Source organism: Cervus elaphus, chromosome X (genome assembly GCF_910594005.1).
Source record: "Cervus elaphus chromosome X, mCerEla1.1, whole genome shotgun sequence".
Taxonomy (NCBI): Eukaryota; Metazoa; Chordata; class Mammalia; order Artiodactyla; family Cervidae; genus Cervus; species Cervus elaphus.
The window spans coordinates 83848137-83992315 of record NC_057848.1 but is presented as its reverse complement, the minus strand read 5'-3'; the positions used below and the strand labels follow the sequence as shown (position 1 = coordinate 83992315).

Below are 144179 nucleotides of genomic sequence, written 5' to 3'. Positions count from 1 at the left end.
TTACACTTAACAGCTTTTATGAGAACATTAAAGGAATGCAACAATCTTGTGTTTGCAGGCATCGTTTCATGTTCCAAAGTCTAATCTGTATCTTATTGTTGTTTCTTAAAAGATTTGCAAAAACTACCCGTTGCAAAGTCACTTAAGGACTATGAACACTGTGAAAGCAATTATGAAACAATATATTTAATTCATAATTATATGGAGTTTGAAAGGTTGCTTGTGAAGATTAAATGAGATAATATATTTAAAGGAGACTCACAATATTTAGAACGTGGTGAAACTACAAAAAAAAAAAAAGCTTAATTTTTGTTTAATTTCAAGCTATGTGACAGAACCTAGGCTATTATCAGTTCTGAAAGTTGATATAGGTGAAGGACAAATTTTTGTGACTTCTCTGGGATGAACCAGCACTTAATATGCTATTTTATATCACTTCTGAAATGTAATAGTTAGGCCCTATAATCTCCTAGGAAGTCTTGATTTGAGAAGAGACAAGGAATAACAGTCATTGATTCCCAGCTATATACATTCCTCATATTAAAAACTGAAGGGAAGTGTCTTAGCTGACTGTTATGCATAGACCAACGAATCTATAAAGGTCCAGCTCCAAGATGGGTATTAAAAGGGTAAATAGATAACTGAATGAACTTATGTATTTCTAGAAGAAACCCAATCTCTTTAAAGCATGACAAGTCCTGCCAGTTAAGAATTCTTAGCCCTTTGCAGTGTAGGTTAACTGGTTGTTGCTAACTGGTTTTTAACTGGTTGTTTCACTACAGTGAAACTTACTACTAGAGGCAAGTTTTGCTTCAGTTTTTGTTTTTGTACTTTATATATACTCTACAAATCATGTACAGTGCTTTGACCCTTTGCCTGGGAGTGACTTCTGCCTTCTGTTTTTCTTATTCTGAGTTCCCAGTCTGGTATTGATTTTTGATCCCATTCCAACTCTTGGTATTTTCTTTTCCTTTGGTTCTAATACTCTTAAAATATCTTTATTCTGGACTTATACTCTACCATGTCTCCCCAGTTCTGGCTTGGATCCTTATTTCTGTGTTCTGTTGGAGGCCATAATGACATGTATTTACCTTGAAATGCAGGAAACAGTAAAATCCATCAAATGTAGCACAGAACAAGACACAGTGTGGATGAGAAAACCTGAAGAATTAGGCTTGATCTGTGGACTCAGTCGCTACATGATTAAAAGAAAAGACTGCTACTCTTAGCACAAAGGACCAAGATTCATCACATCCATATTCTCTATGAGTTCCTTCATTGCTAGCTAGATGCATCATGTCTATCTTAACAACTGTGAAAAAATTTATGAAAATAATATTTTTACCTATCAGTAGTGGAGGCACTTTAAAAAGTGGTAATGTGTAACTTCATAAACAGAGAGATGAAGTCTCCTGTTTTGAGCCTATACAGTCTTTGCAAATCTCATAATGTAAGGAAGTAATGCCACTGAGCAATAAAATCTCAGTAGGGGAGTCTGTATTCCTATATAAATGCTGTGCATCTTTTCTGCCTGAAGAGTTCTATTTGAAACAAACTAGAGGTGCTATGTAAAAAGGCCTGAACCTGTGTCCTTAATCAGCATTGTTGGGACTTTTATACTGTGACAGGAGTATGCCCTTTCTGAGAAAGTTCTTTAACCTGAAGTAAAAAAGATTAATTGCTAGAAATTCAACTTTTTTTTTTCTTCAAAGGGAGGTATTTTCCCTCTTAATCATGTGTTATTAACCTCCAGACCAAGGGGCCAATGAATGACTGAATGACCAAATAAAAGTTGTGTCACCTGAGAATGGCCTTTCCTGAGTCAGTTCAGTTCAGTCACTCAGTCATGTCAGACTCTGCCGCCCCATGGACTGCAGCACGCCTGGCCTCCCTGTCCATCACAAACCTCCAGAGTTTACTCAAACCCATGCCCATCGAGTTGGTGATGCCATCCAAGTTTTATCTTTTATCTTATCTTTCTCAAAAAGGTGAAAGATTTATGCAGTCTGAGGAGAAACCAGAGTATATATTATATGCCAACCTTAACTGAGGAACCAAAACAAAATTGCAGAGTGGCTAAAGGAAGTATAACTTAATAGATGATAACTTCCTATGATGGTTTTCTCCTCCCATCCCTCTCTCTCTCTCTCCCTCCTTTCCTACTTTTCTTCCCTTCCTTACTCCCATTCTTCCTCATTTTAGCAATCATTTTAGGGTCTATGATGTGCCAGGTACTGTGCCAAGTATTGAGTGTACAGAGAAAAATAAAGTAATAACTCGAAGCATTTATGTGTAGATTCTCTGGCATAGTTACTTGAAAGGAAAATTAAGACCAGTGGTGGTGTGTTGGGTGTGGAGGGGGCATAGGAAATGGATGATTGCCACAGCAAATACAAAGGAAATAAAGATGAATAATTCACAGTCTATTTATAATCAAGGTGAATCTTGCTCCTAGGAGAAAATCCTATATTTTAAAACCTGAAGAGCAAAAACATCATATGAAATAGGTGGTCTGATTAAAGTATGCTCATGAAGCAGCTAGATAATATACACCAAAAAAAAAAATCTGACAATTAAATTATAAAATCCTAAAGTTGAAGTCACCTTTAAGGATTGCATGATTCTATTCAGTGATATATAAAATTGTCTTTGTCTGAATTAGTCAAAGGTTATCTGCAAAATTTTATAGCAATCTCTCTAATTTTCAATCTTGAGGAAGAAAAAACAACACACTTAAATGGCTCAGTGTGAGAATTCCTGAATATCAGAATCTGATTTGAACATAATTCATTTCAACAAAATAACATTTTTCTGGAGAAGATGGGCATAGGTAAGCATTTTGGGGGCAATTCAAGGAACTTATAGTCTATTTGGAGAGTTAAGTCTTTATTAGGTTCAATCATGTAAATTCTGCTTATGTGAATCAAATATAACTAAATATCAGCAATTTTATATAGCTCAACTTAATACCAGAAGACAAGTACACAAACAATAAACCATAACTAAAACTAAAAAAAAATATGCAAAAATAGTATCCTGATTGATCAATACAGGGATAAAAGTTTGCTAGCTAGATGTGCAGGGAGGTAGGGTTAAGGAAATCAGGTTTCAGAAGGCTGGATTGACAGGATAGTGTTCTGTCTAGATTTTACAAAATATTGACAAAAATTTTACACACAAAGAGACAAGGGAGTAGGTAGAATAGTGGGACTAAAAATACATAATCAGTAAAGTACATGCACTTTACAGTAAACAATGGGTAGTTCAGCTGGAATGAAAGGCATAGCTATAAAGGTAAATCATGGGATATAAAACTAGAATGGAAAATGGGGGCAAAACCAAAAATGTTCTGGCACACCAAACTATGAGTTATAAATTTAATTCACCTCGTCCAATCCTGATCAATCAGGATACTATTTTTGCATATTCTTTTTTGCATATTCTTTTCTTTTGAGGAGCCTTTCAACAATTTCATTGTGGCAGGGTTGCATTAAATCGGAGCTGTACTTCAGAAGCTTGTCAGTGATGCACATGGTGTGTTAATTGTGAATGGAATGGAAAACAAGGGAGCTTTCAACCAGCAGAGTAAAGACAATTAAGGTCCTCTAAATTGTAGAAGATCCAATATTCTGAAGAGGAACCAGATATATTAGAGTTGCATATCCATAAACATCTCTGACAAATGGTAAATATAGTTTGCCTCCAATATCTACAGTATCTTCTTTTTGTCCTTTTTCCTGCCATTTCAAGGCACTTAATTTTCTTCTATTTTTTGTCAGTTCTCATGTAAAAATGAATTCCAATATTTCACTCACAATGAGGTATAAGTGGACATTACAGCTTAATATACCATGTCTTTTGCACTTCCCATACCCTCTACTCATAGTTCAAAATAGTCAGCCAGTTGATTTGCTTGTAAGACTAGTAGTAGAATATTCACCAGATGTAGAAAACTAGGGGACTGAAATGTATGACATTTATTTAACCATTAAAGTATTACAGCATTAACTACAAAGTCATTGACTCAATGAGGGAAACAATCAGGGCTAAAGAATGATACACAGGATTGCAGAATTCTCTTAGAAAAGATCCTAGAGTTCAGTTTCCTCAATTCTCCAAACAATGATGTGACTCTTCCTAAAGCATGCTTATCAAGAGGTCACCCAGCATCTTTTTGCATATATTTTGAGATGGAGAACAACTTTATTCCCTGAGGCAGCAAATTCCATTCTCAATTCTAACTGTTATTATTCATCTTTCTTAAGCTAAGCCTAAATCTCCCTACCTACTCCCTCAACTCATCCATTGGTCAAAGACCTATTTTTTATGGTGATAAGAAATAAGCTTACCCCTTATTCCAAAGAACACTCCTTTAAATATTTGAAAAGGGATATGCTGTGGCCACTGAGTCTTCTCTTCTCAGGATAAAGAACCAATTTCTTTACATTTTAAAAAATTCAAATCCTTTATCCTGATTATTTCTATTTTAGACATCTCCAGCCTATTCTATTCAAGACTCTAGAGGCCAAAGAGAAATCAAACAACAAAAAAAGGTTGATTTCTACCAAATAATCCATTAACACATATTTTGGGGATATAATAAAGGGATTAATGTCATATATGTGGAATCACTGCCAAGACCAAAGTTAAAGAGACTTTTTCATTTTCTTCTAGGAGTTTTATGGCTTCAGGTCTTATGTTTAAGTATTTAATCCATTTCAAGTTGATTTTTGTGAGTGTTGTAAGATAAGGGTAGTAATCCTTATCTTAAGGATATTACTAAGATAAAGGTTGTAAGATAATTTGTAGTAATCAAATTTTCCTGACACGATTTATTGAAGGGACTCTTCTTTTCCCAGCGAGTGTCTTTGGTTTCCTTATCAAATATTGTTGACCACATCCATTGGTGGGGATAATTTCAAAATCTGTACTATTGACCTATATGTTTATATTCAGGCCAGTATCACACTGTTTCAATTACTATGCCTTTGTGGAATTAGGAGTGTGAAGCATTGACTTTTTTCTTCTTTCTCAGGATTAGTTTGGTTATTCTGATTCTTTGTGGTTTCACACAAATTTTAGGATCATTATTACTATTTATGTAAAAAAATGCCATTGGAATGTTTTTCTTCATTTATTTTTTTTAAATTAAAGGATAATTGCTTTACAGAATTTTGTTGTTTTCTGTCAAACCTCAACATGAATCAGCCATAGGTATACATATATTCCCTCCCTTTTGAACCTCCCTCCCATCTCACCTACATGCTTTTTCACATTCTTTTCCATTATGGTTAATCACAGGATATTGCATCTATGTTCATCAGTGATATTGACCTGTAGTCTTCTTATTTGTGTGTTTTCTTCATCTGGTTTTGGCATCAAGGTGAAGGTGGCCTCATAGAATGAGTTTGGAAGTATTCCTTCCTCTGCAATTTTTTGAAGGAGTTTGAGAAGGATAAGTGTTAGCTTGCCTCTAAATGTTTGATAGAATTCTCCTGTGAAGCCTTTTGGTCCTGGGCTTTTGTTTCTTAGGAGATTTTTTATCACAGCTTCAATTTCAGAGCTTGTAATTGGGCTGTTCATAATTTCTATTTCTTCCTGGTTTAGTCATGGAAGATTGAACTACTCTAAGAATCTGTCCATTTATTTTGGGTTATCCATTTTATTGACATATAGTTGTTCATAATAGTCTCTTATTATCCTATTTATTTCTGCATTGTCTGTTGTAACCTCTCCTTTTCCATTTCAAGTTTTGTTGATTTGATTCTTCTCTCTTTTTTTCTTGATGAGTCTGGCTAAAGGATTGTCAATTTTGCTTATCTTCTCAAAGAACCAGCTTTTGGTTTTATTAATCTTTACTATTATTTATTTAATTTCTTTTTCATTTATTTCTGCTTGGATCTTTATGATTTCTTTCCTTCTACTAATTTCTGGGGGATTTTGTTCTTCTTTTCCCAGTTGTTTTAGGTATAAATTTAGGTTGTCTGTTTGATCTTTTTCTTGTTTCCTGAGGTGGATTTCCTTGCTATAAACTTCCCTCTTAGAACTGCTTTTGCTGCATCCCATAGATTTTGAGTTGTCATATTCTCATTGTCATTTGTTCCTAGATATATTTTGATTTCCCTTTTTTTTTTTTAATTTGGGATCTTTTTTATTTTTATACACATGACAAGATTTTACACCAAGAATAGTCAGTTAAATAGTACAAATTTACATTCATGAGGAATGTTAAAAAAAAATTCAACTAAAAAACCCACTTCTTCCTGTGACCCACAATCCCAACATTTTACAGTGCAGAGGAGAAGGGGGCTGGGGGCATGGGGGTGGGGGACACATCCAAAACAAGTCTCTCCCAAAAGAAATAAACTTCACATTCCCTCTCCACACAGGATCCAAATGGTTAGGGTATAATTTACAGTTCATCTTTTTCAGCTGTGGATTTCTCTGCTGTTTCTGGTTCTTCCTCATCCGCTCCTGCATCCATCTCCTCCTCTTCATCTTGCTCGGTGTCTTCTGCGGCGTCCTCTGTTGTTTCTTCTGGTTCTTCTTCGGGCTCCTCTTCAACCTTTGCATCAGGGTCGATGTTTAAGCTGAGGCGAAGCATTCTTTCTATTCTGTCTCCATATGCTTTAGTGTCTGGTAAAAGATATCCTGACCGCAGTGTTGCTGTTTCAAACAAAACCACAGCAAGATCTGAAACAGTTTTGTCATCTTCATCTTCCTTAACTCTTCGAAGCATGTCTCTGATCAGTGGGTGTCTGGGGTTAATTTCAAATGTTTTCTTCTGGCTGGCATAATAATTGGTTGAGATGTCCTTGCCTGTCTGGTATGCCTGGGCTTTCATGATCCTCTCCATGTTGCCAGACCACCCGTACTGGCTGGCTACGAGAGCACACGGGGACTCCGTCAGGCGCTGAGACACCACAGCCTTCTCGATCTTGTCCTTGAGGGCTTTATCTTTCATCCAGTTTAGCAGAGGCTCAAATTCTTTCTCAACTGCTTCACGACTCTCCTTACTTTTCTCACTTTCATCAAACTTCACTCCTTCCTTGGCAACATTCTGGAACCTCTTCCCATCGAACTCGGGAAGAGCCTGAATGCAGTATTCGTCCACAGGTTCTGTGAGATAAATCACTTCATAGCCCTTTTTCAGAAGTCGCTCAACAAAGGGGGAAGATTCGGCCTCTTTCCTGCTGGCCCCAGCCATGAAGTAGATTTTGTCCTGCTTTTCCTTCATTCTTTCCACATACTGGTCTAGACTAGTAATGTCACTTGGATGATGAGAAGACTGGAATCTAAGAAGTTTGGCAAGACGTGTCCGATTTGAGTGATCTTCTATCACGCCAAGCTTGATGTTGGTACCAAATTCTTTCCAAAAAGTGTCATTGTATTTCTCATCAGCAATCTTCTTGATCATGTCCAGAGTTTTACGGACAAGCTTCTTTCTAATAACCTTAAGCAGTTTATGTTGCTGAAGAGTCTCACGGGAAACATTCAAGGGGAGATCATCCGAGTCCACAACACCCTTGACAAAATTCAGGTACTTGGGCATCATGTCATGGAAGTCGTCTGTGATGAATACTCGGCGCACATACAGCTTAATGTAATCGCTCTTCTTGGATCCATATTCATCAAACAGACCACGTGGGGCAGATGTGGGTACGAATAAAATTGACTTGAAGGTAACTTCCCCTTCAGCAGTAAAGTGGATATATGCATGGGGTCATCGCTTTCCTTTGAAAATGATTTGTAGAAAGCCTTTTATTCATCTTCCTCTACTTCTTTAGATGGTCTCTGCCATATGGGTTTGATATCATTCATCAGTTCCCAATCCCAGACAGTTTTTTCAACTTTTTTAGTTTTTGGTTTCTTTTCATCTTCTTCTTCTTCTACTGCAGCTTCATCATCAGATTCCTCTTTATCTTCTTTTGCTGCTTCCTCTTCTTCGGCAGGTTCCTCAACCGTTTCAGTCTTGCTGCTCCATACATAAATAGGAAAGTTTATGAACTGTGAATATTTTTTCACGAGGTTTTTAATTGTATCCAATTCAAGGTAATCAGATGCTTCTTCTTTTAAAACAAGGCTGTTACATGTGACTCTTTGTTAATCTTGATTTCCCTTTTGATTTGTTCAGTAACCTGTTGGTTACTTAGAGACATTTTATTTATTCTCCATGCGTTTGTGTTTCTTACAGTTTCTTTCTTGTAACTGATATCTAGTCTCACAGTGTTGTGGTAGGAGGATATGCTCGATATGATTTCAATTTTCTTACATATACTGAGGTTTAATTTGTGACTCAAGATGTGGTCTATCCTGGAGAATGTTCCATGTGCACTTGAGAAGAAGGTGTATTCTTCTGCATTTGGATGAAATGTCCTGAAGGTATCAATGAGATCCATCTCATTTAATGTGCAACTTAAGACTTGTGTTTCCTTATTAATTTTCCGTTTTGATGATCTGTCCATTGGTGTGAGTGGCATGTTAAAGTCTCCTACTATTATTGTGTTACTGTCAATTTCTCCTGTTATGTCTGTTAGTGTTTGTCTTATGTATTGAGGTGCTCCTATGTTGGGTGCATAGACATTTATAATTGTTATGTTTTCCTCTTGGATTGATCCCTTGATCATTATGTGGTGTCCTTCCTTATCTCTTGTAATCTTCTTTATCTTAAGGTCTATTTTGACTGATACAAGGATTGCTACATCAGCTTTCTTTTGCTTCCCATTTTCATGGAATATATTTTTCCATCCTCTCACTTTCAGTCTGTAAGTGTCTCTAGGTCTGAGTGAGTTTTTTGTAGAGAGCATATATATATATATATATATATATATATATATATATATATGGGTCTTGTTTTTGTATCCAATCAGCCAGTCTCTGTCTTTTGTTTGGAGCATTTAATCCAATTACATTTAAAGTAATAATTGATATATATGTTCCTATTTTCATTTTCTTAACTGTTTTGGGTTGGTTTTGTAGATCCTGTTTTCTTCTCTTGTATTTCTTGACTATATAAGTCCCTTTAAAATTTACTGTGAAGCTGGTTTGGTGGTATTGAATTCTCTTAACCTTTGCTTGTCCAAAAAAAGTTTAATTTCTCCATCAATTTTGAATGAGATCCTTGCTGGGTACAGTAATCTTGGTTGTATATTTTCCCCTTTTAGTACTTTAAATATATCCTGCCATTCCCTTCTTGCCTTCAGAATTTCTACGGAAAGATCAGCTGTTAAGTATATGGGGTTTCCCTTGTAAGTTACTTGTTGCTTTTCTCTTGCAGCTTTTGATATTCTTTCTTTGTGTTTAGTCTTTGTTAGTTTGATTAGTATGTTTCTTGGCATATTTCTTAGGTTTATCCTGTATGGGACTCTTTGTGCCTCTTGGACTTGATTGACTATTTCCATTTCCATGTTCAGGAAATTTTCAACTATAATCTTTTCAAAAATTTTCTCATAACCCTTCTTTTTCTCATCTTCTTCTGGGACCCCTATAATTCAAATGCTGGTGCATTTGATATTGTCCCAGAGGTCTCTGAAACTATCCTTGGTTATTTTCATTTTTTTACTTTATTCTGCTCTTCAGAAGTTATTTCCACCATTTTATCTTCCAGTTCATGGATTAGTTCTTCTGCTTCAGATACTTTGCTATTGATTCTTTCTAAAGTATTTTTTTTTATTAATTTTCAGTGATAGTGTTATTTGTCTCTGTATGATTATTCTTTAATTCTTCTGAAGTGAAGTTGCTCAGTCGTGTCCAACTCTTTGCGATTCCATGAACTGTAGCCTACCAGGCTCCACCATCCATGGAATTTTCCAGGCAAGAGTACTGGAGTGGATTGCCATTTCCTTTTGTTAATTGACTCTTGCATTTTCTCCGTTTTGTATTCAAGGTTTTTGATCACCTTTGCTATCATTATTCTGAATTGTTTTTCACGGAGTTTGCCTATTTCTTCTTCATTTGGACTTCTGTGTTTCTAATTTGTTCCTTCATTGTGTAGTGTTTCTCAGCCTTTTCATTATTTTCTTTTTTAACTTATTGTGTTTGAGGTCTGATTTTCCCAGGCTTTAAGTTTGAGTTATTTCTTCCTTTTGGTTTCTGCCCTCCTAATTTTGGTCCAATTGTTTGTGTAAGCTTGGTATAAGGTGAGATTTGTGCTGAGTTTTTCTGTGTTTGTTTGTTTTTCCTCTGTTGGGCAAGGCTGAGTGAGATGGTAATCCTGTCTGCTGATGATTGGGTTTGTATTTTTGTTTTGTTTGTTGTTTAGATGAGGTATCCTGCACAGGGTGCTACTGGTGATTGGGTGATGACAGGTCTTATATTCAAGTGGTTTCCTTTGTATGAGTTCTCACTATGTGATACTCCCTAGGGTTGGTTCTGTATGCCTGTCATTCCCGGTCGTGTCCAACTCTTTGCGACCTCATGGAATTCTCCAGGCCAGATTACTGGAGTGGGTAGCCTTTCATCTCCAGGGGATCTTCCCAAACCAGGGATTGAACCCAGGTCTCCTGCACTGCAGGCAGCTTCTTTACCTACTGAGCCACAACAGAAGCACAGGAAGGCTGAGAGGAGCTACTCCACATTCAAGATCAGGAGGGGTGGCCGTGAGGAGATATCCCTTGTACAAGGTAAGGAGCAGTGGCTGTGCTTTGCTGGAGCAGCCATAAAAAGATACCCCACGTCCAGGGTAAGAGAAACCCAAGTAAGACGGTAGGTGTTGTGAGAGGGCATCAGAGTGCAGACACACTAAGACCATAATCACAGAAAACAAGCCAATTTGATCACACGGATCACAGTCTTGTCTAACTCAATGAAACTATACCATCTTTGTGGGGCCACCCAAGACAGACGGGTTATGGTGGAGAGCTCTGAAAGAATGTGGTCCACTGGAGAAGGGAATGGCAAACCATTTCAGTATTCTTGCCTTGAGAACCCCATGAACAGCAGGAAAAGGCAAATTGATAGGATACTGAAAGAGGAACTCCCCAGGTCGGTAGGTGCCCAATATGCAACTGAAGATCAGTGGAGAAATAACTCCAGAAAGAATGAAGGGATGGAGACAAAGCAAAAAAAAAAAAAAAATAACTCAGTTGTGGATGTGACTGGTGATAGAAGCAAGGTCTGATGCTGTAAAGAGCAATATAACATAGGAACCTGGAATGTTAGGTCTATGAATCAAGGCAAATTGGAAGTGGTCAAACAGGAGATGGCAAGAGTGAAAGTTGACATTCTAGGAATCAGAGAACTACAATGAACTGGAATGGGTGAATTTAACTCAGATGACCATCATATCTACTACTGTGGGCAGGGACCCTTTAGAAGAAATGGAGTAGCCATCATGGTCAACTAAAGAGTCCAAAATGCAGTACTTGGATGCAATCTCAAAAAAGACAGAATGATCTCTTTTCATTTCCAAGGCAAACCATTCAATATCACGGTAATCCAAGCCTATGTCCCAAACAGTAATGCTGAAGAAGCTGAAGTTGAATGGTTCTATGAAGACCTACAAGACCTTTTAGAACTAACACCCAAAAAAGATGTCCTTTTCATTATAAGGGACTGGAATGCAAAAGTAGGAAGTCAAGAAACACCTGGAGTAACAGGCAAATTTGGCTTTGGAGTATGGAATGAAGTAGGGCAAAGACTAATAGAGTTTTTCGAAGAGAACACACTGGTCATAGCAAACACCCTCTTCCAACAACACAAGAGAACACTCTACACATGGACATCACCAGATGGTCAAAACTGAAATCAGACTGGTTATATTTTTTGCAGCTAAAGATGGAGAAGCTCTATACAGTCAGCAAAAACAAGACCAGGAAGTGATGTTGGCTCAGATCATGAACTCTTTATTGACAAATTCAGTCTTAAATTGAAGAAAGTAGGGAAAACCACTAGACCATTCAGGTATGGCCTAAATCAAATCCCTTATGACTATACAGTGGAACTGAGAAATAGATTTAAGGGACTAGATCTGATAGACAGAGTGCCTGATGAACTATGGATGGAAGTTCATGACATTGTGCAGGAGACAGGGAGCAAGACCATTCCCATGGAAAAGAAATGCAAAAAGGCAAAATGATTGTCTGAGTAGGCCTTACAAACAGCTATGAAAAGAAGAGAAGCAAAAAGCAAAGGAGGAAAGGAAAGATATTCCCATCTGAATGCAGAGTTCCAAAGAATATCCAGGAGCGATAAGAAAGCCTTCCTCAGCGATCAATGCAAATAAATAGAGGAAAACAACAGAATGGGAAAGGCTAGAGATCACTTCAAGAAAATTAGAGATGCCAAGGGAACATTTCATGCAAAGATGGGTTCAATAAAGGACAGAAATGGTATGGACCTAACAGAAGCAGAAGATATTAAGAAGAGATGGTAAGAATACATAGAAGAATTGTACAAAAAAGTTATTCATGACCCAGATACTCATGATGGTGTGATCACTCACCTAGAGCCAGACATCCTGGATTGTGAAGTCAAGTGGGCCTTACAAACAAAGCTAGTGGAGGTGATGGAATTCCAGCTGAGCTATTTCAAATCCTGAAAGATGATGCTGTGAAAGTGCTACATGCATTATTTTAGCAAATTTGGAAAACTCAGCAGTGGCCACAGGACTGGAAAAGGTCAGTTTTCATTCCAATCCCAAAGACAGGCAATCCCAAAGAATGCTCAAACTACCGCACAATTGCACTCATCTCACATGCTAGTAAGGTAATGCTCAAAATTCTCCAAGCCAGGCTTCAGCAATACATGAACCATGAACTTCCAGATGTTCAGGCTGGTTTTAGAAAAGGCAGAGGAACCAGAGATCAAATTGCCAACATCCGCTGGATCATCAACAAAGCAAGAGAGTTCCAGAAAAAACATCTATTTCTGCTTTACTGACTATGCCAAAGCCTTCGACTGTGTGGATCACAATAAACTGTGGAAAATTCTGAAAGAGATGGGAATACCAGACCACCTGACCTGCCTTTTGAGAAACCTATATGCAGGTCAGGAAGCAACAGTTAGAACTGGGCATGGAAAAACAGACTGGTTCCAAATAGGAAAAGGAGTATGTCAAGGCTGTATATTGTCACCCTACTTGTTTAACTTTTATGCAGAGTACATCATGAGAAACGCTGGGCTGGAAGAAGTACTAGCTGGAATCAAGATTGCCCGGAGAAATAACAATAACCTCAGATATGCAGATGACACCACCCTTATGGCAGAAAGTGAAGATGAATTAAAAAGCCTCTTGATGAAAGTGAAAGAGGAGAGTGAAAACGTTGGCTTAAAGCTCAACATTCAGAAAACTGCGATTATGGCCTCTGGTCCCATCACTTCATGGGAAATAGATGGGGAAACAGTGTAAAAAATGTCAGACTTTATTTTTAGGGGCTCCAAAATCACTGCAGATCGTGATTGCAACCATGAAATTAAAAGACACTTACTCTTTGGAAGGAAAGTTATGACCAACCTAGATAGCATATTAAAAAGCAGAGACATTACTTTGCCAACAAAGGTCCATCTCGTCAAGGCTATGATTTTTCCAGTGGTCATGTATGGATGTGAGTGTTGGACTGTGAAAAAGGCTGAGCACCAAAAAATTGATGCTTTTGAACTACGGTTTTGGAGAAGACTCTTGAGAGTCCCTTGAACTACAAGGAGATCCAACCAGTCCATCCTAAAGGAGATCAGTCTTGGGTGCTCATTGGAAGGACTGATGCTGAAGCTGAAAGTCCCAATACTCTGGCCACCTCATCCGAGGAGTTGACTCTTTGGAAAAGACCCTGATGCTGGGAGGGATTGTGGGCAGGAGGATAAGGGGACGACAGAGGATGAGATGGTTAGATGGAATCACCGACTCGATGGACATGAGTTTGGGTAAACTCCGGGAGTTGGTGATGGACAGGGAGGCCTGGCGTGCTGCGATTCATGGGGTCGCAAAGAGTCGGACACGACTGAGCAACTGAACTGAGCTGAGGGTTAGTTCTCTAGTAGTCTAGTGTCTTTGAGTCAGTGCTCCCACTCCAAAGGTTCAAGCCTTGATCTCAGGTCTGAAGATGACCCAAAGCTGGTGGGGATATCAAATTTGTTGAAGAACAAAACTGAGATTCAAAATGAGCTCAGAATGGTTGGAGTACTGGACTCTTCCAGCCTCTTCATAGCCCAAGTGGAGGGCTGGAATTTTAATGAGCACTGAATTGAATCTATAGGTTGTTTGGGGTAATATGGACATTTTAACAACATTAATTCTTCTGATTTATTAATATAGGATATCTTTACATTTGTTTGCGTATTCTTCAATTTCTTTTATCAAAGCCTTGTAATTGTCAGTGTATAAGGTATTTAAGCTCCTTGGTTAAAGGCATTTCTAAGTATTTTATTGTTTTTGGTTCTATTGTGAATGGCATTTCTTTCTTAATTTCTTTTTCAAAGGTTTTGTTGTTAGGGTATAGAAACACAACTTTTTATGTTGACTTTTTTATCCCGCAACTGCTAAGTTTTTTTATTAGCTCTAACAGGTTTCTGGGCATGGTTTTCAGGTATTTTTCATATGCAAGCTCCTGTCTTCTACAAACAAAGACAATTTTACTTCTTTTCTTATTTGGATAACTTTCAAACAGAAAAAATGAAATTAACAAAATGAAAATATAATCCATAGAAGGGAGAAGATATTTGCAAATCATGTACATATGTATGTGTGTGTGTGTGTATATATGTGTGTGTGTGTGTGTGTATGTGTGTGTGTGTTTATATATATATGATTAATATCCAAAATATATAAAGAACTCATACAACTCCATAGAAAAAACAAACAACTGATTTAGAAATGGACATAAGAATTGAATAGACTCCCCCCGCCCCCAAGGAGAAAGTACAAATGACCAAGTATATGAAAAGAAGTGTCTCAAAAAAAAAAAAAAATAGAACTACCATATATTCCAGCAGTCCCACTTCTGGGTATATAGCTAAAAGAGTTAAAACCAGGATCTCAAAGTGATATCTGCACTATCATATTCATTGCAGCATTATTCACAATAGTTGAGATATGGATGAAAGATCATGCTCAGTCTGTATAGATTGATGAAGATAGAGGGTTTCAGATTTTTGTTTTTGGAAATTTCAACACACTTTGCCATGTTCCAGTTTTAGTCAAGACCACTTCCATTAGATGTGGATAATTCATGCACCTTCCCCTTTACCATCTAGTATGCCTTGCTGCTAGCTTTTTCATCTTCATTAGGTGTGTGCCACACATTTCTTTATCTGTGCAGGTGGCTTGCATCATATGCCCATTTATATAACGTCTACCCTCTCTTCTTTTGTCTTCAGTTAGCTGATAGCTGACTGCATGAATCAGCTGATAGATGAATCTACAATCTTTAGGTCCATAGATTTCTATGCAGTTTCCAGACCAAGCTTTAAAATATTCATATTTCTTATATTCTCTTGAGTTGTTCTATCATTCTACCCTAAATAAGTATCAAGATACCTTTCACAGTATGTTGATGCTCTTCAGAGAAAAGATCCAGAAGGCATAGTCTGAGATGAAAAACTGGTATGAGAAAACTGGATGAATGAAAACAGGATGAATAAGGAAATATTTTCCCCAAAAATGTGAAAAATCATCTCCCCTAACATTTAGTCATTACTGTTTCTGTGGTGCTATACCATTTTGGTCTGGGTCTTGTGAATGGGTGTTTGGGATGTCATTTTAATTTAGCACCATCATCACGATAAGAGCAGCTGTCCAGAATTCATATTTCCAAAGGATTTTTTTAAACCGTTTTTAAATAGATGTTCTGACTGCTTCACTGAAAACAAAAAATCTATGTGTGCATGTTCAGTGTTTTTCCATTTGGGTCTTTCTACTTCCAAATGCTTATAGTGCTTTTTAGCATCAAAATAGTTTTGTGCAATGGATTGCTTTAAGCACACATACAAATGTATACACATATGCACACATGGTTGGGTGACATCACCGACTCAATGGAGATGAGTTTGGGTAAACTCCGGAAGTTGGTGATGGACAGGGAGGCCTGGCATGCTGCCGTCCATGGGGTCGCAAGTAGTCGGACACAACTGAGTGACTGAACTATAACTGATGTACACACTCTTCTTCCAGCATACTCTGCCTCAGCATGGACCAGACATAGGACTGAAAACAGCATCTTGTTGTATCATTTAAAATGTAGTATTTATAATGCAAAACCCACAATGCCACAATGTCCTGAAACAGTATGTATTCATGATTAAGAGCACAAACTTTGCTGTTAAGCAGACATGGAATCAAATCTTAGTTCATATTTGTTAGCTCCATGACCTCAGGAAAAATCAATGAACTTCTCTGAGCTCAACTTCCTAATAGATGAAATGTAGACATGCTAGTTATTTATTTCTGTGTAACAAAGCAACCCAAACCATTGTGGCTTAAAACAATAGTTGCAAATACAATTGAGCTAAACAACAAATTAGTTTGTAAGTTTGTGGTTTGGCAATTTAGATTGGGATCTGCTTAGTGGATCTTCTGGTTCCAATTGGATTTCTCTTATGCATCTTTAGTCAGCTAGCTACATGTTAGCTAGGAGGCTGTTTTTCCAGACTTCGGTTAATGTTAACTAGCTCTCTCAGAAGTGGCCTCTCATCCTACAGCAAGTTAGATTATCCTTCATCACATGGAAATGGCAGAGTTCACACACACACACACACACACACACAGAGAGACAGAGACTCAGACTCTGAATTGGCACAATATCACTTTTAACATGTTTTATTAACCAACTCAACTAACAATGAAAATTCAGATTTAAAGAGTGAGGATAAGATTACATCTAGGTGGCAAGAGGTGTAAATGTGGAGCTAACTTCTCTCACAAATTCACCAAAAATGCATCTACATATGGAATGATTCTCACTGAACATCTATTTCACACTGACAAGACTTCAGACTTCCAAAAGGCAAGAAAATTTCCACATATCTGGGTAGGGCAAAGAAAAAGAAAAGAGATACAGAGAGAAAGGAACTGGGATTGGACTTGCGTTCCTGGGAAGGAGCTGTGAAAGTGGAAAGGCTTCCACACAGTGAGAAATCCCATTATCTCACTGATGAGATCAGCCGGGACAGAGTTTTGGAGCCTCAAAGTAGAGCAGAGCACTCAGTTTGCAGAAGACGAAGTGGAGAGAGACCTGCACAGATCATCTGGTCAGTGTCAGATGACTCTCCTTAGTGGATTCCACTTGTCCACTGGGGTGAGTGCGGGCTGAGTACTGAGGCCCAGGTTTTGAAGATCAGACCATGGGAAGGGGACTGGGTTTGGATGCATGAAGCTAGCCTGAGGGGGCTACAGTGTTGTGTGCCACAACCTAGGGAGTACAAGAAGAAGTCTGGGCCTACCAGAGAGGCAAGGAGCCCTTGTTCTGGGGTATTTGATTAGAAGGGTGGTCCACCATAGATCTTCTTCCTTTTCATGTACTCTCAGGCAGCAAGGTACCACCTACATGAGCTCTAGGGCCAGGTGTGAACTGTTTCTGTTATCATGGTCTCCAGAAAAGACTGTAGACTGCTGCTGCCACTGAGGGTCCCATAACAGGGCACAAGTTGCTGCTGCCACTTCCCAAGGAGAACATACAACCCACCACTGCCACCTCCAAGGGTCCCACAACTGGAAGCCAATCACTAACCCTAACCCTTACCTTCCTGGAAGTAAGCATGGGTTGCACACCTGCTAACCCTCTATCAAGTGGGTAATGGGTAGCACACTCTGAGGAAAGACATGACAAGCATCCAAATCAAAAATATCCCTGATGTCAAAAATTATTAAGCCCACACAAGCTATGAAGCTATGCTCCCACAAATAAATAGCCATCCAAGACTGCAGTAGAATATTATTTCTCCTAAATTCACAGAGTAAGAGAAAAAAAAGCAAAATTCAGAAGTATAGGAGCCACTCTCAGTTAAAAGACCAAAGGAAATCACTTGAAGAAACAAACAATAAAACAGACCTCTTCAGTCTAACAGACAAAAATTTCAAAAAGGAGATAATGAAAATACTGAAAAAATTAAGAAAGACTATTGACAAAAATACAGATTACTATAAACAGGAACTAGAATTATAAGGAAGATACAAGAAAAATTAGAAAGTTAATTTCCTGAGACAAAAGCTGAGCTAAAGGCAATGATTAGCAGAATGAGTAGTTTAGAATAAAGAATAAATAATCTGGAAGGTAGAAAAATCGCTATTACCCAATCAAAACATCAGACAGAAAGCCAAATTTAAAGAAATAAAACAGACCTGTGAAATAATATAAAGCATGCCTATATTTGCATAATAGGCTTTCCAGAAGTAGAAGAAAGAAAAACAGGGATTGAAAATGTATATGAAAAAGATTGTAGCTGGAAATTCCCCAAACTTAAAGAATTAAACAGATATACATATATACAGGAAGCACAGAAGGCCCCAAACAAGATGAACCCAAACAAACCTACACCAAGGCATTTTAAAAAATGGCAAAAGTTAAAGACAGAATATTCTAAAGGCAGCAAGAGTTAATTATAAGGGGACCCCGTAAGGCTACCAGTTTATTTCTATACAGAAACACTGCAGGACAGAAGGGAGTGGCAAACAATATTAAAAGTCTTGAAAAGGAAAGATATGAAACCTAGAATACTCTACCCAACAAGATTATCATTTAGATTAGGAAAAGAAATAGAGAATTTCTCAGACAAACAAAAACTAAAAGAATACAGCAATACTAAACCTAGCTTAAAAGAAAAAAACTGAAATGACATCTTTAAATAGAAAAGAAGCAAGACGATATAGGAAGGAAGAAGTCACAATTGGAAAGTTAATCACTTAAATTAGCTAGTAAACAGATCAAAAAGAAAACAAAATACTTGTCAAAGTAATGATAAACACAAGGTGCAGCAAATGAATAAACATAAAGACATAAAAAAGGACATCAGAATCAAAAAATGTGGAAGGGAGAATAAGAAAATGTAGGGTTTTTTCCTTCCTTTTTTTTTTTTCAAGAATGTGTTTGAGCCTGTATGAATATCAGTCTAAAGCAAGCAGATATAAAAAGGGATTAACATACTCAGACATTTCTCCAAAGAAGACATACAGATGGCTAACAAACACATGAAAAGGTGCTCAACATCACTCATTATTAGAGAAATGCAAATCAAAACCACAATGAGGTACCATTACACGCCAGTCAGGATGGCTGCTATCCAAAAGACTACAAGCAATAAATGCTGGAGAGGGTGTGGAGAAAAGGGAACCCTCTTACACTGTTGGTGGGAATGCAAACTAGTACAGCCACTATGGAAAACAGTGTGGAGATTCCTTAAAAAACTGGAAATAGAACTGCCATATGACCCAGCAATCCCACTTTTGGGCATACACACTGAGGAAACCAGATCTGAAAGAGACACGTGCACCCCAATGTTCATTGCAGCACTGTTTATAATAGCCAGGACATGGAAGCAACCTAGATGCCCATCAGCAGATGAATGGATAAGGAAGCTGTGGTACATATACACCATGGAATATTACTCAGCTGTCAAAAAGAATTCATTTGAATCAGTCCTAATGAGATGGATGAAACTGGAGCCCATTATACAGAGTGAAGTAAGCCAGAAAGATAAAGAACATTACAGCATACTAACACATATATATGGAATTTAGAAAGATGGTAATGATAACCCTATATGCAAAACAGAAAAAGAGACACAGAAATACAGAACAGACTTTTGAACTTTGTGGGAGAATGTGAGGGTGGGATGTTTCAAAAGAACAGCATGTATACTATCTATGGTGAAACAGATCACCAGCCCAGGTGGGATGCATGAGACAAGTGCTCAGGCCTGGTGCACTGGGAAGACCCAGAGGAGTCGGGTGAAGAGGGAGGTGGGAGGGGGGATCGGGATGGGGAATAAGTGTAAATCTATGGCTGATTCATATCAATGTATGACAAAACCCACTGAAATGTTGTGAAGTAATTAGCCTCCAACTAATAAAAAAATTAAAAAAAATTAAAAAATAAAAAAAAAAAAACAAAAAAAAACATACTCGAAAAACAGAACATCTATTAAAAAACATACAATATATTTTCAAAATACAAAAAGAAGAGAACACAAGCATAAAGCAAAAGTAAATAATCAAACCACAAAAAAGGAACAAAGAAGAAACAAATAACTGAAAAGCAAGATTTGAAATGACAACAAATACATATGTATCAATATTACCTTAAATGTCAATGAACTAAATGCTCTAATCAAAAGACATAGAGTGACAGACTGTTTAAAAAAGCAAGAACCTAGAATATACTGCCTACAAGAGAACCACTGTAGTGCAGAAGACACACACAAATTGAAAGTGAGAGGATAGAAAAGATATTTCATGTAAATGGAAGTGACAAGAAAGCAGGTGCCGCAATATTCATATCAAACAAGATAGAGTTTAAAACAAAGTCTATAAAGAAAAATAAAGAAGGATACTATATAATGAAAAAAGATCAATACAAGAAGAAGATTTTACACGTCAATGTATACACCCCTAATATAGGAGCACTCAAGCATAAAAAACAAGTACTAACCGACATAACAGGAGAAATTGATAGGAAGACAGTAATAGTAGGAGACTTTAACATTCCACTCCTATCAATGGACACAGACCAGGACATTATACCCCCCAAAAAATGCAAACTATTTTCAAGTGCAAATGAAACATGCATGTGTGCATGCTAAGTCACATCAGTCATGTTCAACTCTTTACAACCCTAGGGACTGTGGCTCATGATGCTCTTCTGTCCATGGGATTCTCAAGGCAAGAATACTGGAGTGGGTAGCCATGCCCTCCTCCAGGGGATCTTCCCAACCCAGGGATCAAACCCACATCTCTTAGGTCTCTTACATTGGCAGGTGCCATCTGGGTAGCCTGCAAATGGAACATTATGAGGACACAAAACTAACTTCAACAAATAAGAGTATAGAAATTATTTCAATCATCTTCACTGAGAGGAATGGCATGCATCTAGAAGTCAACCACAGAAAAATAAATTTTTAAAATTACATGGAGATTTAAAAAACATGCTACTAAAGAACCAATGAGTCAATCAAAGCAGTTCACAGAGGCAAGTACATAATGATAAAGGCCTACTCAAAAAAACAAGAAAATATCTCAAATAAACAACATAACCTACCTCATAAAGAGATGATTTTATCAGCCCAATCACTAGAAATAAAATAGAATTTGTGAAAAAAATCTTCTGACAAACAAAAGTCCAGGGCCAGATAGCCTCACAGGCAAATTCTATGAAGCATACAAAGAAATTATACAAATTCTCAAACTTTTCCAAAAGATGGAACATCAGGGAACACTTCCAAAGACAGTCTATGAAGCTACCATCACTCTGATACCAAAACCAGTCAAAGATACCACCAAAAAAGAAAATTACAAGTCAATAACTTTGATGAATATAGATGTGAAAATTCTGAACAAAGTATTAGCAAATGAAATTCAACAACATATAATAAGATCATATACCACAATGAAGCAGGATTCATCTCAAGTTCACAAAGATCGTTCAACATACACCAATCAATGTAATATACCCTACAAACAAAAGAAAAAAAAATACACATGATAATCTCAGTAGATGCAGAAAGAACATTTGACAGATTGAACATTCATTAATTATTAAAAAAAAAAAAAAAAAACCAAAAAACTCTTCCAAAATGGGTTTAGAGGGAACATATCTTAACATAGTAAAAGTGATTTATGACAAACACACAGTCAGTATAATACTCAATGGTGAAAATCTAAAAGCCTCCCTACTAAAATTTGGAATAGGACAAGGATGACCACTCTCACTACTTCTATTCAGCATCGTGCTGGAAGTCCTAGCCACAGCAATCAGACAAGAAAAAAGAAATAAAATCTATCCATACTGGAAGGGAAGAAGAAAAACTATCACTATATGTAGATGACATGATAACTATAAATAAAAACACTTCAGAATCCACACAGAAACTATTAGATCTAATAAGTCAATTCAACCAAGTAGCAAGATACAAGATTAACACCCAGAAATAGGTTTCATTTCTTTACACTAGCAATGAAATATCAAAACGGAAATGTTTAAAAAAACAATAGTGTTTAAATTGCACCAAAAATACCAGGGCATAAACCTGACCAAGGAGACAAATATATATATATATATATATATATATATATATGCTTAGAACTATAAAACATTAATAAAGAAATTATTAATTTCTTAGTTGATGTAGCCACTATGTAAAATAGTATGGTGGTTCTTTAGAAAGCTAAAATAGAATCACCAGGACTCCCACATTGCAGGAAATTAAAGAAGATTCAAAGAAATAGAAAGATAGCTCATGCTCTTGGATTGGAAGAATTGACATTGTTAAGATGACAATACCAAGCAAAGCAATCGATAGATACAATGTGATCCTTATCAAATTATTCATGGGAGTTTTCACAGAACTAGGACAAACAATCAAAAAATTTACATGGAACCATAAAAAGTCCAAAATTGCCAAAGCAACCCTGGGGAATGAGGAAAAAAAGCAGGAGGCATAAGTCTCCCAGTCTTCAGAGAATGCTATAGAGCTACAGTAATCAAATCAATATGGTATTTGTATTGGTACAAAAATAGACATGTTAATCAAATGGAATGCAATAGACAGCCCAGACAAAGGAGGTAATAGTATAAAATGGGAAAAAGATAGTCTCTGTGGCAAGTGATGCTGTGCATGTTGAACAACTGCATGTAAATCGGTGAAGTTAGAATACACTCTCACACGATGCACAAAAATAAGCTCAAAATGGCTTAAAGATTTAAGCATAAGACACATTATAGAACTCCTAGAAGAGAGCATAGGCTAAACATTATCTGACATAAATTGTAATTGTATAAATGTCTTCAGTCAGTCTCCCAAAGCAATAGAAATAAAAACAAAACTAAGCAAATGAGAACTAACCAAACTTACAAGCTTTCACAGAGCAAAGTGTTAGTCATTAAGTCATATCCAACTCTTTGTTTACCATAGCCCACCAGGCTCCTCTGTCCATGGTATTCTCCAGGCAAGAATTCTGGAGTAGGTAGCCATTCCCTTCTCCAGAGGATCTTCTTGACCCAGGGATCGAACCCAGGTCTCCCACATTGCAGGCAGATACTTTACCATCTGAGCCACTAGGGAAGCTCTTTGCACAGCAAAGAAAATCATAAAAGAAAAAAAAAAAAAAGGTACTATATGTAATGGGAGAAAATATTTGTCAATGATGCAACCAACAAAAGCTTAATTTCCAAAATATGCAACCATACAACACAAGAACAACAAAAAATCATAAAATGAGCAGAAGACCTTAACAGACATTTCTTCAAAGAAAGCATGTAGATGGTCAGTAGGCACATGAAAAGATGTTCAACATTACTCATTATTAAAGAAATGCAAATTAAAACTACAATGTGGTACCACTTCATATCAGTCAGAATGGCCATTATTAAAATGATGTCTAAAAATAACAAATGTTGGAAAGAGTATGGAGAAAAGGGAACACTATTATGCTGTTGGTAGGAATGTAAGTTGATGTAGCCACTATGGAAAATAGTATGGTGGTTCTTTAGAAAGCTAAAATAGAATTGCCATATGATCCAGCACTCCCACTCTTAGGCATATACCTGGGCAAAACTAATTTCAAAGAGATACATGTACCCCCATGTTCATAGCAGCACTATTTACAGTAGCCAGTACATGAAAGCAAACTAAATGCTCACCAACAGATGAATGGATAAAGATATGGTGCATATATATAATGGAATACTTGTTGTTGTTCAGTCATTAAGTCATGTTCGAGTCTTTGCAACTCCATGGACTGCAGTATGCCAGTCCAGGCAAGAATATTGGAGTGGGTTGCCAAGCCCTTCTACAGGGGATCTTCCTGACCCAGGGATTGAACCCATGTCTCCTGCATTGCAGGCAGATTATTTACAGACTGAGCCAAGAGGGAATCCTGATATCACTGATACTTTGAATCAGAAAAAAAATGGCACAAATGAGAAAAAGACTCACAGACATTGAGATTGGACTTGTGGTGGCCAAAGGAGATGAGGGGGAGGCAGAAGGATGAAATGGGAGTTTGGGATTTGTAGATACAAACTAATACATTCAGTATAGATAAGCAACACAGTCCTGCTGGGAGCTATATCTGATCTCCTGAGATAAACTATAATGAAAACAGCTATTTAAAATGTATATATGTATATAACTGAGTTGTTTTGCTGAATAGCAGAGATTGGCATAACATTTCCAGTCAATCAACTATACTTCAATTTAAAAAAAAAGTAGTGAGGAAACAGATTCCTCTTGATGGGAATAGCAACAAAATTAATTAAATAGGGTGTGGAAATAGGAAGCAGGGAACACTTAGGGACATGTTGTCAATCAGTGTATCATTGGTGATAATAATAATTTGTTGTTGTTCTGTCACTAAGTCATGCCTGACTCTTTGCAACCCCATGGATTGTAGTATACCAGGTTTCCCTGCCCTTCACTATCTCCTGGAGTTTGCTCAAACTCATGTTCATTGAGCCAGTGAGGCTATTCAACCATCTCATCTTCTGTTGCCCTCTTCTCCTTCTGCCCTCAATCTTTCCTAGAATCAGGGTATTTTCCAATGAGTCTGCTCTTCACATCAGGTGGCCAAAGATAGTGAGAATATATGTATATCTTAACATCAATGTGAATTAATTAGATAATATACATGGAGTTCTTAGTATAGTTTCTGACATTAAATACTAAGTAAAAGTTTGTTCTTGCTGTTATGTCAATAAAGCATCTTAATCAGACATCTGCTGCTGTTGGTGCAAGATTTTACATGAAGTTCCTGAATTATCAACATTTTGTGGGAAATTGGTGTTGCAAATATCTATTCATGTATTTTTAATCTGATTCGGTACATGAACCTTGAAGAATCTAATCTACTTCCTCAACAAAGTCTCTAACTAGTTTTTTTTTTTTTTTTATAGCATTCATGTTCTGTCCTGTTAACAGTCACCCAGAGATATGATTTGTGGGAGTCATAGTCATCCATAGGTCAACTAAGAGAATTGGGAATGGGAAGAAAGACCACTTACTCCCTAGATAGCAATTTCTGGAATGTATTGGACCATATCCTCTTTGTACAGTTCAGTTATTTTCTAAAGTCTAAAATTCTGTCATTTCTGAATGCTCTCCAGCCACACTTTCTACAGAGAACATTGTTTTAAACAACAAATATTGGCTGAGGTCAAATGTGTGCAAAATATGGTAATGGGCACAACCATTGAGACATTAATAAGTTTTGGCTAAGAAGTCACACTTTTAAGTATGTGTTCCATAATAATCTACAAACATTTAAAACTTTATCTATTTGCTGATGTCAAATAGCTATATTAGATAAAATAATTTTAACGTTTTTAGAAGTGACTGCTTAATCAAAAGGGGAACGAAAGTGAAAGTGAAGTCACTCAGTCGCGTCCGACTCTTTGCGAGCTCATGGACTATAGTCTACCAGGCTCCTCCGTCCATGGGATTTTCCAGGCAAGAATACTGGAGTGGCTTGCCATTTCCTTCTTCAGGAGATCTTCCAAATCCAGGGATTGAACCCGGGTCGCCTGCATTGTAGACAGACGCTTTACCGTCTGAGCCACCAGGGAAGCCCCAAAGGGGAATCCCTGCCTGAAAATGAATCTGGCAAGACTCACTTATGATGAAAACAAGTTTACAGAAGTGACACTGAGATCATACCATATAACTAAGATTTATTGGAGGGGAGAGAACTAAGGCTGCATTCCAATTCTCAAAAACACGCTCTAGCCAGTGTAACAAAAATTAGAATTAATTCACATATCACTGTGGCCAGTAATGTCAAAAGAAAGAAAAATATCACGAAGTCCCTGCCTATTCACTAGACCCAAACAAATCCCCAAACTTCACATCATTTTATGTTGCAGCAGTGTCTCTTAGATTCAATTTACTGGCTCAGTCATGTACAACTCTTTGAGACCCCATGGACTGCAGCACGCCAGGCTTCCCTGTCCATCACCAACTCCCTGAGCTTGCTCAAAATCATATACATTAAGTCAATGATGGCATCCAACCATTTCATTCTCTGTTGTACCCTTCTCTTCCTGCCTTCAATCTTTTCCAACATTAGGGTGTTTTCCTGTTGGGGAGTGTTTAACAGGAGGATTCCCACGTGCTGTCTCTCATGAGTCCTTCATTACTTTTCAAGTGGAGCAGCACACTGCTCCCAGGAACTGAGGTCATTATGTGAGACAGGCTTGGATCTCCTTTAGTAAACACTTTACGACAAAACTGCTTAGTCTCAATCCCCTTTCTTGAGATATGGATTGTCTCCTGACCTTGTGACCATTATTATCCCTTATTCCCTTGTTAACGGTTGCTATACATTTGGTTTTCTGATCTTTATCATTGTTGAAAGAAGTTTCTTGTACCACAGCCTATATATACTCACAGAAAAATCATTAAAGCACCTTTGCTCCATCAGAGCTTAGGTCCCCGTGTCTTTTTTGTTTCTCTCTCTCTCTCTCTCTCTCTCTCTCTCTTTCTCTCTCTCTCTCTCTCTCTCTCTCTCTCTCTCTCTCTCTCTCTCTCTCTCTCTCTCTCTCTCTCTCTCTCTCTCTCTCTCCAGCTAATTCTCTGGAGCATAGAGACCCGTCAGGCTCACTCTCCTGCCAGGGCTTCTAAGACTCTCTGGAGAAGGCGCTCTGTGCCTTCATCCCCTCGAGAGGGCACCTGGTGCCTTCGTGAGCAATGCAAGCCCTGTGTCAAGGGCTTTATTGGTTTTCTGCATAAACCAGGGAATATCAGCCTCTTTCTCTCTTTTACTTTCTTATTGGCGACTCCAGATCACCAGGTTCCCGTCCATTAAAGGACTCCAAGTTATTTGCATTAGATGGTCAAGGGATTGGAGCTTCAGCTTCAGCATCAGTCCTTCTAATGAATATTTGGGACTAATTTCCTTTAGGATTGACTGGTTTGATCTCCTTGCTTTCCAAAGGACTCTCAAGAGTCTTTTCCAACACCACAGTTCAAAAGCATCAATTTGTCAGTGCTCAGCTTTCTTTATGGTCCCATCTCTCATCCATATATGACTACTGGAAAAACCATAGCTTTGACTATAAGGACTTTGTTGATAAAGTAATGTTAATGTCTCTGTTTTTTCATATGCTTTCTAGGTTTGTCATAGCTTTTCTTTCAAGGGGTAGTGTCTTTTAATTTCATGACGCAGTCAACATCTGCAGTGATTTTGAGCCCAAGGAAATAAAGTCGGTCACTGTTTCCATTGTTTCCCCATCTATTTGCCATGAAGTGATGGGACTGGATTACAGGATCTTAGTTTTTGAATGTTGAGTTTTAAGCCAGGTTTTTAACTCTCCTCTTTCACTTTCATCAAGAGGCTCCATAGTTCCTCTTTGCTTTCTGCCATAAGGGTGGTGTCATCTGTATATCTGACATTATTGCTATTTCTCCTTGAAATCTTGATTCCAGTGTGTGCTTCATCCAGTCCTGCATTTTGCATGATATACTCTGCATATAATTTAAATAAGCAGGGTGACAATATACAACCTTGACATAATCCTTTCCCAATTTGGAACCAGTCCACTGTCCATGTCTGGTTCTGTTTCTTCTTGACATGCATGCAGATTTCTCAGGAAGCAGGAAAGGTGGTCTGGTATTCCCATCTCTTTAAGAATTTTCCACAGTTTCTTGTGATCCACACAGTCAAAGGTTATTGCACTGTCAATGAAACAGAAGTAGATGCCTTTTTCTGGAATTATCTTGTTTTTTCTATGATCCAATGGATGTTGGCAATTTGATCTCTGGTTCTTCTGCCTTTTCTAAATCCAGCTTGAATATCTCAAAGAGAATTTTGAGCATTACTTTGTTAGCATGTGGGATGAGTGTAATTGTGTGGTAGTTTGAACATTTTTAGGCATTTCCTATCTTTGGGATTGGAATGAAAACTGACATTTTCCAGTCCTGTGGCCACTGCTGAGTTTTCCAAATTTGCTGGCATATTGAGTGCAGCACATTGACAGCATCATCTTTTAGGATTTCAGCTCAGATGGAATTCCATCACCTCCACTAGCTTTGTTCATAGTGATGTTTCCTAAGGCCCACTTGGCTTCACAATCCAGGATGTCTGGCTCTAGGTGAGTGATCACAGTATCGTGGATATCCAGGTCCTTGAGATCTTTTTATATAGTTCTGTGTTTTCTTGCCACCTCTTCTTAATATCTTCAGCTTTTGTTAAATCCATATCCTTTTTTGTGCCCATCTTTGCATGAAATGTTCCTTGGTATCTCTAATTTTCTTGAAGAGATCTCTAGTAGTTCCCATTCTATTGTGTTCCTCTATTTCTTTGATTGATCACTTAGGAAGACTTTCTTATCTCTCCTTGCTATTCCTTGGAGTTCTGAATTCAGATTGATATATCTTTCCTTTTCTCTTTTGCCTTTTGCTTCTCTTCTTCTCTCAGTTACTTATAAGGCCTTCTCAGACAACCATTTTGCCTTTTTGAATTCCTTCTTCTGGGGGATTATTTTGATCACCACTTCCTCTACAATGTTATGAACCTCTGCCTATATTTCTTCAGGCACTCTATCTATCATGTCTAATCCCTTGAATCTATCTGTCACTTCCATTGTATAATCATAAGGGTTTAGGCCATACCTGAATGGTCTAGTGGTTTTCCCTACATTCTTCAAGTTAAGTCTGAATTTTGCAATAAGCAGTTCAGGATCTGAGCCATATCAGCTTCTGGTCTTATTTTTGCTGACTCTATAGAGCTTCTCCATATTTGGCTGCAAAGAATATAATCAGTCTTATTTCAGTATTGACTATCTGGTGATGTCCATGTGTAGAGTCATCTCTTGTGTTTTTGGAAGAAGGTGTTTGCTATGACCAGTGCATTCTCTTAGCAAAACTCTGTTAGCCTTTGCCCTACTTCATTTTGTACTCCAAGGCCAAACTTGCCTGTCACTCCAGGTATCTCTTGACTTCCTACTTCTGCATTCCAGTCCCCTATGATGAAAAGGATATCTTTTCCATCATGCTAGTTCTAGAAGGTCTTGTAGGTCCTCATAGAACCATTCAACTTCAGCTTCTTTGGCATTAGTGGTTGGGGCATAGACTTGGATTACTCTGATATTGAGTGGTTTGCCTTGCAGACCAACAGAGGTCATTCTGATGTTTTCTGAGATTACACCTAAGTGCTGCATTCTGGGCTATTTTGTTGACTATGAGAGCTATTCCATTTCTTTTAAGGGATTCTTGTCCACAGTAGTAGATGTAACGGTCATCTGAATTAAATTTGCCCATTCTGGTCTATATTAGTTGACTGATTCCTAAAATGTTGATGTTCATTCTTGCCATCTCTGGTTTGACCACTTTCAATTTACCTTGATTCATGGACTAACATTCCAGTTCCTATGCAATATTTTTCTTTATAGCTCTGGACTTTACTTCCATCACCAGTCACATCCACAACTAAACGTTGTTTTCACTTTGGCTCAGCCTCTTCATTCCTTCTGGATCTATTTCTCCACTCTTCCCCAGTAGCATATTGGGTATCTACTGACCTGGGGAGTTCATCTTTCAGTGTCTTATCTTTTTGCCTTTTAATACTGTTCATGGGATTCTCAAAGCAAAAATACTGAAGTCCCTGTTTTATGCATGTATCCTCCTTTATGATGGCAAATAAGCTCTGGCATGACATTTGTAGAATGTGTGCTCATTTTCTTCTGTGAGAACTCTGAAGTTACAACTAACTGCTGAGCAACCATCGACAGAAGAATGTTGGATCCCACCAAAAAAAGATACCCCACGACCAAGGGCAAAGAGGAAGCCCTAGCAAAATGGCAAGAGTGAGGATAGCATGTTTAGAATCAAACCCCATACCCACCAGAGATGCTCAGAGAGTTTAAACAAAACCTTATGCACACCAGGACACAGGGACCCTACAAGAGACTGAGCCAAACCTGCCTTTAAGTGTTTGAGTGCCTCAAATCTAATTTCTTAGATTAGTAGATACTAAACAGGAAAAAAAATACTGCAGATAGTGACTAGGCATGAAATTAAAAGCCACTAGCTCCTTGGAAGAAAAGCTATGACCAACGTAGACAGCATATTAAAGAGCAGAGACATTACCTTGCCAACAATATTACATATAGTCAAAGCTATGTTTTTTTCAGTAGTCATATATGAAAGAAAGCTGAGCACTGAAGAATTGATGCTTTTGCACTGTGGTGTTGGAGAAGACTCTTGAGAGTCCCTTGGACTGCAAGGAGATCCAACCAGTCCATCCTAAAGGAGATCAGTCCTGGGTGATCATTGGAAGGACTGATGCTGAAGCTGAAGCTCCAATACTTTGGCCACTTGATGAGATGACCTAACTCATTGGAAAAGACCCTGATGTTGGGAAAGATTGAAGGCAGGGGAAAGATTGAAGGAAGGAGCAGAAGCAGACGACAGAGGATGAAATGTTGGATGGCATCACCGACTCCATGGACATGAGTTTGAGCAAGCTCCAGGAGTTGGTTATGGCCAGCGAAGCCTGGCGTGCTGCAGTCCATGGGGTCACAAAGAGTTGGATACTACCGAGTAACTGAATTGAGCTGAATGAAACAGAAAAAAAGTCAAAATATTTTTAGGTCCAGTCTAAACACAACAAAATTCCAATAACATCTTTCCTTATATTTTTGCATAAAAATGATAATACAAAAATATAAAATTATTTCAGGTAATTTAATATGTATTTTATTTATCTATTCATTTATTTATTCAATTGTTCCTTCATTCTGCCATCAAAAATTTTTTGCATACCTTCTATCTGCCTATATTTAGGTGCTAAAAATGCAAAGATAAATTTTAAAAATGTAATCACTGCCCAGGCAACTTCAAATCTCCTGCATTTAAAGTTCAATACATGTATCTGCCTGTGCCCAATTATTTTATCTGCAATGCATATTTTAATGAGACATATTTAACATAGTCTAAGTTCCACTAGATACTACTTTTAAATATAAATGCAGCCAGTTACTCTGCACTAATGCTGAAAAACTGAGATTGACTGTTTTAATGTGCATTTCAATTGACAGTATGTAAGGAAACCATTGGGGAAACACGTATTGTAAGTGCTTAGCTGAAAGCTGTCATTACATCAATATGAAATCTTTATTGTCAAACATTTCTGTCTCACACTTGCACATGGTCAAAAATCTAGTAGAAGTAATAATTCTACAAAAATCTGTAGTTTTGTTCAGAAGGAAACATATATATATATATATTTATTATACTTATTAATTATATATATAATATATTTATTTAATTATATTTGTATTATATAAATTATAAACATAATTATATTATAATTAAATATATTTAATATATATTGATTATATTATGTATATATATAAATATATTTATATTATATATATTTTTATATATTGTGTATATATACACATATACATATATGTATACATGTATACATATATACATATAAGTATAATATATATTATTTATATATTATATATATTAATTAAATATGTATTTATTATATATTATAATTTTTAGTTTCATGAATATTATTGAGGAATTTCAAGAGGAAGACTGAAAGAGTCAGCTGCTATACATTAAACACAAGCACTTCCTTTAGTCTTCAAAATGGCTGAGTCCACAGTATTAATATGGTAAGGTTTCTGTGATAGTAGAGCAGTTGCTCTACCTGGAATATTATATGGTTCCAGTCTATGAATGGCAGCTGAAGGACTCAGTGGGTTAGTTGAATATTTTTCCTCAATCACTTTGAGACCCAAAGGGCTTGACTGAATGATTGCATCATTCTAGTAATGAAGCTCCTTAAGGACCTCTAGAAGAAGGCACATTTTAAGGTTTAACTATTCAAGATATTGCTGGTCAGAAAACTGATTTTAGAGCACTGAACATCTGGCTTGGTTAGTACAAGAATAAAGTCGTGGAGAGTTAGCAATAATGTCTACATATGTACTGGGAGCAGTCAATTTCTAGTAGGTATTTTAATTTTGACTTTTAACTCCACTGCATCCAAATAAATGATGTGTAAATGATTGCCTCAAGGTATATCATAAGTTCTCTCCAATATCCACTTGGCAGTCCCAAAGAGCTATTACTTCCCTGTGAACAATAATATATCTTGCATCTACTTAAATCCCTGGAAAGGTCTTCATTACCTTTTTACTGATGCATGCTACTTGCACCCTTACCTGAAATCAAAGTACAAGATCACAATTCTCTTAGAATAATTTTATCTGACATGAGTATTTTGTCAGCATTCTTTAGAAATGACCTGTGGTTATATAGCCTTTTCTAAAATTTATTTTCAACCCAAATATTTCTAGTGCTACTTGTCTATCTTTCCTCTCACTAGTGACAGTTGTAACATTTCATTGGATCATTTTTTTAATGGACTAATGTTAACAAGCCCTTTCTCTCCTTAAAATCCTATTAGCATTCTCATCTTCTGAATGAAATAAATTCTTTAACATAGGATACAAGGCCCATAATATTCTGATTCCTATCTTCAATATCTTATTTCAGGCTTCTTTCCACCTTTTTTCTCCACTTCAGTTTTAGAACACTGCTTACAGTCTTTTGAGTACATTATGCTTTTTTTTTTTTTCAGTGACAAGGACATTGACAAGGCACTCTCCATAGTCTTAATTAGACCCAGTACTTCTTTTCAAATTAGTCTGTGCCCATAGACTCAGTTTAAGAAATATGCAAAGTTATTTATTTAATGCCTATATCTCCATAGGACCTGTTGGGTTAACCAAATATACCCCCAGTGTCTAGCTAAGTATCTGACATCATATTAACTAGTCTATTTCATATGAACACCAAAGAACTCCTACAGTAAACCGAGTATTATTGCTATTTATACCAAAGAGTGTCAACCATTCTTTGTTCCCATATAAAGTCATATCAGCAAATACACATACCACTGTTTAACAAACCTATTTCTATGAATACTCAAATGACAAAATGTCTAAAATCATATTCTATATAACTAATTATCTTATAATTTTGAGATTGTTGGCCTCTGAAGTCCATAAGGGAATGAAATGTAATGAGATTCTGTATAATTTAGTGGTTATGAGGGCATTAAAGAGATAGGCAACCTGAATTTGAACACTGGTCCTGCCACTTACAAACTACATGAACTGAGGCAAGATGCCTAATCTTGTCATACTTCCCTTTTAACAATAAAGGATACAATAACAGTACCTACATCATAGTTTGCCCATGATGATCAAATAAGTTTCATTATCTGGCAGTAGGCAAATCTGATCTAAGTCGCCATTACAAAAATTTAATTAAGCTTAATTTTATGTTTTGTTGTTGATATTTTATGACTGATTTGTAGACTTAATTTGTTTTTAATTTGTGAGGTGGAGTGGAGTGGTTCACATGAACAAACAAGTCAACTCATGATTCATAAATAGACAGACTCATTCTGCAATGTCTTCAAAAATAAAGTCTTGGAGATTTAAGTAATAGGAGGAGCTAAGTGTAATTTTACATAGGAACACAAATACTTTGAAACATCTCAGAAAAATAAGGACAAGATTTAATATGATGTAATTTTAAAAAAAAAAGAGAAGTTTTACACACTTCAGGACAGGATTAATGACTAAAATGGGATGTAACACAAAGACCTGAGACTTAATATACATTCAAAACAAAATGACAGAAAAATTAAACATAATAGAAATGAAATAATAAGTACAAGTATTTCAGGAAGAGAATTTACTCATGATTGGTTACACAAAACATCTCTAAGATAAATATAAGGAAACCAAATGATAAGGAGAAAATAAAAGATCTTTGGTCTTAGTCTCTGCATACTTTTCCATGTGCTTATTTTCCCAGTCATGTCTAACTCCTTGAGACTCTTTAGACTGTATTCTACCAGGCTCCTCTATCCATGGGATTTTTCAGACAAGAATACTAAAGTGGGTTGCCATTTTCTTCTCCAAGGGATTGTCCCAACCCAGGGATCAAACACGCATCTCCTGTGTCTCCTGCATTGAAGGCAGATTCTTTACCCACTGAGCCATCAGGAAAGCACTACTTTCTATATACAGTATTATTTATAGGGATAAACTAAAAAAAAATGCTTCATTCTCAGCCATCTAAAGCAAAACAGTAGGGATTGCACACATGGACACATTGATAAAAAGAAAAGTTCACTTAGTTTTAGTGTTTTCACCTAAGTCTGGAACAGAAGCACTGCCCTGATCAGAAAAACAGGTTGTTATCTTCCAAATGTATGGCACATATATTTTGAGCCAAACAGAGACAGAGTTTGGCTATGCCCAGCACAAATTAGTTTCTGCTGTCACTCAGTAACCACGTCAGAATGTTGCTTGGAAAGAAGAGAAGAGATGGATGAATGCACGCAGTATCCTGATATGTAAACATCTAAGGGGGAGTGGGGAATATAAACAAGAATGAATATTGGGAGAATGTATATGGTAGATGTACACTTCATACTGTCTAAATAACTATTTCAAATTACATCTCATTTCCAAGTCTAGTAAAAATGTATGAGACCTGTAACTAGATAATATCTAAAATAGTTTTAATAGAGTCTCAAAAAATAAAAGTATTGCAAACTGAGGTAGGATCTATATGAAATGAACTTCAGATCTAGCTGTGAAAAGGAAAAAAAAAAAGCCAATATCTAAATAGAAAGTGAAGAAAGTTATAGAAACTATATTCCTCCTGTTTTCTAGAAAATAACATGCATATGTACATAGCTATTGAAACAGTCATGAACTTGTAAAACTGGTATGAAGCTTCTAAAAAGATTCTGAAGGAAGAGGGAAAGGGAAAATTGCCATGACAACTCAGGAAAAAATATCTCTTAAAATAGATTTGTGTTAAGATGCACATGAAATTTCTAGAATATATATGCTATTATCTTCAAAGGTAAAAAATAGAAGAATTTGCATGAAACAGTACCAGAGAGCCCTAGGAAAATGGTAGACTGAAATTAAAGAGGACCAAGAAATCTAACTAAATAAGAAGAATGCAAACAAACACACATTATATTATTTTTAAATATATAGACAATAAATTGATAAAATAAGAGCATAATAGACACAGCAGAATATCAAATGTGAAGGACATTCTTCTTCAAAGAATAAGCTAGAAGACAATGACATAATACCTCAAGCAGTGGTCCTTAACATTTTAAGGATCATGATCACTTTAAAGGATTTTTAAAATTACTTTTTATAAAAATATCCTTTTAACAAGCAAAATATTGGCCTAAATTTTCAAGTGGTTGATGCAATCCTATAAGTCTGTCTGTGGTTCCCTAGAGTTCATGCATTACACTGTAAGAGACTTTTGTTTCAAAGTTTTGAGTAGAAACATAAATAAAAAATGACACTGCATTAAATCGAATGTGAAATGACAATCAAAATTATTTTTGTCAGGCTATATTTAAGAGAAATATCTCAAAGATTAACAATAGGCAACTAGAAGAATTAAGATCCATGGAATAAAAATTACAAAAAGTTTTCTTATAAAAGAATTTATTTTAATTGCAAAATAAAAGTCAGTTCAAGCTTATCAGTTGTAGAAATGTCAAGAGATGAAAAATTTATTTAGAAGTATGTTTTGTGAGATAATAAAAACATATTGTTACTTTTTGCACTTATAAGATACATGCTGAAAGATTAAATGAGACAAACTGATTAAAAATCAACAGATATACAAATATATGCCAGGCAATGACAAAATAAAAATACTTACAATATTACTAATTGACAAAGTGGAAATGAAGGTAAAACTAAAGAGGACAAAGAGTGTCATTTTATACAAAAGATTGATCCATAATAATAAATTTTACTATATTAGAAAACATAGCATCAAACTTTGTAAGGCAAAATCTGAAAAATATAAAAAGTATAAAATAATATTCATTAAGACTTAATTATAGTGTCACATATTATCCCTCTGTTACTAGTTTTAAAACTAGTTACAAGGGTGAAATATCAGTAAGATAGTGGAATAAGAAACCTGAGACTCTCCTTCCTTCCGTGGAGAAACCAATTCAACAATACAAAGACCACTAGCAGTAGGAGATTTCAATAGTCCATTTTAAATAATGAATAGAACATCCAGATAGGAGATCATTAAGGAAATGGAGAACTGAAACAACACTTGAGACAAATGAACCTTAAGGAATATATATCAAATAGTCCCTCAAGAGCAGGAAAGTACACATTCTTCTCCAGCACAAACGAAACATTATCTAGGATAGATCGAGTATTAGGTCACAAAACAAGTCTTAACGAATTTTAGGAAATTGAGATCATAACAAGTATCTTTTCTCAACATACGGAATGACTAGAAATCAGTATCAAGATGTGACGGATCTCATTGATATCTTCAGGACAATCCATCCAAATGCAAAGGATGCACCTTATTTTCAAGTGCACACAGAACATTCTCCAAGATGGAATACATCTTGGGTCACAAATCAAACTTCAGTAAATTTAAGAAAACTGAAATAGAATCAAGCACCTTTTCTGACCACAAAGCTATGAGACTAGACATCAATTACAAGAAAGAAAAAAGTAAAAACAACAAACACATGGAAATTAAACAATATGTTTCTAAATAACGAGCAGGTTACTGAAGAAATCCAAAGGGAAAAACTAATAATAATATAAAAAAAAAAATCCTCAAAACAAATGACAATGAAAACACAACTCAAAACCTATGGGATGCAGCAAAAGCAGTTTTAAGAGGGAAGTTTATAGCAGTACAATCCTACATCAATAAAAAAGAAAAACATTGAATAGACAACCAAATTTTTCACCTAAAACAACTGAAAAAAGAAGAAAAAGAAACCCCAAAATTAGCAGAAGGAAATAACTCATAAAGATCAGAGCAGAAATAAATTAAAAAAGAAATGAAAGAAACAATAGCAAAGATGGATAAAGCTAAAAGCTGGTTCTTTGAGAAGGTAAACAAAATTGATAAACTTTAGCCAGACTCATCAAGAAAAGAAGAGAGAAGAATCAAATCAACAAAATTATAAATGAAAAAGGAGATGTACAATAGACAATAAGTGAAGTGAAGTCGCTCAGTCGTGTCCGACTCTTTGCGACCCCATGGACTGTAAACTACCAGGCTCCACAGTCCATGGGATTTTCCAGGTAAGATTACTGGAGTGGGTTGCCATTTCCTTCTCCAGGGGATCTTCTCAACCCAGGGATCGAACCCGGGTCTCCCGCATTGTAGGCAGACACTTTACCGACTGAGCTACCAGGGAAGTTGTACAATAGACAATGCAGAAGTACAAAAGATTGTAAGAGACTATTATGAACAACTATATGGCAATAAAACGAATAATCCAGAATAAATAGATTCTTAGAATAGTTCAATCTTCCATGACTGAACCAGGAAGAAATAGAAATTATAAACAATCCAATTACAAGCTCTGAAATTGAAGCTGTGATCAAAAACCTCCCCCAAAAAACAAAAGCCCAGGGCCATATGGATTCACAGGTGAATTCTATCAAACATTTAGAGAAGGGCTAATGCCTATCCTCTAAAACTCTTTTAAAAAATTTGGGATGGGGAGAGAGGTGGGAGGGGAGATTCAGGATGGGGAGCACATGTAAATCCATGGCTGATTCATGTCAATGTATGGCAAAAACCACTACAATATTGTAAAGTAATTAGCCTCCAACTAATAAAAATAAATTTAAAAAAAAAAAGAAGAAAAAAATGGCAGAGAAAGGAACACTTTCAAACAGATTCTATGAGGCCACCATCACCTTGATACCAAAACAAGATAAAGACAACACACAAAAAGAAAACTATAGGCCAATATCACTGATGAACATAGATGCAAACATCCTCAACAAAATTTTAGCAAACAGAATTCAACAACACATTAAAAAACTCATACTCTGTGATCAAGTTGGGTTTATTCCAGGGATGCAAGGATTCTTCAATATACACAAATAAATCAATGTGACACACCATATTAACAAATTGAAAGAAAAAATCATGTAATAATTTCAATATATGCAGAAAAAGCCTTTGACAAAATTCAGCACCCGTTTATGATTAAAACTCTTCAAAAAATGGGCATAGAAGGAACTCACCTCAACATAAGTAAAGACCATATATGATAAGTCCACAGCAAATATTATTCTCAATGATGAAACACTGAAAATATCCCCCCTACGATCAGGAACAAGCAAGGTTATTCACTTTTACCACTATGACTCAACATAGATTTGGAAATCCCAGCTACAGCAATTAGAGAAAAAAAATAAATAAAAGGAATCCAGATCAGAAAAGAAGTAAAGCTCTCACTGTTTGCAGATGGCATGATACTATACATAGAAAACCCTAAAGTTGGTATCAGAAAATTACTGGAGCTAATCAGTGAATTGAGCAAAGTCGCAGGATAGAAAATCAATATATAGAAACCGCTTGCATTCTTATATACTAACAATGAAAAATCAGAAAGAAATTAAGGAATCGATCCCATTTACCATTGCAACAAAAATAATTAAATATCTAGGAATAAACTTACCTAAGGAGATAAAAGAACTGTCCACAGAAAATTATAAGACACTGATGAGAAAAATCAGATGACATAAACACATGGATTGATATCCCTTGGTTCTGGGTAGGAAGAATCAATATTTGAAAATGACTATACTACCAAATGCAATCTACAGATTCAATGCAAACTCTATCAAATTACCTATGGCATTTTTCATGGAACTAAAACAAAACTTTCATAATTCACATGGAAACACAAAAGACCCTGAACAGCCAAAGCAGTCTTGAGAAAGAAGAATGGAACTGGAGGAATCAACCTTCCTGACTTCAGATTATACTACCAAGCTACAGTCATCAAGACAGTATGATAATGGCACAGAAACAGAAATATAGACCAATGGAACAAGAAAGAAAGCCCAGAATTAAACCCATGCACATATGGGTACCTTGTTTTTGGCAAAGGAGGCAAGAATATACAATGGGGCAAAAACAGCCTCTTCAGTAAGTAGTACTGGGAAAACTGGGCAGCTACATGTAAAAGAATGAAAAGAAAGGATGGGATGATTTGAGAGAATATCATTGAAATATATACATTGCCATATGTAAATTAGATAGCCAGCAGGACTTTGATGTAGAATGCAGGAAACCCAAAGCCTGTGCTCTGTGACAACCTGGATGGGGTGGGGGTGGGAAAGGCGGTGGGAGGGGGGTTCAGGACGGGCCATGTGTATGCTTATGGCCAATTCATGTTTATTCATGATAGAGGCTATCACGATATTGTAAAGTAGTTATTCTCCATTTGAAAAGTAAATAATGCATGGCTATAAGAAGAGGATTTTAATTATCTTATAATAGAAAGGAAGGGCAGGGGTACTGATGATTATGTTACCCTATGTCAATGGAGAGACAGGGCCCCTATAACCCAAAGATAAAGAATGAAAACAAACCTATACTGCAATATTTTGCAGCAATAAAATTCTTGCACTGAAAAAAAAAAGAAAAAGAAAGAAAGAAAACAAATATACCAAATTTATGTAAGTGGCTAAAGAAGGATTAAAAGGAAAGTTCATGAGGATAAAAGCCTAGATTAAAATAAGATGAAAGATCTCAAACAATCTTACTGTACACCTCAAGTAGCTAAGAAAAAAGAATAACTAAGTACAAAATTAGCAGACGAAAATAAATAATAAATATGAGGACAGAAATAAATAATATAGATAACTGTAAAATTAGAAAAAAAATCAATAGAACGAAGAGCTGGCTTTCTGAAAAGATAAACAAAATTGACAAAACCTTAGCTAATATAAGAATGAAAGAGAAAAGACTCAAAAATAAAATTGTAAATGAAAAAGGAGACATTACAGCTGATGCCACAGAAATAAAGAGGATCATTAGAGACTATTAAAAAAGTCAGTTCAGTTCAGTCAATAATCCTTGTCCAACTCTTTGCAACCCCATGGACTGCAGCACCCCAGGCCTCCCTGTCCATCACCAACTCCCAGAGTTTACTCAAACACATGTTCATTGAGTTGGTGATGCCATCCAACCATCTCATCCTCTGTTGACCCCTTCTCCTCCTGCCTTCAATCTTTCCCAGCATCAGGGTCTTTTCCAGTGAGTCAATTCTTCGCATCAGGTGGCCAAAATATTGGGGTTTCAGCTTCAACATCAGTCCTTTCAATGAACATTCAGGGCTGGTTTCCTTTAGGATGAACTGGTTGGATCTCCTTGCAGTCCAAAGGACTCTCAAGAGTCTTCTCCAACACCACAGTTCAAAAGCATCTATTCTTTGGTGCTCGGCTTTCTTTACAGTCCAACTCTCACATCCATACATGACTACTGAAAAAACCATAGCCTTGGCTAAGCAGACCTTTGTTGGCAAAGTAATGTAATTAAAAGTAATTAAAAATGCATGCATCAACAAATTAGATAACCAAAAAGTAAGGATAAATTGCTATATATGTATATATCCTACCAATACAATTTGTTATTTCCATATTCCTAAATTTCTATAATGTGATTGCATATCAATACATTACTTTATCATAATATCAAACTTGAAAAAGTAAAATTAGAAAAGCAAAGTTATGTCTTTTCATTTATGGTTTAGGCTACAAGACTGTATGGGTTTTGTTTTGTGTTTTGAGAGGGATAATGCATCAATTTGTTGAATATTACTTTCTACCACAATCTGCTGTTTTTAATCCTTCTCCTGTGAATGAATGTAATTCGCTTGCCAAATGATTATGTCACTTGACATTTTAAAAAGTGTTTACTTGTACCTCCACCTCATTTTAAAAACATTTAAGGTTTCTTATAAAATGAACATGTACAATAAAATGTTCTAAAAATCAATTTTACACAAAGAAAAGGAGAAACAAATATTTTAAATAATAGGAAGGTTTCATCCCAGACACAAAACAGAAAATTAAATATCCAGATCATAGAGACCTACATTATTGCTATATGAAGTCTCAATTTAAGTTTTAATCTTCCCAGGAATCAAAGTGAAAACTGAGTTCTTGGTCTTTACCAGAAAAAAAGAAAACAGTTCTTCATAGAATAACTTCTTAAAGACATTCATCATTGGGTTTCCATAGTAGAACAAAGAGTGTTATGTATGGGATTCCCTTCAAAAATATTGCTGGGGCAGATGCTTAAGTGAATATGTTGTTGTCCTATCCAACTCTTTGTAACCCCATGGACTGCACACCAGCCCTCTCTGCCCTCCACTATCTTCCAGAGTTTGCTCAAATTCAAATGCATTGAGCTGGTGATGCTATCTAACCATCTCGTCCTCTGCTGCCCTCTTCTCCTTTTGCCTTCAATCTTTATCAGCATTAAGGTATTTTCCAATGAGTTAGTATTTCCCATAAGGTGGCCAAAGTATTGGAGCTTCAGCTTCAGCAACAGTCCTTCCAATGAATACTCAGGGTTGATTTCTTTTTGGATTGATTGATTTGATCTCCTTGCAGTCTAAGGGATTCTCAATAGTCTTCTCCAGCACCACAGTTTGAAAGCATAAATTCCTTAGAGCTCAGCCTTCTTTATGGTCCAACTCTCACATCTGCATATGACTACCGGAAAAGCCATAGCTTTCAGTATATGGACATTTGTTGACAAAGTGATGTACACTATCTAAGTTTGTCATCACTTTCCTTCCAAGGAGCCAGTGTCTTTTAATTTCATGACTGCAGTCAATGTTAGCAGTGATTTTCAAGCCTAAGAAAATAAAATCTGTCACTGCTTCCAATTTTCCTTCTTCTGTTTGCCATGAAATAATGGCTCAATCACTAAGTCATGTCTGGCTCTTTGCGATCCCATAGACTGTAGCCTGCCAGAGCCTCTGTCCATGGGGGGTTTTCCAGGCAAGAATACTGGAGTGGATTGCCATTTCCTTCTCCAGGGAATGTTCCTGGACCATGGATCGAACCCATGGCTCTTACCTTGGCAGATGGATTCATAACCACTGAGCCACCAGAGAAGCCCCAAAGTGGGTATGGAGAGGTTTTGTTTATATCAAGTGGGAGGAATGTTGGAGCAAGAGTTGCAGTTTTGTTTGGAGAAAATCTATACAGATAATATTAAAACACAGCATACTGTAGAAAAGTCTGTGCAGAACTACAATAATATGGTCAACATATGGAAAATTTCTGATAGTCTTCCAATTTGATCTGAATTTAGACCTTATTGAATGCTGAAAATATTAAACTGACTGAATAATCTTTATATATTACTTGTATCCCATAGTCTTCCACTTGATCTCCATAAATATAATATTTCAGTGTTTATGAAGATAAATACTTCAGTATTTAGCTTGATTTGTGACTGTGGGACTTTTTGTATTTGTTTCATCATGTACTTGCTAGCTGTCCTCTGCAACTTTCAACCTGTTAATCAGCTTGATAACCACTAATGATCCTGGAACTACCTATGACCTCTAATTGCAGATGATTTGTTGATGACAGCATTTTTTTTTTTCCATGTACTTTTATTAGTTGGAGGCTAATTACTTTACAATATTGTAGTGGCTTTTGCCATACATTGACATGAATCAGCCATGGATTTACATGAATTCCCCATCCCGATCCCCCCTCCAAACTCCCTCCCCACCCCATCCCTCTGGGTCTTTCCAGTGCACCAGCCCCAAGCACTTGTCTCATGCATCCAACCTGGGCTGGTGATCTGTTTCACCCTTGATAATATAAATGTTTCAATGCTGTTCTCTCGAAACATCCCACCCTTACCTTCTCCCACAGAGTCCAAAAGTCTGTTCTGTACATCTGTGTCTCTTTTTCTGTTTTTCATATAGTGTTATCATTACCATCTTTCCAAATTTCATATGTATGTGTCACTATACTGTACTGGTCTTTATCTTTCTGGCTTACTTCACTCTGTATAATGGGCTCCAGTTTCATCCACCTCATCATAACTGATTCAAATGAATTCTTTTTAATGGCTGAGTAATATTCCATGGTGTATATGTACCACAGCTTCCTTATCCATTCGTCTGCTGATGGACATCCAGGTTGCTTCCATGTCCTGGCTATTATAAACAGTGCTGTGATGAACAATGGGGTACACGTGTCTCTTCCAGATCTGATTTCCTTGGTGTGTATGCCCAGAAGTGGGATTGCTAGATGATATGGAAGTTCTATGTCCAGTTTTTTAAGAAATCTCCACATTGTTCTCCATAGAGACTGTACTAGTTTGCATTCCCACCAAACAGTGTAAGAGGGTTCCCTTTTTTCCATACTCTCTCCAGCATTTATTGCTTGTAGACTTTTGGATAGCAGCCATCCTGACTGGCATGTAATGGTACCTCATTGAGGTTTTGATTTGCATTTCTCTGATGATGAGTGATGTTGAGCATCTTTTCATGTGTTTGTTAGCCATCTGTATGTCTTCTTTGGAGAAATGTCTGTTTAGTTCTTTGGCCCACTTTTTGATTGGGTCATTTATTTTTCTGGAATTGAGCTGCAGGAGTTGCTTGTATATTTTTGAGATTAATCCTTTGTCTGTTTCTTCATTTGCTATTCTTTTCTCCCATTCTGAGGGCTGTCTTTTCACCTTGCTTATAGTTTCCTTTGTTGTGCAAAAACTTTTAAGTTTCATTAGGTCCCATATGTTTATTTTTGCTTTTATTTCCAATATTCTGGGAGGTGGGTGATAGAGGATCCTACTGTGATTTATGTTGGAGAGTGTTTTGCCTATGTTCTCCTCTAGGAGTTTTACAGTTTCTGGTCTTACATTTAGATCTTTATTCCATTTTGAGTTTATTTTTGTGTATGGTGTTAGAAAGTGTTCTAGTTTCATTCTTTTACAGGTGGTTGACCAGTTTTCCCAGCACCACTTGTTAAAGAGGTTGTCTTTTTTCCATTGTATATCCTTGCCTCCTTTGTCGAAGATAAGGTGTCCATAGGTTCGTGGATTTATCTCTGGGCTTTCTATTCTGTTCCATTGATCTATATTTCTGTCTTTGTGCCAGTACCATACTGTCTTGATGACTGTGGCTTTGTAGTAGAGTCTGAAGTCAGGCAGGTTGATTCCTCCAGTTCCATTCTTCTTTCTCAAGATTACTTTGGCTATTCGAGGTTTTTTGTATTTCCATACAAATTGTGAAATTATTTGTTCTAGTTCTGTGAAAAATACCGTTGGTAGCTTGATAGGGATTGCACTGAATCTATAGATTGCTTTGGGTGGTATTGTCATTTTCACAATATTGATTCTTCCAATCCATGAACACGGTATATTTCTCCATCTGTTTGTGTCCTCTTTGATTTCTTTCATCAGTGTTTTATAGTTTTCTATGTATAGGTTTTTTGTTTCTTAAGGTAGATATACTCCTAAGTATTTTATTCTTTTTGTTGCAATGGTGAATGGTATTGTTTCCTTAATTTCTCTTTCTGTTTTCTCTTTCTGTTAGTGTATAGGAATGCAAGGGATTTCTGTTTGTTAATTTTATATCCTGCAACATTACTGTATTCATTGAGTATCTCTAGTAATTTTCTGGTAGAGTCTTTAGGGTTTTCTATGTAGAGGATCAAGTCATCTGCAAACAGTGAGAGTTTTACTTCTTTTCCTATCTGGATTCCTTTTACTTCTTTTTCTGCTCTGATTGCTGTGGCCAAAACTTCCAAAACTATGTTGAATAGTAGTGGTGAGAGTGAGCACCCTTGTCTTGTTCCTGATTTTAGGGGAAATGCTGTCAATTTTTCACCATTGAGGATAATGTTTGCTGTGGGTTTGTCATATATAGCTTTTATTATGTTAAGGTACATTCCTTCTATTCCTGCTTTCTGGAGAGTTTGTAATCATAAATGGAAATTGAATTTTATCAAAGGCTTTTTCTGTATCTATTGAAGTAATCATATGGTTTTTATCTTTCAATTTGTTAATGTGCTGTATTACTTTGATTGATTTGTGGATATTGAAGAATCCTTGCATTCCTGGGATAAAGCCCACTTGGTCATGATGTATGAATTTTTTAATATGTTGTTGGATTCAATTTGCTAGAATTTTGTTAAGGATTTTTGCATCTATGTTCATCAGTGATATTGGCCCGTAGTTTTATTTTTTGTGGCATCTTTCAAAAATACATTTAAAATGTTGCAAGCATATAAGTGTTGTAGCATATATTGTATGGGTTGCCATTTCCTTCTCCAGGGAATCTTCCAGACCCAGGGATCAAACCCAGGTCTCCTGCATTGTAGACAGACGCTTTACTGTCTCAGCCACCAGGGAAGTCCTATAAGTGTTGTAGCATATACTGTATTCACAGTTTAAAAATGTATGATATACAACTCAGAATTTCAGTTTCTAATATTACCTATTTCTGGTCTTACCTATTGTTTTTATGGAGTAGTGTGGTCAGATCTCATAATTTTCAGGTGTTTAGAATGATCATCTTATAAAAGTCAGTAGAAATTCACAGAACTTTCTATTTGCTTACACAAAACAAACAAAATTTTCCAAAAGATTTGTCATTGTCTTCAAGGCTCAGTCAGTAATCTCTCTACTTAAATTATCAGTCAAACTTATCACTAGAGCTTGCTATTTAATATATAACTGTGTCCATAGATCTAATTTCCTGTCTCAAATCTCTTTACAAAGCAACAAGGTAGTCCTTCAAATTTAGGTAGATGAGTACATTGCTTTCTGAAGGAGTGGTGAAGGGTCATGCTTTCTTTTTATCTCCCTTGCAACTAGCAAAGAACGAGACATAGTAATTCTGAAACTAAATGAAATGCTACATTTTATATTGCCATGCAGTTTACAAATGCATTAAAAAATACTTTCTCTAATCTGATCCAAGTATTCATTTTTACTCATAATTCTCATTATTTTACAGATGAAGACTGTTCCACTTACAAGGCTGTGATTTGCCAAAATTCAAATGACTGTCATGACTGGATCATTAGACAGCCTGGACTACCGTCATGATTGACTTCTAATACAGTGCTCCCTTTAGAATAAAACTTCTTCAGCATTTAAGAAATGAATGATTCATGCATTCATATATGAAATAAATATGTATTGGGCAACTTTGAGGTATGAGGCAGTAAAAAGGATTCAAAGACAGGTGTGAATATGTGATGCTTGAATATTATATATTTTGCAGACAGAGCTATCTTTGGAGGAGAGAAGGATGATACTGAATCCATGCCGGTTCTCTGAGGAAATTGCCACCTTTTATTGACCATGAAATCAACAGGCAAAATTGCCCTTAGGTTTCCTGAGTACCTGAGGAAGTTCTTTTTTATAATTCAAGATCCTACAAGAACTCTTTCAGCTCATCTTCACCACTCAGCTACTAGAATAGCAAGTGAACCATGCATATTTGTTTGAATATTCACTAACAACTTTATTGTAAAACTCCAGATAACACAAAAGTTTCATAAAGACATTTTTTTCTTTTAACCAAGAGTAAATATACTCAACACAGGGAAACTGTGAACATGCATATATATACAGCCAGCTTATGGAATGGCATAGGAAAAGTTTATGGAAAATTCAACTGTTCTCAGTTTTGGAACTATGAAAAAAATTAGCAAAGTTATTTTTATTGCAGTAAAAAATATACAACATAAAATTTACAATCTTAACTGTTTTGGGAGCAGCTTTATGTTTAATGTTTAGATGTTTTAACTGTTTCTAAGCAGTTCAGTAGTGTTAAGTATGTTCACACTGTGGTAAACAGATCTCCAAAGTTTTTCATCTTGCCAACCTGAAAATATATCCCCAATAAACAACTCTTAACTTCCCCCTCCCCTAGTCCCTGGTAACCAATATTCTACCTCTGTTTCCATAAATCTGACTACTTTATGTAACTCGCATTTAGTGGAATTATATAGTATTTGTCTTTTTGCAACAGGCTTATTTCACTAGCATAATGACCTCAAGGTTCATGCATGTTACAGCATGTGACAGGATTTCCTTGCTATTTAAGTCTGTTCAATATCTCATTATATGTACTTCACAATTTTTTTTTTAATCCATTCATCCAAATGAATGCACATTTTTCTTGTTTGGCTATTGTAATACTGCTGCTACAAACAGGCAGGGATGTGTAAATATCCCTTTGAGACACAGCTTTCAGTTCTTTGGTGTATACATCCAGAAATAGGAATGCTGGATCATATGAACTTTTTTTTTTTTTTTTTATGTCCATACTGTTGTCCATGGGGGCTTCCCTGGAGACTGGGTTCAGTGTCTGGGTTGGGAAGATCCCCTGGAGAAGGGAGTCTAGTACTCTAGTACTCTCGCCTGGAAAATACCATAAACAGAGGAGCTTGGCAGCCTACAGTCCATGGGGTAGCAGAGTGTCAGACTCGACTAAGCATATATGCCAACAATCACTCGTTTCCCCATTGGTGGTTGAACCATTTTACGATCCCATCCACAGTGTGTATGGGCTCCCATTTCTCCACATCCCTGTCAATGCTTACTATTTTCTGTTTTCTTTTAATAGTTCTCAACCTAGTGAGTATAAGATGATATCTTATTATAGTTTTAACTTTCATTTTTTCTGAAGATTAGTGATGTTGAGTATTTTTTCATAAATTTGTTGGCTATTTGTGTATCGTCTATGAAAAAAAATGTCTATTCAAGAGTTTTGCACACTTTGAAATCAGATCATTGGATATTATGCTGTTGAGTTATAGGAATTATTTTTATATTATGGACGTTAACTCCTTATCAAATATATAACTTACAAATATTAATATTTTTCTTCTATTTTGTAGGTTATTTTTTGGTTTTGTTTTTATTCTTTTTTTTGATCATGATTTTTAAGATCTACTATCATAACAATTTTCAAATGTATAATACAGTACTATTAACTATAGTAAACAAGCTGTGGATTATATGTTTATGACATTTATTTTATAGGTAGTAGTCTGTACATTTTGACACACTCTTAACCCATTTGCCCATCCCCCTGTCTACTCCTCATAGTTTGCCTTTTCACTCTGTTAATTGTGTTCTTTGATATGCAATAGTTTTGAAGTTTTATGTAGCTCCATTTGTGTATTTTTGCTTTTGCTACCTGTGCTTTTTCTGTCATATCTATGAAATCATTGCTAAGTGCAATGTAATGAAATTTTCCCCTGTGTTTCTTCTAGAAGTTTTATAGTTTCAGGTCTTATGCTTAATTATTTAATTCATTTTCAGTTACTGTCTGTATATGATATAAGATAAGGATCCAAATTTATTTTTTTGCATGTGCATATAAATTCTCCCAATACTGTTTGATGAAGAGACCATATTTTCCACAATATATGGGCTTGACACTCTTATGGAAGATCATTTGACCATGTATGTAAGGGTTTATTTCTGTGTTCTCTATTCTATTCTGTTGATATGCATATCTGTCATTATGCCAGTATTACACTGCTTTGATTACTGGAGTTTTAAAATGTATTTTGAAATTAGGGAGTCTATTTTCCAAGTTTTTTTTTTTAATTTTTCAAAATTATTTTGTCTATTGGGAGTCCCTTAAAATTCCATATGAATTACCATGAGAATTCTTCTCTTCCAAGAAATCGTGAGAATAATTTTTAAGTTATTTTTTCTTTCATTTAGCCTATCTCTTTTTAATTTATCCAGGGCTGTAAGAAAGTAAAGCTGATTACATACACATTTATGTGGAACTTTGTATATGACATACTCGAGATCTTATAATGTGCAGAATAGAATGCCTGGTTGTAGAGAAGAGCAATTGAGGAGCTGGGGTGGTGTTCCATCAATGAGGCCTATGAAAATTGCATTTCTTGCACACTACTGTTCTCCCAGCATTTAGGACAGTGCTTGATATGTTGTTAATTCTTGAAAATATTTGTTGAAAAAGAATGAATATAATCTGAGGACAACAATGTGATATGAACGAAGCCAGTTGATCTAGAGATTGAAAGGAACCATCAGTACATTATCCTATGGGGTTTTCTATCTCACTAATTGATAAATTATTAGTATTATTTATGTAAATAGGTCAAAATTACATATTTACATGAGACATATAATAAAAAACATTCCCTATGCCATTCCCTTCCACTTCGTATTTCTGCTACCAGAGGCAATAACTGTCTATTCTTTTAGTTTTATATTCTGGTATGTATCACTATATTTCTAAGCAGCATCCAAACACTATTATTTCTATACTTTTAAATATATGTGTGTGTGTGTGTATATATATATATATATATACAATATGTATATATATATATATATATACATGTGTGCACACACATAAACACATGTATACTCTTGCCTTTCCCTATTCTCCTATTCCCTTCAAGTTTTATATCACAACTTCTAAATAAATGCAAACATTAATTGGTTATATGATTGTTAGCAAGGAGACAGTCAATGAAAAATTCATTTTCTTTTTATGTATGGCATTTGTTCTCTCCAGAGTTAATACTTGCCTTTATTTTTTGTAGTTTTCCTATGTACTAATTTTTTTTTTTTACTTTATCCCCAAATTCTCTACCAGAGATATAAATCTCCTCTCAATTTATTCAGCTCATCAAAAATCTATAAATTTAATTTATTTTCTTCAAAGTAGATTTTCAATAACCTTTCTTCCTCCTGCTCCAAATTGAGCTGATGGCTCACAGAGTCTATTACCTAGCTGTTCTCTTTTATGCCTCCTTTTGACATAACACTAGAATTTCCCATTTCCATTTTCTATGTAGGCTTCCTTATTGTTGTTGTTGTTGTTTTTGTTTGTTTTTAATTTATTTTTTAATGAAGGATAATTGTTTTACAGAATTTTGTTGTTTTCTGTCAAACCTCAACATGAATCAGCCATAGGTATACATATATCTCCTCCCTTTTGAATCTCCCTCCCATCTCCCTCCCTATCACACCCCTTTAGATTGATCCAGAGCCCTTGTCTAAGTTTCTGAGCCATACAGCAAATTCCCATTGGCTATTTTACATATGGTATTGTAAGTTTCCATGTTACTCTTTCCATACATCTCACCCTCTCCTCCCCTCTCCCCATGTCCATAAATCTATTCTCTATGTCTGTTTCTCCACTGCTACCCTGTAAATAAATTCTTCAGTACCACTTTTATTTATCTTTTTTTTTTTGACTCCCTTCACTCTGTGTAATAGGTTCTAGGTTCATTCACCTGATCAGAACTGACTCAAATGCATTCCTTTTTATGGTTGAGTAATATTCCATTATGTATATGTACGACAGCTTCTTTATCCATTCATCTGCCAATGGACATCTAAGTTGCTTCCATACTCTAGCTATTGTAAATAGTGCTGCAAAGAACAATGGAATACATGGGTCTTTTTCAATTTTGGTTTCCTCAGAGTATATGACTAGGAGTGGGATTGCTGGGTCATATGGTGGTTTTATTCCTAGTTTTCTTCAAGGAATCTCCATACCATCTTCAATAGTGGCTGTATCAATTTACATTCTCACCAACAGCATAAGAGGGTTCCCTTTTCTCCACATCCTCTCCAGGATTTATGGTTTGTAGACTTTTTGACGATGGCCATTCTGACCAGAGTGAGGTGATATCTCATTGTAGTTTTGATTTGCATTTCTCTAATAACGAGCCATTTTGAGCATCTTTTTCATGTTTTTGCTAGCCATCTGTATATCTTTGGAGAAATGTCAGTTTAGGTGTTTTTCCCAATTTTTGATTGGATTGTTTGTTTTTCTGGCATTGAGTTGTGTGAGCTGCTTGTATACTATGGAAATTAATCCTTTGTCAGTTGTTTCATTTGCTATTATTTTCTCCCATTTTGAGGGTTGTCTTTTCACATTGCTTATAGTTTCCTTTGCTGTGCAAAAGCTTTTAAATTTAATCAGGTATCACTTATTTGCCTTTGTTTTTATTTCTGATACTCTAGTAGGTGGGTCATAGAGGATCTTGCTTTGACATATGTCATCAAGTGTTAGCCTATGTTTTCCTCTAAGGGTTTTTAAGTTTCTGGTTTTACATTTAGGTCTTTAATCCATTTTGAGTTTATCTTTGTATAAGGTGTTAGGAAGTGTTCTAATTTCATTCTTTTACAGTAGTTGTCCAATTTTCCCAGCAACATTTATTGAAGAGGCTGTCTGCCCGATTGTATATTCTTGCTTCCTTTGTTGAAAATAAGGTACCCGTAGGTGCATGGGTTGATTTCTGGGCTTTCTATCTTTTTCTGTTGGTCTGTATTTCTGTTTTTGTGCCAGTACCATACTGTCTTGATGACTGTAGCTTGGTAGTGTAATCTGAAGTCAGGAAGGTTGATTCCTCCAGCTCCATTCTTCTTTCTCAAGACTGCTTTGGCTATTCAGGGTCTTTTGTGTTTCCATGTGAATTGTGAAATTTTTTGTTCTAGTTCTGTGAAAAATGCCATTGGTAATTTGATAGGCATCACACTGAATCTGTAGATTGCTTTTGGTAATATAGTCATTTTCACAATATTGATTCTTCCTACCCAGGAACATGGAATATCTCTCCATCTGTTATGTCATCTTTGATTTCTTTCATTAGTATCTTATAATTTTCTGTGTACAGTTCTTTTGCCTGCTTAGGTAAGCATATTCCTTGATATTTAATTCTTTTTTGGTGCAATGGTGAATGGGATTGATTCCTTAATTTCTCTTTCTAATTTTTTGTTGTTAGTATATAGAAATGCAAGTGATATCTGTGTATTGATTCTGTATCCTGCAACTTTGCTAAATTCACTGATCAGCTCTAGTAATTTTCTGATACTATCTTTAGGGTTTGCTTTCTATATAGACTATCATGTCATCTGCAAACAGTGACAGCTTTACTTCTTCTTTTCTGATCAGTATTTCTTTTATTTCTTTTTTTTCTTCTCTGACTGCTATAGCTAGGATTTCCAGAACTATGTTGAATAATAGTGGTGAAAGTGAACACCCTTGTCTTATTCCTGATCTGAGGTGGAAAGCTTTCAGTTTTTTACCATTGAGAATAATGTTTGCTGTGGACTTATCATATATGTATGGTCTTTACTATGTTGAGGTAGGTTCCTTCTATGTCCATTTCTTTGAAGACTCTTAATCATAAATGGGCGCTGAATTTTCAAAGGCTTTTTCTGCATCTTTTGAGATTATCACATGGCTTTTATCTTTCAATTTGCTAATATGGTGTATCACATTGATTGATTTGTGTATATTGAAGAATCATTGCATCCCTGAAATAAACTCAACTTGATCATGGTGTATGAGGTTTTAGATGTGTTGCTGAATTCTGTGTGCTAAAATTTTGTTGAGGATTTTTGCATTTATGTTCATCATTGATATTGGCCTACAGTTTTCTTTTTGTGTATTTTTTTTGTCTGGTTTTGGTATCAGGGTGATGGTGGCCTCATAGAATGAATTTGGAAGTGTTCCTTCCTCTGCCGTTTTCTGTAAGAATTTTAGAAGTATAGGCATTAACTTTTCTCTATATGTTTGATAGAATTCACCTGTGCAGTCATCTGGTCCTGGGCTTTTGTTTTTTTGGGAGATATTTGATCACAGCTTCAATTTCAGTGCTTGTAATTGGGTTGTTCATAATTCCTATTTCTACCTGGTTCAGTCTTGGATGACTCAACTTTTCTAAGAATCTGTCCACTTCTTCCAGGTTATCCATTTTATTGCCATATAGTTGCTCATAATAATCTCTTACAATCTTTTGTATTTCTTCATTATCTGTTGTAACTTCCTTTTCATTTCAAATTTTGTTGATATTATTCTCACTTTTTTTTTCTTTTCTTTATGAGTCTGGATAAAGGATTGTCAATTTTGCTTATCTTCTCAAAGAAACAGCTTTTAGTTTTATTAATCTTTCTATTGATTATTTCATTTCTTTTTCATTTATTTCTGCTCAGATCTTCATGACTTCTTTCCTTGTACTAATTCAGGGGGTAGGGTGTTCTATTTTTTCCAGTTGTTCAAAGTTTAAAGTTGCATTGTCCATTTGATGTTTTTCTTGTTTCTTCAGGTAGGATTGTATTGCTATAAACTTCCCATTTAGAACTGCTTTTGCTGCATCCTGTAGGTTTTGGGTTTTCGTGTTTTCATTGTCACTTTTTTCTAGAAATGTTTTTATTTCCTCTTGATTTTTTCTGTAACCTGTGATTATTTAGAAACATGTTGTTTAATTTCCATGTGTTTGTGTTTCTTACAGTTTCTTTCTTGTAATTGATATCTAGTCTCATAGTGTTGTCGTCAGAGGATATGCTTGATATGATTTCAATTTTCTTACATATACTCAGGTTTAATTTGTGACCCAAGATGTGGTCTGTGCTGGAGAATGTTCCATGTGCACTTGAGAAGAAGGTGTATTCTTCGGCATTTGGATGGAATGTCCTGAAGGTATCAATGAGATCCATCTCATTTAATGTGCAATTTAAGACTTGTGTTTCCTTATTAATTTTCTGTTTTGATGATCTGTCCATTGGTGTGAGTGCGGTGTTAAAGTCTCCTACTATTATTGTGTTACTGTCATTTTCTCCTGTTATGTCTGTTAGTGTTTGTCTTATGTATTGAGGTGCTTCTATGTTGGGTGCATACACATTTACAATTGTTATGTTTTCCTCTTGGATTGATCCCTTGATCATTATGTAGTGTCCTTCTTTATCTCTTGTAATATTCTTTATTTTAAGGTCTATTTTGACTGATATGAGGTTTGCTATGCCAGCTTTCTTTTGCATCCTATTTACATGGAATATATTTTTTCCATCCTCTCACTTTAATTCTATATGTGTCTTTAGGTCTGAAGTCAGTTTCTTACAGAGAGCATATATGTATCTTGTTTTTGTATCCTTTCAGGCAGTATAAATTGGTTGGACCATTTAATCCATTTACATTTAATGTATTTATTGGTATATATGTTGCTATTGCTGTTTTCTCAATTGTTTGGGGTTGATTTTGTAGTTCTTTTTTCTTCTCTTGCATTTATTGTCTATATGCCACCTTAACGTTTGTTGTAAAACTGGTTTGTTGGTACTGGGTACTCTTTTTTTTTAATTAATTTATTTATTTTTATTTTCAGTGGGTTTTTCATACATTGATATGAATCAGCCATAGAGTTACACGTATTCCCCATCCGGATCCCCCCTCCCACCTCCTTCTCCACCCGATTCCTCTTGGTCTTCCCAGTGCACCAGGCCCGAGCACTTGTCTCATGCATCCCACCTGGGCTGGTGATCTGTTTCACCATAGATAATATACATGCTGTTCTTTCAAAACACCCCACCCTCACCTTCTCCCACAGAGTTCAAAAGTCTGTTCTGTACTTCTGTGTCTCTTTTTCTGTTTTGCATATAAGGTTACTGTTACCATCTTTCTAAATTCCATATATATGTGTTAGTATGCTGTAAGCTTTTTACTTCCTTCATCAATTTTGAATGAGGCCTTTGCCGGGTATAGTAATCTTGGTTGTATATTTTTCCCTTTCAGGACTTTAAATATACCCTGTCATTCCCTTCTTGCCTGCAGAGTTTCTGCTGAAAGATCAGCTGTTAAGCATGGGGTTTCCCTTGTATGTTACTTCTTGCTTCTCCCTTGCTGCTTTTTAATATTCTTTATTAGCATTTAGACTTTGTCAGTTTGATTAGTATGTTTCTTGCATGTTTCTCCTTGGGTTTATCCTGTATGGGACTTTTTGTGCCTCTTGGACTTGATTGATTATTTCCTTTTGCATTTTGGGGTAATTTTCAACTATAATCTCTTCAAAAATTATCTCATATCCTTTCTTTTTCTCATCTTCTTCTGGGACCCCTATAATTCAAATGTTGATGCTTTTGATATTGTCCCAGAGGTCTCTGAGACTATCCTCAGTTCTTTTCTTTTTTTTTTTTTTTAACTTTATTCTGCACTACAGAAATCGTTTTCACCATTTTATCTTCCAGCTCACTTATTAGTTCTTCTGCTTCAGATATTCTGCTATTGATTCCTTCTAGAGTTTGTTTTTTGTTTTTTATTTCAGTAGTTGTCTCATTTGTCTCTGTATGCCTATTCTTTAATTCTTCTAGGTCTTTGTTAATTGATTCTTGCATTGTCTCCATTTTGTATTCAAGGATTTTGATCATCTTTATTATCATTATTCTGAATTCTTTTTCAGGGAGTTTGTCTATTTTCTCTGCATTTATTTGGACTTCTGTGTTTCTAGTTTGTTCCTTCATTTGTGTAGTATTTCTCTGCCTTTTCATTATTTTTTTTTAACTTATTGTGTTTGAGGTCTCCTTTTCCCAGGCTCCAAGGTTGAATTCTTTCTTCCTTTTGTTTTCTGCCCTCCTAAGGTTGGCCCAGTGGCTTGTGTAAGCTTCATATACGGTGAGATTTGTGCTGAGTTTTTTTGTTTTGTTTTGTTTTGTTTGTTTGTTGGCTGGTTGGTTGGTTTTTCCTCTGATTGGTAAAGCTGAGTGATGTGGTAATCCTGTCTGCTGATGATTGGGTTTGTATTTTTGCTTTGTTTGCTGTTTAGATGAGTTATCCTGCACAGGGTGCTACTGTTGGTCAGGCGATGCTGGATTTTGTATTCAAGCAGTTTCCTTTGTGTGAATTCTCACTATTTGATACTCCCTAGGGTTAGTTCTCTGGTAGTTTAGGGTCTTGGAGTCAGTGCTCCCATTCCAAAGTCTCAGGGCTTGATCTCTGGTCAGGAACCAGGATTCCACAAGTGGTTTGCTATGGCATTAAGCTAGATTAAAACAAATATCCAAAACTAGAAACCAAAGATGGACCCCAGACAAATGGCAGTTACAAAATCAGACAAGTAATAATTAAAATAATGAAATATACACATATGCATATACATCCATGAGCAAAGTGAAAACAGTCCAACAGAAACAAAGCACACTCGATTGACCCAGTGAACAAATGAGATCAAAAATTATATTTACCAGTTAAGAACAAAACTGACTAAAGCACAAACTAGAAAACAAAACTAAAACAAGGGACCAAGTGGGAAATAAAGCAATGGAAACAACACTAACAAATATTTTGAGAGGAAAGTAAAGAAAGAAAAGAAAGAAAGAATAGATATGCAACATCAAATAGAGGTAGATGAAGAAGATTTATATACATTAAAGATTAACTTCAAGTGGAAATAGTAAGAAAAGCAAACAAATGAGTAAATATAGAAAAAATATAATAGGTTTTAAAAAAATAAAATTATAAAAAAAGAGAAAAGAAAAAAAAATGGAAGAAGAAAGAAAGAAGGGGAAGAAAAGAGGAAAGCTCAACAGAACTGCAAAAGCTCAATGTAGAGGCAGAGGTTTATAACAACAATAAGTGTGACTGAATATACACATATACATATACATTGATAAGCAAAATCAAAACAGTCCAACAAAAACAAAGTACAATATATTGACCCAGCAAACAAAAGAACCCAAAAATTATATCTACCAGATCAAAACTAACTAAAGCACAAACTGGAAAAAAACTAAAGAAAGGTGCCAATTGGGGAATAAAGCAATGAATATAAAACTAACAAATATGTTGAGAAGAAAGGAAACAAAGAAAAGAAAGAATAAATATGCAAAATTAAATAGATGTAGATAAAGAAGATTTATTTACATTAAAGATTAATTGCAAGGGAAAAAGAATGGTAGGAAAAGCAAACAAGGGAATCAATGTAGAAAAAAATAATAATATGCTTAAAAAATTGAAATTATAAAAAAAAAGAAATAAAAAAGAAAAACTCCACAGAACTGCAAAAGCCCAATGTAGAGGTTTATAACAACAATAAAAATTGTGACTGAGGGGAAAAAAAAAGCAAAACTCAGAAGCATAATTAGATTTCATAGGGCCAATTAAATTGACAGCTACAACAGGTGGAGAAATAAAAGGAAAAAAAAAAAAAGAAATCCAAAAGAACCTACAGAACAAGTCAAAATATAAGAATAATAAATGTGTTTCTTGAGTCACTGCTGTCAGAGTCCTTTCCCTTGCTGGGAGTCATAGTCCACCTCACCTCCCTAGGATGCCCTCCAACACTGTGCTGTTTTCAGGATCTGCTGTGGGGGCAGCTCAGATTCTAATCTGGTCCTACTCCTGTGTGTTCTTACCTCCAATGTTCATAGCTATTAGAACTAGTGTGTTTTCTTTTGTGGTAGCTCTCAATGATCTTTTATATATTTAATTGACACAGAGTCTGCCTAGTTAATGGTGTGGATTTATTCTGCAGCTTGTACGGCTGGTGAAAATGTTTTGGGTCTTCTTTCTTAGTCACACTGCCCCTGGGTTTCAATTGTGGTTTTATTTCCACCTCTGCATGTGGATCATCCTCTGGGGTTTGCTCCTAAGGTTGCCCTGGAGGATTTGGGTTTGCCCCTGTGAGGGCCAAATGTAGAGGTAGTGCTGTTGCTTGGGTCACAGGGTTCTGGCAGCACCAGGTACTCAGAGGAATTGGCAGCTAGGGCAGCAGGAAATACAGTGCTCTAGAAGGGTATGGCAACCACTATTGGCCAGTATGCTCCAGTATTCTTGCCTGGAGAACCCCCCTTCCCTGACAGATAAGCCTGAAAGGCCACAGTCTGCAGGGTCACAGAGCCAGACATGACCAAAATGACCTTGTGCACATAGACACAAGACTTTTTTTTTGCCTGTGCCAGCTCTGCCCCAGTGAGAGCTGAGCGTGAAGGTGGTGCACCTGCTTGGCTTGTGGGAACCCTGGCGACGGCAAGTGTGCAGGGATACAGACTGACTCCACTGAAGGAGTTACGGCCCTATAAGAGTCTTTTTTCAAGCCTCTTGTAGCTGACGATCCGAAGGCCTCTTTGGCCAGTCTTTCTCCTTAGCTCTGCCCATTCAGGCACTTAAAGGGCTGTCTTGCCTGAGGTCTTTCTCTGTTGTTCAGCACATCAGGCACATAGAGGGCCCCCCTGGCTGGGGTCCTACTCTGTAGATTGGCATGTCAGGCACTTAAAGGGGCACCCTGGGTGGGGTCCTGCTCTGTAGTTCAGTGTGTCAGGCATTTGATGGACCAGCCGCTCTACTGTTCAGCTGCTGAGGCTGGCCTGTGGGGAGAGAGAGGTTATGGTGATGGCTCCACCCGCTATGCGTGACTCAGCTGTATCACCTTGCTTCCATGGCTACCTGGCTTTCCTCCACAGGCATTTCCTATCACAGTCTCCTTTCTCAATCTGTCTCTCCACAGTCAACAGCACTCCGTGCCCTGGGATTGCTCCATGTTCTCCAAACTCCAGCTCCCAGCCACTGCACCTTCCAGGGGACCCTCATCCCTGCCCAGGCTATGTATGGCTGTGGCAAGGACTGTCTGATTCTCATTCCATTTAGGTGGCACAGATCAGCTGCTTCACTCTCAGCCTTAAATGTTTCTCCTCTGATTCAGACAACTGCCCCATGTGGGGATCAGATCCCTGCTTCAGTTCCTCCACCCACCCGAGGCAGGTCCAGTCCTACTAACACTCCTGTTTTTCTCCCTAGTTCCTTTGTCCTACCGAGTTTTGCGTGGTTCTGTATATTCTTTTCCTCTGGTCAGGTACTCCTGTCCACTCTCAGCTGGTGTTCTGCATGTACTTCTGTGTCTGAAGGTGTGTTCCCAACGTATCAATGGAGAGAGATATACTCCACATCCACCTACTCCTCCGCCATCTTGTTCTCTGTTCCTTGTTTCCTGTATCCTACATTTTACTCTTTCTTAGATTGTTTTTTCAATTTGGAGGAGCAGCACAACCTCTGGTAGATTTCTAAAAAGACCACCTGGATTGTTTCCATGCACCCTATTACTTCCTGGCTTAGGTTTCAGGTTTCCCTTGTTTGCTAAATGGTATGACTTCTAGTTTCAAAAATTTTTTCTGTTGTTATATTCTTTCCATTCTCTTTTCATTATTGATTTATTTCCCATTTAGCTTTCTCTCATTGCTACTTTTAATAAGGTGTTAAAAGAAAAGACAGGTAAACTGTTGACTACAATTTAGAAAGTTTTGCACTAATTGCCGAGTTTGGTTTAATTTTTTTTAAGTTATTTTCTGCAAATTATAGTACTTCATAGAAACAGTTTCCATTATGATGCCTAAAACCCAGCGTTTGCAAATTTGATGAAAGTTGGCCAGGTATCACTGTTAGAAAGTTTGCTTTCTTTTGAACTTAATATCTAAGCTTATTTAGCCCGTGCAAATTTTCTCAGTTCAATTCAGTTGCTCAGTCGTGTCTGACTCTTTGAGGTCCCATGGACTGTAGCACACCAGGCCTCCCTGTCCATTGCCAACTCCCAGAGCTTGCTCAAACTCGTGTCCATTGAATCAGTGATGCCATCCAACCATCACATCCTCTGTCATCCCCTTCTCCTCCTGCCTTCAGTCTTTCCCAGCATCATAGTCTTTTCCAGTGAGTCAGTTCTTTTCATCAGGAGGTCAACATATTGGAGTTTCAGCTTCAGCATCAGTTCATCCAATGAATATTCAGGACTGATTTCATTTAGGATTGACTGGTTTTATCTCCTTGCTTTCCAAGGGACTCTCAAGAGTCTTCTCCAACACCACAGTTCAAAAGCATCAATTCTTCGGCATTCGACTTTCTTTATAGTCCAACTCTCACATCCATACATGACTATTGGATAAACCATAGCTTTGACTAGTGGAACTTTGTCAGCAAAGTAATGTCTTTGCTTTTTAATATGCTGTCTATGTTGGTCATAGCATTCCCCCACCCCCCCCCACAAGGAGCAAGAGTCCTTTAATTTCATAGCTGCAGTTACCATCTGCAGTGATTTTGAGCCCAAGAAAATAAAATCTGTCACTGTTTCCATTGTTTCACCATCTATTTGCCATGAAGTGATAGGACTGGATGCCATGATCTTAGTTTTTGAATATTGAGTTTTAAGCTAGCTTTTTCACTCTCCTCTTTCACTGTCATCAAGAGGCTCTTTAGTTCCTCTTCACTTTCTGCCATAAGGGTGATATCATCTGTGTATCTGAGGTTATTATTTGGGCTTCCCTTATGGTTCAGCTGGTAAAGAATCTGACTGCAAAGCAGGACACCTGGGTTCGATCCCTGGATCGAGAATATCCCCTGGAGAAGGGAAAGGCTACCCACTCCAGTATTATGGCCTGGAGAATTCGATGGGCTATATATATAAGGCTGCAAAGAGTCAGACACAACTGAGACTCTCACTCACTCACACTGCATGCTACACCTTGTGTATAATGAAGGAAAGACAGTAGTTTATTTTACTCATTCATGTCATCTATGTTCAAAATCACTTGAACTTCATCGATTCTTCAGAAATAACTTAAAGGTGTAAATTCTTATGAAATACCTTAAGACAGAAATTGAGTTGCAATTCTATTAAGGCAAACCACAGTTTTTTTTTTTTTTTACAAAAAAATCTGTTTTGCAAGTTCAGCATTGATTTAAAGACATTTGTACAACTTAGATTTCATGTTAATACTGCATTTAGGCAAGGGGAAGCATAGTAGATATGCATGCAGTGGAAACAACACCATGTATATTATTGATATTGCCAAATTTTCCAGTATGCATTGTTGTAGTCCATAGAAGGTTTGAACAAAATTATTAAAAAGTTGAAACAGTTCCCACTATTTTTTAAAGTAATAAATAATTTATAAACACTTATTAGAGTTCATTGAAAAATTCTATTGGCTTTCATGCTGTAGGTATAAAATATTCACACATATACAACATATATACTCAAAACACATCACAGACATATTAAGCCTTCTAATGCTGTAGGATAGTATTTCAAGTCAATTATAATCGTTAGTCAAAACAAATAAATGGCCATTCCAATTTGAGATGATGATGTCTGATTCACATTAATCCACCTTCCATTTAAATACCTATGAGAAGGTATAGAATCTAAGTAGCCATGGAAACCATGAGTTGCTTTTAGTAGAGGAGCAGTTCTATGAGGCAAAGACCAACTTGTGCTTAACATCTGTAAAAGTGATACAGAAAATAAAATATATATAAGAGAAGACTTTTAGTGTTTTCACTCTATATTGCCATGTTAATGGCTCAAGGATGGGGATACAAACAAAAAATTTATTGGTCGTTCATTTACTCTTTGAAAAAACTGTTCAAGTCACAGGTAGCCATCCCCACCTGGAGCTCTTCAGTATTTATTGCTAAATATCTTAAGAAAATTATAGTTCTTAGTGATGCATCATTGCATGAGGTGAAATGGAATGATCAGTAACCAAAAGTGTTTTAAATTCTCTAATGTGTTAGAGCTCAGATATTTTTAAAAAATTCACAAAAACTGAAAATAAGAACTCAAGAGTAGGTTTATGATGATAATTTATAGCAACTAAACAAATGGAGGCATGTTTATATAATTATTTTAAAGAGAATAATCATAAGAGAAAAAGCAATATATATAAGAATGTTGCAATAATGAAATAATTATATAATAGTAATACATGTCTATAATTCTAAACTGTATTGGCACACATTGGGAATTGTTGAAAGGATGTTGTAAAAGATGCTTAATCACTTCAAATTAGGTAAGGAGAAAAATGTATTGTACTCAAATTTTATAGTTATAGAAAATAATAGTTACAAATATAATTGCAAAATATATAAATTAAAAATAAATGTAATATGTATTAAATCATCAATTTTCTTAAGATAATAGCAATGTTTTATTTTTTTAAAAAATCAATATCAAATGCAGTCTCATAGACTGTTTCTGGAAACAAATTGTTATAATCTTCCTGGAAAGAAGTTTGACGACATACTTATGTAGGCACACATAATTGTACTTCTTGATCCATTAAATCCACATCCTATAAAATAAACTATGATGTTCAAATTCAACTATGATATATGTACAATTATGTTCAGTGCAATATTATTTATAATTTGCTATAAATTTCAGTGAGCAAATAAAAACAAATTACATGTCTAACAACAAAAAGTCAGACACATAGGTCATAGTATACATCTTTAATATAATGTTCACATGAAATTATTTTTCAAACACTATGTAATATAATAGAAATACTTATCATTTTAAGTAAAAAGGTAGAATATATATGATATTGGTTTTTGTTGAACAAAAATATGCATATAAAGATAAAGAATGAGAAGAATAAAAGTTATATGAAAATATTATTAAATATTACTAATAGGTTTTTGAGTTATGGGTATTTTTTATTTACTCACTCATAGCATTTGTGCTTTTTTTTTGCTAAATATGTGTAAATGAGTACATATTGCTTTTAAAATTTAAATAAAGTTAAGTGTCCACATGATAACTGTGATCCTAATTTTGTTTTAAAGGTAAATAAGTATGATTTGTTTTATTGCACTTTGTTTTATTGTACTTTTCAGATACTGCATTTTTTTTTTTTATAAATTGAAGGTTTGTGGCAACCCCACATCAAACAAGTCATTTGGCTTCATTTTTCCAGCAGCATTTGCCTAATTCATGTCTCTGCCACAATTTTATGATTCTCAAAATTTTTAAAGCTTTTCATTATTATTGTATTTGTTATGGAGATCTGGGATCACTAATGTTTGATATTACCATTGTAACTGCTTTCAAGGGTCAGAAATCATGCCCATATAAGATGGCAAGCTTAATCAAATGGGTATGTTCTGACTGTTCTATGGACTGGCCTTTACCCCATCTCTATCCCTCTGCTTGGATGGAACCCCTATTCTGTGAGACCCAACAATATTGAAATTAGGTCAGTTAATAACCATGTTATTATAACCAGTTAATAACTTTTAAATGTTCAAGAGAAAGAAAGAGCCCCTCATCTCTCACTTAAATCAAAAGCTGGAACTGATAAAGCTTAGTGAGGAAGTCACATAAAAAGCTGAAATAAGCCAAAATCTAGACCTCTTGTGCCAAATAATTAGCCAACTTTTATATGAAAAGGGAAAGTAATTGAAGGAAATTAAAAGTGTTTCTCCAGTGAACATATGAACGGTAAGAAAGTGAAACTGCCTTGCTTATATGGAGAAAGATTTAATGGTCTTATTTTGTATTGCTTGTTTTTATTTTATAAAAGTTTAAAAAAAGATGTGGTGGTCTGGATAGAAGATTGAACTAGCCACAGCATTATCTTAAGCCAAGACCTAATTCAGAGCAAGGCCCACCAAACTCATTTCAATCCTTTAAAAACTGAAAGAGATGAGGCAGCATCAGAAGAAAACTTTGCCTCTATAAGCTGTTTCTACAACATAAGAGTGTAAGATGAGGCAGCAATACTCATGTAGAAGCTGCAGCAAGTTATCCAGAAGACCTAGCTAAGATAATTATGAAAGTAGCTACATTAAACAATAGATTTTCAATGTAGACAAGACAGCCTTAGAGTGGTAGAAGGTGCCATCTAAGACTTTCACAGCTAGAAAGGAGAAGTCAATGCCTGGCTTCAAAGTGTCAAAGGCCAGGATGACTTTCTTGTTAGAGACTAATACAGATGGTGACTTTAAGTTGAAGAAATGCTCATGTACCATTCCAAAAAGCTTAGGGTCCTTGAAAATTATGTTAAATATACTCTGCTTGTGCTCTACAAATGGAACAACAAAGTCTAGATGACAGCACATGTGTTTATAATATGGTGTATTGAAGAGTTTAAGCCACTGCTGAGAAAAATTATTCAGAAAAAAAAATGTTACTGCTCTTTAATAATGCACCACATCAGTCAAGAGCTCAAATGGACATGGACAATGAGATTAATGCTTTTATGCCTGCTAACACAATGTCCATTAATTCATCCATGGAACAAGGAGTAAATTTTCCTTTCAAGTCTTGCTATTTAAGAAATAAATTTTGCAATGTTTGTAGCTACCATAGAGAGTGGTTCTTCTGATGGATCTGTACATTGTTGAAATGTAAGTTGAAAACCCTCTGGAAAGGATTCACCATCCTAGATACCAATAAGAACATTATTGATCCATGGGAAGAATTAAAAATATCAACATTCACAGGAATTTGGAAGTTTATTCCAAGTCTCATGGATGACTTCAAGGAGTTCAAGGTTTCAGTGGAGGAAGTCACTGCAGATATGGGAGAAATAGTAAGAAATCAAATTAGGTACAGAACCTGAAGATGTGAATTTCTGAATTTTTGCAATCTCACGATAAAACTAACAGATGAGGAGTTGCCTCTTATAGATGAGTTAAAAAAGTAATTGCCTGAGATGGACTCTACTTCTGAGGAAGATGCTGTGAAAATTGTTGATATGCCAACAAAGGATTTAGAATACTGCATAACTTTGCTTGTACAGGAGCAGCAGTGCTTGAGAGAACTGACTCAAGCTTTGAATTTTCTACTGTTGATAAAATTCTATCAAACAGCATTGTATGCTATAGATAAATAATTAGTAAAAGGAAAACCCAATCAGTGAAGCAAACTTCATTGCTGTCTTAAATTTTAAGAAATTGCCACAGCCACTCCAACCTTCATCAATCATCAGTCTGATCATTCAGCAGCCATCAACATCAAGGTAAGACTCTGCACCAGAAAAAAAGATTACAACTCACTGAGGGCTCAATTGATGGTTAGCATTTTTTAGCAACAAAGTTTTTTTTTTTTTTTTTTTGGTTAAGGTATGTATATTGTTTCTTTTAGACATAATGCTATTGCACAACTAATAGACTACTGTATAGTTACATATAACTTTTATATGCACTGGAAAAAAAAGTTTGACTAATTTTAATGCTCTATGTTCCCTATCATGGTCATCTGAAATCTCAGCGTTATACCTTTATTATATGTATTCCAATGTTTTTTAACCTACTCCAAGGAAAAAATTTATAAAATCCACAAATGATTTCTTCTACATATTACTCTGTTACAAATAGTGGCAAACTATTAGTCATCTCTGTTGAATATCTCATCTTCTTTTTTCATTTGAAAGAGAGAATTTATGTATGTCCTTCTACTGCTCACATCTTGTTGTGGCCCATCTTCTACTATAACTCAGAATCTGGAGCCTGGGCTCTTCATCAATAAATCACTGTATTCTAGAACTATTGGCAGAGGGAAGCTCATAAATTAAGATCATCTAATTATTTTGGTGGATTATGTCACACTTTATTTTTGAAATGAAACAAACTAGACTAGACTAGACTAGACTAGAAGAATAGAATGTAGCATAGAGTAGAACAGAAGAGAACAAACCATGTCGGTAGGTAATTATTGTTCCCCATAATTTCAGTTCTTCATTTTTTTTTTGTTATATATGCATGTGTGTACTGAGTCATGAGCTAAATTCATTCCTTAATACGGTTCATGATTTAAAAGGCTTGAAAAACCACTATACTAAAAGGATGACTGTTTTGGCCAACCAAACTAAATGTTTTTGTGGCCTCTGCTATAAAAATAAAAACTTTGCTGCTACTAAAGATATGGCATTTCATTTGGAGGCAGTTCTCTTCCCTGTTGCTCACATTTTTATTAAAAAAACAAATATAACTGAAGATTCAAGCAGTGGGAATTCAAAGGAAGTGTGCTACATACCACATTTTCATCAATCCCTAATTTCAAACTCCTTCATTAGTAAACTCCTCCTTCAGTCTGCAAGCTAACTATAGTTATAGACTTTGATCCAGCAAACTAGTAAATTTGCAAATGCACACTATTTGGAAACATACACATGGGAAACATAGACTTCAGCCTACATCCTGCTATCTAGTAGACTATAAATGCAAACATCTCCAACAGAAACTTTCAAATGTATAGACAACAAATTAAAAACATCAGCACAGAAAATTTATAGACCTCAGACTGCAAATCACAACAGCAATTCCCTAGAAGTAAGCAGTCCTTTTTTTTTTTCCTTTTATGTAGCATTCTAAGGAGCTTTAATTTTCAAAAGCATTGAGAGCTTAATTATGTTAATAGAATCTTAGAGGATACTTTTTATAGTTCTGGAGTAGAAAAATAAATATTTATGATTCTTCTTATTTCTAGTAGTGTGGTTAAGTTTGCATTCAACTACTCACATTCTCTCAGCTGTTCTCTTTATTTCCTTCTCTGATTCTTGGTAATATGAACATGATAATGAAAATTGCCTCTGTACCTCAGTGTTACTACCTGTGTAGATATAAGAGAAAAGAAAAATAATGATAACTGGCCTATTATATAGCTGTGGTAGTTGGAAGCTTGAGTGGAAAAGGCTAAAGCTTTGGGAGTCAGGCTTGAAACTTTAGCTCTGTCCCTTGATCTACTTGAATTTTACTTTCCTTGTATTTAATTTGAGGATAGAAGCAACAGTATATCTATCTTTCAGGCTTTGCATGAAAATTAAGTGCATCAGGTATCCTCAATGAATATTAGTCACCATTGTTTGTTAATGCTCAACAGAAGTTATCTAATTGTGCCTTGGAAGAACAATATCACTACCACAGGACCATGCATCAGCCAAAATGCTCACTATTCCAATCCTATAATTAAAAAATAAATAAAATACAGTTTTACTTAACCTACTATTTTAATGTGTCATTTCCAATTTTTATCCAAGTATTGCTTCCAATTAATTTTGTAATTCAAACCTCTTCTTTACTTGTCATATTTTATTTCCTCCTGTTATACAATACAACATTTATAGTATCTGTCATGTCTTACAACCATATCCCCATTCCTTTGCACTTCTGATTAAGACATTTCTTCACATGTTTGGTTTTCCTTTAAGATAATAAGTATCTGACTATGAACTTATCTTTTATCACTGTCAAAGAGACAAAAGGAAAGTGGTCAAAGTGACAGAAAGACAGGAAAAGTGTTCCATGAAGATAAATTTGCTTATGTAAACAGGCTGCTCCAGTGATCTACTGTTATGTAACTAACTACCCCTAAATTAAGTGGCTTAAACAACAAACATTTTATTATATCTCACAGATATTCTAAGTCAGGAATTCTGGAAAGGCCCAGTTGAACAATTTTTCTGCCCTTTTTCGGCCTCAACCATAGTTGTTCACTTGTACTCCAGAGGGCAGATGGTTTGGCCTGGAGGCTTCAAGATGGCTTCTCTAACATGTTTGGTACCTTGGCAGAAATGGCTGAAAAGTTGGGCTCAACAGTAGCTTTCAACCAAACTACCACATACATTTGTATGTGGCATAAGCCACACAACATGGGATATGAGACTAACCAAATATCTTAGATAGAAGCTCTGGGCTCTAAGTACAAGTGTTCTAGCAAATAAAGCTAAAACCTCGTTGCCTTTTACCACCAATGCTCAGAAAGCAGATGGTACCACTTCCAGCACATTCTACTGGTTGTTCAGAACTGTAGGATAGTCTACCATGATATTCAAAGTACAAGAAAAGCCTCATGGGCAGCTGACTTTAACCATGCAATATAGTATTAAAAATGCAAATCACATTAAATGAATTAATTTCAATGTTTCATTGACTATATTGGGCTATATTGACTATGTTGAGTTATATTCTCAACTGTAGAGACTCGATACAGGGAGGATGGTAAAATGTAAAGCTTTGAAATTAAATTACAAATATAATTTCAAGTCCTGGTTGAACATTAGACACTGAAAACCTCCAGTGCTTCATTTGTAGATGGAAATGAAATAAAATTCACTCTGGTTACAAAACAATACATATTAACTCCTTGGAATCAACTTCTATAACCATATGTGATCATGGGTTCCTCATAACAATTGTGCTAGATGGATTTTTAAATATCATTCCCATTTTTACAAAATAAAAGAAACTAGGTTTCAAAGAGATTAAGTAACTTGCTCAAACCTAAAACAAGTAAGTAGTAGAACAAATATTCATTACTAGATCTATGATTTCAAAGGACTATTAATACTATGTGACTGTACTATGCCTCCCATTATTTTTGTGAAGATTCTGGAAATAATCATTGTAAGAAACTGCTCTGCATATTCTAAAGCACAATATTGTAAAGTAATTAGCCTCCAACTAATAAAAATAAATTTAAAAAAATAAAGCACAATATGAAGGTAAGGCATCATTATTTATATTGATTCCAACAGCTTAGAGAGCTATAATTTTCTATAATGTTTATCATGCTTCATGATACACATAATAAACTAGTAAACCTCAAACTCTAAGTCACAAATGTTCATATGAAGCATGGCTGAAAACAAACAAAATCATATTGATCAGCCCTAAGTGTAACAGAATCTAATTTTAATATTTGTGTGTGGAAACTGCTTTTATTCTCCCTGTGTTTTATTATATATCATGTAGAGAAGTCAGTCATCATTTATTCCTAAAAAAAAAGACTTCCATCCTCTTCCTGCTTCTAAATTTTCAAAGATAAAGCAGGTTATAATGGAGAAGTCTGAAGGCCAGAGAATTAGTGATTCTAATCCTTTCTCTTCCTTTGAAGCCATTGAATTGGTTTAATGTAACCCCACAGACATTAGATACATGCCCAATGAAATGAGAATATTCATTTTGGTAATGTTCTGTCAATAGAAAATGGATAATATGATCCAAGGAAAATAGGAGAAAAAAATAAAATTTACTTTTCCTGTACTATTCAAACCCTAAATGTAGAACTAACATTTTTGAGAAATATCAATAACCTCAGATATGCAAATGATAGTACCCTAATGGCAGAGAGTGAAGAGAAACTAAAGAGCCTTTTGATGAAGGTGAAAGAGAAGAGTGAAAAAGTTGGCTTAAAACTCAACATTTAAAAAACTAAGATTAGCCATCTGGTCCTGGGCTTTTGTTTGCTGGAAGATTTTTGATTACAGTTTCAATTTCCTTGCTTGTGATGGGTCTGTTAAGATCTTCTTTCTTCCTGGTTCAGTTTTGAAAAGTTATACTTTTCTAAGAATTTGTCCATTTCATCCAAGTTGTCCATTTTATTGGCATAGAGCTGCTGGTAGTAGTCTCTTATGATCCTTTGTATTTCAGTGTTGTCTGTTGTGATCTCTCCATTTTCATTTCTAGTTTTGTTAATTTGGTTCTTCTCTCTTTGCTTCTTAATGAGTCTTGCTAATGGTTTGTCAATTTTGTTTATTTAAAAAAAAAAAAAACAGCTTTTAGCTTTGTTGATTTTTGCTATGGTCTCTTTAGTTTCTTTTGCATTTATTTCTGCCCTGATTTTTAAGATTTCTTTCCTTCTGCTAACCCTGGGGTTCTTCATTTCTTCCTTCTCTAATTGCTTTAGGTGTAGAGTTAGGTTATTTATTTGGCTTTTTTCTTGTTTCTTGATGTAAGCCTGTAATGCTATGAAGCTTCCCCTTAGCACTGCTTTTACAGTGTCCCATAGGTTTTAGGTTGTTGTGTTTTCATTTTCATTCATTTCTATACATATTTTGATGGCTTCACAGCTGAATTCTACCAAAAATTTAGAGAAGAGCTAACACCTACCTTACTCAAACTCTTCCAGAAAATTGCAGATGAAGGTAAGCTTCCAAACTCATTCTATGAGGCCACCATCACCCTAATTCCAAAACCAGACAAAGATGCCACAATAAAAGAAAACTACAGGCCAATATCACTGATGAACATAGATGCAAAAATCCTTAACAAAATTCAAGCAAACAGAATCCAACAACATATTAAAAAAATCATACACCATGACCAAGTGGGCTTTATCCCAGGAATGCAAGGATTCTTTAATATCCACAAATTAATCAATGTAATACACCACATTAACAAATTGAAAGATAAAAACCATATGATTATCTCAATAGATGCAGAGAAAGCCTTTGACAAAATTCAATACTCATTTATGATTAAAACTCTCCAAAAAGCAGGAATAGAAGGAACATACCTCAACATAATAAAAGCTATATATGACAAACCCACAGCAAGCATCACCCTCAATGGTGAAAAATTGAAAGCATTTCCCCTGAAATCAGGAACAAGACAAGGGTGCCCACTCTCACCACTACTATTCAACATAGTGTTGGAAGTTTTGGCCACAGCAATCAGAGCAGAAAAAGAAGTAAAAGGAATCCAGATAGGAAAAGAAGAAGTGAAACTCTCACTGTTTGCAGATGACATGATCCTCTACATAGAAAACTATCTATGGTGAAACAGATCACCAGCCCAGGTGGGATGCATGAGACAAGTGCTCCGGCCTGGTGCACTGGGAAGACCCAGAGGAGTCGGGTGGAGAGGGAGGTGGGAGGGGGGATCGGGATTGGGAATACATGTAAATCCATGGCTGATTCATATCAATGTATGACAAACCCACTGGAAAAAAAAATAATAATAAAATTTTTAAAAAAAGGAAAAAAAATAAAAAAAAAAAAGAAAACCCTAAAGACTCTACCAGAAAATTACTAGAGCTAATCAATGAATATAGTAAAGTTGCAGGATATAAAATTAACACACAGAAATCCCTTGCATTCCTATACACTAACAATGAGAAAACAGAAAGAGAAATTAAGGAAACAATACCATTCACCATTGCAACAAAAAGAATAAAATACTTCGGAATATATCTACCTAAAGAAACAAAAAACCTATACATAGAAAACTATAAAACACTGATGAAAGAAATCAAAGAGGACACAAACAGATGGAGAAACATACCGTGTTCATGGATTGGAAGAATCAATATTGTCAAAATGGCTATTCTACCCAAAGCAATCTATAGATTCAATGCAACCCCTATCAAGCTACCAACGGTATTTTTCACAGAACTAGAACAAAGAATTTCACAATTTGTATGGAAATACAAAAAACCTCGAATAGCCAAAGTAATCTTGAGAAAGAAGAATGGAACTGGAGGAATCAACCTGCCTGACTTCAGACTCTACTACAAAGCCACAGTCATCAAGACAGTATGGTACTGGCACAAAGACAGAAATATAGATCAATGGAACAGAATAGAAAGCCCAGAGATAAATCCACGAACCTATGGACACCTTATCTTTGACAAAGGAGGCAAGGATATACAATGGAAAAAAGACAACCTCTTTAACAAGTGGTGCTGGGAAAACTGGTCAACCACTTGTAAAAGAATGAAACTAGAACACTTTCTAACACCATACACAAAAATAAACTCAAAATGGATTAAAGATCTAAATGTCAGACCAGAAACTATAAAACTCCTAGAGGAGTACTTAGGCAAAACACTGTCAGAGATAAATCACAGCAAGATCCTCTATGACCCACCTCCCAGAATATTGGAAATAAAAGCAAAACTAAACAAATGGGACCTAATGAAACTTAAAAGCTTTTGCACTACAAAGGAAACTATAAGTAAGGTGAAAAGACAGCCCTCAGATTGGGAGAAAATAATAGCAAATGAAGAAACAGACAAAGGATTAATCTCAAAAATATACAAGCAACTCCTGCAGCTCAATTCCAGAAAAATAAATGACCCAATCAAAAAATGGGCCAAAGAACTAAACAGACATTTCTCCAAAGAAGACATACAGATGGCTAACAAACACATGAAAAGATGCTCAACATCACTCATTATCAGAGAAATGCAAATCAAAACCACAATGAGGTACCATTACACGCCAGTCAGGATGGCTGCTATCCAAAAGTCTACAAGCAATAAATGCTGGAGAGGGTGTGGAGAAAAGGGAACCCTCTTACACTGTTTGTGGGAATGCAAACTAGTACAGCCACTATGGAGAACAGTGTGGAGATTTCTTAAAAAACTGGAAATAGAACTGCCATATGACCCAGCAATCCCACTTCTGGGCATACACAGTGAGGAAACCAGATCTGAAAGAGACACATGCACCCCAATGTTCATCGCAGCACTGTTTATAATAGCCAGGTCATGGAAGCAACCTAGATGCCCATCAGCAGATGAATGGATAAAGAAGCTGTGGTACATATACACCATGGAATATTACTCAGCCTTTAAAAAGAATTCATTTGAATCAGTCCTAATGAGATGGATGAAGCTGGATCCCCTTATACAGAGTGAAGTAAGCCAGAAAGATAAAGAACATTACAGCATACTAACACATGTATATGGAATTTAGGAAGATGGTAACGATAACCCTATATGCAAAACAGAAAAAGAGACACAGAAATACAGAACAGACTTTTGAACCCTGTGGGAGAATGTGAGGGTGGGATATTTCAAAAGAACAGCATGTATACTATCTATGGTGAAACAGATCACCAGCCCAGGTGGGATGCATGAGACAAGTGCTCGGGCCTGGTGCACTGGGAAGACCCAGAGGAATCGGGTGGAGAGGAAGGTGGGAGAAGGGATCGGGATGGGGAATACGTGTAAATCCATGGCTGATTCATATCAATGTATGACAAAACCCACTGAAATGTTGTGAAGTAATTAGCCTCCAACTAATAAAAAAAATTAAAAAATAAAAATAAAAAAAAAATAAAGACAGAAAAAAAAAAAAAAAAACCTCAGATTATGGCATCCTGTCCTATCACTTCATGGCAAATAGATGGGGAAACAATGGAAACAGTGACAGATTTTATTTTCTTGAGCTCCAAAATCACTGTGGATGGTGACAGCAGCCATGATATTAAAAGATCCTTGCTCCTTGGAAGAAAAACTATGACCAACTCTGGCAGCATATTAAAAGGCAGAGACATCAGTTTTCTGATAAAGATCTGTTTAGTAAAAGTTATGGTTTTTCCCATGGTCATGTATAGATGTGAGAGTTGGACCATGAAGACTGAGCACCAAATAATTGTGCTTTTGAACTGTGGTGTTGAAGGGACTCTTGAGAGTCCCTTGGACTGCAAGGAGATCATACCAGACAATCCTCAAGGAAATCAACCCTTAATAGTCATTGAAAGGACTATTGATGAAGCTGAAGCTCCAAGACTTTGGCCACCTTATGCAAAGAGCTGACTTATTGGAAAAGACCCTGATCCTGGGAAAGAGTGACGGCAGGTGGAGAAGGGGGCAACACAGAATGAGATGGTTGGACGGCATCATTGTCTCAATAGACATGAGTTTGAGCAAACTCTGGAAAATAGTGAAGGACATTGAAGCCTGCTGAACTGCAGCCCATGGGTTGTAAAGAGTCAGACACAACCAAAGAACTGAACAACCAAAACATCTTTGAACCATTGCTATATAGAATTTTTAAAGTATTGAAATTCTCTTTTTTCAGGCACAGCCATTTCTCCTTAAAGAAAATCTTAAAATAATGAAGAATGAAAAAAAAAAAAAAATGAAGAATGAAAATATGTTTTATTGCCATTATAAAATATAGATTGTGTAACTCTATAGATTCAAAATAAAAAATGATCAATTGCACCTGAGTGTTTAATCTGATTTAAACCTAGTGACCCTGGCTCAGTAAGATTTTACTAATATGTAGCAATTACAGAAAATAATATTTTTGCCACTTTATTATTTTCATAAAGATGTATTATTAATCTTTATTAGTATACAAAAATCAAGCTGGTGGTTACAAATCATTCTCTCTCATTATTTATCTTTGATTTTGTTGAATGCCCTCTCCAATAATATATCTTTCATAAATTTATGGGACTTAATATATAAAATGTCACATATTTATATAGTACCTTATAGTTTACAAGGGAGAAGGCAATGGCATCCCACTCAAGTACTCTTGCCTGGAAAATCCCATGGACGGAGGAGCCTGGTAGACTGCAGTCCATGGGGTCGCTAAGAGACTTCACTTTCACTTTTCACTTTTATGCATTGGAGAAGGAAATGGCAACCCACTCCAGTGTTCTTGCCTGGAGAATCCCAGGGACGGCAGAGCCTGGTGGGCTGCTGTATATGGGGTTTCACAGAGTCGGACACGACTGAAGTGACTTAGCAGCAACAGCAGCATAGTTTACAAAACACTTTTATATTCCTTATAATTATAATTAAACATAATATATTTTAAGTACTCATTTTTTACAATAATTTATTTGTTGATATTTGGCTGTTCTGGGTCTTTGTTGCTGTATGTGCTTTTCTCAAGTTGTGGCAAGTAGGGGCTGCTTTCTAGCTGTGGTACATGGCTTCTTATTGTAGTAGATTATCTTATTGTTGAGCATGGGCTTTAGGGGCTTCAGTAATTGTGGCATATGGGCTCAGTAGTTGCAGCTCCCTGGCTCCAGAGAACAGGCTCATTAGTTGTGGTGCATGGGCTTAGTTGCTCCAAGGCATGTGGGATCTTCTCAGACCAGGGATCGAACACATGTCTTCTGCATTGGCAGGCACATTCTTTACCACTGAGCCACCAGAAAAGCCCTAAATGTTCATTTTTAAATAGTCATCATTGAAACATAAAATACCTAATTGGGAATTTTGAAAACAAATAAATTTTAGACTGCACTAGCATTTAACACATCTTTCATGACTAAAATTAATATTTATCTAATTTATATCTACAACACTTTGTTGCAGATAAACTTATTTATTTCAAAAATATTTTGAAAAATATTGCTGTAATCACTGTTCTCTATTATTCATAGTTCTGCAAACTTCTTACCAATCTTACTTTTTTCTTTCTTTTCCCAAATATTATATTTAAAATATCATTCAATACAACAAAATATAGAAACTAGCATCCTACCTCTTACATTTTTTCCATATATAATTTCCTGGTAATAAGAACAGATTTCTTAACTCTTTATTTCACTTCACACTGCATGAGTCAGTTCATTTCTCCCAATAAATTCTGCCAGCTAGAATGCTCAGGAATGATAAAATGTAATCTTTAGATTTTTAGACTTTATTTTTCTATATCTAACTATATTTAAATTATGACCAAAAGTTTTGAAATAGGCTCAGCATTTGGTTTACAAATAAAGACGTGGTCAATTTTTGACATGTTATGGGTTGTTTTTCCTGAGCATTAAAAGTGAGTACCTTGGCAAAGTAACTTATTCATATTTGGATTTTCCCCCATCACACCATACCTATTACAATGACTGCAATATAAACAATATTCAATAAATACCTACTAAATTTTAATTTCCTAAGTCATGAAATAATTTAAAATCAAAGTCTAGATTTATGTTTTAAAGGATAAAATGAATCCCTGAAGAAGACAGTGTTTGGTATTTAGCCTGGAAATAAAGACCCCAGGATTGTTTTGGCAGCTCTGCCATTGAGTAGTAGTGCACATATGGCCATAATAAACCTCAACTATTACATCAGTGCTGGACAATTAACATTTAATTCTCTATCAAAACTTGAGATCTTTGGTCAAGAGCTACTGCCTAACTAAAACTTATTTTTATTATAAGAGCAAGCTTAGTGTCAAACTGTCATTCATACTTTAAAATGAGCACCATTAAAATGGAAAAAAAAAAAAAAAACTGTTTCATATGCTCAGCTTTTAACACAGAACAAGTTATCCAATTGTTCCAGAGTGCCTGTTTATGGGAAGAGAGGGGAAAGGACCATAAGTACATACAATAAAGCCTTACTCTTGCCAAACTACAAAAAAAAGATACATAGAAAAACTTGATATTAAAACAACAATAACAGTAACAATGTATAGACTATAAGAAGAGTAATAAAGAAGAAAGAGATTAAAGTAAGGCATTCAGGCATTTCATTGCAAACAACAGAAGGAAAGTTAAAACTACTTTTAGGTGTTTTGAAAAGTAAGCTGGTACAAATGAGGGAAATCACTTGTACTTAAATATCATAGAGCTAACATGACTGTCAAGCACTTTGAGAATTTATGCCACTTTTAAACAGATTGATGCTTAAGTTGGATCATCATTCTGCAATTAAAAATTATAATTATCTTAAAATATTTTTGTCGTACATAGAGTGTTTCAAATTTAAGGGGACCTGATGTTAAATAAAACTGAAATAGCAACATCACAGGAACTTTAAACATTAAATTTTGTCAAAAGTGAGGATCCACTAATAAATTAACATGATCAGAAAGAAAAATTACTTAGAACTTTTGTTTCTTTGAATATGCATCTCTGGGAGTGTAAAGGAAACGGGAATTTTATCAGAAAATCAGCTAAAAAATATGAAGACAGCTAGAGCATTTTGTAAACATCTTCTAAACCAGCATTTCTCAAACTACCTGCAGTACAAGAGCAATTGATTTTCTAAATCATCAGTTTGTTCCAGATCATTCTGTGAAGTACAATAAAAGTAATTAGGAAAATGGAATAGAAATAATAAAGATATACAAGATACATGCTCATATTTTTTACATTATTGATTCAATGGACATAAATTAGCTCCATCAAATATCCAAAAAACTTTCTAAAACTTTCAAATTCTATACTTAGTTCATTGAACACTAGTTACAGTTAGTAGACTGACACTTGTCTGGAACCTCACTATGGATATGGATAATTATTAAAAAAAAACAAACAAACTAGTTTTGTTTTATTTTTATTTATTTTTATTTGTAGTACAGCAGATTTACAATGTTTCTGGAATACAGCACAGTTATATATATAACTGTGTATGTTATACATATACATACACATGCATATACATATGTACATATGCATATATGAATATGCATGTACATGTGCATATATGCATACATGTATATATGCATATGTGTGTATATGTATATATATGTAAATGCTTGTGTATATGCATATATGTGTATATATGTATGTGTAGATGTATGTGTGTAGATGTATATGTAGATGCATATGTGTATATGTGTATATGTATATATTTATGTGTATGTGTATGTACATGTATAACATACACAGAGATATATAATATATATATATATATATATATAACTGTATGTATGTGTATATATATAACTGTATACATATATTTCAATGCTACTCTATCAGTTCATACCACTCTCTCCTTCCACTGGTGGGTCCACAAATCCATTCTCTACTTCCGTGAGACTCCATTCTTGACGGGCATACACAAAAGCTCAAATGTTCTGTGATCCAAGGTATAAGAAGTCATTTGAAAGGAGTCTGGTCAGACCCATTTGTGGATGTTGGAGAGCCTCCCAAAGAAGCAAGAGGAATCTGGAGCTCAACCTGGGAGCAAATATATTTGTGGCAACTATTTCTGTAATCTCATTCTACTACCTGGACACTGGTGCTAACAAGCATCATTGTGAAACCCTCTTCTAGATTATTGGAACTGGAACCTGGCTATTCCCAACATCCTTTTAATATAAGTCCTGGGACAGATACCTCAGGTCAAGCAACTAGCCAGGTGGAGATACAGCTCCACCCACCAGCAAGCAAGCTGCCTTAAGATTCCCTGAGAGCAAACCCACCCATGGGCATGGCAAAGTCCACCAGAGGGCCTGGGACCAGGTCCCACACACTAGTGTGCAGACACTAATACCAGGACCCCAAGGGCCATGCACTCAGAAGCCTGAGGATCCAGCTCTACCCACTAGTAGGCAGAAACAAGCCCCAGAACTCCATGGGCTCTAGTGAGCCAGTGCTAACTTAAGAACCAGTCTCACCCATCTGTGAGCAGTCATCAGCTCCAGGATGATCTGGGCCCAAGCCCCACCAACCAACAGGCTGACACACTAACACCAGGACTCTGAGACCAAACTCTGCACTCCTGTTATGCAGCACTAACCCCAGGAGAACCTAAGCTACATTCCACCAACTGGATGACCAACACCAGATCCCAAAACTCTGGGTCTTGGTGGAAGAGACCCCAGGACCTCACTCTACCCAGCAGAAGGCTAACACAACTCCCAGGGCCATTCTCACACACCAGTGGACAGGAACAAGCTCTAGGGCCACTGCAGCTTACTAAAGCAGTACCCAGTTCACCAAGTAGAAGTCCAGCATCAGCCCTGGGACCACCTGGGCTCCAAACCTACCCACTAGCAGACATACGTCAACTCAGATCCTTTGTACCCCTCAGCTGACTGTCCCAGGATCTAGCCCCACTCATCAAAATGCCACAACCAGCTTTAGAACACCCAAAAACCCAACCATCAACAGAACAACACTATATCCAAGACCACTGGCCCCATAATCACCCACACTAGAACCCAACTCTGTTTGCTAATTGATCAGAACTAGGTCCAGGACACAAGTTGTTCTGCAGCCAGTCTCATGATTACTGAGTTCCACCTAAAAAGAGCAGGTAGTAGCCTTTTCACAAGGTAGAGCTTGGCAACATGCCAGAGCATGGACCGACCAGTCAGGCCTTTCAGACCACCCAAGTAGTCAAGTTACCACAGCAGAAGGACCCATGACCATACATAGAGGGCATCACTAGAACATATATCTCTGGTTACCAGAGAGAAGTGCACTGATAGGATGTGTAAGATGTTTCCTATAAAAGGCCACTTCTCCAAGCTCAATAAACATAACCAATCTATGAGATACAAAGAAATAAAAACAGCAAAGTAGGATACAAATGAACATTTTCCAAATGAAGGAACAAGATAAATCCCCAGAAAAACTAAATGAAGTGGAGATAGGCAATTTATACAATAAACAGCTTAAGGTAATGATCATAAAAATGAGAAAATATCTCAGAAGAATGGATTAAAAGAGTAAGAAGTTAGAAGTTTTTTAACAAAAATTAGAAAATATAAAGAAAGAGAGATGAGGCATACAATGAAATGAAATGAAAAAATACACTAGAAAGAATCAACAGAATATTAAATGATACAGAGGAATGGATCAGGGAGTTAAAAGACAAAGTAATGGAAAACACTGAAGCTGAACAGAAAAAAGAAAAATGAATGAAAATAAATGAGTATACCTTAAAGGACCTCTGAGACAACATCAAGCATTCTAATATAACATTATAAGTGTTCCAAAAAGAGGGGGAGGGGTCAGAAAACATATTTGAAGACATAATACCTGAAAATTTTCCTAACTTGGGAAAGGAAACAGAAATCATGGTCCAGGAATCCGAAAAAGTCCCAAACAGGATCAACTCAAAGATAATCATGCCAAGATGCATTGTAATTTAAATGGAAAACATCAAAGAATATTAAAAGCACTATGGGACGGACAGCAAATTACATAAAAGGAAACTCTCATAAAGCTATCAACTGGCTTTTCAACAGAAACTCTGCAGGCCAGAAGGGAGTGGTGTGATATATCTAAATTGATGAAAGGGGAAAACATACAACAAAGAGTATTCAACCCAGTAATACTTTCATGCAAGTTTAATGAAGAGATCAAAAGTTTTACAGACAACAAAAAGCCAAAATAGTTAAACACCACCAAAACTGCTTTGTAATAAATAATAAAGGGACATCATCAAGAGAAAAATGTTTACTATTAGAAATATAAAAGTTAGTGAAGGAAAAAACTCATCAGTAAAGGCAAAGATGCAGTAAGATGATAAGTCACCCACACAGAAAGCTAGTAAGAAAGTTAAAACACAAAAGTAGCAAAATCATCTGTATCCCCAATTAATAAAGTGATACACAAAATAAAAAGATACGAATTATGATGTCAAAAACTAATTGTAAGGGGAAAGAGAGCTTCCCTGGTGGCTCAGAAAGTAAAGAATTTGACTGCAATGCAGGAGAGCCAGGTTTGATCCCTGGGTCAGGAATATCCCCTGGAAATGGGAATGGCAACCAAACCCACTTCAGTATTCTTGCCTAGATAATTTCATGGGTAGAGAGTTCAGTGGGCTACAGTCCATGGGGTTGCAAAGAGTCAGATGTGACTGAGTGACTAACGCACACAAGGGGGAGGGGAGTAAAAATACAAGTTTGCTAAAATGTACTTGAAATTAAGAGATCAGTACCTTAAAATAGCCAGATAGATAGATAGCTATATATAAAGCTTACGGTAACCAAAAACCAAAAATCTATAATAGATTCACACTGAAAAAAAAAAAAAGAGAGAGTAATTCAAAATAACAAAACAGATAGACAACAAATCATAAGGGAAGAGAATAAAAGGACTAAGGAACAAAAAATAATTACAAAATAACCAAAAGCCAATTAACAAAATGACAATAAGTACCCAACTATTGATAATTACTTTAAATAGAAATGAAGTAAATGCTGCAATCAAAAGACAGAGTGTCTGTTATGTACATCTGTGTCTCTTTTTCTGTTTTGCATATAGGGTTATCCATCTTTCTAAATTCCATATATATGTGTTAGTATACTGTATTGGTCTTTATCTTTCTGACTTACTTCACTCTGTATAATGGGCTCCAGTTTCATCCATCTCATTAGAACTGATTCAAATGAATTCTTTTTAATGGCTGAGTAATATTCCATGGTGTATATGTACCACAGCTTCCTTATCCATTCATCTGCTGATGGACATCTAGGTTGCTTCCATGTCCTGGATATTATAAACAGTGCTGCAAGAAGGTGAGGGTGGGATGTTTCGAGAGAACAGCATCGAAACATGTATATTATCAAGGGTGAAACAGACCACCAGCCCAGGCTGGATGCATGAGACAAGTGCTCAGGGCTGGTGCACTGGGAAGACCCAGAGGGATCAGGTGGAAAGGGAGGTGGGAGGGGGGATTGGGATGGGGATTACATGTAAATCCATGGCTGATTCATGTCAATGTATGGCAAAAACCACTACAATATTGTAAAGTAATTAGCTTCCAACTAATAAAAATAAATGAGGAAAAAAAAAAAAAGACAGAGTGTCTGAATATGTACAAAAACAAGGTCCATCTATATGCCACACAAAAAAAGATTCAATTCAGAGCTAAAGACACACACAGGTTGGATGTAGGGGGATGGAAAAAGATACTCTATGCAAATAGAAGTCAAAAGAACATTGCAGTAGCAATGTTTACATCAACAAAATAGACTTAAAGCAATGTATAGCAATAAACAAATAAAGATACTAAATAATGCTCAAGGGATTGATCCAAAAAAAAGGATAAAATTGCAAATACGCACATGTCCAACAAAGAAACCCCTGTATGCGTGTGTGTGTGTGTGTGTATAGCAAATATTAGCAGATATAAAGGGAGAAATTGACAGTAACACAATAATAGCCCTGGACTCTAACATCCCACTTATACCAGTGGATGTATCATCTAGGCAGATAATGAAAAAAGAAACACTAGTCTTGAAAGATACATTAAACCTGATGAACTTAATAGATATATGTATATATAATATTCCACTCAAAAGTAGAAGAATACACATTCAATTCAGGCTCACAGGGAACATTCTCCAAGATAGTTTATCTACTCAGCCACAAAACAAGCCTCAGTTAATTTAAGAAAACTGAAACTATATCGTTTTCCTACTACAGTGCTATGAGACTAGAAATCAATTACAAGAGAAAAACTGCTAAAAACACAAGGATGTAAAGGCTAATACATAAGCTACTGAACAACCAATGATTACTGAGAAATCAAAGAAGAAATTTTAAAAATACCTGGAGACACACACACACACACACACACACTCACACACCAATCCAAAATCTATGAGATGAAGCAAAAGTAGTTCTAAGAGGCAAGTGATGCAAGCTTAACTTGGCAAACAAGAAATAACAAATAAACAATCTAACTTTAAACCTAGAAGAACTAGAAAAGAAGAAAAAAAAAAAAAGTCCCAAAGTTAATAGAAGAAAATAAGTCATAAAAAAACATAAATAAATGAAATGGAGACTAAAACATTAATAGAAAAAAATCAGTGAATTGAGTTTATTATTTGAAAAAATAAACACTATTGATAAACAGCCAGACTCATCAATAAAAAAAGAGGGCTCAAATCAATAAAATTAGAAATGAAAAAAAGTTACAAATAACACCACAGAAATACAAATGATCATAAGAAATTACTATGAACAATTATACACCAATAAAATGGACAATCCACAAGAAATGGACAACTTCCTAGAAATTGACTATTTCCAAAAATGACCCAAGAAGGAGAAAATATGAACTGACCAGCTAACTCTAATGAAGCTGAATCAGTCAAAAACTACAACAAACATCATAAAAGCAAACTCCCAATGAACAAAAGTCCAGGACCCGATAACTTCATGAGTGAATTCTACCAAAAATATAAACAAAAGTTAAATACTAGTCTTTCTCAGACTACTTCAAAAAATTGCAGAGGAAGGAACATATCTGAAATCATCCTACAAGGACAACATCACACTGATACCAAAACTCAAGAAAGATCATAGAAAGGAAAATCACAGGCCAATATCACTAATTAACATAGATGGAAACATCCTTGACAAAATATGTGCAAACCAAATCCAATAATATATAAAAGGAATCACACGCCATTATCAGGTTGAATTTATTTCAGATCCCCAAGGATGGTACAACATTCACCAAAAAATCAATGTGACACACCACATTAACAAAAATAAGAATAAAAGCCACATAATCATCTAAATAGATACAGAAAATGCATTTGACAAAATTCAACAATTCATGATAAAAACTCTTAGAGGATATATAGGGAATATATCTCAACATAATAAAGGTCATTTATGACAAAAAAAAAAAAAAACAGCTAACATCATGCTCACTGATAAAAAGCTGAAAGATTTTCTTCTAATTCAGAAATAAGGGTGTCCCCTCTCACCACTTCTATTTAACACAGCTTTGGAAGACCTAGCCACAGCAGTCAGACTCCCCCCACACCCCCCAAAAAACATAAATAAATACAAAGGGAAGGCATCCAAATTACAAGTGAAGGAGTAAAACTGTTGCTATGGGCAAATGACATACTTTTTATAGAAAACCTTAAAGTCTCCCTAAACTCTTGGAGCTAAAATGAATCCAGTAAAGTTGCAGGATATAAGATAAATATACAGAAGTCTGTTTTTCTGTGCATGAATAATGAACCATCACAAAGAGAATACTTAAAAAAATCCCATTTAAAATCACATCAAAATAGTAAAATTAGCAGCTAGGAATAAATTTAACCAAGGAGGTGAAAGACTTAAGCTCTGAAAAGTATAAAGCATTGACGAGGGAAATTAAATCTGATACAAAGTAACAGAAAGATAACTGCTTTTGGATTGAAAGAATGAATATCTGTTATTTTATATTTTCAAATTTTAAACTTTTTATTTTGTATAGGCATAGAACCAATTAACAAGGTTTTTGTGGTCGTTTCAGGTGAACAGCAAAGGGACTCAGTCATACATATACATGAATCCATTCTCTCCCAAACTCCCCTCCCATCCAGACAGGAACATAGCTTTGAGTAGAAACCCATGTGCTATACAATAGTTCCTTACAGTTATCCATTTTGAATATAGCAATGTGTACATGAACTTCTCAAATTCCCTAGTGATACCTCATTGTAGTTTTGATTTGCATTTCTCTAATAACTAGCGATGGTGAACAACTTTTCTCATGCCTTTTGGCCATCTGTATGTCCTCTTTGGAGAAATGTCCGTTCAGGTCTTCTGCTTGTTTTTTGAGTGGGCTGTTTGTTTTGATGTATCATAGGTTGTTTTTAAATTTTGGAGACTAATCCCATATCTGTCACATCATTTGCAAATATTTTCTCCCAATCTGTGGGTTGTCTTTTCATTTTGTTTATTGTTTCTTTTGCTGTGCAAAAGCTTTTGAGTTTCAGTAAATCCCATTTGTGTTTGTTTTTATTTCTATTATTCTGGGAGATGGATTGTAAAAGATGCTGCTGTGATTTATATCAGATAGTGTTCTGCCTATACTTACTTCTAGGAGTCTTATAGTATCTAGTCTCACATGTAAGTCTTTAATCGATTTTGGGCCTATTTTATGCATGGAGCTAAAGAATGATCTAATTTTATTTTTTTACATGTCACTGTTCAGTTTTCCCCATGCCATTTATTGAAGAGACTGTCTTTCCAACATTGTGTAATCTTGTCTCCTTTGTCATAGATTGATTGATCATAGGTGCATGGGCTTATTTCTGGGTTTTCTATCCTGTTTTATTGATCTATATTTCTATTTTTGTGTCAGTATCATACTGTTTTGAAGACTGTAGCTTTGTAATATAGTCTGAAGTCAGGGAGGTTGATTCTTCCAGCTCCATTTTTCTCTCTCAAGATTGCTTTGGCTATTCAGGATCTTTTGTGTCTCCATACAAACTTTGAGATTTTTTGTTGCAGTTCTGTGAAAAATGCCATTGGTAATTTGATAGGGATTGCACTGAATCTGTAGACTGCCTTGGAGAGTATAGTCATTTTGACAATATTGATGCTTCCAATTAAAAAACGTGATATATCTTTACATTTGTTTATGTCTTCTTTGGTTTCCTTCCTCAGCATTTTATAGTTTTCAGAGTATAGGTATTTTGTCTCCTTAGGCAGGTTTATCCCTACGTGTTTTATTCTTTTGGGTGTGATAGTAAATGGAATTGCACTTTGAATTTCTGTTTCTGATCTGAAAGAATGAATGTTTTTAAGTGTCTATACTACCCAAAACATTATATATAGATTTAAAGCAGCATGTATCAAAATGCCAATGACAACTTTTCACATAAGTGGAAAAAATATTCATAAAATTCATATGGAACTACAAAAGATCCCAAATTGGAAAAGTAATACTGTGGGAAAAATAGCAAAACTAGAAGTATAACACTCTCAGGCTTCAGACTATACTAAAAAGCTACAGTAGTCAAAATATTATGCTACTCAAAAAAAAATAGATTATGCAAAAGTGTAGTGAGCTCAGAAATAATCTTATATAGATTTGATTAGTTAATCTATGGCAAACTACACAAGAATATACAGTTGAGAAATGGTGATATCTTCAACAAGTGGTGCTGGAAAAACTGGAAAGCTACATATCAAATAATGAGATTAGAACATCCTTTCATATCATATACAAAAATAAACTCAAAATGATTCAAGACCTAAGTGCAAGCCCTGGAAACATAAAAAATTCCTAGAAGGAAACATAGACATTACAATACTTGATATAAATTGTAGCAATATTGTTTGGATCTATCTCTTAAGGTAAAAGAAATAAAAGCAAAATAAGCTAATGGGGTTTAATTAAACTTGAAGTATTTGCATCAGAAAGAAATGCACAGCACAGACAAAACAAGACAATTTACATAATGGTAGAAAACATTTGCAAATGATGTTACCAAAAAGTAGTTAATGTCGAAATCATATAAACAGCTCTTAAAATTCAATATCAAAAATCAAATAACTCAATTACAAAATGTACAGAAGACTTGAATAGGCATTTTTCCAAAGAAGGCACACAGATGGTTAACAAACACATGAAAAGATTCTCAACATTGTTAATTGTTAGAAAAACATAAATCAAAACAAAAATCAGATATAACATCACAATTGTCAGATGGTTGTCATCAAAAGACCTAGAAATAACAAATTTTGAGGAGGATGTGGTAAAAAGGCAACTCTTGTACACAGCTGGTGGGAATGTAAGTTAGTGTAGTCACAATAGAAAAATGTATGGAGGTTCCTCAAAAACTCTATGGAGGTTCCTCAAAAATAGAACTACCGCATGATCCAGCAATTCCACTCCAGGGAATATAGCTGGAAAAATGAAAACACTAATTTGAAAAGATATATGTATCCCAATGTTCATAGGAGCATTATTTTCATTATCTGAGACATGGAAGCAACTCAAGTGCCCATCAACAGACAAATGGTTAAAGAAGATGTGGTTTATATATATAATGGAGTATTACTCAGCCAAAAAACAAATGTAATTCTACCATTTGTAACAACATGGATGGACCTAAGAGAATATTATACTTAGTGAAATAAGTTAGAGAGACAATGACAAATACTCTATGATTTAACTTACATGTGGAATCTAAAAATGATACAAATGAATGTGCATGCAAAACCGAAACAGATTTACAGACATAGAAAACAAACCTGTAGTTACCAAATGAGAAAAAAATGGTGGGAGTGACAAATTGGGGATATGGGATTAACAGATACAGGCTACTATGTGGTGAAATGGAAAAGCAACAAAGATCTATTTTATAGCACAGGGAATTATAGACATTATCTTCTAATAGCTTATAATATATTATAATCTGAAAAAAATATTGTATCACTATGTTGTACTCCTAAAACTAATATAACACTGTAAACCAGCTACATTTCAATAAAAAGAAGACAAAGTGAACAACTGAACGGATTACTTGTTGACATATTAATCTGTCATCTAAGATATTCATTAAAATGTTTATAGAAGAGATGAAAAAGTTAATTACATGATCTTTTACATAAAAATGATATGATCTTCATTGAGAAGACAAAAAATACAAGTAAAATAAATCATAATGCCAAAATAAGATCAAAAGTTAAACTATATTGTCTAGCTAATATATTCTATAGGAGATCCCTAAGGGTAACTTTTTGAAGGCTGAAGCATAAATTAAGTGAAATTCAACTTGGATATTGTTAAGATATATATTTTTTTTGATAAGGAAGAAGAGAAATACCTCTCCTTATTCCACATCACTCCTCAGTACACACACACGCACACACACACACAAGTGTCTTATTTAGAATCTTCTCGCATTCTAAAGTTTATGGGTATAGTAGAGAGAAACTTGACATATAAAATATATGCTTTTTTAGAAGAGAACTTTATGATTCCCTAAACAGCTTTAAGGACCTTTAAGTCTTCTGGGTAACAAGAAATGTGAGGGAAGTTGAGTTTAGTTGATTTGTGACATAAAACGTAATACAAAAGTTGACAATTTGGGTCATGAACATTGCAGATATAGGACAGTTTGTTTGCAAATATCTTTGCATCTCCAACTGAAGAACTATTGATCTCTACATCACATGGCTCTGTAGTTATCTTTAAAATCAAGGGTACTTTTGTGTGAATGAACAAGTTCAGAGAAAATATTCTCAAAGTCTGAAATAATTGCAAATTATTATTGCACTATTTTCTTTTCTTTCTTTCTTTCTTTTTTTTTTTTCTGGCCACACTGCAAGGCATGTGGGACTTTAGTTCCTCAACCAAGGATTGAACCCATGCCCTACAGTGGAAGCAGAGAGTCTTAACCACTGGACTGCCAGGAAGTCCCAATATTTCAATATTTTCAAAACTCACTTATATATGCACCTAAGTCTTCCCTGGTGGCTCAGACAGTAAAGAATCTGTCTAAAATACAGGAGACCTGGGTTTGATCCCTGGGTCAGAAAGACCCCCTGGAGAAGGCAATGGCTACCCACTCAAGTATTCTTGCCTGGAAAATCCCATGAACAGAAGAGCCTAGTGATCTATAGTCCAAGAGGTTGCAAAGAGTCGGACACAACTAAGCGACTAGCACTTTCACTTCCATATGCAACTAGATATGCATATATTTATAATTTATTACTTGGTATATACACAGCAATAATTATATACTCAGCTATAAATTCAATTTTTCTATAACACACACACCTACACATGCTTATTTTCATTTTTGTATTTCCACACTTCAGAGTTTTACCCATAAGCTGAATCAGAAAGTGTCAAAACACAGTAATAGAAGTTATTCACAAGAATCCTAATTACCATCCCTGACTATGTCCTTAAGCTTAAATCAGATGTAACAAAGACTCATTATTTAATCCAATTAGCACTAGCACCCATCCCCAGAACTCCTCAAGTAATAGGTTCTTTTTTAGTCTGTCATGCATCTATCACTGCCAATCAGAATAGATTGTATGTCACTTCAATTCTCTCTATGTAAAACATCACGAACTAGATGAAAACTTTTTCTCAAGACCTTTTCTCCTTTCTAATTTTTCCATTCTGGTCAGTGTTTACACAATTACTACAGCATATGAGTTTCACAAACTGTAAGTCTTTTGGATTTCCCCCATCTTAACCCTTTATCAATCCTCAATAAAATGTCTTTCATATTCTTCACCCTCAGATTCACTGGGATTTCACAACATTTCTATTGGTTCTCCTTGTTCCTCTCACATTAATTTTTCTCAATTGGCTTTCTAGATGTCTCTGTTTTTGTTAGTCTCCTAAATGCTCAATATTCTTTTTGTCTTTGTTCTTAGTCTTTTTTTAAAGCTCTCTCATTTAATAAACTTATGCAAGAACACAAACTTCAAAAAGCTTATATTCTTATGATTCCAAATCTATCTCCAAAAGAGACCTCTTACTGACTTATAAATTTGGTTTATAGAAGCACCCTAAATTTCCTACACCAAACTTTTCCCTTCTCTTCCTAACTCAATTAATTGACTGGTATTCTACCAAGTCTTTAACCCTAGCATATTCCTCCTCTCATTCTTGTCTGTGTATAAATCATTTATAATAGGCCACAATAATTTTTAAATTTGTATCAGAAATGTGTCTGGCTGGTATTCAGTTACAATTCACTATCACTAACACTGCGTCTAAGTTGAGGACCTAATTAATCCCTAACTTCAATAGTTACAACTTGCATTTTAATTTGTCTTTTAGACCCTTTAGTTTACCTTCCACATTTTCTCCAGAATTACATTCCTAAAGCACAAGTTGTTCTAGATGCTTGTAAATACAAAAGTAAATAAGATCATTTTAATTATTTTAAGAGATGGATAGAGCAAATGTATTTTTAAGACATATATAACTGAGGACCTAGTGGATTTTCCCTCTGACTTAACCAACAATAAAACATGAAAAAAAGTATAAACAATTGTTTTAATAGGCAACAGGCAACATAGGAAAGTGATCCCTGAAAGAAGTGAAATACATAAAGTCAGCCTTATGATTGCTTGAATGAGATTTACATATAGTAGCACAAGAGTGGGAATCTACAAAACACAGAAATCTAAGAAAGCTGAAAAAAAAAAACTGACTAGAGTTTCCAGAACCAAAATGACTAAAATTTTGGAGACAAAGTACTCGAGAAAAAGGAACTGGCAGACAGAATATTGAAAACCTCCAAAGGGTTCATATGGGTCTTCGGCTGGGTAGTGCTCAATGCATGCATGAGAACAACTTATTTCAAGCCATAAGAGGACTCATCTTAAAGCATTAGGCTGAATCATGCTCAGGGCTCACAAAAAGACTGGGAATAATTTGCTTTGACCATACAGATTGAAAGGAGCTTCCAATACATGTCCTATCAAGTACAGTTTTGGGGAATGTAAAGTCTTAGTTTAGGTGAAAATTTATCTCTAGATTAAAAGATTCAAATTATTTAATTAACAAACATAAAAAGCTAACGTCCAAAGGGTTAAAGTAACCTTAACTATTTTAAAGTGAATGTGAAAGTGTTAGTGGCTCAATCGTGTCCGACTCTTTGTGACCCCATGGACTGTAGCCCGCCAGGTTCCTCTGTCCATGGAATTCTCCAGGTATGAATACTGGAGTGGGTTGCCATTTCCTTATCCAGATGATCCTCTCGACCCAGGGATCAAACCTGGGTCTCCCACATTGCAGGCAGCTACATACCAAAACAATGTCTAGCAGTATTTAAAAGGACATTACAAAATCCATCATCCAGTAATGCAAAGTTTATAATGGTCATCATCCAATTAAAATATAAAAATCATACAAAGAAACAAGAAAGTGTAACCCATAATTAGGAGAATAATCAATCAAAAGAAACCAATCCAGTTTTTCTCTGGGTATATACTTAAGAGTGGGATTGCAGAGTCATATGGTAGCTCTATTTTTAGGTTTTTAAGGAACCTCCATAATGTTCTCCATAGTGGCTGTACCCATTTACATTCCCACTGGAGAAAAACATGATCCAAAAGATACATGCACCACAGTGTTTATTGTAGCACTGTTTACAATAGCCATTACATGGAAACAACCTAAATGTCTTTCAACAAAGGAATGGTTACAGAAGATGTGGTACATATATACAATAGAATATTACTCATCCATTAAAAAGAATGAAATAATGCCATTTGCAGCAACATGGATGAACCTAGAGAGTGTCATACAGAGTGAAGTGTCAGACGGAAAAGAAGAAATATCATATGACATCCCTCACATGTCATCTAAAATGAAAATGAAATTATACAAATGAACTTACTTACAAAACAGAAAGAGACTCACAGACTTAGAAAATGAACTTACAGTTGCCAGGTGGAAGGGAGTTAGAGACTCTGGGAAGGTAATGTACACACTGCTATATTTAAAATGGATAGCCAATAAATACTTATTTTATAGCAAAAAATGAAATCAATCCAGAAATTATGGAGTTTATAAACTATTTCCAAAGTAAACAGCAAGAAGGAAATAGCAATGATAAGAGCAGAAATAAATGAAACAGAGACAAGAAAATCAGTAGCAAAGATAAAATTAAGAGCTAGTTTTTTTGTTTTTTTTAAGATAAGCAAATTTGACAAATATTAACTAGGCTAAGGACAAAAAAAGAGAGGACTGAAATCAAGAAATTCAGAAATGGAAGAGACCTTAAAATGGAGAGTACAGAAATATTAATACAAATGTTCATGAGACACTATCAATGAATTGAACACCTTGAATTGAATTGAATTCCTTGAAATACAACCTTCCAGGACTGAATCATGAAGGAAAAATCAAATCAGAAACCAATAACAAGAGATTGAATTAATAATCTAAATACCTCCAGAATAGAAAAGCCAGCGATCAGGTGGTTTCGTTGGAAAATTCTAACATATACTTAAAGAAGGATTAGCAAATATCCTCACACGTTTACAAAAATTGAAGAGAAGGAAACACACCTAAACTCATTTTACAAGACAAGTGTTACCCCAGCACAATCTAGAGAAGGGCACTGCTGTAAGAAAATAAAACTACAGAAAAAATTCATAATGAATACAGATGCAAACTGAATTCAACAACACATGAAAAGGATCATATACCATGAACAAGTGAGATTTATCCCTGGGATGCAAGAATATTTTATATAGGCAAATTAATTAATATGATATACCATATAAGTAGAATAATAATATTCGTAATGTCATCTAAAGAAATGCTAAAAAAGCACTAGACAAAATACATTCTCTTTTCATAATAGAAATGCTTAGCACACTGTTGTAAGAGAAACATATTAATAGCTCAGTACAATGGTGAAATATTGAAAGTTTCCCTCTATGATCAGGAATGACAAGGATTACCACTCTCACCACTCCTATTTAATATAGTACTGGAAGTACAGTCAGAACAATAGAGCAAGATAAAGAAATAGAAGAAATTAAAAAAAAAAGGGAAAAGGTTAATTTTGCTTACAAGAATCATCTCCTATGTAAAATCCCAAAGACACCACAAAAATTTGTTGCAGATAATTAGCAAATTCAGTTATGCTGCAAGATAAAAAAAAAAAAGCCAAAACAGTTGAATTTCTATACACTAAAAACAAAATTTTCACAAAGTAAAGTTTTAAAATGTCATCCACAATAGAATCAAAAATAATAGAATAATTAGGAGTAAATTTAACCAAAGGTATGAAAAATATCTACACTTTAATTACAAGACTTTGATGAAAGAAGTTGAAGAATACACAAATGGAAAGATACTATTTGAGGATCAGAAGAAATAATGGTGTTAAAATGCCTTTATTACCAAAAGCAATTTATAGACAAAATTGCTATCAATATTCCAATACCAGTTTTCAAAGAAACAGAAAAAAAACTATTCTACAATTTGTAAAGATATACAAAAGACCCAAAATAGCTGAAGCCATTCTAAGAAAGAAGAACAAAGCTAGAACATTGCACGTACTGATTTCAAAGTATACTCCAAAGCTATAGAAATCAAAACAGTTTAGCAGTGGCAAAAAAAAAAAAAAAAAAAAGATACTGAGATCAATGGAACAGAATAGAAAGCCCACAAATAAGCCCTCACATATATGGTCAACTAGTACTTGACAGAGGAGCCAAAAACTCTCCATGGAAAAAGAATATTCTCTTCAACAAATGGTGCAGGGAAAACTGGATAACTACATTCAGAAGAATGAAACCAAATCCTGTATAATTCACAAAAATTAGTTTAAAATGCTTTAAAAACACAAACATAAGTCCTTAAAGCATAAAACTCCTAGAATAAAGCAAAGAAAAGCCCTTATCAGTCTTAGTAATGATTGCTTGACTATAATACCAAAAGTGCAAGTAACAAAAGCAAATATGAACAAGTGGGACTACATCAAACTAGAAACTTCTGCATAGCAAAAGAAATAATCAACAAAATTAAAAAGTAAGACATTAATTGGATAAATGTTTTCAAATCCTATATCTGATAAGTAGTTAATATACAAAATGTGTGAAGAACTCATATAAATCAATAGTAGAATGAAAATTTGATCAAAAATGGACAGAGGTAAGGAATAGATATTCTTCTAATGAAGACTTTCAAATATCCACCAGCTACATGAAAAGGTTCTTGACATTACTAATCATCAGGGAAATGCATATCAAAACCACAGAGAGATATTAATTCACATATGTTAGAAGATAAACATATGGTATCAATTTATGCAGAATTCAAAAAACACTGAAATCATAAAAACAAGAACAAAGTGTTAATTACTAGAGTCTAGGGAGTGGAAAATGATGTTAGAGTACAAACTTTCACTTATAACATGTTTAAGCATAGTGATTATAGTTAATGATACTTCATTATATACTTGAAAGTCTAAAGAGTTGATCTTAAATTTTCTCACCGCACACACAAAAACACAAAAAATGTGATGTGATGAAGATGTTAGCTAATGCTATAGTAGTACTTGGGCTTCCCAGGTGATGCTAGTGGTAAAGAACCTGTCTGCTTATGCAGGGGACCTAAGAGACTCAGGTTCGTTTCCTGGGTCGGGAAGATCCCCTGGAGGAGGGCATGCCAATCCACTCCAGTATTCTTGCTTGGAGAATCCCAAGGACAGAGGAGCCTGACAGGCTATAGCCCATAGGGTCACAAAGAGTTGGACAGGACTGAAGCGACTTGGCACAAATGCATGCATGGTAGTATTCATATAGAAATGTATAAATGTATCAGATCAACTACACTGTACACCTTTAACTTACATAATGTTGTGTCAATTATATCTCAGTAAAGCTGGAAATGAATAAAGAAGATTTAACACAAATACTTCTCAAAATCTTACAAAAAAATTAAATGGAGGAACTCAGTATGAAACCTCTATTACCCTAATACTGATACCACTGTCAGGTCAGTGTTATAGACTCAAACTATAGCACTTCCTTTGGTTTCCCAGTCTGCTGGAATACCTTGAATGTTTTGGTCTTGCAAAATCTAACAAGTGTATGAGCCAATTCATTAAATTCTCTCTCATCTATATCTATGTCTATCTATCTATCTATTTATACATATATATAATCATAGTTAGGTAAATAGATAGATTAATATATAGTTATTCTTAATTCTGTTTTATGGAGTACACAGATTTTGCTTCTATGAAGTAGTCCTGATGTATGGAAAAAAACTGATAATGTGGAAGTGACTTTGTAAATGAGTAATGAATAGAACATGGAAGAATTTTGAGGATGATGTTAAAAAACCTCAATTCACTTAAAGCTATTATTAGGGTAAATATGAATCTTAAAGGTCATCCTGGTGAAGATTCACATGGAAACAAAGAATCTATTATTGGGCATTGAAGGAGAAGTTAACGTTGCTATAAAGTAGCAAGAAACTTGACTTAAATGTACTCTAACACTTTGTATAAGGTAGAACTTGTGAGTTGTGAACTCAAGTATTTAGCTGAGGGATTTTCTAAGCAAAATCTTGAAGCACAACCTGATTTGTCCTTGCTACTTTTAGTAAACTACAAGAGGAAAGAGAGAAATTGAGGAGGGGATGTCAAGCACAAAGGAACTGGAATTTCAGTGTGTGGAAAACTCTAAGCCTATCTATACTGCAAAAGGTAAGAAAGCAAATTCTGGAGACAAACCTTAGTATTCAGCTCAATAATCACTAATAAAGAGATTATGGGTATGAGTCATGGATCTAACCAACCATCTCAGCAGAAGGCAGGAATAGAGATGAGGTTATTCCAGCATAAATACTGCCATCTTGGACTAAAGAGGACAGAGATAGAACTAAATTAGGGAAAGCTTCTGGGTGGCTAGGATTTTACAAGGCAGGATAACATAGCTATCCAGCTGCTAGTTTGCATTACCCTTCAATAAAAGGAAATAATTATCCCAAAGGTGATTCAGAGATTAACAGGGTTGCTACTCACACCACAGGTCCAGAAGGCACAGGTTAAGGGAGTCGATGCTGTCTTCTTCTCAGTTTCAGAAAACCAGGATGCTGCTGCCTAGAACCTCAAAAAATAATGCCACCAGAAAGGGCTACAAAGGGTGGGCAGACACCTCAGTGGACCTAGTGGGTGTGATCACCCACATTGTCACAGAGGACAGAGCATTGAGACAATGAATAATTCTTGAGTCTTAAAATCTAATGGAATTTGCCCTGCTTAGTTTTGTGCTTGGTTAGAACCCATGACTCCATTTTTTTCCTCTGATTTTTGCCTTTTGTTATGGAAATGTTTCTATTATGCCTGTTTCACCATTGTATTTTGGTAGCAGAAAACTCTCCTGGTTTGACAAATTAACTGTTGCTGAGAAATTTTGTCTCAGTTGAATCATATTTCAGGTCTCTTCCATACTTGGCTTAGATGATATTTAGTAGAAAATTGGGATTTGGGAGCTGATACTGGAATGGGTTAAGACTTTGGAACATTGGAGGTGAGAGTGAATCTGAGGACATAAATTTGAGGTGCCCAAGGGTAAAGTATTATTATTTACTCAACTGTGTCCCTGTCAACTTACATGCTGAAGTCTAAATCTCCAGTACCTTATAATGTGACTGTACTTGGAGATATGACCTTTAAATATGCAATTCATGGAGAAGGAAATGGCAACCCACTCCAATATTCTTGCCTGGAGAATCCCAGGGTTGGGGGAGCCTGGTGGGCTCCGTCTATGGGGTCGCACAGAGTCAAACACGACTGAAGCGACTTAGCAGCAGTAGCAGCTGCAGCTTATATAAAGTAGCTACCATAGTGCTCAGCGGGTGTTGCCCATGTTATTTCTGTGTGAAATGAAAATGCTGATTCTTTTGAGGATTAAAAAAAAAAAAATATGCAATTCATTTAAAAAGAAGTCATTAGGATAGACCCAAATTCAATCTGTTTTGTGCCCTTATAAGGAAATTCAATTCAGTTCAGTTCAGTTGCTCAGTCGTGTCCAAATCTTTGTGACCCCATGAACTGCAGCACAACACGCCTCCCTGTCCATCACCAACTCTCGGAGTCTAGGCAAACCCATGTCCATCGAGTTGGTGATGCCATCCAGCTATCTCATCCTCTGTCATCCCTTTCTCCTCCTGCCATTGATCTTTCCCAGCAGCAGGGTCTTTTACAATGAGTCAACTCTTCGCATGAGGTGGCCAAAGTATTGGAGTTTCAGCTTCAACATCAGTCCTTCCAGTGAACACCCAGGACTGATCTCCTTTAGGATGGACTGGTTGGATCTTGCAGTCCAAGGAACTCTCAAGAGTCTTCTCCAACACCACAGTTCAAAAGCATCAATTCTTTGGCGCTCAGATTTCTTCACTGTCCAAATCTCACATCCATACATGACTATGGGAAAAACCATAGCCTTCACTAGACGGGCTTTGTTGGCAAACTAATGTCTCTTCTTTTTAATATGCTGTCTAGGTTGGTCATAAATTTCCTTCCAAGGAGTAAGTGTCCTTTAATTTCATGGTTGCAATCATCATCCACAGTGATTTTGGATCCCCCAAAAATAAAGTCTGACACTGTTTCCCCATCTATTTCCCATGAGGTGATGGGGCCAGATGCCATGATCCTAGTTTTCTGAATGTTGAGCTTTAAGCCAACTTTTTCACTCTCTTCTTTCAGTTTCATCAAGAGTCTCTTTAGTTCCTCTGGACGTTCTGCCGTAAGGGTGGTATCATCTGCATATGTAGGATTATTGATATTTCTCCCGGCAATCTTGATTCCAGCTTGTGCTTCCTCCAGCCCAGCATTTCTCATGATGTACTCTGCATATAAGCTAAATAAACAGGGTGAAAATATACAAACTTGATGTATTCCTTTTCCTATTTGGAACCAGTATGTTGTTCCATGTCCAGTTCTAACTGTTTCTTCCTGACCTGTATACAGGTTTCTCAAGAGGCAAGTCAAGTTGTCTGGTATTCCCATCTCTTTCAGGATTTTCCAATTTTTTTTTTTTTTTTTTTTTTTTTTTTTGTGATCCACACTGTCATAGGCTTTGGCATAGTCAATAAAGCAGAAATAGATGTTTTTCTGGTACTCTCTTGCTTTTTTGATGATCCAGCAGATGTTGGCAATTTGATCTCTGGTTCCTCTGCCTTTTCTAAAGCCATCTTGAACATCTGGAAGTTCATGGTTCACGTATTGCTGAAGCCTGGATTGGAGAATTTTGAGCATTACTTTATTTGCTGGCATATTGAGTGCAGCACCTTCACAGCATCATCTTTCAGGATTTGAATAGCTCAATTGGAATTCCATCACCTCCACTAGCTTTGTTCATAGTGTTCTAAGGCCCACCTGACTTCACATTCCAGGATGTCCAGCACTAGGTGAGTGTGAGTGATCACGTCTTCGTGATTATCTGGGTTGTGAAGATCTTTTTTTGTAAACTTCTGTGTATTCTTGCCACCTCTTCTTAATATCTTCTGCTTCTGTTAAGTCCACACCATGTCTGTCCTTTATTGAGTCCATCTTTGCATGAAATATTCCCTTGGTATCTCTAATTTTCTTGAAGAGATCTCTAGTCTTTCACATTCTACTGTTTTCCTCTATTTCTTTGCATTGATTGCTGTATTCCTTTGCAATATTGCATAGGAACCTGGAATGTTATGTCCATGAATCAAGGCAAATTGAAATGGTCAAACAGGAGATGACAAGAGTGAACATCGACATTCTAGGAATCAGCATAATAAGATGGACTGGAATGGGTGAATTTAACTCAGATGACCATTATATCTACTACTGTGGGCAGGAATCCCTTAGAAAAAAATGGAGTAGCCATCATAGTCAAAAAATATTCAGAAATGCAGTAGTTGGATGCAATCTCAAAAATGACAGAATGATCTCTGTTCATTTCCAAGGCAAACCATTCAATATCACGGTAATCCAAGTGTATGCCCCGACCAGCAATGCTGAAGAAGATGAAGTTCAACGATTCTATGAAGACCTACAAGACCTTTTAGAATTAACACACAAAAAAGATGTCCTTTTCATTATAGCAGACTGGAATGAAAAAGTAGGAAGTCAAGAAACACCTGGAGAGGGAGGAGCCAAGATGGTGGAGGAATAGGATGGGGAGGCCACTTTCTCTCCTACAAATTCATCAAAAGAATAATTGAACGCAGAGCAAACTTCACAAAACAACTTCTGATCGCTAGCTGAGGTCATCAGGCGCCCAGAAAAGCAACCCATTGTCTTCAAAAGGAGGTAGGACAAAATATAAAAGATAAAAAGAGAGACAAAAGAGCTAAGGATGGAGATCCATCCCGGGAAGGGAGTCTTAATCAAGGAAGTTTCCAAACACCAGGAAACCCTCGCACTGGCGGGTCTGGGGGAAGTTTTTGAATCTCAGAGGGCAACCTGACTGGGAGGGGAACAATAAATAAAACCCATAGATTATGTGCCTAAAAGCAACTCCCAGCAGAAAAGTACCCCAGACGCCTGCATCCGCTACCAGCAAGTGGGGGTGGAACAGAGAGGAGCGGGCGGCATTGCTTAGGGTAAGGAATGGGCCTGAGTGCCCTGAGGACAATCAGAGGGAGCTTTTGTGAGTTACCAACTTAAACTGTGGGATAGCAAGAGAGAGAGAGAGATAATTAACCGGCCTGAACACACTGCCGACCGTTCGCAGAACAAAGGGACCAAGCAAGTCCAGAGAAGAGCTGGCAGGCTGCGAACCAGCTCAGCCCTGCTGGAGGCAAGAGGCAGGGGTGAGGGGAAAGGGGCAGGCTCGGCCCCAAGGACCTTATCCCCTACCGCACTGCAAACAGGCCTCCAGTTTCTAATCAAAGACCTCCTGAGATTCTGGATGGTCGACATCCGCCAGGAGGGTCGTGGCGAGACGCAGGGCGCAGGCACCCGACCGGCTTGGGCGGGGACTGGGGCTAGGGCCGTGGAGGGCAGAAGGTGCACTCACCTGACTGGCGTGGGTGGAAACTGAGAATGGTACCATGGAGGGGAGAAGGCGTGCTGCACCCGGGGAGAGTGCACCCATCAAGCTCCTGGCTGCCTGAGCCGCTCAGATGGGGAAGGCACAAAAAGCAGGCGCAGGTTTTTGTTCCACGCTTTTGTGGAACACCCGAGGGCTGGAACTGTGCACAGCGCAGGGCACGCTCCGTATAGAGCAGCCGGGAGCCTGAGCGGCGTAGACTGGGAAAGCAGCCCCAGCCCCTCCCCGCGGCGTGGGGAAACTAGCAACCTGAATAAGAGACCACCTCCACCCGCCTGTGTCAGGGCACAAATTAGGCACTTGAAGAGACCGGCAAACAGAAGCCAAATAAACAAAGGGAACCGCTTCAGAAGGGACAGGTGCAACAGATGAAAATCCCTGTAGAAAACACCGACTACACAGGAAGGGGCCTGTAGATATCAAGAAGTCTAAGCTGGAATGAGGAGCTATCTGAAACTGAACCGAACCCACACTGACTGCAACAGCTCCAGAGAAATTCCTAGATATATTTTTACTTTTTTTTTTAAGTAAAAAAAAAAATTTCTTTTTTCTTTTTTTATGTTTTCACTTTTATTTTCTTTTAAAATTCCCTATTACTCCCCCATTACTCCTTAACTTTCATTTTCATAGATTTTTATGATTTTTTTATTTAGGAAATTTTTTTTCTTTTTTTTTCCTTTTTCTCTTCTATTTTCTAATTTTCTTTTTCTCTGATTTCCTTTTACAGTCCTCTATTACTCCTGTACTACTCCTTAATTTTCATTTTCATTACACTATAACCTTACCAAAAAAAAAAAAGAGAGAGAGAGAAGCCCTATTTTTAAACCGAACTTCATATATATATCTAAATTTTTTGTGTGTGTTTTGGTTTTTGTTTTTAATATTGTATTTTTAAGAGTCTAAACTCTACTCTAGATTTTGATTCTTTGTTTTTAAGTATATGGTATAAATTGTGGACATTTAAGAATCCAATATTCAGTTCCTATTTTTATTCAGGAGTGTGTTGATTACTCTCTCCCAATCTTGACTCTCCGTTTTCTACCTCAGAACACCTCTATTTCCTCCTTTCCCCTTCTCTTCCCAATCCAATTCTGTGAATCTTTGTGGGTGTCTGGGCTATGGAGAACACTCTGGGAACAGACAACTGCATAGATCTGTCTCTCTCCTCTTGAGTCCCCCTTTTTCTTCTCCTGCTCATCTCTATCTCCCTCCTCCCTCTCCTCTTCTTCATGTAACTCTGTGAACCTCTCTGGGTGTCCCTCACAGGGGAGAATCTTTTCGCTATTAACCTAGTTTTATTATCAGTGCTGTATAGTTGGAGAAGTCTTGAGACAACTGGAAGAATAAAACTGAAATCCAAAGGCAGGAGACTAAAGCCCAAAACCTGAGAACACCAGAAAACTCCTGACTACATGGAACTTTAAGTAATAAGAGACCGTCCAAAAGCCTCCATACCTACACTGAAACCAACCACCACCCAAGAGCCAATAAGTTTTAGAGCAAGACATACCACGCAAATTCTCCAGCAACGCAGGAACATAGCCCTGAATGTCAACATACAACCTGCCCAAGGTCACACCTAACACATAGACCCATCTCAAAACTCATTACTGGGCACTCCATTGCACTCCAGAGAGAAGAAATCTAGCTCCATGCACCAGAACACCGATGAAAGCTTCCCTAACCAGGAAACCTTGACAAGCCAATCGTCCAACCCCACCCACTGGGTAAAACCTCCACAATAAAAAGGAACCACAGACCTCCAGAATACAGAAAGCCCACTCCAGACACAACAATCTAAACAAGATGAAAAGGCAAAGAAATACCCAACAGGTAAAGGAACATGAAAAATGCCCACCAGGTCAAACAAAAGAGGAGGAGATAGGGAATCTACTTGAAAAAGAATTTAGAATAATGATAATAAAAATGATCCAAAATCTTGAAAACAAAATGCAGTTACAGATAAATAGCCTGGAAACAAAGATTGAAAAGATTCAAGAACTGTTTAATAAAGACCTAGAAGAAATAAAAAAGAGTCAATTAAAATGAATAATGCAATAAATGAGATCAAAAACACTCTGGAGGGAACCAAGAGTAGAATAATGGGGACAGAAGATAGGATAAGTGAGGTAGAAGATAAAATGGTGGAAATAAATGAAGCAGAGAGGAAAAAAGAAAAAAGAATCAAAAGAAATGAGGACAACCTCAGGGACCTCTGGGACAATGTGAAACACCCCAACATTCGAATAATAAGAGTCCCAGAAGAAGAAGACAAAAAGAAAGGCCATGAGAAAATACTCGAGGAGATAATAGCTGAAAACTTCCCTAAAATGGGGAAGGAAATAGCCACCCAAGTCCAAGAAACCCAGAGAGTCCCAAACAGGATAAACCCAAGGCGAAACACCCCAAGACACATATTAATCAAATTAACAAACATCAAACACAAAGAACAAATATTAAAGGCAGCAAGGGAGAAACAACAAATAACACACAAAGGGATTCCCATAAGGATAACAGCTGATCTATCAATAGAAACCCTTCAGGCCAGAAGGGAATGGCAGGACATACTTAAAGTAATGAAAGAGAATAACCTACAACCTAGATTACTGTATCCAGCAAGGATCTCATTCAGATATGAAGGAGAATTCAAAAGCTTTACAGTCAAGCAAAAGCTGAGAGAATTCAGCACCACCAAACCAGCTCTTCAACAAATTCTAAAGGATCTTCTCTAGACAGGAAATGCAGAAAGGTTGTATAAACGTGAACCCAAAACAACAAAGTAAATGGCAACGGGACCACACGTATCAATCATTACCTTAAATGTCAATGGGTTGAATGCCCCAACCAAAAGACAAAGATTGGCTGAATGGATACAAAAATAAGACTCCTATATATGCTGTCTACAAGAGATACACCTCAAAATAGAGACACATACAGACTAAAAGTGAAGGGCTGGAAAAAAATATTTCACGCAAACACAGACCAAAAGAAAGCAGGAGTTGCAATACTCATATCAGATAAAATAGACTTTCAAATAAAGGATGTGAAAAAAGACAAAAAGGACACTACATAATGATCAAAGAATCAATCCAAGAAGAAGATATAACAATTATAAATATATATGCACCCAACATAGGAGCACCACAATATGTATGGCAAATGCTAATGAATATGAAAGAGGAAATTAATAGTAACACAATAATAGTGGGAGACTTTAATACCTCAGTCACAACTATGGATAAATTAACTAAACCGAAAATTAACAAGGAAACACAAACCTTAAATGACACAATGGACCAGCTAGACCTAATTGTTGTCTATAGGACATTCCACCCCAAAACAATCAACTTGACCTTTTTCTTAAGTGCACACGGAAGTTTCTCCAGAATAGATCACATCCTGGGCCATAAATCTGGTCTTGGAAAATTCAAAAATATTGAAATCATTTCAGTCATCTTTTCTGACCAAAGTACAGTAAGATTAGATCTCAATTACAGGAAAAAATTGTTAAAATTTCTAACATATGGAGGCTAAATAACATGCTTCTGAATAACCAATAAATCATAGAAGAAATCAAAAAAGAAATTAAAATATGCATAGAAATGAATGAAAATGAAAACACAACAACCCAAAACCTATGGGACACTGTAAAAGCAGTGCTAAGGGGAAGGTTCATATCACTACAGGCTTACATCAAGAAACAAACAAAAGCCAAATAAATAACCTAACTCTACACCTAAAGCAATTAGAGAAGGAAGAAATGAAGAACCCCAGGGTTAGCAGAAGGAAAGAAATCTTAAAAATTAGGGCAGAAATAAATGCAAAAGAAACTAAAGAGACCATAGCAAAAATCAACAAAGCTAAAAGCTGGTTTTTTGAAAAAATAAACAAAATTGACAAACCATGAGCAAGACTCATTAAGAAACAGAGAAGAACCAAATTAAGAAAATTAGAAATGAAAATGGAGAGATCACAACAGACAACACTGAAATACAAAGTATCATAAGACACTACTATCAGCAGCTCTATGCCAAAAAATAATGGGCAACTTGGAAGAAATGGACAAATTCTTAGAAACGTATAAATTTCCAAAACTGAACCAGGAAGAAATAGAAGATCTTAACAGAGCCATCACAAGCAAGGAAACCGAAACTGTAATGAGAAATCTTCCAGCAATCAAAAGCCCAGGACCAGATGGCTTCACGGCTGAATTCTACCAAAAATTTAGAGAAAAGCTAACACCTATCTTACTCAAACTCTTCCAGAAAATTGCAGAAGGTAAACTTCCAAACTCATTCTATGAGGTCACCATCACCCTAATTCCAAAACCAGACAAAGATGCCACAAAAAAAGAAAACTACAGGCCAATATCACTGATGAACTTAGATGCAATAATCCTTAACAAAATTCTAGCAAACAGAATCCAACAACATATTAAAAAAATCATACACCATGACCAAGTGGGCTTTATCCCAGGAATGCAAGGATTCTTTAATATCCGCAAATCAATCAATGTAATACACTACATTAACAAATTGAAAGATAAAAACCATATGATTATCTCAATAGATGCAGAGAAAGCCTTTGACAAAATTCAACATCCATTTATGATTAAAACTCTCCAGAAAGCAGGAATAGAAGGAACACACCGCTACATAATAAAAGCTATATATGACAAACCCACAGCAAGCATTAGCCTCAATGGTGAAAAATGAAAGCATGTCCCCTGAAATCAGGAACAAGACAAGGGTGCCCACTCTCACCACTACTATTCAACATAGTTTTGGAAGTGTTGGCCACAGCAATCAGAGCAGAAAAAGAAGTAAAAGGAATCCAGATAGGAAAAGAAGAAGTGAAACTCTCACTGTTTGCAGATGACTTGATCCTCTACATAGAAAACCCTAAAGACTCTTCCAGAAAATTACTAGAGCTAATCAATGAATATAGTAAAGTTGCAGGATATAAAATTAACACACAGAAATCCCTTGCATTCCTATACACTAACAATGAGAAAACAGAAAGAGAAATTAAGGAAACAATACCATTCACCATTGCAACAAAAAGAACAGTATACTTAGGAGTATATCTAACAAAAGAAACAAAGGACCTATACATAGAAAACTATAAAACACTGATGAAAGTAAGCAAAGAGGACACAAATAGATAGAGAAACATACCGTGTTCATGGATTGGAAGAATCAATATTGTCAAAATGGCTATTCTACCCAAAGCAATCTATAGATTCAATGCAACCCCTGTCAAGCTACCAACGGTATTTTTCACAGAACTAGAACAAATAATTTCACAATTTGTATGGAAATACCTAAAACCTCGAATAGCCAAAGTCATCTCGAGAAAGAAGAATGGAACTGGAGGAATCAACCTGCCTGACTTCAGACTCTACTACAAAGCCACAGTCATCAAGACAGTATGGTACTGGCACAAAGACAGAAATGTAGATCAATGGAACAGAAGAGAAAGCCCAGAGATAAATCCACGAACCTATGGACACCTTATCTTTGACAAAGGAGGCAAGGATATACAATGGAAAAAAGACAACCTCTTTAACAAGTGGTGCTGGGAAAACTGGTCAATCACCTGTAAAAGAATGAAACTAGAACACTTTCTAACACCATACACAAAAATAAACTCAAAATGGATTAAAGATCTAAATGTCAGACCAGAAACTATAAAACTCCTAGAGGAGAACATAGGCAAAACATTCTCTGACATAAATCACAGCAGGATCCTCTATGACTCACCTCCCAGAATATTGGAAATAAAAGCAAAAATAAACAAATGGGACCTAATGAAACTTAAAAGCTTTTGCACAACAAAGGAAACTATAAGTAAGGTGAAAAGACAGCCCTCAGATTGGGAGAAAATAATAGCAAATGAAGAAACAGACAAAGGATTAGTCTCAAAAATATACAAGCAACTCCTGCAGCTCAATTCCAGAAAAATAAATGACCCAATCAAAAAGTGGGCCAAAGAACTAAACAGACATTTCTCCAAAGAAGACATACAGATGGCTAACAAACACATGAAAAGATGCTCAACATCACTCATTATCAGAGAAATGCAAATCAAAACCACAATGAGGTACCATTACATGCCAGTCAGGATGGCTGCTATCCAAAAGTCTACAAGCAATAAATGCTGGAGAGGGTGTGGAGAAAAGGGAACCCTCTTACACTGTTGGTCGGAATGCAAACTAGTACAGCCACTATGGAGAACAGTGTGGAGATTTCTTAAAAAACTGGAAATAGAACTGCCATATGACCCAGCAATCCCACTTCTGGGCATACACAGTGAGGAAACCAGATCTGAAAGAGACACATGCACCCCAATGTTCATCGCAGCACTGTTTATAATAGCCAGGACATGGAAGCAACCTAGATGCCCATCAGCAGACGAATAGATAAGGAAGCTGTGGTATATATACACCATGGAATATTACTCAGCCATTAAAAAAAATTCATTTGAATCAGTTCTAATGAGATGGATGAAACTGGAACCCATTATACAGAGTGAAGTAAGCCAGAAAGATAAAGAACATTATAGCATACTAACACATATATATGAAATTTAGAAAGATGGTAATGACAACCCTATAAGCAAAACAGAAAAAGAGACACAGATGTACAGAACAGACTTTTGGACTCTGTGGTAAAAGGCGAGGGTGGGATATTTCGAGAGAACAGCATGTATATTATCCATAGTGAAACAGATCACCAGCCCAGGTGGGATGCATGAGACAAGTGCTCGGGCCTGGTGCACTGGGAAGACCCAGAGGAATCTGGTGGAGAGGGAGGTGGGAGAGGGGATCGGGATGGGGAATACATGTAACTCCATGGCTGATTCATATCAATGTATGACAAAACCCACTGGAAAAAAAAAAATAATAATAAAAAAATAAATAAAATAAAATGCAATTTAAAATACATGATTTAGTAGGCTGGGTACTGATGAGATATTTATTAAGTAAATGCAAAAGGAAATTAAAAAAAAAAAAGAAAAAAAAAACTCAACATTCAAAAAACTAAGATCTTGGTATCCAGTCCCAGCACTTCATGGCAAATAGATGGGGAAAAAATGGAAACAGTGGCAGATTTTATTTTCTTGGGCTACAAAATCAATATGGATGGTGAATGCAGCCATGAAATTAAAAGACACTCCTTGGAAGAAAAACTAGGACAAACCTAGACAGTGTATCAAAAAGCAGAGACAGGCCTGAGCACTTGTCTCATGCATCCAGCCTGGGCTGGTAATCTGTTTCACCCTAGGTAATATACATGTTTCGATGCTGTTCTCTCAAAACATCCTACCCTCGCCTTCTCCCACAGAGTCCAAAAGTCTGTTCTGTACATCTGTGTCTCTTTTTCTGTTTTGCATATAGAGGAATCTGGTGGAGAGGGATGTGGGAGGGGGGATAGGGATGGGGAATGCATGTAAATCCATGGCTGATTCATGTCAATGTATGACAAAAACCACTACAATATTGTAAAGTAATAGCCTCCAACTAATAAAAATAAATGGAAAAAAACAATATATATATTAAAAAAAAAAAAAAAGCAGAGACATCACTTTGCTGACAAAGGTCCATTTAAAGCTATGGTTTTTCTAGTAATCATGTACAGATGTGAGAGTTAGACCATAATGAAGGCTGAGCACTGAAGAATTGATTTTTTTTTTTAATTGTAGTGCTGCAGAAGACTCTTCAGAGTCCCTTGGACAGCAAGGAGAGGACCAGTCAATCTTCAAGGAAATCAACCCTGAATATTCATTGGAAAGACTGATGCTGAAGCTCCAATACTTTGGCCACCTGATGCAAAGAAATGACTCATTGAAAAGAGCCCTGATGCTGGGATAGATTGAAGGCAAGAGGAGAAAGAGGCAACAGAGTATAAGATGGTTGGATGGCATCACCGACTCAACGGACATGAGTTTGAGCAAACATTGGGAGATAGTGAAGGACAGGGAAGCCTGGCGTGCTGTAGTTCATGGGGTCACAGAGTCAGACACGACTTGGCAACTGAACAACAACAACAACAAGGGAATGTTATGAAAATCTTATAGCATTAACACACTATGGAATCTGTCAAGAAGACAGTGTATAACATCAATAAATAAGCAGTCCTTTAATTTATCAAAAAGTAATTGAACAATTAAAAATCTTCACACAAAGAACGCTTCAGGCCAGGATGGCTTCATTAGTAAATTGTACCAAATATTTGAGGAGGAAATTATACCAGTTCTATACAAATATTTCTGAAAGGTAGAAGAGTTAGGAACAATTCCAGACTCATTATTCTGATACTAAAACTAGAAAAAAGATATTATGCATCAAGAAAACTATAGACAAATATCTCTCAATAAAAGATACTGAATCCACAACAAAGGCTTGGCAAACAAATTGAGTCAAGATACATGTAATAATAATACATCATGAACAAACTATGTCCATAGGAATGCAACTTGTCTCAACATACACAAATCAATTGATGTAACTTTTAAAAAAGGGAAGAAAATAAAAAGAAAAACCTTATGGTCATCTCAGTATAAAAGGTCATGTGAAAAGACTTATTACCATTAACAATAAAAAATAAAACAATCAACAAACTAAAAAGAGAGGGAAATTTCTTACCCTGTTAAGGAATATTAATGAAAAGCTAATATGTATGCTAATATATTCATGCTGAAAGAATGCCTTCTTTTCCCCTAATTTTGAAAACAAGAATGTCCTCTGTCATCACCTCTATTTAACATTATAACAGAAGTCTTAATTAATCACTTATAAGAAGGTAAGCAATGCAATAGTGAAGTGGACATAGTAGAACAAACTAAATAAATATAAATGACTGGCAAATAAGCACATGAAATATGCTCAGCATCACCAGTTATTAAGGAAAGGCAAAACAAAACCACAAGGAGATACTCTCTGCATGTACTAGAAAACCCTAAAATGTAAAAGATTAATATTACCAAGTTGGGGGATGAGGTGGAGGAACTGGGACTCTCATATACCTCTATGAGGATGCACTTGGAATATAAAATGGTATATTCAGAGTTTCACAGTTCCTTATATAGTTAAACATACAATTATTATTGATCTTATTCCCCTAACTTAATCAAGATAAATGAAAACATATATCCTCAAAAGGACTTGTAAACTAATGTTTATAATGGTTTTAGTCATAGAAGGCAAGGGTTTTAAATAAACAAAATAACCATCAATGTGTAAACAAATAAATGAATTGTGCTATATCTCTATAGTGAAGTAGTATTCAGCAACTAGAAAGAGATTGCTGACACATACAGCATGGATTAATCTCAATAGCACTATGGTGTGAACAAATCAGACATAAAAGTCTCTATCAAATGTAAATTTTCTAAAATGAAATCCTGGAAAAACTAAAGATATAGTAACAAAACAAAAATCTGTAGTTAACAAGGCATGAGTTTTGAGTGAAGAAATTGACAGCAAAAGAGTGAGCACAAAAGAAACTTTGGCTTGATGGAAATGTGACTCATTATGTGACTCATTACATGATTGGATATAATAATAAAATTTCATGAAACTGTACACTTAAAAGTGCTTGATTGAATTACATGTAAATTCAGTTCAGTTCAGTCACTCAGTCGTGTCTGACTCTTTGCAACCCCGTAGACTGCAGCATGCCAGGTTTCCCTGTCCATCACCAACTCCCGGAGCTTGCTCAAACTCATGTCCATCAAATCAGTGATGCCATCCAACCATCTCATCCTCTGTCATACCCTTACCCTCCTGCCTTCACTCTTTCCCAGCATCAGGATCTCTTCCAATGAGTCAGTTCTTCTCATCAGGTGACCAAAGTATTGTGGCTTCAGCTTCAATATAAATCTTTCCAATGAATATTTGGGGTTGATTTCCTTTAGGATTGACTGATTTGATCTCCTTGCTGTCCAAGGAACTCTCAAGAGTCTCAAAGAACTCTGCTAAGTCGTCCTCCAACAACACAGTTCAAAAGCATCAATGCCTCAGTGTTCAAGCTTTCTTTATGGTCCAACTCTCATCCATACATGGCTACAGGAAGAACCATAGCTTTGACTAAGATTCCATAGTGTGTTAATGCTATGAAATTTTCATAACATTCCCTTGTTGCTGTTGTTGTTTAGTCACCAAGTCGTGTCCGATTCTTTGTGACCCCATGGACTGCAGCACACCAGGCTTCCCTGTCCTTCACTATCTACCAATGTTTGCTCAAACTCATGTCCATTGCATCGGTGACAGCATATTAAAAAGCAGAAACATTACTTTGCCAGTAAAGGTCCGTATAGTCAAAGCTATGGTTTTTCCAGTAGTCATGTATGGATATGAGAGTTGGACCATAAAGAAAGCTGTGTATGTTCTCAGTTGCTCAGTCATGTCTGACTCTTTGTGATACCATGGGCTGTAGCCCACCAGGCTCCTCTGTCCATGGCATTTTTCAGGTAATAATACTGGAGTGGATTGTCATTTCCTCCTCTATGGGCTCTTTCCAACCCAGGGATAAAACCCCATTTCTCCTGCATCTCCTGCACTGACAAGTGAATTCTTGAGCCCTGAGCCACCTGGGAAGCCCATTATTCTATTATATGCCCACAGTAGCCCTGCAAGATAGATATAATGCTGCTGCTGCTAAGTCACTTCAGTCGTGTCCAACTCTGTGCAACCCCATAGGCGGCAGCCCACCAGGCTCTGCTGTCCCTGGGATTCCCCAGGCAAGAACATTGGAGTGGGTTGCCATTTCCTTCTCCAATGCATGAAAGTTAAAAGTGAAGGTGAAAAGTGAAAAGTGAAAGTTAAGTCACTCAGTCGTGTTTGACTCTTCGCAACTCCATGGACTGCAGCCTACCAGGCTCCTCCATCTATGGGATTTTCCAGGCAAGAGTACTGGAGTGGGTTGTCATTGCCTTCTCCAAGATAGATATAATATTATATATCTATTTTATAGATAAAGAAAATAGGACTTATGTACATTAATTAACTACACAAATTCACAGTCAATAAGCAACAGAGCCAGAATTTGAATGCAGGTTTGTCTGCTACCAAAGCTCATGCTCTTAATATTTCACTATCACATCTCTAAGAACATCTTAAAACAGTGATACGCATATGTTGTATTAGTTAACATCAAACAACAAAAGAGAAGAGAATCTAGTTAAACAAAGGGGCTTTAAAGGTGTGACAAAGAGAATTGCATAAAATTATTGGAAAGATCACTTATGGATCTTTTCATTCACTGCAATTAATTGCTAAAGCAACTTATGCCAATTTTCTCTACCATCCTATCAATTTGTTTCATAAAAGGAAATGACCATAAAAGCAACAACGTGTTCTTATATTTGTGCTTATATTGTATACAGTATAATAGAGATTCCTTAACAAATGTTGAAGAACAACACTACTACAACAATTGAGACTAAGGATATATGTGTGTCTGTGCTAAGTTGTGCCTGACTCTTTGCAAGTCCATGTACTGTAGTCCACCAGGCTCCTCTGTCCATGAAATTCTCTAGGCAAGAACACTGGAGTGGGTTGCCGTTTCCTTCTCCAAGGGATCTTCCTTATCCAGGGATCAAACCCAGGTATCCTGCATTGCAGGCAGATTCTTTACTATCTGAACCACCAGGAAAGCCTTTTGTGTGTGAGTATGTGTGTGTATACATATATATATGAAAAAAAAAATCCTATCAATAAATGAAGACATTTGAAATAAATGATGAATAAAACTAGAATACAATTTAATTCATTTTCTTAAGTATTAAGTATTCAGATGGGAAAATGAATAGAAGAAATTTAGGTAATTGAGTAGAAATTAAATCTCTTACATAAATAGCTATTAGCAAAGAGGTAAGGTGTTTGGAATATGTGAACTTGCATAAATGAACTAATTCTAGCTGCATACTTGTTGGATGTTAGGAAAGTAGATTAACATATTCATTCAATCATCGGTACTCATTTAATAAGATCCCAGAAGAGTGGATAATTAAAATATAGTAGTCTTAAACAGAATCTGAGTAAAAATAATAATGGGAAAATTGGCAAGTGTCTTTCCGCCTTCTCTGCCATTATGAACTCCCTCCGTGTTCCAGTTTCATAAATGATGAGGAAGGAAAGAAGAATTTGTAGGGTAGTAAAATGGTGCTGATGATGAGCTGGACTAGAGAGGACTACAAAATACAGAGGAAGGGCTACAAGACCTTAACCACAGATATATGTAACAACTGAAGAAAGTACATAGCCATTCTACAAGGAGGATTTGCCTGGACAGTGTGTCCACATATAAAGAGATAGGCATTGTTTCTCAAGCACCCAATCACTTTTTAAGTTTTTTTAATCACAGATTGCACATAAGCCTCCCATGTAACAGTACCATAACCTATGCCAAACAGCTCTAATATATTTCTTCTAAGATCTTTTTCAATCCTTGGTATTTTTTATTCCTTCCCAACATATAAACCCTAGGGAAACAAATTGGATTGTGAGTGTATATTTCTGAATAAGAGCTTTACAACAAAGAAACATCTATTAACATTTCATCAGCATTCATAGTTATGAAAGGATGAAAGTTACTCCAGTTGCTAGCAGGATGATCTGAATTAGCATAATACTGATATCATATCAAATTTATAAACAATATTTTGTTTAAAATACACAACCAAGGAGCACACATTTACTTTAAACCAAAATCCAACATAAGTCCTCCTTATTTTTTAAGGATGATTTTTAAAAATATGAATCTAGAAATAATGAATTTAGACAAATAAAGTGAGAAATAAGGCTTTTGTCTTTGGTGGCTGGAAGACAAAAGTCACTACTTGTAATTGGGACCACAATTTTAAATCACAGCCAATTCTGCAACACATATCAGACCCCTGAGCCCCAGTGGATCTAGTTGAAGCACTCTGAATGTTTATAGAGATAAAAATGAGTCTGATATACTTATGTCCTAGTAAATTCTAAATCTAACTAGGTTTATCTGGAATTAGATATAAAAGTAGGCGTCCCTTGTGGTTCAGCTGGTAAAGAATCTGCCTGCAGTGCAGGAGACCTGGGTTGGGTAGATCCCCTGGAGAAGAGAAAAGCTACCTACTCCAGTATTCTGGCCTGGAGAATTCCATGGACTATATAGTCCATGGGATCACAAAGAGCTGGACATGACTGAGTGAGCATACATAGAAAGAGATATAAAAAATATTTTAAAATAATTTTCACTAGGAGAATAAAACACCATTTGTTTTCTCATGTATTTTATAATTTGGTTAAGATGCCCCAGGTTTACATCTCAAGAATGGAGCAGCTGATGATTTTCCACCGAGTAGCCACATTACACCTCCTGGGCTAATGTGACATTTTACTAATTTCATAACATAGTAAAAAAATTTGTGTTTTAACTTTAAAACATCTATTCCTTAATAGGTTGACAAGATAAAACATTTTTAGAGTCTACATGTGGATAAAGAATCAAAAATAAGATAAAGCACTTCATAAACTGTAAAAAAACTTTTCAGTCACTGTTGATATTTCTATTTTTGAGATATGTGCATGCTCAGTCTCTTCAGTCATGTCCAATTTGTTGTGACCCTATGGACTGTAGCCCGTCAGGCTCCTCTGTCCACGGGATTCTCCAGGCAAGAATACCAGAGTGGATTGCCATATCCTCCTCCAGGGGATCTTCCCAACCCAGGAATCAAACCCATATCTCTGATGTCTCCTGAATTGGCAGATGGGTTCTTTACCACTAGCGCCACCTGGGAAGCTAATGTTTGAGACATATAGTCAATATATAACATTGTATTAGTTTTAGGTGTACAACCTAATAATTATATACATCTCAAACTGGTTACCATAAGTTTAGTTAACATTCATCACCACACATGGTCACAAATTGTTTTTTCCCTGTGATGTGAACATTTAAGGTCTACTCTCTTAGCAACTTTCAGATATACAATAGAGTATTGTTCATTATAGTCACCATGCTGTGTATTACATCCTATGGGTTCATTTATAATAACTGGAATTTTGTAGTTTTTGACCACCTTCATCCAAGTCCTCTACTCTACTACCCTGATTTCCAGTAACCGCAAGCCTGATCTCTTTTTCTATGAATTTATTATTTTCTTTTCCTTCTCTCTCTCCTCTTCCCCATCTCTGTCTCTCCCTTTCCGGTTTCAATTTTTCTTATTCTTCTTTTAGATTCGACATATAAGTGAGACTATACAGTATTGATCTTCATCTGTCAGGCTTATTTCACTTAGGCTTCCCAGGTGGTTCAGTGTTAAAGAATGTGCCTGCCAATGCATGGGACACAGGAGACAGGGGTTGGATCTCTGGGTTGGGAAGGTCACCTGTTAGAAGGAAATGGCAACCTACTCCAGTATTCTTGCCTGGAAAATCCCACGGACAGAAGTCTGGCAGGCTACAGTCCATAGGGTTGCAAAGGGTCAGACATGACTGAGCATGCATGTATGCAGGCAAATGTACTCAAGGTCCATTCAAGTCATTGCAAATGGCAGAATATATATATATATATATATATATATATATATATATATATACTGTTGTATATATATATATATATATAACCATTTACTTATTCATTCATCCAACAGTGGACATTTAGGTTACTTCCAAGTCTTGACTATTGTACATAGTGCTGCAATAAAGATTAATGTGCAGATATCTGTTGTGATAGTAATTTCATGTAGTTTCATTAATTTAGTATTCTTCAAATAAGTAATGAAAAGTGGAATTGCTGAATTATGTGGTAGTTCTATTTTTAATTTTTTGAGGAACTTCAATATGGTTTTCCACTGCAGTTGTACCAATTTACAATCTCACCAACAGTGCATGAGAATTCACTTTTCTCTTCATTCTCACCAATTATTGTTATTTCTTGTCTTCTTGATAATAGCCATTCTAACGGGTGTGAAGTGATATCTCATTGTTATTTTGATTTGCACTTCTCTGATGATTAGTGATGTTGAATATCTTTTCATATACCTGTTGGCCATTAGTGTGCCTTCTTGGGGAAAATATCTGCTCAAGAACCATGTCTCATGCAATCATTTTTCCTCTACCTCACTGTTGAGAACAACATGGGTTGCATATGGAATTACAATACATACCTACAGATTTCAGTAGGTTTTTATTGAGTTGGCTGTGTTTAACTCTGCTGAGTTCTCTGTTTATATCCTGAGGCACAAGTGCCTAATTGATTTTAAAATTACTTAAGTAATAGATATGTAAGCAAAATTATAAAAAATCAAATAAGAATGTTAATTAATAAGAAATTCAATGAATTTTAATTAAGCTATATGGGCATGTTATTTATCCAAAAATGAAAGAACTTTCTTCTTTCATATGATTAATTCTTAGACTTCTATGTTCTGCATAGTATGACTAAGAGCTGTTAATAACCAATTGTCCAGTATAGACAAAACCCCTGTTAGTGATTAATTCTTGCATTGTCCCTTAGTAGGAACTGGTTTAGCATCAGACACTTGGAGAAAAAACTTATTTTGTTATAGCACTCTCACAGGATGCAGGATTTATTTTCGTTCAGCCTTGTCTTCCAGTAGTGTAAAATGGCAATTTTTACAGAAGAATAATCTGTTTCTTAGGTCACAGGTGGTCAGACAATCATGTTTCAGTAATAGTTTCTTGGCAAGTTTTTCATTAACAGAGAAGATTTGTTTTACATGACTTAAAATGAAAGAAAACACATAGGAGGTGTAGAATGTGGGTTCCTTCCAATAATTCAGCATGGGAAACTAATCTTATTTACATGAAAGGAAGTTGATGGCAATACTTACCAAGAAACACTAAGAACAGAAGCTGTATGAGAAACTCATCTACATATTAGTGCCATAGAGTGCCAAAGATTCATATGCTCATCATCCAGAGAGATAAACTGGAAAATGCTTATGGAAAAAGCAAAAGGAACATAAGTGTTTCTTAATATAGACCAATAAGAGGCAAAGTATAAGATGATATACATTCATGGTTTTGCCCTCTTTAGCTCACTTACAACAACCTCTTGCATACATCTATAGTAATGTCAGAAGAAAAATATCAGGAATTGTACTATAGCCACGAAGGATGTAAAGGGCATAATATCCTCTACTCAGGAAATTTCCCCTACAGACTTTTGAGGAGCACTGTATCACCAGATTTTTCCTTTGCTTTGCAAGGTTGAGCAAGTTTTTCCTAACAGCAGCAGGCTTTTGCATGAGCCACTAGATGTTAAATTGTGGGCAGCCTATTATAACTATTGAGGTCATATAGGGCTGGCTATGTTCTGGATCAACAAGCAAGGTCATGTTGAGCTCAGTGAGTGACTGGAGGAGACTGTCATAAACCAGGAGTTCTGGGGCCTTCTGCCAGAGCTAATATGGTCTCTTCTAAGTGAGGTCTATCCCCATTCAGTTATAGACTAAACTGAGACAAGTTGTAGATCTCCAAATACCAGTCTTTCGTTTCTAACCTCATTTTCCTAATGGCTGACAGGATGGTCTTTGAACTTATTTCTCACTATTAAAGTAACCAATTTTTTTATATTGATACTACATATACTTTTTTTTTAATTAGTTGGAGGCTAATTACTTCACAACATTTCAGTGGGTTTTGTCATACATTGATATGAATCAGCCATAGATTTACACGTATTCCCCATCCCGATCCCCCCTCCCACCTCCCTCTCCACCCGATTCCTCTGGGTCTTCCCAGTGCACCAGGCCCGAGCACTTGTCTCATGCATCCCACCTGGGCTGGTTATGGGTACATAAGTATATACATAAACAACTGAAAATAACTGAAGGTTGTGTGCAAAAAATGTAACCAAACTTTTAAGTAGGGAAATGAATAGTTGGTACTTTGGATCCTGAGAGTATATTTGGGAGGTTGTGATATGTGTTTTAAAAATTTTCTGAACTACTTCTCCCCCAAAAGCCTTTACTTAAAAAGAAGGTAATCCCTCAAAAAATAGGCTACATACTCACAATATCTGTTCTGATCATTCAAATGATGTAATTTTTAAATATTCAACACAGTTCTGACTACTAATTTTGGGTATACTGTCACAGTTGGCTAGAACTCTAACATCAACAAACCCCAGTCTCACCTCTTTCCATGATTTTCCAAATAGTAATCTTTGGAAATATGATAAGAATTAGTAGAGGGCTAGAGAAGGACTAATTTCACTTGACATATGTCTATAAGATCACCTAAAGATATTTTTAGTCTTTGGAAATTCTGACACTTGGGAAGCATTCAGTAAGGGAAAGTTAGTGGAAATGTATTTAACTTCGCACATGCACTATTTATTCTTACTATGCCACTGCTGGATATAGTCTTTAAAAATACAAAGAAAATCTTTTGAAAATACAAAACTCACTATCATATAGATTAGCAAATACTATAGATTTGCTTAGGTGGGTTTTGTGTTTAAGTAGAAAAAGACCATAAAAAGTTCCACCTCTCACACAACACTGAGTAAACTCACAAAGATGACACACAAATATCACAGAAAATCTGTCTTAACATTTTGTGACCTGAATGTGTATACATCTTTTCACTATAAATAATGTCAGCCTTATATACTTCAAGTATACTCCCTCATACACATTACAATATTTACTGGTATCTATTTTGCCTACAGGACATATAAAATCTGAAAATATATGTGTATACTCACAAAATTACATAGAAATATGAATGAATAGGAAAATTCATTGAAGCATTGTTCATAATGGTATAAGAATGGTCAAATAAAGATTCATCAGCAGTAAAAGCATTAAGCAAATTATGGTATGATTTAATCATGAAGTAAAATGATAAGCTGCTACTAAACACAAATATTTGTATGTACTGATATGGAACAATTTCCAAGATACTTATGACATCTTGTGTAATGGGCAAAACAGTTCATAAATGATATATAATTTTGTAAAATGTTAAAAACTATTAAACACAGAAACCTGATAGAATTTTGTAATAAAGTGTTTGTACTGCTTTTAAGAAATATTAACATGAATTTTACAGGCAATTAAATTATAAACTATTTTTCTTATAATTTAATGCATTTATAAGAATAATTGATATCTTTAAAAATATATATGGTCATTCAATAGTCTTACTAGGCTAAAATCCAGTGTAACAGATTATGAAGTCTTCCTTTTAGGAAACTTGAATGAAACGTCAAGCCATAAATAGTTAAATAAATTTCCTTGGATTTCCTGAACAACCCTCAGTAACAACTCCCTCAGTAGTCTCTGAAGGTTACCTGCTAGGTGGGAAGAAAAGATGGAGCAGATTTCATCCTGACTCAGCACATGTTAAGAGCCAAATTGTCTATCAAAAAAAAATAAAATAAAATAAAACCCTAGAGAACAGGATTTCAAACTGTAGATTTAGATTTAAAATGTACACTAATTACTTGGTAATTGCCTTAATGTATTTTCAATAAAGTGTGAAATTCTCTATTAACATGTCAATAAAGTGTAAAATGTTTTATGAGCACATTTTTTACTATAAAACTGTATATTATTTATTATTAATCCTTGTTGCCCCTTTACTGAATATTTCTTGTTAAAATCTGAACATTTGGTCAATTAAAATTTATATTGACTGATAATATTTTTTCACATGCTTATCTGACTGAACAGTTTGTTCATTTGTTTCTTAAATCTGAAGAACAGAGAAAATTCCCCTGTTTGTTGTTGTGGTGGTTGTTGTTGTTGCTGTTGTTTTTGTTAGTTTGATGGCAAGCATCCAACTTAAGTGATGCCAAGAGGAGAAACTTCCAGATGTACAAGCTGCATTTAGAAAAGGCAGAGAAATCAGAGATCAAATTGCCAACACTCATTAGATCATAATAAAAGCAAGGGAATTCCAGCAAAAAAAAAAATCTACTTTTGCTTCCTTGACTACACTAAAGCCTTTGACTTTGTGCATCACCAAAACTGTGAAAATTCTTAAAGAGATGGGAGTACCAGACCACCTTACCCATCTCCTGAGAAACCTGCATGCCAGCAAGGAAAAAACAGTTAGAACCAGACACGGAAAAACAGACTGGTTCAAAATTGGGAAAGGAGTACAAGACAAACCTGTATATTGTCACCCTCCTAATTTAACTTCTATGCAGAGTACATCTTGCAAAATGCTGGGCTGGATGAATCACAAGCTGGACTCAAGATTGCCAGGAAAAATATCAATAACCTCAGATATGCAAATGACACCACCCTAACGGCAGAAAACAAAGAGGAACGAAGGAGCCTCTTGATGAAGGTGAAAGAAGAGAGTGAAAATGCTGGCTTAAAACTCAACATTCAAAAATCCAAGATCATGGCATCAAGTCCCATCACTTTATGGCAAAGAGATGGGGGAAAAAGGGAAGCAGTGATAGATTCTATTTTCTTGGGCTCCAAAATCACTGTAAATGGTGACTGCAGCTGTGAAATTAAAAACAAAAGCAAAAACATTTGCTCCTCGGAAGGAAAGCTATGACACACTTAAACAGCATATTAAAAAGCAAAGACATCATTTTGCTGACAAAGGTCCATCTAGTCAAAGCTATGGTTTTCCCAGTAGTCATGTATGGGTATAAGAGTTGGACCTTAAAGAAGACCGAGTGACAAAGAAGTGATGCATTTGAACTGTGGTGCTGAAGAAGACTCTTGAGAGTCCCTTCGATAGCAAGGAGACCAAACCAGTCAATCCTAAAGGAAATCAATCCCGAATATTCATTGGAAGGATTGATGCTGAAGCTGAAGCTCCAGTACTTTGGCCACCTGATGCAGAGCCAACTCATTGAAAAAGATCCTGATAAAGGCAAAGATTTAAGGCAAAAGGAGAAGGCAGTGGGAGAAGATAAGATGGTTAGATAGCAACACTAATACAATGGATATGAATCTGAGCAAATTCTGGGAGATGGTGGAGGACAGAGGAGCCTGGTAACTATGATCCATGAGATTGTAAAGAGTGGTACTCAGCTATGTGACTGAACAACAGCAAAAACATAGCTGGATATCATTTCTTTATTCATCTGAGAATCTCCCTTATCTGCTTGTATAAATCCATTTATATGCATTTGTTAATGATATATTTTTATTTACTTTTATAGTCTGAGTTTTTCTTTTTTTCTATGCTATTATTTTTATTATATTTTTCCTTTTCCATGACTTCTATATTATTGATCAAGTTTTATTTAGGGTCTTTTCCCTCCTTTCTCTGTATAAAGTGATTGATAAATTTCTGAATCTTTTTTTGATTAACCACAAATTTTAAAAATTCATGCTTTACCTTAAAAATTAAAGATAAACTGTACTTTTAAGTTCAACCAATATAATATATACCTTTTAAAACTACCTCTGATACACATCCTCCTATCTTTCACCCACTGTAGCTTATCTCTCCTGAAACTATTAGTTTCAGCATCGTTTCCCAATCCACCCTTCACTTCTCTAAACCTCTGTCATGTTTTTAGTGTTTTTATCACACTATGACATGTTCTTAGTAGTTTCCTCTTATCTACCTCCTGGTTCAATAATTCTCCATTCAGCTTTGTCTAGTTTGCCATTTAGCCTGAGCAGTGAGTTTCATAGTTAAATGTGTTATGTAGTATTTTTTCAAATATGATTGTTCTTTTTTCATAAGTACCCTATGTAATTTCTATTACCTAAAAACTTGCTTCATTATTAAAGTATTAGTAGTTTTTTCCAGAGGGACCTGTATCTCTTCTCATGTTCTTAGATTTCTATTCTTTGTTGTGACTATTGAATCTCCAGAAGATAATCACTGATACATATGTGTTTGTAAATTTTTGTTGTTTTGAGCTCTTTTACCAGGGATATTCTTTTTTTTTTTTTTTCCTTTATTTATTTATTTTTTTTCCAGTGGGTTTTTGTCATACATTGATATGAATCAGCCATAGAGTTACATGTATTCCCCATCCCAATCCCACCTCCCACCTCCCTCTCCACCCGATTCCTCTGGGTCTTCCCAGTGCACCAGGCTCGAGCACTTGTCTCATGCATCCCACCTGGGCTGGTGATCTGTTTCACCATAGATAGTATACATGCTGTTCTTTCAAAACATCCCACCCTCACCTTCTCCCACAGACTTCAAAAGTCTGTTCTGTACTTCTATGTCTCTTTTTCTGTTTTGCATATAGGGTTGTCATTACCATCTTTCTAAATTTCATATATATGTATTAGTATGCTGTAATGTTCTTTATCTTTCTGGCTTACTTCACTCTGTATAATGGGCTCCAGTTTCATCCATCTCATTAGAACTGATTCAAATGAATTCTTTTTAAAGGCTGAGTAATATTCCATGGTGTATATATACCACAGCTTCCGTATCCATTCGTCTGCTGATTGGCATCTAGGTTGCTTCCATGTCCTGGCTATTATAAACAGTGCTGCGATGAACATTGGGGTGCATGTGTCTCTTTCAGATCTGGTTTCCTCAGTGTGTATGCCCAGAAGTGGGATTGCTGGGTCATATGGCAGTTCTATTTCCAGTTTTTTAAGAAATCTCCACACTGCTCTCCATAGTGGCTGTACTAGTTTGCATTCCCACAAACAGTGTAAGAGGGTTCCCTTTTCTCCACACCCTCTCCAGCATTTATTGCTTGTAGACTTTTGGATAGCAGCCATCCTGACTGGCGTGTAATGGTACCTCATTGTGGTTTTGATTTGCATTTCTCTGATAATGAGTGATGTTGAGCATCTTATCATGTGTTTGTTAGCCATCTGTATGTCTTCTTTGGAGAAATGTCTGTTTAGTTCTTTGGCCCATTTTTTGATTGGGTCATTTATTTTTCTGGAGTTGAGCTGCAGGAGTTGCTTGTATATTTTTGAGATGAATCCTTTGTCTGTTTCTTCATTTGCTATTATTTTCTCCCAATCTGAGGGCTGTCTTTTCACCTTACTTATAGTTTCCTTTGTAGTGCAAAAGCTTTTAAGTTTCATTAGGTCCCATTTATTTAGTTGTGCTTTTATTTCCAATATTCTGGGAGGTGGGTCATAGAGGATCTTGCTGTGATTTATCTCTGACAGTGTTTTGCCTAAGTACTCCTCTAGGAGTTTTATAGTTTCTGGTCTGACATTTAGATCTTTAATCCATTTTGAGTTTATTTTTGTGTATGGTGTTAGAAACTGTTCTAGTTTCATTCTTTTACAAGTGGGTGACCAGTATTCCCAGCACCATTTGTTAAAGAGGTTGTCTTTTTTCCATTGTATATCATTGCCTCCTTTGTCAAAGATAAGGTGTCCATAGGTTCGTGGATTTATCTCTGGGCTTTCTCTTCTGTTCCATTGATCTACATTTCTGTCTTTGTGCCAGTACCATACTGTCTTGATGACTGTGGCTTTGTAGTAGAGTCTGAAGTCAGGCAGGTTGATTCCTCCAGTTCCATTCTTCTTTCTCAAGATTACTTTGGCTATTCGAGGTTTTTTGTATTTCCATACAAATTGTGAAATTCTTTGTTCTAGTTCTGTGAAAAATACCATTGGTAGCTTGATAGGGGTTGCATTGAATCTATAGATTGCTTTGGGTAGAATAGCCATTTTGACAATATTGATTCTTCCAATCCATGAACACGGTATGATTCTCCATCTGTTTGTGTCCTCTTTGATTTCTTTCATCAGTGTTTTATAGTTTTCTATGTATAGGTCTTTTGTTTCTTTTGGTAGATATACTCCTAAGTATACTGTTCTTTTTGTTGCAATGGTGAATGGTATTGTTTCCTTAATTTCTCTTTCTGTTTTCTCATTGTTAGTGTATAGGAATGCAAGGGATTTCTGTGTGTTAATTTTATATCCTGCAACTTTTCTATATTCATTGATTAGCTCTAGTAATTTTCTGGAAGAGTCTTTAGGGTTTTCTATGTAGAGGATCATGTCATCTGCAAACAGCGAAGTTTCACTTCTTCTTTTCCTATCTGGATTCCTTTTACTTCTTTTTCTGCTCTGATTGCTGCGGCCAAAAATTCCAACACTATGTTGAATAGTAGTGGTGAGAGTGGGCACCCTTATCTTGTTCCTGATTTTAGGGGAAATGCTTTCAATTTTTCAGCATTGAGGGTGATGCTTACTGTGGGTTTGTCATATATATCTTTTATTATGTTGAAGTATGTTCCTTCTATTCCTGCTTTCTAGAGAGTTTTAATCATAAATGAGTGTTGAATTTTGTCAAAGGCTTTCTCTGCATCTATTGAAATAATCATATGGTTTTTATCTTTCAATTTGTTAATGTGGTGTATTACATTGATTGATTTGCGGATGTTAAAGAATCCTTGCATTTCTGGGATAAAGCCCACTTGGTCATGGTGTATGATTTTTTTAATATATTGTTGGATTCTGTTTGCTAGAATTTTGTTAAGGATTTTTGCATCTATGTTCATCAGTGATATTGGCCTGTAGTTTTCTTTTTTGTGGCATCTTTGGTTTTGGAATTAGGGTGATGGTGGCCTCATAGAATGAGTTTGGAAGTTTACCTTCATCTGCAATTTTCTGGAAGAGTTTGAGTAAGATAGGTGTTAGCTCTTCTCTAAATTTTTGGTAGAATTCGGCTGTGAATCCATCTGGTCCTTGGCTTTTGTTTGCTGGTAGATTTTTGATTACAGTTTCGATTTCCTTGCTTGTGATGGGTCTGTTAAGATCTTCTATTTCTTCCTGGTTCAATTTTGGAAAGTTATACTTTTCTAAGAATTTGTCCATTTCAGCCAAGTTGTCCATTTTATTGGCATAGAGCTGCTGGTAGTAGTCTCTTATGATTCTTTGTATTTCAGTGTTTTCTGTTGTGATCTCTCCATTTTCATTTCTAGTTTTGTTAATTTGCTTCTTCTTTCTTTGTTTCCTAATGAGTCTTGCTAATGGTTTGTCAATTTTGTTTATTTTTTCAAAAAAACAGCTTCTGGCTTTGTTGATTTTTGCTATGGTCTCTTTAGTTTCTTTTGCATTTATTTCTGCCTTAATTTTTAAGATTTATTTCCTTCTGCTAACCCTGGGGTTCTTCATTTCTTCCTTCTCTAATTGCTTTAGGTGTAGAGTTAGGTTATTTATTTGCTTTTTTCTTGTTTCTTGATGTAAGCCTGTAATGCTATGAACCTTCCCCCTAGCACTGCTTTTACAGTGTCCCGTAGGTTTTGGGTTGTTATGTTTTCATTTTTATTCATTTCTATGCATATTTTGATTTCTTTTTTGATTTCTTCTATGATTTATTGGTTATTCAGAAGCGTGTTATTTAGCCTCCATATGTTTGAATTTTTAACAATTTTTTTCCTGTAATTGAGATCTAATCTTACTGCACTGTGGTCAGAAAAGATGACTGGAATGATTTCAATTTTTTTGAATTTTCCAAGACCAGATTTATGGCCCAGGATGTGATCTATTCTGGAGAAGGTTCCGTGTGCACTTGAGAAAAAGGTGAAGTTGATTATTTTGGGGTGAAATGTCCTATAGATATGAATTAGGTCTAGCTGGTCCATTGTGTCATTTAAAGTTTGTGTTTGCCTGTTAATTTTCGGTTTAGTTAATCTCTCCATAGTTGTGAGTGGGGTATTAAAGTCTCCCACTATTATTGTGTTACTATTAATTTCCTCTTTCATACTCATTAGCGTTTGCCGTACATATTGCGGTGCTCCTATGTTGGGTGCATATATATTTATAATTGTTATATCTTCTTCTTGGATTGATCTTTGACCATTATGTAGTGTCCTTCTTTGTCTCTTTTCACATCCTTTATTTGAAAGTCTATTTTATCTGATATGAGTATTGCAACTCCTGCTTTCTTTTGGTCTCCGTTTGCATGAAATATTTTTTTCCAGCCCTTCACTTTTAGTCTGTATGTGTCTCTTGTTTTGAGGTGGGTCTCTTGTAGACAGCATATATAGGGGTCTTGTTTTTGTATCCATTCAGCCAATCTTTGTCTTTTGGTTGAGGCATTCAACCCATTGACATTTAAGGTAATGATTGATACGTGTGGTCCCGTTGCCATTTACTTTGTTGTTTTGGGTTCACGTTTATACAGCCTTTCTGCATTTCCTGTCTAGAGAAGATCCTTTAGCATTTGTTGAAGAGCTGCTTTGGTGGTGCTGAATTCTCTCAGCTTTTGCTTGTCTGTAAAGCTTTTGAATTCTCCTTCATATCTGAATGAGATCCTTGCTGGATACAGTAATCTAGGTTGTAGGTTATTCTCTTTCATTACTTTCAGGATGTCCTGCCATTCCCTTCTGGCCTGGAGTGTTTGTATTGATAGATCAGCTGTTATCCTTATGGGAATCCCTTTGTGTGTTATTTGTTGTTCCTTCCTTGCTGCTTTTAGTATTTGTTCTTTGTGTTTGATCTTTGTTAATTTGATTAATATGTGTCTTGGGGTGTTTCGCCTTGGGTTTATCCTGTTTGGGACTCTCTGGGTTTCTTGGACTTGGGTGGCTATTTCCTTCCCCATTTTAGGGAAGTTTTCAGCTATTATCTCCTCGAGTATTTTCTCATGGCCTTTCTTTTTGTCTTCTTCTTCTGGGACTCCTGTGATTCAAATGTTGGGGCGTTTCACATTGTCCCAGAGGTCCCTGAGGTTGTCCTCATTTCTTTTGATTCTTTTTTCTTTTTTCCTCTCTGCTTCATTTATTTCCACCATTTTATCTTCTACCTCACTTATCCTATCTTCTGTCTCCGTTATTCTACTCATGGTTCCCTTCAGAGTGTTTTTGATCTGAGGCTAATTACTTCACAATATTGTAGTGGGTTTTGCCATATGTTGACATGAGTCAGCCATGGATTTACATGTATTCCCCATCCTAATCCCCCTTCCCACCTCCCTCTCCACCTGATCCCTCTGGGTCTTCCCAGTGCACCAGCCCTGAGCACTTGTCTCATGCATCCAACCTGGTCTGGTGATCTGTTTCACCCTTGATAATATATATGTTTCGATACTGTTCTCTCTAAACATCCCACCCTCGCCTTCTCCCACAAAGTCCAAAAGTCTGTTCTGTACATCTGTGTCTCTTTTTCTGTTTTGCATATAGGGTTATCATTACCATCTTTCTAAATTCCATATATATGCGTTAGTATACTGTATTGGTCTTTATCCTTCTGGCTTACCCCACTCTGTATAATGATGGCATCTATCCATTGTATATTCTTGCCTCCTTTGTTGAAGATAAGGTGTCCTTAGGTGCGTGGATTTATCTCTGGGCTTTCTATTTTGTTCCATTAATCTATATTTCTGTCTTTGTGCCTATTCTAGATTCTTAAGCCAAGCAATGAGGTTTTAAAAACAAAGGTTTTATGGCCAATAGATATATTTTTAAAGTGTTCAACTTTATCAATAAACAGGAAAATGCAAATAAATATCACATTGAAATAGCATTACATATCACCTGAATGGTTAAAATAAAAAAAAATACCAAATGTTGCCAATATATTAATAACTGTTACCCTGACATATTAGTACTGGTAAGAGAATATATTGGTATAGTCAAGTAGTTAAAAAGCTTTTTGACAATATCTACTAAGATGAATATATGCATACATTGTGACTCATCAATTTCACTCTAAGGTATATAGCCAACAGAAATGCATCCTTATTTTCACCAGAAGGCATGTACCAATATATATTTATCCATTCTACTCTTAATAGACATTTGTATAAGTTCCAATTTTAGGCTATTATGAGTTATCTGCTACAGATAAATCATGGGAATCATTTAATCTAAAACTCTCATTTTAAAGTTGTAGAAATTCAAGCCTATAGATGTTAGCTGATTTATGAAAGTCAGTAACAGCTATGGAAATAAAAGCCAGGCTTTTAGACTTCTAATTCCATATGATTTCAAATAAGCATGTTTTAATATTACCTACACCCTCAAAACTCTATAGAAACACTTTGAATATAATATTTAAAAGGAGTATTCATATATTCTTTATGAACTAAAGAAATTAAGGAAAAAAGTATCCTCTGAATTGTTAACTATATTTTTGCTACCAAATGCCATGAAAAATTACCTATTGTTGTGGTTTAGGAGAGTTCTAAATATAACAGTCATCTCCCTGCACAACTGTAAACTCAATTAAGAGATAATTAAGAAGTGAAAAAAGAGAGAAATCAAAATATAGTCCCTGTTACTGATTAAGCTGATAGTTCAGACTATGACATATAAACTTGCTTTTCCTGTAGGAATAGGTCTTTTTACATTTAGGGCATAGGGTAGTATAGCAGAAAGCTTGCTCTTTTAGAGCAGATTTGTTTCACAGGAAGTAAACACAGTATGGGGTTCTGGAATTCTCTAAATGGGATGAATGTAGGTCCCTCAAGACACAGAGTTGATATTGCCAACTTCATAAGGTACTGCCTTTTATTAAGAATACAGATTCACCATAGATGAGGTTCTGTGGTATCTGAGGGAACAGAACAATGACCAAGAAAAATAATTTTTGTTTAAACTTTTCCAGGATGCCATCTAGTCAGAATGCCAGGATGCTAGTTTATCAGAATCTATGATCAGTGAAACTCAAAACAGTGAGGATAAATTTCACACAGAAGCAAGTTTGGAACAATGCATTGACTTTATCAGCAGGAGAATATTAATCTCAGTATATTGTTTACTCTTGGAGTGTCATGCAAGGTATTTTTGACCTCTGGCAAAGTTCATATATTTGAAATGGTGACAGCCCCAGTTACCTAGTCTTATTTTAACTCAATATTCCCTTTTATAGATTTCAGGCTTCTTAATTTTCATTTTTGCTTTGATTCCAGGTCTCTGATGCTCCAGTGTTCCACTGAGTGTGGTCTTAGCCTAGTGACAGAGCCTTCATTATCTCTTCAAAACCAGCATTTTCAATTCTACACCACAGTAGTTTATCCCACTGTATCATCTTAAGGAAGTACCTAGGCTTGTGAAATATTTATCTTAAAGAAAGGTTCATGCTTATCCCAACATTTATTGCTGTTGAAGTATCACCATCTGCAAATTCCTAAACTGGCACTGATTTTGACACTCCTGAAGTTTATCCCTTACGAGACCTAGAATTGAATGATAACAGTCTCATACACTCCTTAAGTCAATGCCTTTCCTATGCCTTTGAAACTCCCAAGATACAAGTCGCTTTTATATAAATTTCTTTCTTTTATTATTTATTTATTTATTTTTTACTTTCAAGGGTGGAATATGCCTGTAATATTTTATTCCTTTCTGTTGTTTCCTTATGTCTTTCAAGAAGACTCAGTTTAACCTGCTTCTTTAGTTGGCACCATTTCATCTCTGACATATGTGAAGATGGTACTCTACTGGATTGGGATACTTTCTTGTTGTCTTCCTTTAGATTTCTGACTCAGATATGTGTTTTGCTAACATATTATTCTAGATTTCATCTTGTTGGGTCTCATATAGTGAGAGATATGAAATCAATAAAAGTTAGGCTTATTAAAACTATCTTCTCTGTATAATGGGCTCCAGTTTCATCCATCTCATTAGGACTGATTCAAATGAATTCTTTTTAATGGCTGAGTAATATTCCATGGTGTATATGTACCACAGCTTCCTTATCCATTCATCTGCTGATGGGCATCTAGGTTGCTTCCAGGTCCTGGCTATTATAAACAGTGCTGCGATGCACATATTATCTATGGTGAAACAGATCACCAGCCCAGGTGGGATGCATGAGACAAATGCTCTGGCCTGGTGCACTGGGAAGACCCAGAGGAATCGGGTGGAGAGGGAGGTGGGAGGGGGGATCGGGATGGGGAATACGTGTAAATCTATGGCTGATTCATATCAATGTATGACAAAACCCACTGAAATGTTGTGAAGTAATTAGCCTCCAACTAATAAAAAAATAATAAAAAATTAAAAAAAAAAACTATCCTCTCTTCTAACAAATCATTTTCACCTTCACCTTCTAGAGTTGGATAATAGTACTCAAGAGATAGTCTTCCATTATAACAATGACTAACTGAACTCTGAACCTGATCTATCATTGTCCTGTCTCACTCCCCTTTATTGTCTCATTTTTGATGTACATTTTTTGAGTCCTAATTCATTAAATTTCTCAAACTCGTTTCCTTAGGGCACAGGTTATGACTAAATTCCCACCTGAAATAAATGTACTGCCTTCAAATTCAATAATTCCTTTATACTATTTTACACTCTTCTTTCTACTTTTATTCCATAAAATCTATCTAGATGTTCTGTAATCATTTAGCATAGCTGTACTTAATTATAACTTGTGTTCCCCAATTGTTCTTTTTTCCCCTGGATTCTTTATCTGCAATTGCCCAATAATCACCTGGATCTTGGACCCTACTGGGGAATTAGATCTGGTTGTTGCCTGACAGCTTTCATCTCTTCCTCTGTTACATTTCATTGGGCTCTATTCATTCTTTCTGGCCTATTTAAAATGTGGATATTTCCTAATTTAATAATATCCTTTTCAGAGAAGTTAGGTATGGAAAAATCATTTGCCTTTTATATCATTCTATCCTGGTCTTTGATACTTCATTTTTCTTTTCACATAAATAGGGTCTTTTATGCATAACAGCTTTACTTGTCGGCCAAGTAAATCTTTCACTTTCATTCCTTTACTGATATTATTCTGATATTAACATTAAAACATACTTTTCAAATCACTATAGATCCTTCTTGATTTCTTAAACACCTCTGACTCTTATAGACAAAAATCCAGTAGAGTTTTTAAATTGCTCTTTTACATTTGAGCTTTTGATCACTTCATTAACTTATCTCTTTACTTCAACCTCACAATAAACTGTGGAAAATTCTGAAAGAGATGGGAATACCAGACCACCTAACCTGCCTCTTGAGAAACCTATATGCAGGTCAGGAAGCAACAGTTAGAAATGGACATGGAACAACAGACTGGTTCCAAATACGAAAAGGAGTGTGTCAAGGTTGTATATTGTCACCCTGATAATTTAACTCATATGCAGAGTACATCATGAGAAACACTGGGCTGGAAGAAGCACAAGCTGGAATCAAGATTGCCAGGAGAAATATCAATAACCTCAGATATGCAGATGACACCACCCTTATGGCAGAAAGTGAAGAGGAACTAAAAAGTCTCTTGATGAAAGTGAAAGAGGAGAGTGAAAAAGTTGGCTTAAAGCTCAACATTCAGAAAACTGAGATCATGGCATCTGGTCCCATCACTTCATGGGAAATAGATGGGGAAACAGTGGAAATAGTGTCAGACTTTATTTTGGGTGGGCTCCAAAATAACTGCAGATGGTGATTGCAGCCATGAAATTAAAAAACGCTTGCTCCTTGGAAGGAAAGTTATGACCAACCTAGATAGCATACTAAAAAGCAGAGACATTACTTTGCCAACAAAGGTCCTTCTAGTCAAGGCTATGGTTTTTCCAGTGGTCATGTATGGATGTGAGAGTTGGACTGTGAAGAAAACTGAGTGCCAAAAAATTGATGCTTTTGGACTGTGGTGTTGGAGAAGACTCTTGAGAGTCCCTTGGACTGCAAGGAGATCCAACCAGTCCATCCTAAAGGAGATCAGTCCTGGGTGTTCATTGGAAGAACTGATGCTGAAGCTGAAACTCCAATACTCTGGCCACCTCATGCAAGAGTTGACTCTTTGGGAAAGACCCTGCTGCTGGGAGGGATTGGGAGCAGGAGAAGGGGACGACAGATGATGAGATGGCTGGATGGCATCACTGACTCAATGGACATGAGTTTGAGTAAACTCCGGGAGTTGGTGATGGATAGTGAGGCCTGGCGTGCTGCAATTCATGGGGTCACAAAGAGTCGGACACGACTGAGTGACTGAACTGAATTGAACTGGAGATGACATATTCTCTTAATAGTCTGTTTATTGGTTTTCTAATAAACTTTAACACTATTCTGTAGGTGGTACAAGTCACAACTTGGGGTTCTGCAATCTAAAGTAATAATTAAGATTTAAGAAATTAACAAATAGAATCATATCAAGATCATTTGGTGAGAAGGTGGCAATTCACTCTATGGATCAACCACATAAATTCAAGTTTACCACTACAGCAATTTTCTTTCTAGCTCCAAATATAGAAAATAATTTGTGGGAGCTAATGTGGTACTTTAGCCTCCATGCACTTGGCACTAACACTTTAGATTTAGAACAAACACACTAGTATTTTGAAGTACAGATACATATAATGTGCTTCTTCACAGGCTTAGATGAAAAAAAATCATCAAAACAGAACCCAGTAATCTTTGTGTAAAATGTTGATATCTGGAAAGATTTTTCAACTGTTAGTTGAATCTCGATTCAGCTTCCTCTGTTTTCTAATGTATCTACAATACTCATGCATCTCCTGAGGACCACATGAGGCCCCAAACATATGCTTCAGCCAGTGTTTATACAATTTAAAGTCAAACTGGCAGAACATGAATTTCAAAGCCCCCATCATTTGACCAAGACCATCTGGGGCATACCACACAAGTCTAAGACTCCCTTGGTCTCTTTCTTTACTGAGGCCTATGGCTGGCCTCATTTTGCTGCCTGCCTTACACTGTGCTGAAGTTCTCAATTTTCTTCAAGATGGCAAGATGAATTCAATTTTCACTCAATGGAATCCATTATATAAAAAGTGTAACTTGTTTCTGGATAAAGTCACTTAAATCATGGTGACTCACTGTTAGCTATAAGGTTTTGTTGTTATTTAGTCTCTAAGTCCTGTCTGGCTCTTTTGCAACCCCTTGGACTGTAGCCCACCAGGCTCCTCTGTCCATTGGATTTCCTAAGCAAGAATACTGCAGTGGGTTGCCATTTCCTACTCCTGGGGATCTTCCTGACCCAGAGACCAAATATGCATCTCCTGCATTGGCAGGCAGATTCTTTACTGCTGAGCCACAGGGAAGCCCAACTATATGTTATCACATAATAAATTTCCTCAAAATAAATGGCATAAATTAAACACTTTTATTATCTCACAGTTTCTGGTTGTCAGAAATTTGGGCATGGATTGACTGTACTTTTTGCCTCAGTGTCTCCAATAAGTGTGAAATCAAGGTGTTAGCTGAAGCTGTGGTCTCATCTGAAGACTCAGCTAAGGAAGGATCTACTTTCATGTTCATATTGCTGTTGGCAATATTTATCTCTTTGTCAACTGTTGTAATTAGGGTTTTAGTTCTTCACTGGCTCCTAGATGGAGGCTGTCCTCAGTTTTTTGTCTGTCAGATGGACCTCTTCAATAAGGAAACTTACTTCATCAAAACAAGCAAGCCATAGAACAATTAAAAAAGTACTAAAAAGATGGAAGTACATGTTTTTGTATCCTAATCAAGGAAAAGAGACTCAATCACTTTGCCATATTCGATTTGTTATAATCAAGTTTCTAGGTCCATCTGAATCTCAAGGGGAGAGTATATATACAAAGGTGTGACTACTAGAGGGTGGGAATAAATGACAGCCAACTTTTAAAGTTGCCTGTCACACTCTCCAAGGTAAAAGTCCTACTTGGCTGGCATCTGGGTCCTAAACTGACCTACCAAAGTTACATCATTTGAAATCCAAATGTACTACTACAATAGTAGCCTCCAACTAATAAAAATAAATGAAACTAAAAAAAAAAAAAAAGAATGAGAAAAAAAATCCAAATATGCTACTACAATAAAAAGACACATAGCTCAATAAAACCCTGTTCAAACTGTCAAAGCAAAATGTCCAGTCCACACACTAAAGTCCAAAGCCAAAGCTATGGACCTTGGTCCCAAAGGAACCTCAAATGTGTTGTTTTGATCCACAATTTTGTACTCCATTTTTTTTCAAGGATCCCAGTCTAACATACCAGCACTACAGTTTGAGTCAGTCCTATTCTCTATTCCACTGTCCAAGGTCTGAGTATCTTAGAAGAGAAATGGTTATAAAACAGATGACAAACAGAGGAATCAGGTGGAGAGGGAGGTGGGAGGGGGGATCAGGATGGGGAATACATGTAAATCCATGGCTGATTCATGTCAATGTACGACAAAAACCACTACAATATTGTATAGTAATTAGCCTCCAACTAATAAAAATAAATGGAAAAATAAATAAATAAAACAGATGACATTCAAAGCATCACTTTTATTACTATCATAGCTGATATTAGAAAAAGTGGCTTCTTTAGTGACTCAGACAGTAAAGAATTAACCTGCAGTGCAGGAGACCTGGGTTCAATCCTTGGGTTGGGAAGATTCCTTGGAGGAGGGCATGGCAACCCACTCCAGTCTTCTTGCCTGGAGAATTCCCATGGACAGAGGAGCCGGTGGGCTGCAGCCCATGGGGTCGCAAGGAGTGAGACATGACTGAGCTACTAAACATACATGGCTTATATCTGTGATCAAGATAACTTCTTATTATTGGATGCCTGAATTAAGCAAGATTATCTACCTAATCTTAGCACTGCAAGACCACCATACAAGTACTGGTTCTTGACTGCCAGAATACCATATATTTCCCTCACAGAAAAAGTCCTCCTTTACAATTCATGAAGGATCAGAGTAGAAAACTTGCTTTCTGTAGACATGCTTTTTCCTAAGGAAAGAAGAAAGGAAATGACAGAAAACAGGTTCTGTTTATTCAAACTCAGTGATAAAATTAAGTTAGTCTTTCATACCTGGAAAGGAGGTAAGTGAGGGCAAAACGAAGTGCAGTTTTCTCCACTAGGAAGGAAAACACTAAGTAAAAGAAAGAAAATTTCCCCACCTAACAGTGATTGAAATAATTACTTTACAGTCTAAGCTAAAATTTCCTTGCAATCTGTACAACTACTTCACATATTGTAACTGAAGATAGCTAATGAGAAACTGTCTTCATCAAAGAAGCACTGCATTAAATAATCACTAACACATTGAACAATAGATTGAAAGTCAAGAAATGTATGCTCCAGTTTTGTACCTTCTACTTACTTGACCATACTCAAGTTAACATAGATAATAAAGTTTCAATATCCTCAATATAAGGGTAAGCAGGGACATATTTATAACAATACAAGTAATATGCACTAGGTGAGTGATTCTCAATGGGAAAGAGAAAGCACAACTCAGGAAAATTATTTGTTTTTTTCTAATAATAAGATAGATTAAATAGACTAAAAATCCCTCCTTGTGTAAATAAATAGAAACCTGAAATAGCCTTGGAGACAGTTACAAAAAATAAAAGTTAAAGGTCTTACTACAATAAAAACTCCAGGATCAGATATCTTCATCAGCAAGTTTAATTAAACATTAAAGTGGCAAATAAGTATAATATTAGACAAGCTATTCCAAAATGAAATAAGAGGGAATATTCCACATGAAATTTTATAATCTAGGAGAACATTTATATCAAAGAAAAGATAGTGTGAAAAGTCCATTTAAATCACTAACATAGGTGAAAAAATCTTAGAAAACTGGCAAAACAAAATCAACATTGTAATAAAAATGGTATATAGTGATCATGCTATATTAATTAACAAAACATAAATTTGGCTTAATGTTAGAAAAATCCATTAATCAAGATATCAAGACTTTAATACATTCTATCACATTATAAGATTAATGGAGAAAATAATACATATTAACAAATGAGGAAAAAATGATAAAATTCAAGAACTGATCATAGAAAAATATTTGCTGGGGAGGGATAGAAAGGGATATCTTTAAACGATAAAAACATTCATGACAAGAAAATCTAGAACAAACAGTGGTGAAACATTATTCCTGTTATAATCAGGATCAAAACAAGAAGTTGTAGTATAAACATTTCTGCTCAATGTTTTACTGCAAGTCCTAACCAGTGCACAAAATGTTTTAAACAAACAAAAACCCACAAGAGTGTATAGATTAGAGATGAAAAAACAAATATCATTAATTAGAATATATTTAATTGCTTACATGAAAAGCAGAAAATCTAGAAATTATCAATAATAATAAACTATTATATGCAAATAATTATGAATAATTATATTTATATACTTATCAGCAGCTATAAAATATTATCTTTAAATCCACCTGCCATTGTAATAATAAAATTAATAAAATGATAATATGTAGAAATAAATATAAAATACATTTTAAAACTTATGTGGAAATGATTATTTATTAACATTATTTAATTCATGGAGGCACACATCATATTCATACATAGGAAACCTCTATTTAATAAAGACATAAATTCTTTCCTGGTAGTTCAGAGGGTAAAGAATCTGCCTGCAATGCAGAAGACCTGGGTCTTTGATCCCTGGGTAGGGAAGATCCCCTGGAGAAGGTAATGGCTAACTAATCCAGTATTCTTGCCTGGAGAATTCCATGGACAGAGGAGCCTGGTGGATTACAGTCCATGGGGTTGCCAATAGTCGGACATGACTGAGCGATTACATTTTCACTTTCAAATTCTTTCAAAATTCATCCATGGCTTCAGTGTGGTTTTTTCATGAAACTTCACAGTGATTCTATAATTTATATGAAAGAACGTGGATGTAGAATGTTGTTCAGCCACTAAGTCTCATCTGACTCTTTGTGACCCCATGAACTGCAGTAGGCCAGGCTTCCCCATCCTTCACTATCTAGGATAGCTAAGTCAATTTTAAAGAAATGAATTGGCTGACAATGACCTATCATGTATCATTATAAACTTACCATTATGTAAAGGGTGCAGTTATACTCCAATACATAATTGTAAAGGATACATTGTTCAGAAATGTATGCATGTATGCATATATAGAAGTTCATATGAGAAATTTGGCACTACAGATTCAGTTCAGCTCAACCGCTCAGTCGTGTCCGAAACTTTGTGACCCCATGAATCGCAGCATGCCAGGCCTCCCTGTCCATCACCAACTCCCGGAGTTTACTCAAACTCATGTTCATCGAGTCGGTGATGCCATCCAGCCATCTCATTCTCTATCATCCCCTTCTCCTCCTGCCCCCAATCCCTCCCAGCATTAGGGGCTTTTCCAATGAGTCAACTCTTTGCATGAGGTGGCCAAAGTATTGGAGTTTCAGCTTCAACATCAGTCCTTCCAGTGAACACCCAGGACTGATCTCCTTTAGGATGGACTGGTTGGATCTCCTTGCAGTCCAAGGGACTCTCAAGAGTCTTCTCCAACATCACAGTTCAAAAGCATCAATTTTTCAACACTCAGTTTTCCTCACAGTCCAATTCTCACATCCATACATGACCACTGGAAAAACCATAGCCTTGACTAGACGGACCTTTGTTGGCAATCTAATATCTGCTTTTTAGTATGCTATCTAGGTTGGTCATAACTTTCCTTCCAAGGAGTAAGCGTCTTTTAATTTCATGGCTGCAATCACCATCTCCAGTGATTTTGGAGCCCAACAAAATAAAGTTTGACACTGTTTCCATTTTCAAAATTGAGTCACCACTCAATGACATGAAACAAACATTGAGGGTCATAAACAAATAAGTGAAAGAAGAGAGTGAAAAAGTTGGCTTAAAGCTCAATATTCAGAAAACTAAGATCATGGCATCTGGTCCCATCATTTCATGGGAAATAGACGGGGAAACTGTGGAAACAGTGGCTGACTTTATTTTTCTGGGCTCCAAAATTACTACAAATGGTGATTGCAGCCATGAAATTAAAAGACGCATACTCCTTGGAAGGAAAGTTATGACCAACTTAGACAGCATATTAAAAAGCAGAGACATTACTTTCTCAACAAAGTTCTGTCTAGTCAAGGCTATGGTTTTTCCAGTGATCATGTATGGATGTGAGAGTTGGACTATAAAGAAAGCTGAGTGCCAAAAAATTGATGTTTTTGGACTGTGGTGTTGGAGAAGACTCTTGAGAGTCCCTTGGACTGCAAGGAGATCCAACCAGTCCATCCTAAAGGAGATCAGTCCTGGGTGTTTATTGGAAGGACTGATGTTGAAGGTGAAACTCCAATACTTTGGCCACCTGATGGGAAGATCTGACTCTTTTGAAAAGACCCTGATGCTGGGAAAGATTGAGGGCAGGAGAAGAAGGGGACGACAGAGGATGAGATGGTTGGACGGCATCACTGACTCAAAGTACATGGGTTTGGGTGGACTCCAGGAGTCGGTGATGGACAGGGAGTCCTGGCGTGCTGTGGTTCATGGAGTCACAAAGAGCCAACATGACTGAGCGACTGAACTGAACTGAAACAAATAAAAATATGTAAAATGTTGCCATTGGAGGAAATTGAGTAAAGTGTACATGAAATCTGGAGAAGGAAATGGGAACCCACTCCAGTATTCTTGCCTCGAGAATCCCGTGGACAGAGGAGCCTGGTTGGCTGCTGTCGATAGGGTCGCACAGAGTCAAACATGACTGAAGTGACTTAGCATGCATGCATGCATTAGAGAAGGAAATGGCAACCCACTCCAGTATTCCTGCCTGGAGAATCCCAGGGACAGAGGAGCCTGGTGGGCTGCTGTCTATGGGGTTGCACAGAATTGGACATGACTGATGCGACTGAGCAGCAGCAGCAGCAACAGCAGTACATGAAATCATACCACATTCCTACAACTGCATCTGAATCTGTCACATCAGCAAAATTTTTATTGAAAACGAAAGATAAAATATTTGACTTAATCACATGTATGTGTAAGTTATATTTAATAAAATAATTTGTGCTTCTCTTAGTATACATGTGGATTACTGCTGGATCACAATACAAAATTTGCTACTTACTGTGAGCTTTTATTAAAAAGAAAAAAAAACCTGCTGGTCACTAATTATTAGAGAAATGCAAATCAAAACTACAATATCAACTCACACCAGTCAAGAAGGCTATCATCAAAAAAAATCTAAAAACAACAGATGTTGGAGAGGGTGTGGAGAAAAGGGAATCCTCCTACACTCTTGGTGGGAATGTGAATTGGTACAGCTTCTATGGAGGACAGTATGGAGGTTCCTTAAAAAAAACTAAAAACAGAGCTACCAAATGGCCCTGCAATTCCATTCCTGGGCATGTATCTGGAGAAAATCATGGTCTGAAAAGATACATACACCCCAAGTTTCATAGCAGCACTGTTTACAGTATCCAAGACATGAAAACAACCTAAATGTCCATCAACAGATGAATGGATAAAAATGTGGTACATATACACTATGGAATAGTGTGTGTGTGTGTGTGTGTGTGTTTGTGTGTGTGTGTTTTTAGTTGCTCAGTTGTATCTGACTCTGCCACCCCATGGATTGTAGCCTGCCAGGATCGTCTGTCCATGGGATTTCCAGGCAAGAACATTGGAGTGGCTATCCATTCCCTTCTCTAGGGGATCTTCCTGACCCAGGGATCAAATCAGGGCTCCTGCATTGCAGGCAGATTATCAATTGAGCCATCAGGGAAGCCCAAAATGGAATATTACTCAGTCATTAAAAAGAATGGAAATAATGTCATTTGCAGCAACATGGATGGACCTAGAGATTGTCATACTGAGAAAAGTGAGTCAGACAGAGGAGAAATATTGTATGACAAACCTTATATGGGGAATGTGAAAAGAAATGATACAAATGAACTTTTTAACAAAGCAGAAACAGTCTCACAGACATAGAGATTGAATTTATGGTTGTCAGGGAGGAACAATGAGGCAAGGGATAGTGTGGGGGTTTGGGATTGACATATACACATGACTATATTTAAAATGAATAACCAACAAAGTGTTACTGTATAGCACAGTAAACTTTGCTCTAAGTTACATGGCAGCCTAGATGGGAGAGGAGTTTTGAAGAGAATGGATATATCTATATGTATGACTGAGTCTCTTTGCTGTCCACTTGAAATTAACACAGCATTGTTCACTGGCTATACTCCAATATAATTTTTTTAAATGCAAAAAAAAGCTGCTGGATTTTAAGCTTTCTAGGATGTTGCCATTCCTATTGGAAATAAAAACAAACAAAAAAAAAAAAGGAATTATATTTTACATCATGTACAAAGTTAAGTCCAGATACATTAAGAACTTAAATATAAAGCCAAAACTATTGAACTTAAATAAAAAATAGAATTTTAAAAATAAAAACAAAAAACCCCAAAAGTTTCTGCGCAAAAGTTGTGAAGAATGATTGATAATTTCAATTAAAAATAAAACTTTTATTCATGAAAAAATAACAAAAAGGAAGGGATAAGATAGCTATAAATTAAAAGATTTATTTGTAAATCATATGATTAGTTATTGGGCTTCACAGGTAGCTCAAATGGTAAGCAATCTACCTGCAATGTGGGAGACCTGGGTTCGATCCCTGGGTCGGGAAGATCCCCTGGAGGAGGGCATGGCAACCCACTCTAGTATTCTTGCCTGAAGAATTCCACGGACAGAGGAGCCTGATGGGCTCTGGTTCTTGGTGTCATAAAGAGTCGGACATAACTGAGTGATTGCTACTAGTACTACTATGATTAGTAGTTATTAGACCTATAAGAAATAAAGAGATCAAATTAATAATAATAATATAAGAACTACCAACAAAGAAAGCCTCATCTCAGATGAGTTCCCTGACACATTCCACAAACATTTAGAGCAGAATTAGCACTGATTATTCTCAGATATTTTAAAATATGAAGTGGAAGGAACACTTCCCAACTAATTTTACAAGGTCAGTATTAGCTTGATACCAAAATATCCAAAGACATTACAAAGAAAGAAAACTAGAGAACCATATCTCTTAGGAATATAGGCACAAAAGTCAACAAAATGCTAGCAAATCAAACCCAAGAACATATAAAATGTATTACACAAGACTATTCAGCATGATCAAGTGGTATTTATTCCAGGAAAACAAGGTTGATACAACATTTGAAAATCAGTGTAATATACCATATTAATAGAACAAAAATAAAAAAAGAAACACAAGATAAGCTCATCAGATGAAAAAAAGCATTGGACACAGTCTAACACCATTTCTTGATAAAAATGCTCAGCAAGCTAGGAATAGAAGGAAACTTTCAACCTGAAAAGGAAATCTATGAAAAACCCACATCTAACATTTTACTTAATGATGAAATACTAAAAGATTTCCCCCAAGAACAAGACAATGATGTTCTCTTTTACCATTACCATTCAAACTGTTTTGCAGATTCTAGTCAAGACAATGAGGCAATAAAATTAAAAAAAAAAAAAAACTGAGATTGGGAAAGGAGTAAACCTATATTCACAGAGGACACAAGTTTATATATAGGAAATCCTAAAGAATTCCTTAAAAAAATTTATAGCTAATAAACAAGTTCAACAAGGTTGCAGGATACAAGATGAATATAAAAATTCAATTATATTTCTATTCAATAATAATGATAAGTATGCAAATTAAGCAATACTTGCAATAGGATCAAAGTAATAAAATACTTAGGAATAAGGTTTGTTTGTTTGTTTGTTTTTTTAAGTGCAAGATATATACCAAAAGCTACAAAATACCATTGACTGGATTATGGAAAATACCTGGTGGCTCAGATGGTAAAAAATCTGACCACAGTGCAGGAGAACTGGGTTCAATCTCTGGGCTGGGAAGATCCCCTGAAGAAGGGAATGGGAACTTACTCCAGTATTCTTGCCTGGAAACTTCCATGGACAGAGGAGAATGGCAAGTTACAGTCCATGGCGTCACAAAGAGTCAGACATGACTGAGTGACTAACACACACACACACACACACACACACACAAAATCAGAGAAAAGAACACAGAGTCCAGTGAAATGTACCAAATTTCCTTTAGTTTCCTATGATTCCAGAGTCAATTTAAACCCATCCCTGCTCTCTTTTATTTCCTGTCTTTTCAATAATTCACTCTTCTATCCATTCTTTTTTTTCTTAGTTAAGCCTTTATTTTATTATTTTTTTTCACTTGTGTTTTATTTTTATTTATTTATTTTAATATTGTAGTGTTTTTTGTCATACATTGACATGAATCAGCCATGGATTTACACGTATTCCCCATCCTGATCCCCTATCCCACCTCCCTCTCCACCTGATAACTCTGGGTCTTCCCAGTGCACCAGGCACGAGCACTTGTCTCGTGCATCCAGCCTGGGCTGGTGATCTGTTTCACCCTAGATAATATACATGTTTCAATGCTGTTCTCTCAAAACATCCCACCCTCGCCTTCTACCACAGAGGTCAAGAGTCTGTTCTGTACATCTGTGTCTCTTTTTCTGTTTTGCATATAGGGTTATCATTACCATCTTTCTAAATTTCATATATATGCGTTAGTATACTGTGTTGGTCTTTATCTTTCTGGCTTACTTCACTCTGTATGATGGACTCCAGTTTCATCCACCTCATTAGAACTGACTCAAATGAATTCTTTTTAATGGCTGAGTAATATTCCATGGTGTATATGTACCACAGCTTCCTTATCCATTCATCTGCTGATTGGCATCTAGGTTGCTTCCATGTCCTGGCTATTATAAACAGTGCTGTGATGAACATTGGGGTACATGTGTCTCTTTCAGATCTGGTTTCCTCACTGTGTATGCCCAGAAGTGGGATTGCTGGGTCATATGGAAGTTCTATTTCCAGTTTTTTAAGAAATCTCCACATTGTTCTCCATAGCAGCTGTACTAGTTTGCATTCTCACCAACAGTGTAAGAGGGTTCCTTTTTCTCCACACCCTCTCCAGCATTTATTGCTTGTAGACTTTTGGATAGCAGCCATCCTGACTGGCGTCTAATGGTACCTCATTGTGGTTTTGATTTGCATTTCTCTGATAATGAGTGATGTTGAGCATCTTTTCATGTGTTTGTGAGCCATCTGTATGTCTTCTTTGGAGAAATGTCTGTTTAGTTCTTTGGCCCATTTTTTGATTGGGTCATTTATTTTTTCTGGAATTGAGCTGCAGGAGTTGCTTGTATGTATTTGAGATGAATCCTTTGTCTGTTGCTTCATTTGCTATTATTTTCTCCCAATCTGAGGGCTGTCTTTTCACCTTGCTTATAGTTTCCTTTCTTGTGCAAAAGCTTTTAGGTTTAATTAGATCCCATTTGTTTATTTTTGCTTTTATTTCCAATAATCTGGGAGGTGGGCCATAGAGGATCCTGCTGTGATTTATGTCGGAGAGTGTTTTGCCTATATTCTCCTCTAGGAGTTTTATAGTTTCTGGTCTTACATTTAGATCTTTAATCCATTTTGAGTTTGTTTTTGTGTATGGTGTTAGAAAGTGTTCTAGTTTCATTCTTTTACAAGTGGTTGACCAGTTTTCCCAGCACTATTTGTTAAAGAGGTTGTATTTTTTCCATTGTATATTCTTGCCTCCTTTGTTGAAGATAAGCTGTCCATAGGTTTGTGGATTTATCTCTGGGCTTTCTATTCTGTTACATTGATCTATATTTCTGTCTTTGTGCCAGTACCATACTGCCTTGATGACTGTGGCTTTGTAGTAGAGTCTGAAGACAGGCAGGTTGACTCCTCCAGTTCCATTCTTCTTTCTCAAGATTACTTTGGCTATTCGAGGTTTTTTGTATTTCCATACAAATTGTGAAATTATTTGTTCTAGTTCTGTGAAAATTACGGTTGGTAGCTTGATAGGGATTGCATTGAATCTATAGATTGCTTTGGGTAGTTAAGCCATTTTGACAATATTGATTCTTCCAATCCATGAACACGGTATATTTCTCCATCTGTTTTTGTCCTCTTTGATTTCTTTCATCAGTGTTTTATAGTCGATTCTTTTTTTCTTCATTTATTTTTATTCATTGGAGGCTAATTACTTTAAAATATTGTAGTGTTTTTTGCCATACATTGACATGAATCAGCCATGGATTTACATGTGTTTCCCATCCAGATCCCCCCTCCCACCTCCCTCTCTATCCCATCCCTCTGGGTCTTCCTAGTGCACCAGCCCTGAGCACCTATCTCATGCATCCAACCTGGGCTGGTGATCTGTTTCACCTTTGATAGTATACTTGTTTCAATGCTTTTCATTCTTTCATTCATATAACAAATATTACTTAAATAACCGTTTTATGCCAAACAATATTCTAAGTGTCAGTCATGTATTAGAGAGTAAAACAAAGACACTCCCTCTCATGGAGATTACATACTGGTGGTGCGAGATAGACAACAAACAATAAACAATAAAAGTATTCAAATGGCAGGATGTAAAAATTACTGTGAAAAAAATAAGAAAAAGTAAGTATAAAGGAGACTGACAATGTGGGGTGCAGGTGAATAAGACTGGTTGGTAAGTAAGGTGACATTTAAAAAAGACATGAAGAAAGTGAAAGATTTAGCCCTGTAGATTTGTGGAGGTGAGGAGATGGTAGAGGCTATTAAACAGATAAAACAGCCAGGACAGATGCCTTAATGCAAGACAGTGCCTAGAATATTCAAGTAATAATAGCAAGAATGTAAGTGTGGTTAGAGTCAGATGATCTGAAATAAAGTAAAGAGAATAGTAGGAGATGAAATCAGAGACATGACATGAGGGTGATGGAGATTATGTAGGGCCTTGTAGATAGATCATTGATACAACTTTGGCTTACATCCTAAGTGAAATGCAGAACTATTGGAGAGTGTTGATCGAGGGAGTGTTTTAATCTAAGATTTAGAGAATTACAATAGCTGCTATGTAAGGACAAGGATGAAGCACAGAAACAAGTTACAGGCTATAGCAAAAATACAAATGAAAAATGAGAGTGGCTTGGATTAGAGTTATAGCACTGGATACAGTAAGAAGTGGTCAAATTTAAATCAATGCTATTTGCCCACAAATCAGATGTAGGGTTTGAGAAAAAGGGAAGAAATACTCTTACCTCACTGTTTCTGGCCTGTTAAGCTGGATTTCAACAAACCCGCTTTACATCTTATGTAATATAAGTAGGTAAATGTTTGTTTCTTACAACCAAATGATTATTATGAAAGTGATATTCAGTCAGTTGGATATCAATTGACAAGTGTAGTCAGGATGTTTGTGCCTAGAGTAAACAGGAAAGCAAAATCATATACAAAATAGTGCATTAAAAAGTCTCATTCTTCTCTGGCTATGCCACATGCTACAAGGTACATTTAATTCCAATCAATCTGGAAACTGAATGAAAAAGTGAAATTCTTCAGTTTAAGAATTTCTTTATCAAGAGATCCCACACTTTCTGAATGGAATTTAGTTGATCTCGTCAATTGTAACAATCTGATATATTCCCCATATATCAATCAAGAAAAGGATTGGAATGAGTTGGAGGCTCAGTTCCACCAAACTGAAGAGAATGACACAAATTCTTACACTGTGAAAGTCTCCCGTTGCTGAAACTTCTTGAGACTTTTCCATCAGAGACCATGGAGCACAAGCAGAGTTTGGAATGCCATGCTCCCATAAGCACTTGCCAGTCTGAGTGGAGTACAAACAGTGGAAGAAAGATGCTTCTACTTTTCAGAAATTTGTACTCCATTCTAGAGAAAAAACATAGTCCCTCCTATTCCTGTATTTCATGAGATATAGCCAACAAGACAGGATTGGCTTTTCAATGTTTAGAAAATATGTATGTTTCACATCTAAACATAATAATGAACTCTCTCCAAAATACAAAGCTTATGGAATTTTAACTTCTCTGAAAGGAGAATCAAGATAATTCATAATCCCTTCATAATAGGGAAATAGAAATAAAAATGAAGTCAGGGCTTACTAAATTTTCAGAGAAAAATAGCACAAATCATGCAGAGGGTTTTTGAAGTAATGAAAATAATGTTGCCCTTTATTTAATATAATGTGTTGATGCTTTAAAGCATTTTCACAGTAGTGTCATCATCTGAAAAAGAGGAAACTGAGTATCTGAGAAGTTACTTGACTCTCCTGCTTAAGATCTTTCATCTGCTTAGCAACTAAGACAGGACAAAAAGATAAGGATTAAAATTTATGGGTAAGGATTTTTCCTACTATGTTAAATCTGCCTTTCAAATTTTGAGCTAAAAATTAAGAAAGTAGGCAAAAAAATAATTTGTATCAGAGGGAAATTAGGTAGGCTTCAAGTTTTTGCATGAGTAGGTATAGCTCTACTCCTTTACCTGTGTAGCGATTTATGGTTGACAACCAATGCACCAATTAATGAAAGCACAGGAAATAGCCTGGCAAAAGAACATGATTCCTAGGAAAATCAATAGGTAACTGTACCATCTGAGATGGGAGTAGAGGTGAGGAACTATCTAAACAGCAAACACTTTGGAAAACAGCACAATGTTCACAGGCCTACAATGAGTAAGGTAGTTTAAACTAACAGAATCAATCTGTCGTGGTATCTGCTGCTAGTGATTGATAGCCACTATAACTCTTCTCTCAAAGTACCAGTTATGGAGAAATGTAAAACACAAGGCCTAGAATTGATTTGGCAGAAAAATACACCTTCCTTTTGCTGAGTATGGCTAGCTTAGGTATACTATTGACACAAATAGACATTGTGAAGTCATCATGGGAATTAGCATGAGTGTCTATCTTTAGAGATATTGTAAAATACCAGTGAATGGAAAGAGACTTCATTGACCCTGCATGATAATTAAAAGAGAAGGGACATTTTGGTGTACATAATATTCTTATAAAATATTGCATAGAGAGAAGGGACACATGCCAAATAAATATATGCATTACAATAAATCTCTTGCACTGCTGCAATTGCATGAAGCTGTCCTTAATAAGGAAATTATACAACTGAAGCTATTAGTACTGCAGATGTTCCTTCAAGTGAGAGACAATGTACTGATCCATCCACATTGCCTCCCAGATCCTCCTGAAAATTATAATACATATTTAATACAGGGTTGATTGAGATTAAAGGTAAAGTCTATGGCTGGGGAACAAAATAAAGCTAATTGTACTATGAATAAAGTAAATCTGTGGTATCAACTGAATTAACAATATTTCAATAGAGCCAACTGTCCACAGTTAAGATAAAGCATTAACTGAAATGGAAGGAGGATATCATTTGGCCATGAAGAAAATACATTACTACCAAATTCTATATTTTTTCTTTCAAATATGTGAAATATTTCTTCCTGGCTTATTGCTGAGCTCTTTTTGATACCTCTTTCAAAAGGAAAATGATGTTCCATGGAAGTAAGTCTCTGAGTTGACAAATCCTAGGTCTTTCTGGTCCTTTAAAACAATAGGAAGAAACTTTTAGGGTTTAGATGCTTAGAATACTTTACCGAAAAAATATTCTGGATTCTATTTCTAAATCTGAGATAATGTGAGCATAAT

General features: G+C 36.0%; 1 protein-coding gene across 1 annotated transcript; it reads right to left on the bottom strand.

Annotated features, from left to right (window-relative positions):
* Positions 1–6304: 6304 nt before the first annotated feature.
* On the bottom strand, positions 6305–10577 carry LOC122690397 (endoplasmin-like). Its single transcript, XM_043897407.1, is given in 3 exon segments — positions 6305–7716; positions 7719–8098; positions 10531–10577. Coding segments are annotated over 3 exon segments (1731 nt in total). The 3' UTR covers positions 6305–6412.
* Between the last annotated feature and the right edge of the window lie 133602 nt (positions 10578–144179).